The sequence below is a fragment of the Populus alba genome, chromosome 4, assembly GCF_005239225.2.
Source record: "Populus alba chromosome 4, ASM523922v2, whole genome shotgun sequence".
Lineage (NCBI taxonomy): Eukaryota > Viridiplantae > Streptophyta > Magnoliopsida > Malpighiales > Salicaceae > Populus > Populus alba.
Genome location: NC_133287.1, coordinates 2,995,817 through 3,136,589, shown reverse-complemented (window position 1 = coordinate 3,136,589; position 140,773 = coordinate 2,995,817). Strand labels below are relative to the sequence as shown.

At 32.6% G+C, this 140,773-nt stretch overlaps 12 protein-coding genes, 4 non-coding genes and 1 pseudogene across 38 annotated transcripts in view; 9 read left to right on the top strand and 8 right to left on the bottom strand.

The window, feature by feature from the left end:
• The window catches only part of LOC118047265 (uncharacterized), a 9,050-nt gene extending 3,794 nt beyond the window's left edge, over positions 1-5,256 (top strand). The window contains exons 7-11 of the mRNA XM_035056510.2: positions 1,249-1,442; positions 2,680-2,971; positions 3,064-3,186; positions 3,365-3,655; positions 4,677-5,256. Coding sequence (XP_034912401.1) covers positions 1,249-1,442; positions 2,680-2,971; positions 3,064-3,186; positions 3,365-3,655; positions 4,677-4,880 — 1,104 coding nt within the window. The 3' untranslated portion in view covers positions 4,881-5,256. The remainder of the gene's footprint in view (positions 1-1,248; positions 1,443-2,679; positions 2,972-3,063; positions 3,187-3,364; positions 3,656-4,676) is intronic.
• A 2,667-nt stretch (positions 5,257-7,923) lies between these two features.
• LOC118047367 (ADP-ribosylation factor GTPase-activating protein AGD5) lies at positions 7,924-13,134 on the top strand. Of its 5 annotated transcripts, none has more exons than XM_073408464.1 (11): positions 7,924-8,257; positions 9,143-9,201; positions 9,376-9,466; positions 9,603-9,657; positions 9,749-9,839; positions 9,954-10,242; positions 10,836-11,052; positions 11,206-11,345; positions 11,844-12,047; positions 12,168-12,226; positions 12,812-13,134. In XM_073408464.1, the coding sequence occupies exons 1-11, from the start codon at positions 8,207-8,209 to the stop codon at positions 12,954-12,956; spliced, it is 1,401 nt and encodes a 466-aa protein (XP_073264565.1). In that variant the 5' UTR covers positions 7,924-8,206; the 3' UTR covers positions 12,957-13,134. The 5 variants fall into 5 exon arrangements, with proteins under 5 accessions (XP_073264565.1, XP_073264564.1, XP_073264566.1 ...); XM_073408463.1 differs by having other exon boundaries at positions 11,844-12,079; XM_035056648.2 differs by having other exon boundaries at positions 7,929-8,257; positions 11,844-12,083.
• An 8,675-nt stretch (positions 13,135-21,809) lies between these two features.
• Positions 21,810-23,703, top strand: LOC118047370 (uncharacterized; annotated as a pseudogene).
• An 885-nt stretch (positions 23,704-24,588) lies between these two features.
• On the bottom strand, positions 24,589-29,544 carry LOC118047369 (uncharacterized). Its single transcript, XM_035056651.2, has 5 exons — positions 27,886-29,544; positions 27,271-27,455; positions 26,997-27,167; positions 25,543-25,995; positions 24,589-25,168 (listed from the first exon to the last, which is right to left on the bottom strand). Exons 1-5 carry the CDS (start codon positions 29,369-29,371, stop codon positions 24,737-24,739), a joined length of 2,727 nt encoding a protein of 908 aa, XP_034912542.1. The 5' UTR covers positions 29,372-29,544; the 3' UTR covers positions 24,589-24,736.
• A 3,318-nt stretch (positions 29,545-32,862) lies between these two features.
• LOC118047371 (vacuolar protein sorting-associated protein 28 homolog 1) lies at positions 32,863-34,861 on the top strand. Of its 2 annotated transcripts, none has more exons than XM_035056652.2 (2): positions 32,863-33,019; positions 33,749-34,861. In XM_035056652.2, the coding sequence occupies exon 2, from the start codon at positions 33,871-33,873 to the stop codon at positions 34,498-34,500; it is 630 nt and encodes a 209-aa protein (XP_034912543.1). In that variant the 5' UTR covers positions 32,863-33,019; positions 33,749-33,870; the 3' UTR covers positions 34,501-34,861. The 2 variants fall into 2 exon arrangements, with proteins under 2 accessions (XP_034912543.1, XP_034912544.1); XM_035056653.2 differs by having other exon boundaries at positions 33,013-33,130.
• Positions 34,862-36,597: 1,736 nt separating this feature from the next.
• Positions 36,598-38,450, bottom strand: LOC118047374 (syntaxin-124). The gene has a single exon (XM_035056656.2). It carries the CDS (start codon positions 37,889-37,891, stop codon positions 36,983-36,985), a length of 909 nt encoding a protein of 302 aa, XP_034912547.1. The 5' UTR covers positions 37,892-38,450; the 3' UTR covers positions 36,598-36,982.
• A 149-nt stretch (positions 38,451-38,599) lies between these two features.
• Positions 38,600-48,087, bottom strand: LOC118047373 (B3 domain-containing protein Os07g0563300). 3 transcript variants are annotated; one of them, XM_035056654.2, is made up of 14 exons: positions 47,666-48,087; positions 46,582-46,663; positions 46,361-46,459; positions 45,768-46,086; positions 45,323-45,644; positions 44,963-45,059; positions 43,992-44,166; positions 43,596-43,675; positions 42,829-42,876; positions 42,481-42,738; positions 41,653-41,702; positions 40,930-41,043; positions 40,516-40,586; positions 38,600-40,279 (listed from the first exon to the last, which is right to left on the bottom strand). In XM_035056654.2, the coding sequence occupies exons 1-14, from the start codon at positions 47,860-47,862 to the stop codon at positions 39,471-39,473; spliced, it is 2,721 nt and encodes a 906-aa protein (XP_034912545.1). In that variant the 5' UTR covers positions 47,863-48,087; the 3' UTR covers positions 38,600-39,470. The 3 variants fall into 3 exon arrangements, with proteins under 3 accessions (XP_034912545.1, XP_034912546.1, XP_073264721.1); XM_035056655.2 differs by having other exon boundaries at positions 38,600-40,276; XM_073408620.1 differs by lacking the exon at positions 47,666-48,087 and adding an exon at positions 46,747-47,648.
• A 12,871-nt stretch (positions 48,088-60,958) lies between these two features.
• Positions 60,959-64,254, top strand: LOC118047375 (uncharacterized). 4 transcript variants are annotated; one of them, XR_004687311.2, is made up of 6 exons: positions 60,959-61,221; positions 61,347-61,452; positions 62,753-62,861; positions 63,296-63,666; positions 63,755-63,855; positions 63,946-64,254. XR_004687311.2 is itself a non-coding variant. In XM_035056658.2 (4 exons), exons 1-4 carry the CDS (start codon positions 61,100-61,102, stop codon positions 63,541-63,543), a joined length of 585 nt encoding a protein of 194 aa, XP_034912549.1. In that variant the 5' UTR covers positions 60,959-61,099; the 3' UTR covers positions 63,544-64,131. The 4 variants fall into 4 exon arrangements, 1 of the variants encoding a protein (XP_034912549.1); XR_004687309.2 differs by having other exon boundaries at positions 63,755-64,254; XR_004687310.2 differs by having other exon boundaries at positions 63,296-63,855; positions 63,946-64,131.
• Positions 64,255-66,044: 1,790 nt separating this feature from the next.
• On the top strand, positions 66,045-70,143 carry LOC118047376 (calmodulin-binding protein 60 B). The gene is made up of 8 exons (XM_035056659.2): positions 66,045-66,464; positions 66,689-66,764; positions 66,897-66,955; positions 67,094-67,587; positions 67,825-67,985; positions 68,067-68,270; positions 68,437-68,674; positions 68,914-70,143. Exons 1-8 carry the CDS (start codon positions 66,340-66,342, stop codon positions 69,468-69,470), a joined length of 1,914 nt encoding a protein of 637 aa, XP_034912550.1. The 5' UTR covers positions 66,045-66,339; the 3' UTR covers positions 69,471-70,143.
• A 1,708-nt stretch (positions 70,144-71,851) lies between these two features.
• Positions 71,852-71,923, bottom strand: TRNAD-GUC (transfer RNA aspartic acid (anticodon GUC)). The gene has a single exon. It is a non-coding gene; the product is annotated as a tRNA-Asp (tRNA).
• Positions 71,924-73,672: 1,749 nt separating this feature from the next.
• LOC118047377 (anaphase-promoting complex subunit 4) lies at positions 73,673-84,582 on the bottom strand. Of its 5 annotated transcripts, none has more exons than XM_035056660.2 (18): positions 84,265-84,576; positions 84,051-84,142; positions 83,724-83,807; positions 83,318-83,569; positions 82,658-82,738; positions 82,395-82,534; positions 81,811-81,971; positions 81,619-81,719; positions 81,437-81,511; positions 80,522-80,701; positions 80,206-80,288; positions 80,037-80,126; positions 79,267-79,371; positions 78,766-78,916; positions 78,317-78,544; positions 78,081-78,233; positions 77,475-77,556; positions 73,673-74,080 (listed from the first exon to the last, which is right to left on the bottom strand). In XM_035056660.2, exons 1-18 carry the CDS (start codon positions 84,443-84,445, stop codon positions 73,986-73,988), a joined length of 2,334 nt encoding a protein of 777 aa, XP_034912551.1. In that variant the 5' UTR covers positions 84,446-84,576; the 3' UTR covers positions 73,673-73,985. The 5 variants fall into 5 exon arrangements, 2 of the variants coding, with proteins under 2 accessions (XP_034912551.1, XP_034912552.1); XM_035056661.1 differs by having other exon boundaries at positions 83,318-83,557; positions 84,265-84,575; XR_004687312.2 differs by lacking the exon at positions 73,673-74,080 and having other exon boundaries at positions 78,081-78,228; positions 84,265-84,581.
• Positions 84,583-84,632: 50 nt separating this feature from the next.
• Positions 84,633-84,704, bottom strand: TRNAD-GUC (transfer RNA aspartic acid (anticodon GUC)). Its single transcript has one exon. It is a non-coding gene; the product is annotated as a tRNA-Asp (tRNA).
• A 1,251-nt stretch (positions 84,705-85,955) lies between these two features.
• TRNAD-GUC (transfer RNA aspartic acid (anticodon GUC)) lies at positions 85,956-86,027 on the bottom strand. Its single transcript has one exon. It is a non-coding gene; the product is annotated as a tRNA-Asp (tRNA).
• Positions 86,028-88,087: 2,060 nt separating this feature from the next.
• LOC118047378 (ABC transporter C family member 12-like) lies at positions 88,088-106,229 on the top strand. Of its 5 annotated transcripts, XM_073408740.1 has the most exons (29): positions 88,088-88,208; positions 88,413-88,551; positions 90,037-90,412; positions 90,597-90,775; positions 91,527-91,566; positions 92,336-92,492; positions 92,697-92,811; positions 92,892-92,972; positions 93,607-93,631; positions 94,009-94,065; positions 94,443-94,508; positions 95,710-95,784; positions 95,951-96,058; positions 96,172-96,306; positions 98,100-98,206; positions 98,299-98,392; positions 99,128-99,295; positions 99,952-100,092; positions 100,306-100,506; positions 100,679-100,777; positions 100,866-101,018; positions 101,363-101,742; positions 102,313-102,493; positions 102,675-102,998; positions 103,289-104,045; positions 104,297-104,418; positions 104,732-104,977; positions 105,183-105,594; positions 105,798-106,229. In XM_073408740.1, exons 3-29 carry the CDS (start codon positions 90,077-90,079, stop codon positions 105,887-105,889), a joined length of 4,851 nt encoding a protein of 1,616 aa, XP_073264841.1. In that variant the 5' UTR covers positions 88,088-88,208; positions 88,413-88,551; positions 90,037-90,076; the 3' UTR covers positions 105,890-106,229. The 5 variants fall into 5 exon arrangements, with proteins under 5 accessions (XP_073264841.1, XP_073264840.1, XP_073264843.1 ...); XM_073408739.1 differs by having other exon boundaries at positions 88,200-88,551; XM_035056664.2 differs by lacking the exons at positions 88,088-88,208; positions 88,413-88,551 and adding an exon at positions 89,742-89,891.
• Positions 106,230-107,714: 1,485 nt separating this feature from the next.
• TRNAD-GUC (transfer RNA aspartic acid (anticodon GUC)) lies at positions 107,715-107,786 on the bottom strand. Its single transcript has one exon. It is a non-coding gene; the product is annotated as a tRNA-Asp (tRNA).
• Positions 107,787-109,101: 1,315 nt separating this feature from the next.
• On the top strand, positions 109,102-128,710 carry LOC118047380 (ABC transporter C family member 12-like). 5 transcript variants are annotated; one of them, XM_073408745.1, is made up of 28 exons: positions 109,102-109,640; positions 111,255-111,630; positions 111,815-111,993; positions 112,735-112,774; positions 113,552-113,708; positions 113,913-114,027; positions 114,108-114,188; positions 114,823-114,847; positions 115,224-115,280; positions 115,634-115,699; positions 116,668-116,742; positions 116,910-117,017; positions 118,161-118,295; positions 120,207-120,313; positions 120,406-120,499; positions 121,227-121,322; positions 122,046-122,186; positions 122,452-122,652; positions 122,825-122,923; positions 123,012-123,164; positions 123,509-123,888; positions 124,458-124,638; positions 124,868-125,191; positions 125,711-126,467; positions 126,719-126,840; positions 127,154-127,399; positions 127,626-128,037; positions 128,237-128,710. In XM_073408745.1, exons 2-28 carry the CDS (start codon positions 111,295-111,297, stop codon positions 128,326-128,328), a joined length of 4,779 nt encoding a protein of 1,592 aa, XP_073264846.1. In that variant the 5' UTR covers positions 109,102-109,640; positions 111,255-111,294; the 3' UTR covers positions 128,329-128,710. The 5 variants fall into 5 exon arrangements, with proteins under 5 accessions (XP_073264846.1, XP_073264844.1, XP_034912560.1 ...); XM_073408743.1 differs by having other exon boundaries at positions 109,103-109,640; positions 116,695-116,742; positions 121,227-121,394; XM_035056669.2 differs by having other exon boundaries at positions 109,103-109,640; positions 121,227-121,394.
• Positions 128,711-137,426: 8,716 nt separating this feature from the next.
• On the top strand, positions 137,427-138,899 carry LOC118047381 (F-box protein At1g61340). Its single transcript, XM_035056670.2, has 4 exons — positions 137,427-137,574; positions 137,691-137,999; positions 138,113-138,187; positions 138,289-138,899. The coding sequence occupies exons 2-4, from the start codon at positions 137,739-137,741 to the stop codon at positions 138,520-138,522; spliced, it is 570 nt and encodes a 189-aa protein (XP_034912561.1). The 5' UTR covers positions 137,427-137,574; positions 137,691-137,738; the 3' UTR covers positions 138,523-138,899.
• The last annotated feature ends 1,874 nt before the right edge of the window (positions 138,900-140,773 follow it).

Below are 140,773 nucleotides of genomic sequence, written 5' to 3'. Positions count from 1 at the left end.
CCAAGATATGTAAATAATAAGTTATTTAATATTTGGGGTATTGGTTAATTAATATATTCAGATACTTGAATTTCTTCTTTTAAGTTTTAAGGAATTTCAGGCTTACAGTAAAAACTTGAATACCTATAAAAAATAGTCTCAATCGAGAGTGAACTTAAAGATCTTTTAATGATAAAGTCAGTATATTTATAAAAAAAAAGAGAATAAATAACTTAAAAGAACCTTAATTTCAAAAAAATAAATATGTTTATTCTTGAGTTTTAAATTAGTTAATGTTATGAAATCTATATGAGTTTATCTTAAGAGATAAAAAGTTCTAAACCCTTATCTCGATGGTTTAAGGGATATTTACACCCTCTAAACCTAGTTGTTTTAAGAAAAAGAAAGGACTATAAAGTCCTATGCTTTTGGCGACATTAATGAGAGATAAATATTTTTTATATATCATTAATGAGATAGTAAATATGATAGGTCCTTTAAGAGACCTTGTATACACCTGTAAATAAAATAAAATCATTACATCAATATTAATGATTATTCTAGATGAAGAGGCATGACAATTTATCATGTTTTCAATACTTTTATTTTAAAGGATCATCTAGAATTAAACATGCAGTCTTAAAACTTGGTAATAGTTGAATCCAAGTAAGTGCTTTGAGTCTGACATGCTTGTCAGGCCCACGTTATCTTAGGCTTAGCCAACTACTAAGTTTAAGTTCTATAGATTTAACATATTTGTCAAATTCACATTACATTATACTTTGATGTTGTTAAATCTAAATTTTTTAAGTGCTAAACCCAACATATCAGACCTATTTTATTTTTTAAAATTATTTTTATTTATAAAAATTTTAACCAAAAAAAAAAGTTTATTGTACACCGAAATCTCATAAATTACATTATATTGCAAAAGTAAGAAAATAATATTTTTGAATATCTAAGAATCCGTGCACTAAATACTCCAAAACATTTGACTAATAATTTGGGCTTTTACCATCACCAGTCCTCTTCAACTTTAGTTTTGTTCACCTCAGGGTGTTCGTTCCCTCGAAACAGGGCCTTGGCCCTTCTTTAGATAGAGAGGAGGCAAAAAAGAAGGAAAACATCTCTCCCATTTTATCCATTTAATTGCCTTGGCAGACTTGTAGGTGTCAAGTTCTGACAGGAGCCAGCCAGAATCTTGACCTCTTCTTGATCTGGATTGGCCTTATTTATTACTTTTCATCCCCTTCTCAGCTTGTAAAATAGTTGAAGAAACAAAACGTGGACTTGTTTAACAGGGCCATATGTTCATGTGCTTGGAACAGTTATCTGCGGTTTTGTTCAACTCCAATCAGTGAATCTTCTAAAATAAACAGTGGGTTTCTCTTACAAAATCCCAAAAATAAGACAAAAAAAAAAACCCATTCAAGAAAATCTCAGTTCCACTTCATCTCGATCCTGTAAGCGTTTCTTAAAGAAAACTCAAAAACTTTACTTTGTTCAATTCTTTTAAGATTACATTAAACTTGGAATCTTATTGAAATGATTGCTTTAGTTTTGATCAGAATGAAGTTTATGGTTTGATTTAAGATCTTTCGATCACTGCAGAATCATGGGATTAATCAATAATTGTGCTCTCTGTTGCTTCTTGAATCTAGATATTAATCTGTGATTATGTTTTCTGTTGTGCAGTAATGTTGCTAAGTGGGTTCTTTAACTGGTTGATTTTGCAATGATAAATACTGTTTTTTATGTGTTGTATTTACTTCATTGTTATGATTGGCTTGTCCATCGTATTTCTGTTTTGCTCTTTTCAAGTGTCCTTCAGAGATAAATGTTCATGAAGATGGAAACTTTTTTGTTATTTTTCACGATTTTAGAAATAGAATTATATAAGTGAGCCAAAATTGATTGTTAGAAGGCTATTTATATAATTTACTTCACTAGCAATATAGCTCTTTGTTTTTTTAGCTAAATAAAGATAGACTAATTCTTTTGGGGAACTAGCTGATCGCGTTTTAGACCTGCCATTGTAGATGGCTCTGAAATTGATTACTGTAAAATTTTGATACATGTGTCTATTTGCATCTGTATGTGTGCGCAAGTGGACACACATTACAGCCACAGTTATAGATTGATGAAGTTCCCAATATATCTTTAAATTCATGATCTTAAGAAAGAATTATATAAGTAAACCAAACTTTGGTGATTATGTTGGATTGTTGGTTTTTTTTTTTAGAGGTTTTGTTTTCGTAATGGGCTTCATTTTCACTTAAAATTTCGTTGGTGTATTAAATAGCTGAGTTTTTCTTTTGGAACTAGAGGATTTGCATTTTGGACGCTCCATCATTGCCAACCCTGAAATTGTTTACTGTAGATCTTGATACTTGTGTGCGTATATGCATGGATTTGTATTTTACCCTAAGTTTGATATATCCATGAAGTTCACACATTTATCATCCACAAATTTCTAAATTGATGTTTTCCAGTAATAGATCTAAGTGTTCACTATAAGAGAAATAGTAGCGGAATGTTCCTGCTATCACCATTTGCCATTTTGCAGTTATTTTAGAATTTATCTTCTTGTTCTTATTTATTGTCTGACTTTGATCTGTCCAAGCAGAACTTACTGCATTCATTCCTACCACAGAGAACTGGTTGTATAGGTTCTGATTACTTGCTAATGTTCTTTTGCAGATTCTTGCTTCTCGATTTGCTGTTGAATATGGATTTCAGTAGCATGGATCGTGGACAGATTACCCTATTGGGGTGTGGATTCTGTGTGCTGCTTTCACTGCATTTTACAGTGCAGCTTTTATCTCAACATCTTTTTTACTGGAAAAACCCAAAGGAACAGAAGGCCATAATAATTATCATCCTTATGGCTCCCATATATGCTGTTGATTCCTACGTGGGTTTGTTGGATATCCAGGGGAGTAAAGCATTCTTCACATTTTTGGATTCAGTTAAGGAATGCTATGAGGCTTTGGTGAGTTTGCAATGTGATAATTGTGATTTAACGATGTCTTGTGGCTCGTTTTGCTTGTTACATCACTTCTAGTTTCTCATTTCTACTTGCAGGTAATTGCCAAGTTCTTGGCATTGATGTATAGTTACCTGAAAATATCCATTAGCAAAAATGTTGTGCCAGATGAGGTCAAAGGAAGAGAAATTCACCATTCCTTCCCCATGACACTTTTTGTGGTATGGAAATGGTTTCTGCAGTTTCTTTCCTGTTTATAATAAATAATACATAATATATAACATATAACATATAACAGTTACATCTCTAAAGGGTATCGTGAGAGGAATGCGACCATTAGACTTGTCTATCCAAGTTTCCATAGCTATTTTTGACTCATTATGTTTTCATAAAATGCAGCCTCGCACAGCACGGCTAGACCACCGTAATCTAGTGCTCCTCAAACACTGGACATGGCAATTTGTCATCATTCGCCCATTATGTTCCATCTTGATGATAACACTGCAAATGCTTGGGATTTACCCTAATTGGTTGAGTTGGACATTCACCATTATCCTTAACATTTCAGTTTCAGTGGCTCTGTATTCTCTGGTACTGTTTTACCATGTGTTTGCAAAAGAATTGGCACCACACAAGCCTCTTGCAAAGTTCCTGTGCATCAAGGGGATTGTCTTCTTTTGCTTTTGGCAGGTAAATATCCTTCCCATGCTCTTTCAGCTCCTTATCAAGGGAGTGTTTTTAGCTCTAGATGCAAATCAAACCCTTGAGGGCTCCAAGAGCACAAAAGTAGCCCCTAAGAACCTAAAGCAAACCAACCAAATCTCTCTTAGCCCTGATAGAATAGACAAAAGGAGAGTACTCTTGGTTAATCCAATTATTACAATCTTGGAGACATTTGGGACCTTGTGCAAATAGCATTTCATGGTTTATTTAAGAAGAAAATGGGTGGGCCTCTGCTAGTCACTAAAAACAGAGCCATGCTAATGGAAAACTGCTCTGTATGATATCTGAATCTTTTTTTTCAGATAGTTCAGATTCAAATTTTATTGGGTTATATGGCATGTAGTGCTTCATATTTTAATTGTTTGGAATATATCAGATCAGTGCTTCCTGATACGGATACTTGTTTGAAAAAGGATGGTTGTATCTTTTTTGTTTATGCTTTTAAATTTGAGATCAGGACCATGCATATTTGATTAAATTCCATTTGGAGGTTCTCTAGAAACCTTGAAATAGAACTGTGCAGCGTAGTTAACGCATTTTGTAGTTTTAGGGACCTTCAGAATGCCTTATGGGGAATTCATTGCAAATGCTGTTTAAATTACCTTCAAGCATTTGGACTCTGTCTAATCAGAGTTCTAGAACCGAGTAAGTGGGTTGACTTGTTCTCTAGAATAGATCAGGAGGCCTATTGTTGTGGCTTTAAATGTCTAAAGTGTATTTAGGTTTTTGTCTATTAGGTTTGTGCACCTCCAGATCACAGGGGATTAAAACTTCCTTCTGAGTTCTGTCTTCAACACTTTGCAGTCTGCTAAAATCTCCCTTTCCCTGTATTAGTTTTACCCAGTTTTATTTATGTTTTCCTTTCAATATAGAACCAAAGAACAAGATGCAATGTTGCCCTTCATCCCCCATTATCTTTCTTCTATGTTAATTAATAGCGCACAGATGCCATCACTTGTTCATAAATGCCATCTTTGACCATGTGCAGGGCATAGTGCTTGATATGCTTGTTTCGGCTGGCATCATTCGGTCCCATCATTTTTGGTTGGATGTGGAGCACATTGAAGAAGCTTTTCAGAATGTCTTGGTAATTTTGGAGATGGTTGTCTTCTCTGTTCTCCAACAGTATGCATACCATGTTGCACCTTATAGTGGAGAAGTGGAAACAAAAATGCTGAAGAAAAGAGAGTGATTCACCAGAATTCTAGACCATGGAGGGGACATGGCACAACACATGCTAGGAAATGCACTTCCATAGGTTTGCTCTATACTTTTATGTAATATGAGGTGTCTACCTATGTTAATGCGCCCCACCCTTTTTTCCACTCTTCCTCTTTAGCTTCTTTGGTTAGATGGCCATGCTGAAGAAGATATAATAAATGTTGCTGTATTGTCTATTCTATACAATTTTGTTGATGATTACTAGAAACTTCAATGCAAAAAACTTGGCAGTCTGCGAATAGGGTTGTTTGAAAGCAATGTCGAGGAAAAATATGAAAATGGGTACTTTCTTGGAGACTCTAAGAACCTCAAAATCTTTGATTATTCAAACTAGTTCTGTAACACTATCATGGGGCACCTGGATCTTACTGATTTATCTTAATTTCAATCATTGAGCTGGTAGAACTTTCCATATGGTACTAGATTCTTAACTGTAGACTGCTTTTAAAAACCAAAATTGGCTTTGATTTCTGAGCTAATGTTTGTTGGAAACAATGTGAAGGTTTTCTAGCTGAGGTTGTTGGCACCAATGTAAAAGCAGCTGGAAAAAGGATACTATTGGTCTTCATGAAGGACTTGAATGCTACTGTTTCCATAGGATTTTCAGGTGATATTAGTTTTATGGAGGGATAATTAAACTATTGGTACATCAATTTGAACTTTTTTCTCAATCGAGTATCTGAGTTTTAATTATTTTCATTCTAGTACATCAACTTTTTTAAGACTTCCAATCAAGTACCTCCATCAAAATTCTGTTAATTTTTCCGCTTTATAGAAGGAAAATTGAAATGTTGATGCATCAACTTTCACTTTCTTTCAATTGAGTACATGGATCTTAATTATTATTTTTTTCATTTTAATATACAGATATTTTTTACTGTACCAATAGAGTATTTCTATTAAAAGAAATTGTTAATTATTTCATGTATTTTGCAATCACGTTATATCCATTTTTTGGTTAAAATAACAAATATTTTAGTTATATTAATAATTTGGTTATTAGTTTTAATTAATCATAAAGCATATACATTTTTTTTTAGCTCTGATGTAGAATGTAGATAGCTTTGTATTAATTAAAAGAGTTTTCTTTTCAGAAAGATTTGTTTTAATTTAAAATATTTTGGCTGGTTAAATTTAATATTATTTGGAGTGTATTTTTACTCTAAATTTTTTTTTTGTAAAATTAGTGTTTCCCTTCATGGATTATATATTCAACACTGAGCAAGTCCCTCCATGTTTTTTTGATCACAAAGACAAAAATTACTCGTGGAACCATATTGTTTGTTGTAATTGAAGTCAATTCTGAAATGGCATTTGATGATGTTACAAAATTCAAGTTGCTTGGTAACAAGGTTAAATTAGTAATTGAAGGTGGCTGCACAGAAGATAACAAATTAAGTCAAGAAAAACTGTTTTGATAAGATATGAGTGCATTGAAAGGCAAATATTCTTACTACACCTGTTGAATGCTGTGGAGAATGCATGCAGGTCATGAGGTGAAGGAGTTAGCATCCGTGGATATTTTTGTTTTCTGAATTTTCAAATATTACAAAAATCACTGTTTTCAAGATGAAGGTTATCTATTTCGATCCTCAAGAGTATATCTTATATACAAATATTATTAATTCTGAATAAGTATAAGCTAAGTTAGTTTTATGTTAAATTGAATAAAAAAATTATATCAAACTTAATTAACGTAAGATGTCAACTCTTACTTGATGGACTTGGCAAGACTTGAATTTTATTAAAAAAATTAAAATAATATTATTTTGAATTGATTTTTTCAGTCATGACTCGCATCTTGAACCGAGCTCGGATTCAATAACTTTGCTATATTTAACATGCATTCACTTATGATATTATAGCAACACAAAACCCATGTCAATTAGCATTTCCATTTCAGTGTGTTGCTGAATTATTTAGAGATTCTAATCAACTTTTTTTATGTGATTTTCAGTTTAGTTACTTTTTTTTTCCAATTGCTACACGGAGTATGTTACAAGATTCAAATGCTACTCCTATGATTTCATTTACGAGATTTGGAGATGACAACATTTGACGTGGAGAGATCTTCCATGGAAATGTGGCTGTGAAAAAATACTTATAATTGACGTTAACATTTTTCTTTTTGGTTTATGCTTTTCAATTTTCAAGCATAGGTCATGGAAAGGATCCTGCATCTTGTCCCCATAATTCACATTTGATCCAAGTAGTGCCCTACAGGAATTACAATATTACATGAGGATTTCAATATATAAAATTATTCTTGAAAACTTTTCTATTAACTTGAGTTATTAAGTTAAATTATTTTTTTTATATGATATTATAATCTTGATAATTAAATAGTTATGATTTTAAATATTACCATACACATTGATTGATTTTAAATATTATCACATATATTTTAATTAATAAAATTAAATATAAAATAATAATAAATTCATGTAAATTTCACACTACGCCTACACAAATTTCAAAGTAATACTAAGTGTTGAAAACATAAAAGAACCATAGTGTTTATTGGACTTTTTTTGCCTGATAATTTTTGGTAGGCATGTGTGCACTTGAGATTTGTTAATAAGAAACAAATTATTGTCTTCAATCTATTGTCCAGGAATCACCGGAGGAGAGAGATCAAAGTCTCCTAATAGAATAAAATTATCCTATAAAACAAAAGTCAAATTATAAAAAAAAAATGTAATCAAATAAAATCTAGAAATTTTTATGGTACCGTTAGACTATATCTTTCTAAATTTTTTTTATTAATATTAAAAATAAAAAATATATATTATTTTAATATATTTTAAAATAATTTTTTTTTTAATTAATCTTTACTTGACTCTCAAGCATTCATTGAACCATTGTATTGAAGGGGAAAGATGCTTGAAGTCTTGAACCGTTATTTTGCTTGCAAGCATTGTCCATGATTTCATCTTGGGTCTGAGAAGCGAAATAAGAAAATTAAAAGGACAAAAAAAAAAAAAAATCTCTTCTTGGAGTCTCCTTCATCACTTTTAATGAGAAGAAAAAAAATTGGCGGCAAATGCCTACCTTTCCACGCGTGAACGCGCCACGTCACCTTCGAAGAAAGGGTAAATAACAAATAAGCCGCCATACAAAGAAAGAAAAGAGTCCACTTTGGCTTCTCGTCTCGTCCTCCTCCTCCTCCTTACATTTTAACTTCCTTTCTCTGTACGGTTAGTCTCTCTTGGATTCTAAGCCGCCATACAAAGAAAGAATCAGTTTTTCTTATAGATATAGATAGATAGAGAGAGAGAGAGAGAGAGTGCAAAAAACATGAACGAGAAGGCTAATGTTTCGAAAGAACTTAATGCAAAGCACAGAAAGGTCTCTTCTTTATATTCGTTTTCTTTCTGACTTAACGTTTTGCTTCCTTTTCTTTTTGGTTGGGTTTGGAATTATAAGTTTTTTCTTTGATAAAGACTTTCTTTTATTTATTCTTAGATTCATTTTAGTAAAAGCTTACTGGGTTTCTTGGGTTTGCTTTTATCTCTATGGATTTAAGTGTATTGGCTAGTTACAAGCAGGACGTAGTTATAGTTAATCTGTTTTGTTTTGCACTTGTTGTCTGAAAATATGTTGTTGTTCCACAATTTGAATTGGTTTTTTCTTCAAATTTTAAACATGGAATCTGTTGTGAGTTCTCTGAATAGGAATTGATTGCTTTGTGCATGATTTATATTAAGAAATGAGTGAATAAGTAAAGAAACTTGTTTAAGATTCATAGTATAGCTGTCAAAGGTGTTTGGTGGTGGTGCCATGGCTGACTCAATTAGTGGCTAGCTGTAACGAGATAAGAGTTGCTGAGGTTGTGATTTTTTCACTATGGATTTTGTGCAACAAAACCTGTAGGGCTGTCTTTTTTTATTAGATATCATTTCCATGTTGCCTATCATTTTCAATGAGTTGTAGTATGTTTTTGAGGTTGTTGTTGTGATATTCACATGCTTTATGCCATATGCCATTACCAATTTACCATAGAAGTCAATGATGATTTTTACAAAATAAAAGGTTAATAAAAATATGATTTTTACATTTGGAGAAATGAGGACCGTCTGCTGCAATATGCAAACCAAAGCTCTGTGATTGTTGTACTACCTTCTTTTTCTTAGCCAGCATCATGGCCTTACAAATTACTTCCTTGTAATATGTAGTGTACATGGTATCATTAATTTAAAATGAGATTCACCTCCGTGGCTCTTTTGATTTCAGATCTTGGAAAGCCTCCTTAAATTACCAGAGAATAGAGAGTGTGCTGACTGCAAAAGCAAGTAGGTATCCGGGCGCAACATGTACTGTGTATAAGAAATAATGTGGGTTTTCAGATTGTTTATCTTTCTATTGTTACACTGATTTTCCTATCGGGAACTGGCCTGTTAGTAGAGTATCCTAATATATGGGTTTGAGGATTTACAATTTGTAGTGCTGTCTCATTTTCTATACAGAGGGCCTCGATGGGCTAGCGTGAATCTAGGAATCTTCATATGCATGCAGTGTTCAGGTATCCACAGGAATCTAGGAGTACACATAACAAAGGTGGAGCCTTTTATCTATAGTTAGTTTTTTTTTTTTTCAAGTCAAGAGTGAATACCATCCAAGATTCAAGTTTTGAAACTATTTAGTGCATTAATTTACAGCATGCCTATTCAGCTTCTTTATGACCATGACACAGGTTAGATCTGCCACTTTAGACACATGGCTTCCAGGGCAGATTGCATTTATTCAATGTAAGCATGATTATTATTACACTGAATTGTTTTCCTTTTGATTTAGCCAAGTTGCATCTGAGATCAGGTTTTTGTTTCTTGTTGCCCACAGCTATGGGGAACGAGAGATCGAATAACTATTGGGAAGCAGAGTTGCCTCCTAAACATGACAGAGTTGTAATTGAGTATTTCATTCGGGCAAAGTATGACTTTGTAGAGTTACCAGTCTCAAGTATTGATATTGTTCCTGACTTTGTCAGATATCTTTAGTTTTTCTACTTGATGTTGAACTTAAGGATGCTTATGTTATATGTTAGATATGAAGAGAAGAGATGGGTTCCTAGGGATGGAAAAGCCAAATCACCTTCAAGGGTGAATGGAGAGAAGACTCCAACAAGAAGTAGTGGTCATGGCCAAATGAATGACACCAACCATGTTTTAGAGGAGAGGAAAGTTACTCGTCCACCCATTACCAATGGCAGAAGTCCTGCTTCCAAAAGTTCCACTCCAATGCCTGTTAAAGCTTCCAGTCCATTGCCTGTTAAAGCATCCAGTCCATTGCCTGTTAAAGGCTCCACCCCATTGGCTGTTAAAGCATCTCAAAAGGTAGATACACTTTCGCTTCTGCTTGCCTTTGTTTCCTCAGCAACATCCATTGCCCTTCTCTCTGCTGGTACCATTTTAGATAAGTATGTAAGTTACGTATGAATCAAACAAAGGAGATCATATTACACAAATGGAAAAGTATTTAAAGTGTGCTTATATTTTGCCACACATTTCCCAACTGTTAAAAGTTTTATACAATAATTACAAATTGATGCAAGTTGTTAAATTGGGGTTGCTTTGTTTTTTAAAAAAAAATTATTTGAGAGATGAGGAGGTAGAAAGAGACATTTTTGTGGACATACTGGAAAAAAAACAGTTTTCTTCAAGATCTTGAAATCTCTTGAAAACTCAAAAAGATAATATATTTAGGATGTTTTGTCTGATCAATATAGTTCTGAAGACATGATTCCATTTAGGGAACCATTTGATTGTTAGAGGTCAGATAAATCAATTGCAGTACACAATTAGAGAGAAATGGCTTATCATTCCTTTTCTTATGTTAAATGTCATCGTGTGTGTCGAACATGTGCAAAAATATGTGTTGTTTGGCTGCTGGCACTGCATGCAAATAAACTAATGGACTGTGTGAACAGGCGGCACATGACAATAAATCACAAGAACCTGTGCAGAAGTCAGAACCAGCGGCCCCAAAAGCTGAATTGGCAAAGAAGGAAGAAAGTGCAACCAAAGTTGTAACACTTCCCAAAGTTGATTATGCAACTGAACTTTTTAATTTGCTTTGCATGGATGATTCTAGGGAGAGTGATTCCACGACTCCTGCTCATGATAATGGATGGGCCAGTTTCCAAAGTGAGTTCCTGCTCCTAATAATTTTCATGAAAGAAATCATTGATACTTAGATACTTTTTTTTCCATTTATCCTGGCTTGCCAGGTCCATAGTTGCTAAGAATCACCTCTTAGCTTGTTTTTTACCAATAATCTTTTCCCTGGCCTGCTTGCAGCTGCTGATGCAAAATCTACACCAGAGAGAAGTAGTTCATCAAACTTTATTGAAAGCATGACACAACCGAACTTAACTTCACCATCTTTGGAGAAACCCCTAAAGGCTGTGAATAATGATATCATGAACCTCTTCAACAAGGTATATATTTTGGAAAAAAAATGCCATGATTAAATATGAATCCGGGTATTGTGGAGGACAAAAGATTCAATTCACTGATCATGTGACTAAAAAGTTGTTTAGAATAAGAGCTGTGTGTGTTTAGCGTGAAGCTATTATGGCAGATGATTTTAGTAACATCTTTGTGTGAGTGTGGGTTTTCATCACAAAGCTATCATGATAGATGATTATAAGCAACACCGCTCTATTTTTTGGGTCATCTATGGCATATCTGTGAGCTTCCCAATTGGTTGTTCTGCCTAGAATTGGAATAAAGGCGTTTTATTAATTTTCTGTAAGAGGAGTCAGAAGTGGAGTTTCTGTCTCCATAGTCTTCTATTATGTGTTAAAATGAAATATGGAAGATAGCATTATGGTATTTTGATATACAACAGTCCATTTGTATTTTCATCATTTATTCTTTTGCTTCCTCAAAAGAGATTCATATTCATCTTACCATTTCGTTGGTGGATTATGCAGTCCATTATGGTGTCTCCATTTTCTGTCCATCAACAGCAACTTGGAAAAATGTTATCCCAACAACAACAATTCATTATGGCTACTGCAGCAGGGTCTGGCAATGGATCCCACACCGTTCCTTCAAAATCACATAGACCCAGTTCCAATGGCACTCACTTACCTGCTCAGAGTTGGGGAAACTATGCCTATCAAGTTCCTGGGATGGTGATGCCAATCACTGATCCACAAAAATATATGCAGGTTGAGCTTTTAAATGTTAACCCCATGTTTTTTTTTCTGTTTGGAAAGCTCCATCTCTCATCTATGGTTGTCTTCTTGCACCAGATGGGAAGCAGCCAACAAGTGTATTCTGCAGGGAACCCAATTAATTTTCCGATATCAAGGTAGCATGCTAAGGGCTCCTGTCCAGTCATTTATTTGTTGCTGAATTCATTTTTAGTTTTTAACTATAATTTTGATCTTTCTGGTTGGTTCTTAATAACTTTATGGTTCCAAAATTAAGTTTTGAAGTCAATTTAAGCGATGAAATCTCACAGTTTTAGAGTTGACATAATCAACACTGGGATTAGTCAAAACCTGAAGCAAAAAGACCATGTTACTACAGAATATGAGGGTTATGCCCCGCAATTGAATTAGCATACCTTTCTGACAATATATTGTGGTGGCAAATAAGAGTGAACTGGATTAGTGGCCCCATTTTTCATAGATACGAGACTGGAGAAGGATCATTTTCCTCGTGTAAACTTCGGGATTTTGTTTACGATGCATGCATGTTCATTACCTTGACTATCATAGCATTAAAAGGTAGCTGTAAAATTAGTTTCTGTAAGTTGCCTGATACAGCTTGAAAGTTCTGTAAAGCGGATGCTGCTACCCTTTCATCTTTTATTCAGAGATAATTGCTTGTTAAATGGGTTTGGTTTTGCCACGTATACTTAAACAATTCGATGCTGGTGAATTATATGCAGCTCGTATAGGCCAGGTCCAGGAGCTCCTATCAATGGCATGGCAAACACCAAAGCAACTATGCCTTCTCCAGCATTCCCAGTTGCTCCAACTCAGCCTGCAGGGTATTACGATCTCTCATCATTAGCGACGTATACAAAACAGTGATGGATTGCCTGGACATTTTCTCTCCATTATTAAAGTAAGTTAAATCATGGGAAAATTCGCATTCATATTACCTCGCATGAACTCTCATCCAATTACTTGTTGGGGGTTGCTGCCTAGGTTTGTATTTATTTGTATATTGCCATCATTGGTTTAATAAAGTTGGTTTCGTATTTAATAACATGCGGTATCTAACTCTAACCTACGACATTGCTTGGATTTGGCACATATTGATTGGTATGTAATCAAAGTCTATAAATATTTTAGGTTACCGTAAACATTCATGTCATTCAAGTTCAAGACATTGAAGTTCATTCAAGAGTTTCACACAAATTCATTCAATAGTCATGTACCTCGATTTAATTAGTTCTTCTTTTCTTTCATGTGTATTGCTCCTACATTTATTAACTTTTAGAGGGTGCTCTATTAAAATAGAAGATTTGTTTTGTAAGAAAAACTTGGTTAAGAGATAATGTTTAAATTCAAGCCCATGCAATTCAGCTCAAGATGTTATCGTGAAAAATTGAAATGAAGTATAAAGTTTTCATGATTTTCATCTAAAGCTAAGCATTTTTCGGTTTGGTCTGATTTTGAACTAAAATATTTTTTTTTTTCAAGTTTTTGAACCAAACCGAATTTAAAATTGGTTAGAACTAACCATTTTTAATTTTTTTTCCTTCTAAACCGGTTCAAACCGAAATTATTTCAATTAAGTTTTCTTTTGAGCTTTTTTATTTGGACATATTTTTCAAGGTTCTTGTTTTTTTCTTGTTTCTATTTTCTCAGTTTTGTGTTTATTTTATGAGATATCTTGGCTTTTTTAATAAGCATGACTCTTTTTTATGCCGGTTAGACATGCATGATATTCAAAAAATTCAACCTTAATTTTTTTTGTTAGATCATTTCCTAAAAATTAAATTTTACAAGAAGGTACACGAAACAAAAAAAAAAAAAAAGTCGTTTGATTGGAAAAAAAAAAAAACAAGCAAATAAACAAAGGAAAGATAAAAAAATATCTATTATTAAAATGTAAAACCATCAAAACATTATTATATGAACAAGAGGAAATTAATTACAAATAGTTTACATAGATCATCACCATCCATCGAGTGCATGATGTTTTTATACCTGATCTCTTTAATAAATAACGTAACTTAATTTCTAATTGTTGTCCTCACAAGACCAACACCAAGGAAAGCAAATAAAGGTCTTTTGCTGGTTCAACAGAAATCATCTTCTTCAATTACATATGCATGAAAAAATTATATAACAATTACAAGGTTACGTGAGAAACAGAAACAAAAGGGATAAAAATAAAAAAAAAATTAAAAGCAAAAATAAAGAGTGGTATGCATTTGATTAAGAGGAATGAGGAGTGTGGAGCTTAATAGTTGTTGAGCATAGAGGAAAATCAAGGAGAAGAGAGACATTGAGAACAAAAGGAGGGGGGTAGCTGATTTTGTCTTTAGGGAATACTGATTTAAATTTTGGGTTAGAAAAAAATATCATATTTATACCTGTTTTTTTTTTTTTTAATTTTAGACTTTGAAAACCGAACCAAAACTTTTTATAATTTTTTAATTGGTTAATTTAGTTTTTTTTCTCGATTTGATTTTTTCATTTTTCTTGGTTTAATCAATTGTTCGGTTTTTTTTACTTACCCCTACTTCCATTAATTTCATGTTGAATAATTTTCATTACAGCCTCCCATCATTTCTAAAATTAAGGTTCCAAAACTCCTCGAGTTGGTTACTTAATATGCACAATCCTGTTTATTTTTATGTTTTCAAAAGCATTTTTAAAAAATTTAAAATTTTTTTTTTTTTTTACTTCAAATTAATATTTTTTTTTTCAAATTATTTTGATGTACTAATGTTAAAAATAATTTTTAAAAAATAAAAAAATATTATTTTAATATATTTTTAAATAAAAAATATTTTAAAAAATTAACCACAATCACTATCATAAAAAAAAAAAAAAAAAAAAAAATCTCCGTTGCTGGATTTGTCACAAGCTTGATCTGCACTCAACTCTGACTTGGGCTTCAAGGTACATTTGATGTCATGATCTCTGTCTCCTTTCATCAATTGTTTCATCTACCTGGCTACAGCCCATTAGGCTAAGTTTCTTTTCCATTTTTCCCCCCTTTTTAAAGGGCCCCTTCTTCTTCTTTCTTCTTCCTCTCCCTTTTCCACCTCTCCTCAATTCAAGGAGCCTGACAACTTATCTAGGGTTTGCAAGTGTATTAATCCTCACATTCAACTTCACCGACAAAATCTCCTGTGCTTAAGCACACGGTGCAGAGCCGAAAGCAGCACTTCCTTCTTCTTTTTATCTGAATCCGCCATTAAATATCTTTGCAAAGTGTCTCTTTTTTTATATAGAATTTCTTATACTTGTCATAGCTAAATATCAAATCTTCAACTAATCTTCCACTGCATTAGGTAATCTAATCTTGAGAGAAACCTAGGACTTGATCCTAAATAACATGTAGCAGTACTCTAGAACTGCTGTTGGAGGAGGATCTGTCCCTTCACAACAGTTCACCAAAACAATAATTTATTTATTTCTATAGAATATGGGGAGAGAAAAAAAGGTAAAAGCAAACAATTTCCATGGAAACAACTAGGAAGATCCCCCCACAGGGACTAAGGCTAGCATCTGGCACCCGCTTGAGAAATGGGCGGTGCTTCGACAAAGATTTTGGACTTTACTTTGAAAAAACACCAAACCGTTTCCTTATCCAAATTCTTTCTCTATAACGTCATTGTTTTTGACCAATTATCTTCATTTTTGTTTTCTTAATTGGATCATCATCGTACTAATTGCTCCACCATTCATGGGGATTAATACCCAGTTACAAAAAAAAAAAAAAAGTTATGGCTGAGATAATGCATAAAAAATATATTGTTCTTGCTTAAACTATAAGACCCTTCACCTTGTTAATTTGACCTTTAGATATCACCCTCCACCGTCCACGGTTGAAGTGTAAAACGGGTTTGAAAGCTGATAGATCTACAATTGGATGTTTGTAGGGTGTTTCAAGACTCAAGCTTGATTATCCTCCATTTTTTTATATAAAGAAAAAGTCACTATACACTTTTTGAGACAAGACTAATCCTCGATTAACCATAAGAGGAGGGTGGTTTGTTCGTTATAACATCAACCTTTTGTCTTGATCTAGTATGATTTTATAAGCTAGTCAACCCCATCGATTTGAAGACAGAGACTTGCTCTCTCCCCCACTTGATGTTCCGACCAATTGATGCCTCTTCAGCTTATTCACACGGCAATGTCATGCCTGTTTAATGGCATTTTGGATCCACTTCAAGTGTAAATTTGTGGATCTTATTCTTCTTCCTTAACCAAATAAATTTGTGGCTCTAAAATATTATTTTGGTATAATTTTTATTAAAAAATATTATACACCACACAATACTATACAAACGTTAAATCAATAATTTTGTGATTCCTAACTATTGAATAATTTATTCCAACAACCATCAGTGTGGTAGCATCAATCATCATCTTCTTGCTAGTTAGGTTTTAAAGATAAAATTCATTCCAAACTAATTAATGGATTCATAAGAAAACACTCCTCCGTGTTTTTTTTATTTTATTTTATTAATTGTTGTTATCGCTTAAGCCATACAAGCTATAAATAGTGTTTTTTTATTTTATTTTATTAATTGTTGTTATTGCTTAAGCCATACAAGCTATAAATAGTTAATTTGAAACGATCATCATCAAGCAACACCTTACTAATTAGTCTTAAACATAACACTAATTAATATATTCTTAAAAAGAAAAAAAAAAACAACACTATATCGTACGGTAATCTCAAAAAACTAATTTAACTCAAAAGTTTAAGTTATTAGATAAATTCTCAAGATATGATTTATATTATTATTTAATATACCTCCTCAAGTGAAAGTCATTTGGATTTGAAACTTGCACAAATACACATTATCTTATACTTAATTTTATCACATATATAGGGATGGTGAGATTAAAACTCGTAACTGCTTGGTTATCAAGACTCTGATATCATATTAAAGAATCAATTTAATCTAAAAAATTAAATATTAAATGAGATTTCAATATATAATTTATATTATTCTCCAACAAATAATTTCCTGAGATTAACTCAAACCCTAAAGTAAGACTATAAATAGAAAATCAGATCATTACCCAAACCATGAAAGCTCAAGCTGGTTGACATGGTCATGGTCGGTGTGTGTGTGTGTGTGTGTGTGTGTGTGTGTGTTCGTTCCAAGAGGCTGAAACTTCGTAGCAAGTGCTAAGCAGATGCATGGCAAGTGGGACAACATCAAATGCTAATAAACGAGTGGTTCATTTCATAGAATAGTCTAAAAAAACGACTGATGAGAGAAGGTGACCTTTCAGCGACGCAACAAGAGAGTATCGCAGAGCCAGTAAAAGGTAAACACATGCATGGGTTTAAGTCAATACTCTTGTCTACGATGACTCCATAAGGTTTCTTGATGGAGAGTACTACAGAAATGTATAATGTATAATTATATATTTTATTATTTAATTAATAGTCAATCTTTTTATGCTTACCCCAGCCGATCATGATGATGCGAATGTGAGGTCGAGATTATGATCACTTTTTTTCTCTCATGTTAACTGGATGATATTTTTTTAGAGCACAAATGATGACTTTGCCTAGTTAAGTAGAAACTTAACAATTAATTAATGATAATTACTGTGAGATTGAATGGTGAGGGGCATCACATCTTGAAATGCATAGTGAAAATCGATATAAACTTTTTTCTTCTTCTTCTTCTCTTTTTCTTTCTTTGTAGTGCCGCCGTGCGATTCTTAGGTAACGTGTAGACATTGATTTGAGATTTCTTGAAGAAGAAGGCCACTAACCATTGAAATAAGGGATGTATTCTGGTTTGTAGAAATAAAGGGGGCCTGAGGAGTTATATAAGAATTTGCTTTAAATTAATAGATTACGTGAAAAGCTTAACAAATGTTTTCTTGGATTAGTGAAACAGTTTTAAATTTAGAAAAACATTTGTTAATGCAAGGTAATTATATTGGTTTTAAAGGATAATAATAAGATATCCAACTGTTCGATAAAATTTAAATTTTTACAAGAAATTATATTTTTTTATGAGTTATTACATTGCTTATCAGATCTTTTTGGATCTTCTAAAATTAGGTTTAGAAGTTGATGTTCAAATTAATTTTGCTAATTCTCCTAGTTATTTTTGAAATTATTGTTTTATTATCGAATTTTATGTTAATTTTCTTAATGTGTTAGGCTTTTGAGTTTCTTTTTCTAGTTTAGGTTAGTTTTTCTATCCAATAAAAGGCATTGCAAACCTCTTTTGAAGGAAGATTTGGTCAGATCTTTATTTCAAAAATAAAATATGATTTTAGAATTATTTGTTATTTAACTTTAACTTCAATTTCTTTTCTATTTTTTTATAATTATTATTGTCTTATTGTGTTTTTGCCTACATCAATAAACTAGAGTAATGTTTCATATAACAGCAACACCGCCTCTTATCCTCTTTATTGTCTACTTACTTGTTTTGTTTTATATAAAAATCAAATATTTGGCCTAATCTTCCATGCATATGATTCAAAATAGAATATCATACATAAATATTAACCATAAATACCGTCTTCTAAAAACATAACAATTTATTTAATGTATGGAGAATACAAGAAAACTATAAATTCTGATTTAAAAACAAAATTGGCAACTTGGCATAAAAAATTGGAGAATGCAGTTTATTTCAATTTTAAAAAAAAATGCTGTGATTAGTAAACGCAATAAATTTGAATATCATGTTGTTCAATTGTAACATGTATAAAAGTAATAAATTGTGTTATCTTACCTAATATTAAAAAAAAAAAACTTTGGGAAATGAAGACTAATTGTTAATTAGTTTTATGAACATTTCAAATCATAATTTTAAAACTCGGCCCAACCTGATTGATCTAAAATTAAAACTAGACTAGATTGAAGAAAAAAAAAAACTGATATGACCTTACTGACACGAAGAGTTGACATAACAAGACCCGATCAAAAACTCAATTACAAGCCGTTGACTTTTATTTTTTATTAAAATAATATTATTTTGATTTTTAAAATAAATTATTAACTTGAACAATCTAATATCCAAATCAAAATTTGAAATTTAATTAGTTTGGGTCGACAACCAGATCGGTCTGAAAACTATGTTTCAAACATTAACTATCTGATCTTTTCGTGGGACCTGCATGTTCATTGACTCAAAGATAATTACTTTCCATCCTCTCCGTGGAGAAAGAAAGCTTGATGTAGATTTCTTTGTCTCTGGCTACGTTTCTTCCTGTGTTGGCAGTATACGTTTTTTTTACTCTTCATAGAAAAACGATATTGAGATTCCCTCGTCTTGTTTATCCACAATTTTAAGGTTTTTCTAAAATTAATGTGCATTTTTTAGATTAATCATGTGCACAAAAATGTAATTTTTTATTTTATTTTCAAGTATTCGATTAATTGCAACTCTCTTGAATTTCTACAATAATCTTCAAGATAAAGATAGTCTTAAGAATTTGCATAAATGTCAAAACGAGAAACAATTAAGAATCCAATGGTAGATAAACAAACTACGATGGATGGAGTAATTAAAATAAATAATTTTTTAATTAAGCTTTTAATTAAAAAATCTTACTACCTCCATTTTTTAATATTTAATATTTTGGTTTTTTTATAAAGTATATATTAAGCTTTTAATGGCCAAAATCTTTCTACCTCCATTTTTTTTAATTAAATATTAAAGTACAAAAGATGAGGCCAGGTGGATAGTACTCCTGTTGCACCGATAAATAAAAAATATAAAATTCAAAATACACACCATATATCTATCTCATCAGTCATCATTGTCTACCTTCGTTTTCTTTTTCTTAATTGTCAAGCAACTCGTTATAACAAGCTTGTCTTCTACAAGGAAAATTACGTGGAATGATCACACTGCCGACGACGATATTCGCAACTCAAAGCTGTTCAATGGCCAAAGGTGCTTGTCATGATCACCAACATTACATGTTAAAATGTCTCTTCTAGCCAGCTAGATAGGGCTTAATTAGTTGGCATGCAACTATAGGAAAACACATATTCATGGGGCACAAACTCGACACCATCAATGGCTTCCTGTGCATCTTTTTGCTTGGTCTGGAGGTTACATAAACAGGTGTTCGTGTAGATTGTTGCACAAACTCGTGATTTGATTAAGATTTTTGTCTATTGTACAGCTTAAACCACCGTAATCATACGTCTGTGTGCTCCCGTTCATCTTTTAATGGTGGGTTTAGGTCAAATATTGTTGGCTGAGTTTACTTCTAGCTAGAGACTTGTACAATGAAGACGATGATGTATTTGTTGGGAAATTGTTTGTGAGATCGATGGATTAATATATAGCCATGGTTGATTAAATACATAATCAACTCTTAATTACCTATCACCTCGATAATTAAATTAACAACCTTAATTAAATAATACTTTTATTGAGTCCCGACTTAGATTTAAAATTTAAATATAATATCTCTGGATTAGGTTAGTATTTTTTCACGATTCAAAAGATATTAATTTAGAGAGTTTTAACCAGTAGACCAACCTCGTGTCTTGTATCCATCGACGGCAAGTGTCATGTAGAGAGTCAAAAATATTTATGAGGTTGTAGAATATTGTGCTTGAAGAGATAAGACTTGATTAACAGTTAAATATCTTTATGATATGTCAAATTAAGAGTTAAATATCATAAAGTGCTTGACCAAACAAGGGGAATTCTTGAATCTAAATATCATCTATTTATTATATATTTTTCGAATAATAAGTTTTTCGTATATAATTTACTGGGGATGGAATTTTTCCGCCTGCCATGCATATAATGCTCATGTTCCCTTCATAAAATCTGAAGGCTCATAATATGCAAATGATTGTGGCACCAGGAAGGCTAAACCCACTTGAGCATTGATGATAAACTCTGAATAAGCAGGTTAATTAGAGCTTTTTGACTCCCACCTTCTTGCAGTATTTTCAGTGTTAGTAGCTGCTATGGCCCTACAGCACTATATATATATATTGACTTAAAGGTTTTGTATTCAAACTTATAACTAATGTGATAAATATTGAGATAAAATAATACTATCATTTATCATATAGCTAGACCACTATTCTTAAAACTTTACTGGTTATTAGCAAGTTCATCTATGACCGAAAAGATTTGAGATTTAAATTAAGTAGAGTTTCAATAAAAATAAAATGAGAACTTATCTCATATGACTTGATCTAAAACATGAGTCGATCCATAATACGGTTAGTCTAGGAAAAACTCAGTTAAAACATGACCTAACTTAGTAGGTTGATCAATGATCAAGGAGATTAAGGATTTAGGTCAAGTAAGGTTTCAATGATAAAAAAAAAAAATGATTTAATATAACCTAATTAAAAATTTAGATTAATCAATAACTTGATTAGCCTAAAAAAAATATAAACCTGGTTAATAAACCAAAAGTTAGAACTCTTGTACAGGAAAAAAAATTATGATTTTGGACTATTTGGCACTATTTACTATTTACTCTTTCTTTTTCTTCTTCTTTTTCTTGTTTTTTTTTTCAAGAAACTTGACACTGATTTTTACTTGGAGATAATTGTTGTGGTAAATTCTGAAATCAAACCCTATTATGTATACCATTGGCACCACTTCACGTGTAACACTCACCATAAAAATTAAAAAGAAAAAAAATAATTTCACAACCCATCAACTATTTCTTTTGGCACTAATTTATCATTCTTCTCTAATTTAATATTTTTTTTTCTCATCAAGTGGGTCACCATGGACATTCTAAAAAAGCATCATGAAGAAGAGCAACCTCCTCCCTCCCACAAGAATACACCACCCCAAACCACAAATCTCAAAACTCCAAAACCCCACCAAATCCAACGTTCCAGATTTCACATCCCTCACTTCCCCCCTCTCTTCTAGTCTCTATATATATCCAGCATTTCCCCAGAACCACAATTAACATATCCACCCGCCACCACCTCCTATTTCTTAACACAATCTTTCTCTCCTCTTCAAATCCTTGAAATCCAAGCCAAGGTAAGGATTTTAAGGTGTAAACCCCGGAAACAAACATGGGTTCTCTTTCACTTTCCTTAAAAGTTGTATTGATTTCAACTAGTGTGTTGTTCTTGTCTTCGTATTTGAAAGTCTTTGTTACATTAGTGCATGGTTTTTATGTAGATCAAGCTGCTCTTCTATGGAGTTCTCTAGTGTCTTGGCTTAAACCTCCTTATCTTTATGTTATCATAAACTGCATCATCATTATCATCGTTGCTTCCTCACGTTTCGACCACAACCACGACACCAATAGTACCACTACTCATGATCATATTGAGAAAATCCCAATGGATGATTATGCTCATGGGATGAAGATTTCAACGGTGAAGACTCGGTTTGATGGTGCCCTGAAATCGAGGGCTCTGATTGTTTATCAGGACAGAGAAGAAGAAGAAGAAGAAGAAGAAGTTTTTGAGGATAAGTGTATGGTGTTAGAGGATGGGGAAAATGGAGTGGCTGGTGATTTTGTGATATCCAAGTCCACGTGGGTGCGGCCTATCAAGAGGAATGATTCGTCTGAGAATAATCTTTTGTTGCTGGAGAATCTTTCTCCGGCAGGGAAACCCCTGGTTTCTTCTAGGTTCGGTCATGGGAAAGTTGTTAAAGCTCGTCCTGAAGGTACTATATATCCACCATTCTTTTTATGAAGCTTTTTTTCCTTATTTTTGGTTTTTATTCTCCGGCCAGATTTCACGACCCTCACTATTCCTTTTTTCATGTCCAAAAAGCTTATTGGTCGGCGTCAACCTGGGTTTTTTCCGGCGCCGTTTTCACATCTCTTTTTTTGTGCCAAATTAAAATTTGAATTTTACGCTTGTACGCCGTCGTTTTTGTTATTTTCAACTTTTAATTGATTTGATCTTTTTGCACGACAAAAAAAATAAAGTACAGAATGGCATATGATTGACGCTCCTTTACGAAACTCCAAAAAAGTCCTTGTATGACATAAATGTTTTATGGTATGAGCGTGTAATAGAAGCTTAGTAGGAAGGTCAAACGGGTCACAACAGTTTAACGATGCTGTGTATTTTCAGGTGGAAGTGCGTTAAGCGTGGGAAAGCCACAACCAAACGAGACGTTAGAGAACATATGGAAAAAGATAACGGAGGATCGTGCAATGCCGTTAACAAGGCACGTGAAGAAACCACAGACGCCCATGGACACATGGGAGAATCATGGCAGTCAACTTAGCACAAGTCGTATGGATCCACACGCGGTGCGTAAGTCAGAGACGTTTAATGGAAGAACCAATTATCAGCTGCCACCTGTCAGCTCATCATCTCCTGCTTCTGGGAAATTAAGGAAAGAACATTCACTGAGTCAAGATGAGTTGAACCAGCGAGCTGAGGCTTTCATTAACAAGTTTAATGAGGAGATGAGGATGCAAAGGCAAGGGCTATTCAATACAAGGAGATGAATAGCCATGGAGAGCGTTAATTAGGTTTTAAGTTAATTGTGGGTTTTGATTAAATTAAAATTAAGATTTGAAGCTAAAAGCAATTTGGTGTCTTTTTATTAGGATAGGTTCCATGTACAGATGGGATAGGGAAAAAAAAAAGAAGAATATAATTTAAATAAAATTATGTTAAATATGTATCCGAGAGAAGGCCATCCATCGGTTAACAATAGTGTCCAAATGCACATTATCCCCACCTAGTAACTTGTAATATTTAATATAAAAATCTTATAATCATGAGAAATAATAGTAATTTTGTAAATAATTATATTATTTATTTATTTATTTTGACGGGCATATAAAATTTAGAACATAAACGGTAATTTTTAAAGTATTATGGGTAATTATAAAATAAACTAAATTACAACATGCTAAGGATAATGTTTTCCTTTTTTTTATTTCCTAATGCTTAAAAGCATCCTGCTAAACTATTTAACTAGAAAGTTGTAGCCAAAAGGCCAAGGGCAAAAATTCATGGGCATCCAGATAATGTGATGGGATTTATTGAAAAAAATGTCAAAAAAGAAGAAGAGGAAGAAGAGGAAGAAGAAGCCCTTTTTCTTTTTACCTTGTGTTTCAATATCTTTCAGTTCATGGTGTGTTGTAATCCAACAGCATGATGAGGAGAGGGAGTCTGAAATTCTGGCTGACACTTTGCAGCAATGACCTCTTTGAAGCTTATGGTAACTGGTCGGTAAGATTATAATTGTTTTACCTAGCATCCATCCAAAGAATTGTCATTAACAAAATACACAGAAGCAATATTCGAACAAGATGATAAAAAAAAAAAATGGAACAAGTCACTTCTATCTTTAAATCTCCCACCCCAGTTACAAATTTTTCCATGACATGCCTAGATCATGTTCTTAGGACTGGTGGAATCAGAGAATTGCCTCTCAATTCTCATGCCTTGATCATGCTAAACAAATTGCGGAAGGTCTATATAGGCATGGTTTCACCCTAGTCTGCTCATACAATTCGGTTAGAGTGTCGAGGACATATATGAAAATACCACAATTTGTGAAAATAAAGAAGAAAAAAACTGAATGCTACATAACTTCGATGGAAATATACACGTCTAAAGATTCGATGAACAATTTGGGATACAAGGGGACAAGCAACAAGTCTCAACGACAGTTAGTCAAAAATATAGTTCTTCAAAATTTCACCAGTGTTCATCCTCCACGTTTTAGTCTCTTGATCCTCTCGAGGGCACCAAGACGACTGCCACCATCCTTTGCATCATCTTTCTCAGGCTCTTCCCTCTTCCCAGCCAGTCCACCAAACACAGCAGAGGGAACATCCTTCTGTGCAATTTCAACTTTTTCATCGTCTTCAGAGTCACTCTCTTCTGGAAGCTCAATGTCTTCCTGGTTTGCAGTAACCTGCATCCCTCCATCCGACTGAGATTGCACTCCAGCACTCACAAAGCCCACTGTCCTGCTGCTATCTCTAGCAGTGGTTTTATTGATTGCCGGAGCTAATTGCCTCTCTAGAGCGGCCATTTCATCTTCAGGGAGCCCAGCCTGTTTCAATTTGTCTTTGGCATCATCAATGTTCAGTCTCTGATCCTTCTGCATCAAATACTCCGGAAGAATAAAATGTGTCTGCAACAGCAAAGACGAGAGTCAGAAGTTGTAAATCCAAACTCAAACCTTCAAAATAATGCAGTAATAAAGATAACACTCTGAATATAACCAAGACTGAGAATCCTCGGTACATGCATAATGATATCCACTTAGGTTTCAGGCAATCATGACCTAGAGACACTAGGTAGTACAGTGGGCAGATAATTGCAGAATCTATAAAGAGATCTAAAAATTAGCATTGAAAGCTTGATAAGAACAAGAGAAGACGGAAAGGCAAGTGATTTAACTATTATTTTGACTTTTTTATAGAAAAAACAAACCAAGCTGCTCTCTTAGCACAGCAATAACTCCTTTTAAAATGAACAAGCCTGTGAAAAAAATAATAAACATACCTGGCTATAGCTTGCAGACACACTTCGTTTAATACGCAACATTTCTCTGAAGGTATCTTCATTTCCATGTTGAACCTCAAACTCATGCCATTGGTTCCAGAAATCCAAATCAGATCGCGGATCAGCAAATTGGGATGCAAATACATATATGCCACGTGCACGATCAATTTCTCCAAGGTTCTTCTCTAAGTCAGCATACTTCAAGCACATTGTCTTCACGTCTTTGTCTGGAAGGCCAGACTCTATTGCTTGCTCATATATTTCCCTTGTTTTTGGAACACCAAATATCTCAGCTGCACGAGCAATATAAATTTCGTACATGCTCAGTTTTTCATTGTTTGGAACAGCCTTGGTTGCTTGATCATATACCTTCATGGCTCGCTTTGCCAAACCATAGTCCTCTTCTAGCTTTGCATATTGAAGATACAACGGTTTCACCGAGTCAGCAGGAGCCTGATTAGCACAATAAAATTACACAAAAAGTTAGCATCAAAATTTCAAAACACATTAGCAATAGTAAAACAGTTCCATTTCAAATACATTAGTCATGGAACAATGAACAATACTGCATTTAGCAAGATTGAGTTCCAATACAAGACAGGTCACAGGATCACAACATGCAAAACATATGTCCATAAGAACCTATGACTTCTACATGGTTAACATAAAAGGAGAACCTGGAGAATATATTGATAGCTATAAAAGGTGGATTGTGTTCACACATCGATCTGGCTTCGGGTTTCAGAGAGAAGAATGATGGGAATAATCTTTTAAAGGTTTGAGACATTTAAAGGGATTTGGTCTATTTGTAAAGAGATGACAGGTCATAATCTCTGCTAAAACCCACAAAATTGGAAGTAGTAAGATAAGCAACACTAGGAGCTGCTAAAGCTTAGAAAAAAATAGCAACTTGAGAAACAGTAGGATACACACTTCAACAGTGAAAAACTCTTGGACAGTCAATCCTCGAAAAGGCTAAGCTTTTTTCCCTGATAAATCTATATACTAGATAAAGATGCCAGGCCACTAAATTAGCAGAGCAAGGCGGAGAAAAAGAGCGCATTAGAGCTAAACCAAAGCCTAGCAGAAGTTACAGCATAAGCAGAAACATAACAGATCTACGTCTAAATATCTGAGGGACAAAGCAGAGTCACCTGCAGTCCCAAAATCATGAGCAAAAAGGTACAAACCAGCAACAGAGCAGCTGGCAACAGAATCAACATGACAGCAAGGAAATGAACCAAGGCTAAAACTGCAGAGATATTTCAGCCATACGAGCAATATGAAAATGTATGAAGAACCCACAAACCAGTAATGATAAAGGAAACTAGCCAGCCCCATTTACAGCAAGACTCGTCAGAATTTATATAAGAGCAGAAATATGTGATAGCAGACAAGATTTCAATAGCTGAAACAACCAAACAAGAATTGAGAGGAAAAAATAAAGTGAATACCATTTCAATAGCATGTTCAAACAACTCCCTCGCCCGCTCTAGTTTTGTCTTGCCATATCTCTTCACAAACTTTGAGAGATATGTGACCCAAATGTCTTTCACATGAGGATACTTGAATATTTTGACTCCCCTTTCATATACCTTGAATGCATCTTCAAAGTATTTATGTTCCTGTATAAGCCAGTACAGTTAACATTGTCCATTCCAGCCAGTAAAGGTAACAATTAAAGGAAAGTAAGTTACATGATAGCAATTATCGAAGGAATGCCCATACCTCTAGAAGCCAAGCATAATTGATGATGATTTGTGGGGTGGCTATGCGCAGGTCCAGTATCCGTTCATACACTGCTCGAGTGGACTCCAAGGTACCCAGGCCCTCCTCCAAATCAACATAAAAAGCCCATAGTCTCAAGGACTTGTGAACCTTTATCTGAACTGGTTCATCCCCATCAGCCGCCACTGCAAGTTGATAACAAAAACCAAGAATAAGAAGTTAGCACCTGATTTTGACTCTCCAGGTAGAGGCTATCCACAGATCAACCAATACAATGACTGAATTCATGCCACAATTTGTCAAATGATTATATTCATTTAAAAATTTTCAACCCAGCTCTAGAAGCTCTATGACTAGAGAAGGATTATGAAACCTTATTCGTGCCATAAGTTACGGTTTTGTATGTTTTGGGACTGCTTAGAATTATTGTATGTTTGCTTCCGAAAGTTCTCATTAATAAAACTAAACTAAGTTTGAAATTGTTATGATAACGAAGAACATGTTACCCTCCAATTTCAGTATTTGCTGCTGCCAAACGACAAAATTAACATGCCACCATAAAAGCAAATTACAATATATAAGGATGGCCAGTAAATGAGGAAGGCTTAAACATACCTCTCCGTTTGACCTCAACTGATGGTTCTGCGGTGGCCCGTCTCAACAGCTCAAGCGCACCTTTGAAATTCGTGTGTCTAATTTCCATTTCAGCCCACTCACACCATACACTTGCCAAATTATCGACAGTCTTGTAGTTCACTTGCACTGCCTTGTCAAAAATTACCCTTGCATTGACAAGATCATTGTGATCCTCATACAATTTCGCAAATGCAACCCACAAAGTATGAGGCTTCCCCACTGCTTTCATTGGATCCACCGTCCTCACAGCTTCAGTATACGTCAGAATTTGCTTCGTTGGATTTCCCTCAAATAGCTTGACCCTCCTATGCCACTGCTCCACATTATGTGGATTTTGTCGAAGAAGAACACTATTTGCTAATTCTGGTCTTCTATCCATTAGATACTCCAGACGTGCTAGCATCAAATCCACGTCATTGTCATCATCTAACCAAAAGCCATTAAGTAACTTCTTCTCAAACTTGGAACTCCAATCCAACCGAACATCCTCGTCTAACTCGATACCATTCTCTTCAACCTCATTTTCCTCATCGTCGCTCAAATCCATTTTCTCCATCTTGATAGCAACCATACTCTCTTCAAATTGTGAGTACGCGTCGAAAATAACACTGAAATCCCTAACAGTAACCACAGTAGTCATCCCCTCCTCAAAAATATCCCTTGCCTTCTCAAACAATTCCCTCCTGATATAATAATCAGCAAGCGAGGTCCACAGCCTCCCAACCTCATCTGTAAACTTCCTAATCCCACCCCTAATTATTGCATCCACGTTTAACCCTGAAACCTCCTTCGCATGCCTAGTCATCAAATCACACAACTCAAGCCACAAGCTATGCTTGGTCTTCCCTTTGATTGAATAAAACTGATCATCATTCAATACCGACGCCAACCTCTCTGCAGCCTCTTGCCAAAGCCCAGAATTCAACAAAAACTCAATAAAATCTTCAATATGACTCGGGTCATACATTAAATACCTCCTATAAACCCTAAGAGAGGTCTCAATAGGAAAACCCTCTTGACTCACAAAACTCAAATACAATTCCCAAATCCTATCGTGCTGTGTAACAGGCAACGCACAGAGAGCCCTATCAAAAACCCTCCTCGTCCTCGTCACTAACTTCTGACGAATCAAACTCTGCAAATACATAACCCAGATCCTAGGCATCTTATGCATAGTAACCAAAGCCCTCTCAAAAGTGTTATTAAGAGTTTCAAACTGAGGATGGGTAATTGGCAAATTCCGAACTATGTCGAGCCGCTCAACCAAATAAGCATGCCAGAGCTTGTAGCTTCCAGGCAACGCTTTGAGAGCTCGTTCATAAATTATGAAGCGTTTCTTGAAAGGGGATTCTCTTCGGGCAATCAAATAGCGCCACCAGAGCTTCAAAGAAAAAGGGTTTCTCAAGATTTCTTCTTCGTAGAGAAGATCATCTTGAGAAGGGTACAGTTCTTTGGAAATCGACATTCTGGTTTTGGGTTTTTAAGGATTTAGGGTTTTAAAAAAAACCTCGGATTCTAGCCTGAAAAAGGCAGAGGAGGAGGAGGAGGAGACTTACAGAGTGGAGAGATTTCGCAGGTGGTAAAGAGAGCAGCGGATCGACTCGCTGCCTTCACTGTTAGCAGGAAATCAAATTCATTAAGGGTTTTTTTTTATGGCGTGTTTGGATCGGAACGTGAATTATTTATTTTTTTCAAAAAATAAATATTTAAGTTATTTCAGCATATTTTTAAATATAAATAAATTAATATTTAATTAAAAATAATTAAAATTAAAATATTTAATTTCACAACAATATAAGTAAACTCCTCAATTATTTTATCAACTTTATTTTTTATAATAATTTTTTTATTTAATCAAACAATTATATGTTACAATAAAAGATTAAAAAAAAAGTGTCAATAAAAGAGAATTAAATAAAATATAAAGCTTCAATTATAAAACAACCAAGCGTTGAATGAAAAAACTAAAAAAAATAAAATTAAAATCAATTTAATATTAAATGATAAAATAAAAAATATTAGTTTAAAAAATCTATCAAAGTAAATTCAACAAATAATGATAAATAAAAAGAATTGAGATAATCCGAGCTTGGTTTCAAAATAGTTAAATATTATATAGAAAAAAAATCAAAATAACAAAACTCAAATCTATAATTAAATAAAAGCTAAAGACTAAAACTGAAAAAATATAAGCTTAAAAATAAAGAGAAAAGAAAAAAGGTAACTCAAGTGAATCTCTTAAACCTTAATTAATCTCTAAAACTATTAACTCCTGAAATTCTAGACTTGAGCTTGATCAATAAACTTAATTCTAAACTAATTTAATGTTGAAGAATGAAACAAAAAAAATTAAAAAAAATCAAAGTGAAAAAATTAATAATTAAAATAATGATGATCAAATTTGATATTACAAACTAAAGAGGATATAATTGTAAAAAATCAATTATAAAATTATCTAAAAAAAAAAAAACAAATAAAATGAACATGGATTAAATTTGAAACATGAAAAAAATTAAAAGAGATGAAATTAAAAAAAAAATCTAATTTTATAAATTATTCCAGATAAAATAAATAGTAACTAGAAAAATAAAAACCAAATCCAAAGGAATACACAAATTGAAGGATTATTTTGATTTTTTGAAGGGGCAAATGCAAAAGCTAAGGAGGAGAAAGTAAAAAAATAGATCACTTGCATCAAATTAGACAGTCTTTATCCACACGCATTACCTCATTAAAAAAGAAAAACTAGGATGATTCAAGTGTTATTGTGAAAGGCAATGCTTGGTCACCAGACGACCTTGCAAGTGTTACTTGAGAAGCACGAGGGTTGTTCATGTGCTAACACTTTAATGCACAAATTAATAATTTTTTTAAAAATAATTTTTTTAAATATTAATACAAAATTGCCCCTAAATTTATTCGTAACAATGACAAAATGTCCATGATAGCAAGTTGTAGAATATTTTATTTTTAAAGGCACGCAAGTCATTTTATTGTTATTAAACAATAAAGAAGAAGAAAACGCCCTATACATAAACTTATATAAAAAAATTAACCTAAATATATAATTGTTATTTTACCGTGCATTATAGAAGCAAAAGGATATAATTACTCTTTTAAAATTCGACAATGAATCATTCCGAGATTACTAAATTACTCCAAATATCATGTTTTTTTGTTTTATTTTTCAAGAGCAAAATAAGTATCTCATTACTGCTCCCCGTACAGCTTTTAAAGTTTTGTTAATTAATTAATCCTCTAACCATCCTTTTTTTTTTATTGTGAAATCATTTGCAAAAAGTAAGGAAAAATAACAAAAAAAATAATTTAAGTTACAGCTTAGCATTTTAATAAGGATAGATTAACAAAAAAATAAATAAATTATTGACTAATATGAATAAAGGGATAAAAAATGATGTTTTTTGGATTGAAGGGATTAAATTATTGGTTTCACGAAGAAGATTATTAAAGTGTGTTTTGAAAATATTTTTTATTTGAAAAAATATTAAAATAATATTTTTTTAAAAAATTTAAAATTATTTTTATAGCGGTATTAGAATGATCTGAAAATACCTAAAAATATTAATTTAAAAAAAATAAAATTTTTTAAAAATAATTTTGAAATGTAAAAACAAACCATAATTATTATGAAAAGACATTGATTAAATTGAAAAAAAATGGTAAAATAATTTTTAAAAATAACTAATTGATCGAATATGCACACTAAATCAAGAACAATACATGTATGTATGAAAATTAAACCCTAATTCGAATTGTCTATACTATAAAAATTTATTATTTTTTGAAAACTTTTAAATCTCTTATTTAGTTTAAGAGAAAAAACTAAAAAGGGTTTCAAGCTGTTATTTATTTATTAATTTATTTATATTGTGGTATTGATGGGCTTTAAGTTAAGAATAGTACAAAACGGACTTCGAATTCTCTCACAGAAAAACCATCTATATGGGCCCATAAGCCATAGAAATTCAAGAAGCCCTTCTATCAAAATGATCAGGATCTTATCATCAATCACAGGCACACAGAAAATCAAACGGTGGAAAAAGCATAAGAACACGTGATGTCACTCACAGAGCGTAACGGACTCCGTCTCTCCTTTTCTCTTTGGGTTTCATTCTTTTCTGGTCATCTCAACTGCTACACGTAGATGCCGTAAGCAGTCATGATATTATAACATCCCACACGCAACCCTTCCCTCCCTCTTCCTCAAAAATCACAAAACAAAATTACAATGCCAATCTTTCAGATAAATCCCCTAACTATATATGTATTCTTAATCAACTCCATAAATAGCTTTTTGTCTCAATTGCATCCATCCTTTTTCGTACCCGAAGATATTATTAAGACAGCTTAAGACTTAGACAACGTTTGTTTTAACTTTTAAAATTACATTTAAGTGTGTTTCAAAAGTATTTTTAGCTTTAAAAAAAATTGAATTGATAATTTTTTTAATATTTTTCAATAATTTTGATGTGCTGTTAAAAGTAAAAAAAAAAAATTAATATATTTTTAAACAAAAAATATTTTTAAAAAGCATTTTATATCACAATATCAAATACACACCTAGACATCATTTGTTTGTGAGGCCCAACCATACTTTTTATTTTTATTTTTACTTTCTTGTTTCAAATTAATTATTTTTTTGATGTTTTTGGATGGTTTTGAAATGCTGATATCAAAAAAAAAAATAATAAATATTATTTAAAGATATTTTTAAAAGAAAAACATTTTAAATAAGTAACATGTATCACAATTTCAAATATTAGCTTACAATTCATAAATAGTTGTTGACACACTATGATAGAAGACAACTTTTTCAAGTGATCATTCAAAAATCTTTTCAAACAAAGCACCCAACTCTAAAATTTCATGGAGTTCAATTTTTTAATACTTTATGGACCTGATTGAGAAAAAAGAGTTTTGTAATGACTCGTTCAAGATTCGGTATATAATTTAGGGACTAACTTGGAGGCTAGCCCAAATAAAATCACAAAACCTTCTCTTCTTTTAATTTTCTCATATTTTTTTTCTCTGCAAAAAGTGAGAGAAAAAAGAAAGACCCTTCACGTTATTCAAAGCCGCGTTTCACTTCCCTGTAAGGACCCCTCTTCTCTCTCCATGCCTCCTTCTGTATATATAATAAGTTTATTTGTTTGTATCTGTGATTTAAAGGTTTGAACTTTGGTATTTTTAACAATGATTTAAGGTAAAGCTTGAAGCTTTTTAATGGGATTTTCGTTCTGTGTTCTGGGTTTTGAGTTTTGGTTTCTGGGCTTTTAATGGTTTGTGATTTCATGATCTGCTGTGGTTATGTGGTAATTTTTTGTTTGGTTTCTTGGAAACTCGAGGAATGTTGAAAAGGGAGGGACTCTTTGCATTTTCTTTATAATTGAAATGAAAATTTCTTGGATTTTCGAATGGTACCAGTACTGGTATTAGTTCTGTCATGATTAGGTAAATGAAGGGTTTTGTAGAAATGGATTTTTTTATGGTGATGAATCTCGAGCTTTATAATTTGGGTTTTTTTTTTTTTTAAGCTTTTTAAAGTCAGCAAAGAGTGTTTTGTATTTCCTTCAAGCTGATTCTTATGCTAGGTAGGCCCTTTTTGAGTGTTTTTGGAATGATTTGGTTTCCGATTCCAGAATTGCCATGGAAAGGACAATGTGTACCCATAACTTATTTGATTAAACCAAAGAAAAGTAAAAGGATTCTATGTTGCTTTTAGTCTCATGAATCCATGTGTTGTGGTTTAGATTTCTATACAATTGATGGTATTTTTTTTCTTCTGATTATGCCTTCTCATGTTGTGTTCGATTGTTTGCAGTCAAGTAGGTCAGAGCTCTTTGCGCGTGTCCCGTTCTCTTCTCCAGTCCTCCTCTGATATCCACTTTATCTAATTTTGAAGTAAATTTTTCTTGCTTCTTCAAGTTTATATTGTATATCGAAATGGAGGTCAAGCTATGGAATGACAAGCGCGAGAGAGAAATGTATGAGAATTTTGCCGAGCTATATGCAATAATAAAAGCCACGGAGAAGCTTGAAAAGGCTTATGTTCGTGACATTATATCCTCATCTGAGTATGAAATGGAGTGCCAGAAACTCATTGCCCATTTCAAAACTTTAGCTTCCTCTCTGAAAGACACAGTCCCTAGCATCGAGCGCTTTGCAGATACATACAAGATGGACTGCCCAGCTGCCATTAACCGGCTTGTGACCTCCGGGGTGCCTGCCACAGTGGAACACCGTGCTGCTGCTGCTGTGTCGTCTACCACCTCAGCTTCCATTGTGGCTGAATGTGTCCAGAACTTCATCACAGCTATGGATTCGCTGAAGTTGAATATGGTGGCTGTGGACCAGGTGCATCCTTTGCTTTCAGACCTCTCAGCCTCACTGAACAAGCTGAGTATTTTGCCACCTGACTTTGAGGGCAAGACAAAGATGAAAGAATGGATTTTGAGGCTATCTAAGATGGGCGCTGCAGATGAGCTGACAGAGCAGCAGGCCAGGCAACTTCATTTCGATCTGGAGTCCTCATACAATTCATTTATGGCAGCTTTGCCTAGTGCTGGTACTTGATTGATATGATTACTTGTATATTACCAAGCAAGTTCATTGGATTTGGGTTGTGCAATATATAGTTTCTTATCTGCTGCCGCTACGTAGTTGAACCTTGGGTGATGATGAATCAGAGGAGTTTCTTATTTTGTAACTGCTTAATACTTTTGGGAAGGGTTGCATCGAGGGCAGGAGAATGGTATTTTGTGCCCCATCTTAAGAGGGTATTTCTTGTCTTATATGAAAAATTGTTTTGTACTTGAATTTGTGTTCATAAATTGTACTCTAATCTTCTAACTAGATTAGAGTTATCAATTACTTGCATATCTGATATATTAGAGCACTGCCGGATCATGAAATTCAATGTGATAAGCTTGATGTCGATGTATTGATTGTATTCTATCATGATGTCGATGGTTCCATCAATACAGCTTAAATCTGCAATCAACTTCAATCTTGTTGAGAGAGCATTGGCTTGATTTTGAAAAAGTTGCAGTGTATGTATAGAATCGCAGCAGGCCTATCATCACAATTAGTAAATCTTTCCACTGAACAAATCTACAAGGAATCTACTTTTCCTGCTTGTACTTGAGTCAGACGGGTACATGACAGCCTAAATAGTCCAAATGTTAATTCTTCCTTCTGTAATTGATGTGCCTTTTTGTTTTTTTAATCTTTCCTGTCAATCGTGCAGGGCTTCTGATTTGATCATATTGTCGTGAATTGTCATAAGCTTTTCTCTAGCTGTTCAATAATATTTTTTGATAGGCCTGAGAGAACCATACTTCTATGGGATTTTTTTTAAAAAACAATTATCACGTGAATTGACATAAGTTCATTTGACAAAATATTTTAGAAGTTAGATATTTATTGAATTTTGTTATTTTTAAATGTGATAAAATAGTTTGTGTATCTTATCGCATTTTAGAATAACTATGTTTAATAAATGTTATATTTTTAAAATATTTATGGTCAAATTTTAATATTTTATCACAACTACTTAATCATTTCATACAAAAAAACATAACTTTACGAAGTTTCTTTTCATCTAAATATATGTTGTTAAAATATATATTTTTATTTAATTTATTAATTAAAAAATAAATTCTAATTAAAATCTTAAAAAATTAATGTTCACACAATAGTAAATGAATCTAAATAGTTATATGTAAATTTGACAATAACTAATGAGAATTTACCCTCAAAATAGATTACCTGTATGAATAGCCTAGTAGATACATTTACGGGATATTAGGATAGGTCCAAGCCTAAAAAAAAATCTAGTCACCCTATAACTAAAATAATATAACTTAAAATTACATAACTTTTGATTTAATTATTGAATCACTTCTAAATTTTTTACAAGAGTTTGTTTTTTCGATAGTAGTCATTGTGTCATTACGTGAAGCTTTTCAGATCTTTAGATTATCAAAAATTTCGTTAAAAACCCCAATTTTGATAATTTTGAGAATTTTCATTATTATTTTTAGAATCAATTGACCAGTTTGACCTTATGAACTGTCAATCAGCTGAGTTAAAAATGACACCGTTTGACCTTATCACATTTCAAAAGTTCAACACTATGCTATTTCACAAATATTTTTGAACCTATATCAATTCGTCCATATTTTTAATTTACTGTGCTAATTGCTCAATTTATCTACTTTTGGAATTCTAGTTTGTCTCGTATGAAAGAGGCTCCTAACCGAAAGAATAGTAAGAAATATTTTTTTTAATATGTTTTTTTTATTTGAAAATACATCACATTCAAACAATTTTAAAATAAAAATATATATTAATTTTGAAGCTAATTGTTTTTCAAAAATACAACAGGACCACAAAATCAAAGAGTACGCAGGTCTCATGCTCGGCCTAACTATATGTATTACCCAGCAACACCAAGAATTCTTACGATTTTGAGATACATGCATAGTCTTCTGCATATCCATCCATAAATTGATGAAAGTTTTCATGCTTCTGCAGCGATGCAGAGAAATTCATCCATTGACCGCAAGATTGATAGCTTTCTATCTTCACAACATATTTTTTTCTTGTATGCATGATCAATGAGAAGAGAGGAAAAAGAAAAACCAGTTGACAGGCATGCGATTTCTTTCAACGAGTCTTAAATTTGATATTACAATGACTGTTCATTATTCTCTCGAGATGGCCTCTTCTCCCCAGCAATTACATGTGCACTTCAACATGGTTTCTGCCAAGGCCTTCGTTAGGGATTTTTGCAGCAAAACTTCTTGCAAAAAATGCCATCTGCCTCTATAGGGGTTCCAAACAAGAAACATGCTTTAGGATATGCCTGAAAGAGGAGAAAGTTCCCAATCTTCCTTGCAGATGTGCTTACGTTTGAGAAATCTAAATTGCTATCTTAGAAAATAGAACAAAGCTTTACAAGATAACCTTACAACTAATAATTTTCGGTTGAGGTTAAAATCAAATAGGTGTTTCTTCTGGAGTTCAAAAGGAAATCTGCAGTACCCTCTCATTCCTACAAGAGAGCCAGGAGATGTGGTATAAATGGTAGTAAGAGGACAATGATGAGGACAGCACCGGCTACAATGGCAATGCACGTCCACTTTCGAGAGCTTTTCTGATATTCCCTAGCCTCAGAAAGCTGCTCAGTCCCTCGCCGCACGAACGAGCTAGCATGCGCAACATGACTTTCAATATCATTGATCTGGTGACCCTGAGCTTCCACAAGAGCAGCCATATCCAAGAATACCTGGTGAAGCTCAATCAAATTCTTCTCTATCTCCTTCACAGCATCATGCCTCTCTTGAATTTCTGATATTGTGTCAAGAATCTGGCCTCTCCCTTGTTCCTGAATTGCCTTTTGCATGAAGCTTTCACTTTCACCACTGGATATCAAATTCTCAATCGTTTCTTCACTTGCTCTTTCTCCTGTGATTGTGAAATACCTGCGTTCCACTGTATCCTTATATTCGGCTGCCATTCTAGCTCTTAAATCCTGAAAATTATCCATAAGATCCTTCAACTTCTTTCCCAGACCACTAACCACAGATGTCCTGGTTCGATCTGCAGATGATCCTGGACCGCACCCAGGAATGTTGCGGTGAGCTGCATTGGATCGATCCAAGGCTTCGAGCTTTCCCTTGATGATTTTAACGCGTTTCAGGACTTGTTCAACATCTATGTCCATCCGCGAACGAAGATTTTTCATGGTCTTAGCATTATGAACAGTCTTACATTCTTCATTGGCTTCTTGTAAACTCTTGTACAGCCTCTCAACAGTTTTCATGTCTTCCTTAACATTCTCGACGTCTTCAAAGAATCTGTCAAGATTCATACTCTCCTTCCCAGCCTCCATGTCATCCATTTGCGCCTGCTGCTTCAGGTCGGTGTACTTCTTGAACGAGCTGGAGAACAAATCATTCATCCTGCAAGAATACAATAATCAATCCTGCTTCTACAAATGTATTTGTTTTATGTTGACGGAATCACTGGAAGACGTTGATGAAAAGCCAGGATAAAACAATCCCTGTTCCTCTACAAATGTACTAGTTCTTTAGGGGGTTTCTTGTGATCATCTTCCACTTCTTAATCAAGCGCCTAATGAGAAGAAGGAATGGCAAAAGCAAGAACCATGACCAACAAAATCTTCCCTTATTTTTGGCTTGAGGTTATTCTGAAATTAGAACCCAGCCAAGTTTTGACTCAAAGGCCGTTTATTGCAAAAGGTTATCAAATATATGTGACAACGGGCTCCCTCTTTTCATTGGCAACCACTATGGTTTTGCTGACTTGGTCTTCCTTTTCTTTACCTAAACCACAAAGCTAAAAATAGAGGTTGCACAGCCTATCAGAATCTAAACTACCAAAAAATGATTAGAGAGACATTTTTAATATCTCGAGGAAAAAACTGAAAATTAGTGAAATAATTCGGTTTATATATGTCACGATTATTCGTATTTGCTATTTAGAATAGTGATATCTAAACGAAGAAAAGGGAGAAAAGGAAAGAAAGAAGAAAAGAAGAAAAAAAAACATCTAATACTTGCTGAAACTTCAATTGCAACCATAAAAAATATCTCAATAAGATAAATTTTGAGTTGACAACACCAAAAGACAACTATGGCTCCAAGTCAACATGGAAGGTAGATAAATTATCTAAAGAATAGTATGATGACATGGCGACAAGATACACGGAGGAGACAGAACAGTTAATAACCAGGCAAAAGGTGTTGTTGCAACAGTCAAACATTTGACCTAATGAACGATGGCAGAAACCAGCTCCATATATTTGGTCAGGAATAATAATCTATCCGAACGTGATGGCGAATCATCAAAGACCAGCTTGAAAGACTCGTATGAAGAAAGCTAGAAATCATGCTGACATGTTATGGGTATGGGCGCCATGTTCTACCACCTCTTTTGGAAGAGAACATGGAGCTGTTCTCTACAGACACTTTAACCTGCCAGATTGTGAACATCCACTTGACATTTCAGTATCTTCTATCCAAGACAAGTTTCATTGAAGCAGAGAAAACAATGGTACCAAAATAATCTAATACAGAAAACTAAAGGAGACTAGGTAGCTTGTTCGAATCAGAACCCCCATGTTGCAGTTGTATTTCAACTTAATAGAGAGAACAAGCTTCAATTTTCTTTTCACTGTGAGCAAAAAGGCACAAGCTTAATCACGTCCTCTGTGTAAGGGTAGCAGTGAGCTTCTAACAGTAAACTAAATTGCTGCAGCCTCCTACCCACTTGATTGAAGAATTAATCATCTTCTAAAAGCATGTCAGTGTCCAATTGTATTAGCTTAGAGAGGATGATATTATACAGTATGGACCAGTAAAATATTGGTTTTCCCCCGTGGTTGTCACTTTCCTGCCCCTCTGCTTTATGTACAGAACAACGAAGTTAAATGCCGATGTGGACAAGTATGCCACGGGAACTATCCTCGCACTCAATCAATCATATGGTTGATGGTCGTGCACGGTTAAAGGCATTATCTATCCAGTAGCTGGAGTGGATGCGGATGCGTTCATGGAAAAAGCTGGGGGATGATCCTTGTCAGCATCTTGATGGCTGCTGCCAAGCATAATGACATCACTGACCTTTTCACGTGTCCCCCCACTTGACAGCATGTGATTACCGGAAGGGTTATTGTCACCATCCGAGCTTAAGAATTTTTGCATCCTGAGGTATGTCTCAGTGGCATCTTGGAGCATCCTCATCATGCCTCCAGAATCTGAACCAGGTGACAATTCATCCTCCCTCTCTGGCTGGATATTCAGGTCTATTTGGCCTTTAAAAGGTGAAGTTGAGGATTTCATTCTGTTAGGATCATCATCAGAACCTTCACTGGCCGTCTTTTTCTTGTTCGGACTGCCACTTTCACTCCCTGTGTTGCTACATGGTGAGGGTTCATCATCAAGCAATTTCTCAGCAGAAGGCTCCTGCTGCTTCTTCCGAGTAGTTTCTGCTTCCTTCTCTGATTGTTTTGTTTCTGCTTCCTTCTCTGATTGCTTCTTCTCACGCTTCATCATTAGGGTCTTAAAACGGCGCTTTACTGTTTGGCAAACATTACATGTACAAGTCTGCTTGTGTTTGGGACCCTTCCCACTTGGGGGCTGAATGCACACAATGCAGGAGCAGCCAGGTCTGTGTCGGGGGTGCTTTGTGGTGGCCTGGGATGAAGCCGGGAAAGCCTCACCCTCTCCTAAAATAGCTAGGTTGGCAAGAGTGTCAAGCCCCTCCAAAGCTTCGACCCTATCAATATCCTTCTTAGCATCCTTCGATCTCTTGGAAGTGACTACTGCTTCACAACCATAACAACAGATTCAAATTGGGCAGTTGAGAAGGAGATCATCACCATTTGAATGAGATTCCATAAAAATCATTAAAATGCACATATACACAGCAACAGCAGTGAAAATTAGAACATGATATTTGGCGCCACACTTGAGAATAGCTTAATTGCCTTGCATGACCATGAATTGCCGAATTTCAATTACGGAGAAACAACAAAATGAAGTCACTGTAAGCAATTTATACCTAAATTACAGGATGGAAGAAGATCTTCAAGCTGCTCTGCTGTCAATTCTTGAGCCACAGAACATAATGATCTAACAGCAGATGTAACAAAAAATGTTAGCAAAATGCAAGAGCCTGCAATTAACATGTATACAAACAACATTCAACGTTTATATAACTACTTGTCCATTTAAGGGACAAAAGCAAGGGCACTGCCCCGGTTCATTATTTACCATGGAAAGAATGACAAAGTTAACTGAACATGCACCAAAGCTAGTAATTCTGGGACCTCAAATGTACGTTTGAATGTTGTAAAGAAATTAAAAGAAACTACATTGGTTGCACCCTAGAATAATTTTGTGATCCCACAGGCTATCAAACAGGATCTGAAGGATAAACCCAAGCCCTAAATGAATAAATGGATTCAGATAATACCTTTCAGGATCCCATGTATTACTAGAACATGCCCATTTGGAGGGAAGAAGAGCATTGGCAGGCAATTTGCGCCACTTAAGACAATCTTCACATTGAACCCATTGAATCTTTTGACTGACAGAAAACACATCATATTAGAACTCTATATACTCAAAGAGATGAAAGGAGATCATGAGTCCAGTTTAATCATATGAAGCATTGTTATAACTACGAAAATTTAGAGAGAAAAAAAGGATTATTCAGTTTACCCGGGCTGAAAAGGTAGGAAACATATTAATATTGAAGCATCATCCTAGGTTTACATCAGTGTTCCGTTAAATGGCCCACTATCGTAAAGTATGAATGGATTTACATAAAAACTTATAGGTTGGAGAAATCATATATTTATCAAGGCACAACCTGCTATAGTTATTCTAATACATACAAACTTCTAGGACAGTATATTTCTCCTAGCACAACCCACTAGTTTGAAATGTGAACAGATTATAACACATACAGGACAGATATGTCATATTCTCCTAGAAAAAACACCCAAACCACTAACATCTGTCATGGGAGACCTAAACATGTAAGGTGGTTTACGAATAGCGTGTAGGTAAATTTTTTAGAGAGACCTACAAGCCAAATCATGATGAATTTAAAAAAAGAAAAAAAAAAAGAAAAAAAGACCCCTAACACAGAAGGTATAGTTGCAAGCTTGAGCACTCAGGATAGGCAATTTACCCCACATTATCCGTTGCAAAAATTGTAGGCTTCCCAAGTACTGGCGCATCCTGTTATAGCAGAACACTTGTCATAATGATAAAAAAGTAGGACTTAGGCCTCCTATCCGCAATAAACTTTAGCTAACTCTATTCAGAGTATAAAATATATATGAAGAAAATGCATCACAAGTCCAATAAAAAACTTCAATGCAAACTCGTTAAATGATAAAATAAAAATAATGAATGATAACATCTTAAACAATGTTTATTTAAAATCACACTAGGCATTATATCAGTCATGATCATACACAAAATATAAAACCCAAGCATCTTTGTAAGAAATGGGCATTATTACACAGGCATTGTAAAATTGAAAGTCTTTCTGTGGGAATTTCATATTCCCTTGCAATTTTATATGTCAGAACCTAAAATTCAATGTGACTAAAGAAGGCAAGTTTCTACCAATAGAATAGCAACTCATTACTATTACTGGACCTTTCAAAGCACTGAACAATGCACTCCAAACATTCTCCCCTAAATGCTATGTAGCTAAATCAAGTGGCCTCGCCCCCCACCAAAATAGTAGTCATGCCCAGGTAAGCTAATAATCACATTGTACCACAAAAGTTCTGTAAATGCTATGTAACTACTGCAAAGGGACAAATAAGTAAATAAACTGATTGTTAACAGTATCAAAGTAATGAAAACAAGCAACCTCTACCTTCACAATGACTTAAACAAAAGCTCATTGGAAGGACAGATGTCAGAATAAGGGATATCAAGGGTGGCTAAAGACAGAAAACCACTCATTGGCATAAACTTATTTTGAGTATAGAAACAATCAAACCTCGTATTCCTCAAACTCAAATCCTTCAATCGCCACAATACTAGGAACATGGTCAGGAGGGGGACGGAGCAATCCTTGTGCTTCTTCCCATGTTAGCTTCAATTCAATCATATCCTCGTTTTCGATCCTCAGGCGCTTACTCTTGGAACCCAATGTGCTGCTCTTCCTCTTTCTGATAGAAGATTTTCCTTCAAGAACTTCTTTTGCTATGTAACCTGATTTGTCGACTTTAGACCAAGGACTAGGATCCAATTCAGCCTGGTAGATTGATGAAAAGCTAGGTGACCTTGTGTTAACTTAAAAAAGGCAATGAAGCAATTCCACTAGTATAAGGTTTGTAATACTAACATCTCCTTTTGTAGAAACACCATTACCAGTCTGGCTTGTTTCATTGTCCTGCAAAAATAACACATTTTAGAATTTATTTTGTTGGATTACGCGTTGAAGTTGGGTACAAACTTAAAGGGCAACATTTGACAAACCACAACTTGTAGCAAAGTATTTTACTCAACATAACTAAAAGCAACAAACCAAACTTCGAAGCACATTGGAGTCACCCTAATAAAACTATGTACCGTCATATTTTCAAGTTATCTCTTGGCTTGCTCAGATTAAATGCCAAAAATGAAACACGATGAAGTTAACCAGAAAGGGAAAAAAAAATGAACTGAAAATCTCACTTCATTATACCTCAGCCTTCTTCCTGTAAAATAAAGTGCTATAGAAATATTAACACGCAACAAACTTCCATTTCATCACATAAAATTTCATTCATGCATGAACTTCCAGGTTTTTAAAGGCATGGAAAGTTCCATGCCCACTTTTAAGGTAAATTTAGGCTAAGATGCAATGAATTTGGAAGAAAGGACAGTAAATTTAGTACCAAATTAGGACTTAACAAGGTAATATTGGAATATAATATCATTGACCTTGGAGAGGTACCATCGAGGATTCAAGTCTCTGGTGTCACCCATATATAATGTGCATTGATGATACCTCATTGAATTCAGAAACATTATCCTTACAAATTTCCACATAACCTATTGTTTGAGCTCCAGCAAGTATGAAAGGATAATCTAGAAAAAAAAGTGTTCAGCAATTGCACTAGGGCATACCTGATCAGAAGGCGGAGCAGAGGTGGCCTTTCTGAATCCCATAACCAATTTGCCTTCTGGCTCTAATCGACTGAATGTTACTGAGGAAACAGAATTAAATTTCAGGTCCAATATCATAAACCCTAAAACCATGATGCACTAAAGCATAGGAGGATGGCACCAAATCACATGGAAAATGAAATGAAAGGCATGAAAGAAGACAGAAAAATATCAAAACTATGAAGCAGCAGTGGGATGATCGACCAGATCCAAAGCCATGACATTGACAAATCTAGCGTACAGAAATAAACCGGTCCAACAAAACTAGAGAGAAGAAAAATGAAAGAGATAGCCCTTGCTGCAATTAATAAATTAAGACTCTTCTGAACCATTCTTTTCGCATAATTTGGTTGCTACCTATATCGCCTGCTTGCAATTGCATGTTTTGTATGCAAGGAGTAACTCCCTCCAGAACATACATTCTACTATTATTGTTAGGCCAAAACCGAAATTGAAAAATCCACTCTTTCCCTTTAGAATCTTGGACCCTGAGAGGTAGGCCTTCAGGCTGCGAGATGGGAGGGAAATAGGCCTGTGTCATGGCAAGCACAATGTTAGTGTTGATGAAATTATAGAGTGCCCACACACAAAGGGAGAGAGAGTTAGATATTAAAACCGTGCAGAACTCCTCAATGAAATTATATATTTGCTATACGAGCTCCACCATTAATGTGGCAGCATGACTATTCGCCAACTAAAAATGTTTCATAGGAGTCAAAACTGCAAATGCACAAAAAACATGCATGTATTTTAACACGACAAATTGCATTCAGAAATTTTCTTTCCATACTTCTAAAGTATTTTCAACAAGCAGCAGCCAGGAAAATCAACAAAACGAGCTGTGTGATTAATCACCATTTTGGTGAATCATCTTTCAACTGACCATGCTGGGGCAACACTCTGAGAGAATATGAGTTATGCAAGAATACACAACTCTATAGTGGAACGTCCATAGTATATGAGGGTGTTATCACAAGCAGTCTTGACAGTAACCACAGTCACCCATCAGCATTATTTTCCATGACGACCATTATTATCCATAAGCACTGTGACCGTGACCGTGACTTGGTCCTTAAAAAGAAAAATAACACCACAACTAAAAGCATTGCATAACCAAGAAAAAGAAAATATCTGTAACTGATATATATTGCTAAGACTAATAAACTTTTCTTTCTATTATCACTTTGTCTTTTTTTTTTTCTCTCATTTTTCTAAACGAGAAAAACCAAGAATACATTCTTGGTTCCTCCAAAATCCAATATGCAAAGCTTTTAGAATAAAACTGATAAACAAAGTGAAAGGTGAAGCTGTGAAGCATGAGTGCCAACCTCTGCACATTTTTTCGGCAGCACCAAACGCCCAATTCGTCCAGCATCGCTAGCACTCAGCATCTTCTCAAACAAAGGTTTAATCACAGCATTAGAACTTAAATAGGGTTAAGGTTTCAGGATCCATAAATGCAAAGAGGACTAGAAAGATATAGTTATCACAAACAAAATAGAGCAGAACCATCTTGCAGAACCTAAATAATCTTCATAAGTCAGAAATTCAAATGCGGAGAAGAATAGAAGATTGTAATTTTAAAATACAAAACTGCCTCCAAACAATATGGCTCAGATTATCTAAAATGATAATTTATTTTTTGAAAAATAAAAATATAGAGAAACCATTGCTGACATAAAGGATACTTTCCAGAAATTTGTTGTAGCTCTCCATCAGTAAACCTTGGCCAGTACCGAGGAAGTAACTGGCTTCTTCCACGGGCATCTGTTCTAGGCTTCCCATTGCGTATGTGACCATCAACTGATGAGTCAACTCCATTATGTAAACTCCCATGAAAATGCTTTGTAAACGGAGGTGGAGGGGCTGGCTGTAAAGCATTTACAGAGCCCTCAATTTGACTATTTGATTCACTAATAGATTTATAAGGTATTGTTATTCCAAATTGTTGGCCCGATGCATCCTCCATTAAAGATGATGATGGCTGTGGTTGCTCCTCACCAATGATTCCTGCAACAAACAATTAACTTACAGTTGTTCTATAACACTCCCAAGCATGGCAGCATGAAACTGCCAAGTCATCATGCACTTCTTTCCTTGAAACAGCATAAAATGTAGGTAAAGGATCTGTACCTGCATTCCCATTCTCAACTATATCCTGTAAGCGAATCCTCAGGTTTCCATTGATAAATTTTTCAGAAAAATCCTCAACTTTCCTTTTCTCTAGGGAAGGGGCAGAAAATCTTTCACCAGTATCAAGCCTGTCAACTTCATAAGGCATCCTTGTTTGCAATTCAGACTGTGCAGCAGAAGGATTAAACAAACTGGGTGCTTGACGCCATGGTACAGGACCTGAACCAGCTAATTGACTCCAACTTTTGACAGAAAGGTCTTTCAGTCTCTCGGGGAAAGGTGCATGGTAAAACAAAGGAGACCAGGCAGGGTTTGACGTCTGGAACACAGAATATAAAGCAAAAATAAATCTATCACAATTAAAATCGAACAAGGTTATGTACCACATCAGCAGAGGTTGCAGTCAGAAGAATTTGTGGATTACTCTCCTACAATAGCAAATTTATAAGGTGCTGGCAGTAATAGAAGGAACATATTTTCCATTATCCAACTAATGGCGTATGAATCACATATTTGATCAGAGAAACCATCAATGGTCATAACAAAACATAAAATGACTATGATTCAGCAGTAAGAGATGAATTTGCCCTTACCAAAACAAAACTCTTCCTCGCACATGCCATGCACGCAATACCTCCAGCATCCAACAATGTGAAAGCTTGAATTGAAACAATACATCCACAATGAACCCTCTGTAATGGAAAATTAAACTTGGATGATTTACAATAAAAGAAATGGCAGCTGCATACCATCAATTATATAACCACATAAGCACAGACAGCATATGAATAAACCAGAAAAAATTTCATCTTACCTTCCCACATGACTCACAACACCTCCAACCAGTGGCCCTCGAGTGGAAAGTCTCACAGAAACTCCCCTCCTCATAAGCAGAACTAAGTCACACAAGGTTAAGTCAATTGTAAGTTAATAATGATGATGATGGCGACGATGACATTGCAGCCATGAAAACAGATACCTGGTTAAGTATAACTAAGATATGCCAGTAAATTGTCTTGATAAGACCTGTTTGAACTTTGGTTTTGCCAAATGAATTCTTTCCTGTCCTCTACTCTCAAGAGGAGAGGCCAATTCAAGCAACCCCAAAAAGAGAGGAAAAGAAAAAAAAGAAATACCACTCATAGTAAGCATTTAGGATCTCAACCAAATGACAAGTCACCAATACTTCCGTTTCAGGCCTTGCTAAAACCATATTCAGAGATTTTAACGGAACCTTACTGATATATCACTCTCTAAAACAATTCTACACAAGAAAACATTGCCAAATTTTTCAGAAGTAGAAAAAAAAAAAAAAAAAACGTGGTAAGAAACCAAAGCGTATCATTAATGACTCATAGAAACTCATTATTCAAAGTCTAAACGGCTACAAAATACACAAAAACTTAATTTTTCTATGCCAGTGTCTTGATGGTTTTCTCCCACTACAACTGTAAACTAGCCACTGCCATTTAGACCAATAACACACCAACATGAACAGCCAAATCACAGCTACAATCATTAATAAAAAATTGCATTAAAATTTAACTCCAAAAAAACCCATTAACAATACGTATTCACCAAAAATAAAATGACCCAGAAAGGAAAAATAGAAGAAACCATTGAATTTCACTCTTTCTAGTTACACACAAGACTGAGAATTGATAAATCTTGAAAATATATCTTTTTTCCAAATTTAACACAAACAAACAATTAGGGAAAAAATAAATTATTTATATCAGCATTGAATTATGTCCTATCCAATTTACCCAAATTAACCTCCAATTTGTTAGCTCAACATCATAACCACTTACTAAATTTAATAACAAGAACACAGCCGCCGCCACAACTATTCTCTCGAAAACTAACAAAATAGAAACAAAAGGTTGAGTACTACTCACGCGCATCGATCGCAAAGCTCGGCAAAGTCACCGGAACGTAGCCTCCACCCATTTCGAGATTTGAAGTCCGTACAATCAGAATTGAAACACTTTTTTGACAGTGCCGTTGAAGAAGAAGAACATGGAGTGTTATTATTATTATTATTTGCAGTAGTAGCCGTTGATGAAGTGGGAAGATGAGGAGGAGAAGACGACATTGAGATTTAAAGAGGAAAAAAAAAAAGAAAACTTTTGAAAGAGAAATTATGAAAGGGAGCTGAGAATGATGACAAACCCTAGAATTTGGAAATTTGTAGGGCTGGATTGATCTATGGAAAAATCATGGAGTCATTGAGCGAGAGAGGGTTTTGTAGAGAGAGAAAATGGAAATGGGCGTGTGTGTGTGTGTGTGTGTGTTTGTAGAGAGAGAAAGAGGGAAAGGAATAAAATAAAAAAAAAAGGGTGTAGGATTCTGGGTATTTATATATGCGCGTGGGGGTGGAATATTTGTTTTTGTAGTCGTAGAGTCTTCTTTTTTTTTTCGTCGTCGTTTCTCTGCGTTTTTTGTTTTCTAATTCCAGTAAATAATAAAAATATCCTCCAATTAACTTGTAAATTAATTAATGATTCTGAGTACGTATGTTTCGTATTAATTTGGCGTGTTTAAATTATTCTACAATAAAAAATAAAAAAAGTGAATATTTTTTTTTTATCAGTTAATCTAAATTGTATTGTTATATGATGATAATTTTATAATAATAACCCTTGATTATATGTTTTCCGGTTGTACAAGTTATGTGTTATTATGGATATTAATTAAGAATTTATTTGGTATTAATGAAACAGTGTTTGACATTGTGTTTTAAAAAAAAATTATTTTTTATTTTACTTTAAATTAATATATTTTTTATATTTTCTAATTATTTTGATGTGCTGATGTAAAAAATAATTTTTAAAAAATAAAAAATATATATTTTAATATATTTTGATATAAAAAACATTTGAAAAACAATCATTACGACACTCTCAAACACTGTATTTTTTTATATTGTGACTTAAAGTGTTCTTCAAATCGCTTGAAAATATATTAAAATATTTTTTATTTTTAATATTTATATATTAAAATCACTAAAAAAAAATACTAAAAATTATTAATTAGATATTTTGTTTTTGACGGAAAACATTTCTTAAAATGTATTTAAACGCGAGTTAAAATGTAACAATACCAAACAGCCTCGAAACAAAGACTAATGCAAACAATAACGTGGGCCCTGTCTTTCTTTTCTTTAATCTTTCCTAGGTAAACAAACAAAGTTGTAGTGTGACTGGGGATAGGATTTGAACAAGAAGACCCAGTGCGGGCGAGTAACGGCCTGGTGCTGTACGTGAGAGACTAGCATTAGGAACATGTAATGATGATTCAATGCATGGCCCGCCGGCGAGAGTCATGCAATGCAAATCACGTAATGCATAAGTTCTGACAGCACTCACGCGCTTTTGCTTTGCTCCTTTTTCTCTGTTCCCTTCGATTTCAAAGTTGAATTCAATTCAAAGTTCAGACGAGGAAGGAAGGGGAGGGGGTTTAGTTTCTTTTTCTGGTTTCTCTTTGTCCTTACTTGCTCTCACTTTATTAGAACAGGCAGGGTATTTTCAATATTTGGGCCTGGCTTTTCAGGTTTTTGATATTATATAATAATTACTTTTTAAAATATTTTTTATTTAAAATAATATATTTTTTATATTTTAAAATATATTATTATATTAACACGTTAAAATGATATAAAATATAAAATAAAATTTATTATCATAAAAAAATATGTATTAATACTTGTAATGCTAACCCTAGTAATTAAGTTGCAAGAAACGTGGGAAGATATGCTGGCTTTTTTATTAACCCAGATTAATAGCATTTGAAAACACATGCTAATCTGTATTTTAAAAAAAAAATCTAAAAAATTTTGTGAAAAGTTAATTATTTTTAATGTTTTTGATCGTTTTGATATGTTGATCTCAAAAATAATTTTTTTAAAATAAAATATCATTATTTTAATGCATTTCGGTATAAAAAATAATCACAATCATATTCCCAAACATATCCATGTTTATAAAAAAATATTTATATCGAGGCTGAGCTACACGAACCGCACTCGTGATTTAAACTTATACTATTCTATCAAAGACTTATTTCTAACTATTTATTTATTTTATTATATAGACTAAGAAATTTTCTATTTTTTTACATGATATAAAAAAAAATTGAGTTTTACAAAAATATATCAATTAAAAATTTTAAAATTAATATTTTATTTATTTATAATTTTTTTTAATCGTATTAATATTCTATACTAGTGAATTTTTTATTAGAGAACAATATCCAACAAATTTTTAACTTTAAAAATAAACAGAACTCACTTTAAATTTAACATTATATCCATCAACCATATTTTATTAAAACAAATTCTAACACCTGCACGATTGACTTGTAATTAAACTCTTCACATAAGCTTTTAGACTTTTACTTGTGCAATAATTTTCTCTCGCACACAGCCATCCAAACACAAGATAATTAGATATACTGTTATCTTATATAAATTATATTTTATTATCTCATATAATAATTTAACTTTTTAGATTTAATTTATTTTTTTAATATAATACCATAACTTTAATAACCAAATAATTATAAATTTAAATCTCATCATTATTATTCATTTGATAAAAATTAAATACAAAGTAACATAGATCTCCATAAATTTTAAGTTTTAAAAACTATAATTCAAATGCGTGTATTAAAAAATAATATAAATTTTATTTTAAAATCTCAATTAAATTTAAGTTTTTGTATTGAATTGATTTATTGATAAAAATAAATCTGATTGAACCAAGCCAACACAACAAACTTTGATTGAATTCTAATTTCAACATCACAAAATCTATCCAATCTATGATATTGGAGTGAGCTATAACAGAGGTTTAGTTGTGATATTATAGTGTAATTGTGGTTGATTTTTAAAGTGTTTTTTATGTCAAAATACATTAAAAATATTATTTTTTTTATATATTTTAAAAATTATTTTTGAAATCAGCGCATCAAAACAATCCAAAAACATATAAAAATTTATTTTTTAGTAAAAAAAATATTAATTTTTTATGAAACACGATTTACACATGTTCTCAAACGATGCTTTAAGCTTTCACTATGTTTAGCTAACAGATTCAAGATCCAAAAATTGAACTCCACCCTCTCCTCTTGCTTTATAAATGCTATTCATTACCGGGCTATATATATATATATATATATATATATATATATATAGATAGATAGATAGATAGATAGATAGATAGATGCATGCATGCATCATGCATGCTCCCTCTGCCGGACTTTTCAGTCTAAAAAAAGAGGAAGCAATTTTATCTCAAGATTCTAGAGAATAAATAGCTTTTGTTTCCCTTCCGCTGCTTTACTAGTACGTGAAACACAAGCTCGAGACGTATTGGATTACATTTCTACAAATGTAATTTATGGACAAATCTATCTAGAGACAGAACTCTTTCAAGATCATCATAGGTTATTAATGCGTGCATTCCATTAATTATCACGGAAATATTCTCCCATGGCACAGCCAGCATATGGGGGCAGAAATTGCAGTCATTTAAAAAACATATTAATAGATTTCATACAAAATTTCATCCCAATCCAGTAATTAAATTAAGAGCTCTAATATAAAATTAATCAGCTCATAACTTTTCATCAGCAATTTAAATTTTTTTATTCAATCTTCATATAAAATAATATTAATTAAATGTAGTTGTAGATGTTTTTAGTTGTAAGGTCAAGATAGTAGATGCTCAGTGAGAGTGCTAAGGTTAAAAAAGATCAATAATAAAGATGAGATCAGGGCTTTTGCGTGAGTTCAAGCATTATGTAGGTGTTAATTGTAAAATAAGAAAGTGGAGAATCCAAAAATGTTTTACATTATACCACAATTTGTGGAGTATATGTGAGTTTACAATACTGAAATGGTACGAGGTAGTAAATGCAAGATTTACGACAATTATTAACTTGCCCAAAGTTTTTGGAGTGCTCGAGGATTTGACAAAAAGCATCGCACATTCATCACAGCCACGTGAGGTGGGGGCTAACACAGTAAATAAAGGATTCACAGATGACTGCTTACGGGATGAATGAGAAGCTTTATGCCATGTTTGTTTTTCGAAAAGTAATTTTTGAAAAATTATTTTTTAAATTTTTTTGTGTTTATTTGTTATTAGAAAAGTTGGTCAACAGAAAACATTTTCTAGTTAACGGAAAAATACTTTCTAGTTAATTTTGTCAAAGAAAAAATTTGACTTGGTTTTCAGAAAGTGTTTTCCTTTTAGTTGTGTTTGTTTTCCGGAAAGTGATTTCCAGGAAAATCACTTTCCAAACTTTCTTGTGTTTGTTTGCCAGTAAAAAAGTTGGTCAATGAAAAACACTTTCCAGTAAAAGGAAAATTTGGCTTGGTTTTCAAGAAAGTGTTTTCCTGAAAAATTTTGGGGGAAAACACTTTCCGGAAGTTATGAAAAATTTAAAAATGTCATTATTTCCTGATTATATCAAATTTGATCCTCAAACTTTTGATTGCTATATATATTTTGTTTTGAATATTTATTTTTTCAATTTCATTTTTAAAATTTCATTGTTATATTAACTTTGGTCCTTATTTTTATAATTGCTATTTGCTTTTTTCTTATCATATTTTTATTGAAATTTTTTATCTATCAAATTTGGTCCTCATTCTTTTCATTGTTACTTATTTTATTTGAAATAATTTATGAAATGTTGATTATTATTATTTTAATTTATTCATCTTTCATTTAAAAAAAATAGATTTAATCTTTATTATTTTGATTATTATTTATTTTATTTGAGATAATTTATGAAATTATATTTTTTTTTTTCAATTTCATTCTCATTCAACTTTTTAATTTGTAAGATTTGTTCCTCATTATTTTAATAAACTTGAGAAAAATAAAATATTAATAAGTTATTTTCCAGCTCATTTTCCATGACATAACCAAACACTGGAAAGTGTTTTCCAGCTTATTTTCCATTATACTACCAAATATCGGAAAATATTTTATCGGAATTCACTTTTCCGGAATTCACTTTCCAAAAGGAAACTATTTTCCAGCAAATAAACGGAGCCGTTATTGATTTGCAGGAGTTAAATTATTTTGTGTTTGGAATTATGCTGGTAGTCGTTCTATTTAGTGTTTTTTATTTAAAAGTATATTAAAATAATAATTTATTTTTTATATTAATACATTAAAATAATAAATTTTAAATTAAAAAAAATAAATTTTAACTAATTTCATTTAAACCACGATCTCAAACGTAGTAGTCGGCTTTGATTGCGGTGGGAAATGAAGCACCACGCAGTTTTTGGATCTTTGTTCGTGGGGGTATACTCAAAAGAATAGTCAAAGAGGGGGGTTTGAGATTGTTTGGTATTTTAGTTTAATTGTGTTTTTAAAAATTTTATTTTTTTAGTTTTAAATTAATATTTTTATTATTTTAATGTGCTAATATAAATAAAACACTTTAAAAAAAAAACTTTTTCCATCCAATGCGAAGACCCAAGTGTTACAATTGAATCTTGCTTGAAATTTGTCAGGGGTTATTTGAAAATATGATTGTTGTTTTTTTTATTAAAATAATATTTTTTTAATTTTAAAAAATACTTAAATCCAATCAAAATGTAATTACGATAGGGACAAAAAGATATTAACATAAATGATGTAGTAGAGATCGACAGGCAGGGACATATTTTATTTTACTTAAAAAAAAATTCAATAAAACTATATTTTTCTTATCCGAGCTGTCTTAACAATACATCTTAATTTTATATTTAAATTCTTTTTCATAGATAGTGATTTTGAAATTTAAACCCATAAAAGAACCACACGTTAATGTATAACCTAAGACTCAATTATTGGTCCTGGTTCGCAAAGCCATCTTGGTTTTGCTTGTTGTCGTGTTCCAAACTCATCGCTCTCGGTACAAGTTTAATTTTAGATTTTCTGTAGTTATTCCGTGACATGAGAACCTCAGTGCTTTGATAGACTTGCAAAGTAATTATAATAATAAATTTCTTTATCTCTGTATTTTAAAAATATTTTTGAAAAAAAATTTAAAATTTTATTATTTTTTTCCTTGCTTTATATTAATTTTTTGCCAATGCCAAAATTATTTTTTTTAAAATAAAAATATTATTTTAATATATTACAAAACAAAAAATATTTTTTTTAAAAATAACTATCATAGCACTTTTAAATACCATCAATATAATCACAATCAATTAAGATAACTAGAAATGATTGATATGATTTTGAGATGAAAACTAGTTGAAACACTAAAATCCAAACAATTTTTTTAAGTTGCGGTTGATTTAAAAGCAACTCTAACTACACCATAACGCAATGCTGAAAAAAATATAAGCTATTATGATTCTGTTTGGTGTTGAATGTGATATTAGTTGATTTTCAAAGTGTTTTTTACTCGGAAATATATCAAAATAAATTTTTAATTTTTTTAATTTTTTTTATATTAATACATCAAAATCATCCGAAAAAATTAAAAAAAACATTAATTAAAAAAAAATTAATTTTAATTTTAATTTTTTAAAAAAATACAAAAATAAATAAATCCGCTATTATTGTCCTACATATGAGTTTAGTTTTAGATATCTCCTAGTAAGAATCTCAGTACAGTAATAAACTTATGAAAGCAGTCATGATAATGTAATCGCAATAATTAAGATAACCGGAGATGATGTTGAGATTAGCGGACATTAATTAGTGATAGTATTAATTTCTTGCACGGCTACGATCAATGATGTTGGAAAAGCTCAGAAAAGGAGGCAAAAGATGTCAAACAAATTAAGACAACCATATAAGCTTAGGATATTAATCATGGCATTAATAAATACTAGTCCATTATAATGTGATTAATTACTATCCTTAAATCAAGCTACTATATACTAATACTGAGCTACTCTTGGTAGCATGTAACAATGTTGTCTTTCTTGTTTTTTTTTTTTATTATTATTATTAATATGAGATTTCGGCTCAATTTACGTGTACCTCAATTAATTTTACAGGCTCTAAAATTAACAACTATATAAATTTTTAATAATTATTATATTAATAATCACATATCACAAACCTAATATCACAATAAAAATAAATTCTTTAATTTTGAATTATTATTATTGAACCAACTTCTAGATAGTTTGTCTTTCTTGTTCTTTTTTTTTTTTAGTTTAACGTGGGTGTCCGGGTCAACTTGCGCGCACCTTGACTAATCCCACTAGCCCTGAAGTTAACGACCATATAAGCTTCTAGTGGCCATTATATAAGCAATCCAGGGCTCGAATCTGAGACTACAAAGGAAGCAAATCAAGGACTAATGAGTGGTGACGGACTGCCACATGTATGATTCTTAACAATATTTTTTCCTTTTGTCGTTGATGACGACGAGGTGGTAGATGAATAAGCAAGGAAGAAAAAGACGCGCAACAAGTTTGGATTAAATTTAAAATTCTACAGCTGCTCTGTAATGACATTCCACGTCAAACAAACCCAATACCTACTGAAATATGGTATCTACTAAACTCTTATTAATAAGTGTAAATATGGTTGTTTTTAAAATATTTTTTATATTAAAATATATATTAATAATATTTTTTTATTTTTTTAAAAATTATTTTTAATATTAATGCATCAAAATGATTTGAAAACATTAAAAATATATTAATTTAAAATTAATTAAAAAATAAAAAAAAATTAAATTTTTTTAAAAAATGTTTTGAAACACATAAATAATCAGGCATTAAGACATCCATGAAATGTAAGTTTGATTTAATTTTTTTAATATTTTTTTTGTTTTAATCCTTGATTTCCAACTATATACGAGCATAAAAAAGAAAAAATAATAATATTATAAATATAAATGGAACTCTATAATAAGATGGGCTCTAATAAATCAAAAAATTATATGATTTTATACCTTTTTAGATTGCCACAAAATTATTTTTTAAAGTATTTTTTTCAATTAAAATCCCAAACATTTCTTTCATGTAATTAGTTTTTAAATTTTGTAAAATTAATTATGAAAATCCAAAATTATTCACAGATATTCAATTACTTGTAAATACCAAACTTGATAGCTACTCGGCTATTCCTCGTCCTCATGATAGCTACTTAATAATACATATAAAAAAAACTTCTTAATCCTTATTGAAATTAGTTTTTTCAATGTGAGGCGTGCTCCTCATTCATTGGCGCAGGCATAGGGAAAACCTACGTCCACACCAAGTCAAGATGCAAAATCATGGCCCTTGGAAAGGAACAAAGAGGAAGGATTAAACTAGATTTGTGGCTAGGCTAGGCCAGGCCAGGCCAGGCATGCATAGTTGCTTGCTTTTTCAAAGAGGATTGCAAGCCAGCGTAAGAAATTCCCAGTTAACATAATGTATTCATGACGTGGAAATTGATGATATATATATATATATATATATATATATAGGATTCTCTCAGGCCGGATTCAGTGGATCTTTGCAGTCTTTTCAAGGGGGCCATGCATGCATTTAAATTGTTGGCAATTATATTGATTTTTAAAAAAATTATTTGTAATATCATCATATTAAAATAATAAAAAATATATAAATATTTTTTTTTTGATAACTTGATTTTTCAAAAACTATTTAAGAGGGTGTTCGAGAGTGTGGTTATGATTATAATTGTTTTTCAAAGTACTTTTTATTAGAAAATATATTAATTTTTTTAAAAATTTATTTATGATATCAAGCACATCAAAATAATTCAAAAATATTAAAAATATAATTTGAGGTAAAAAAAAATTAAATTTTAACGAAAAACAAGTTGAAATTCAATGCCAAACAATCCCAAATGTCTTTTTGGCGGTAGCTTTAGAGTTTGCGGATTGAAAAAATAAAATTTTAAAAAGCTATGAATTTTAGTTTTTTTCTATTGTTTAAAAGATGGTTTATAGCTAGATTCATGTATAAAAAGTGATTTATATTGATTGACCAACTATTTTAAAAATTATAATTAAGATAAAACAAGCGCAACCATAAAAAACATGAATTTTATGTTTTTAAAGAGGTGAGGCACGCGGTGTATCTTTTAAACACATGATCCGATAAATCATAGATTTTCCTAGTAATTTAATGATTCAGATTTTTTATCAAGTTAATTCTCATATCAAATTTCATAATTATATTTACAGAAAACACTAGAAATAGGTTTTTTTTTTTAAAAAAAAAAAACAATAAGAGCCCTTCATTTCCTTAAAATTCCTTTCGTGGTCCAACATAGTGTCAGAGCCACATAGAAGATTTAGGGGGCAATTGCCCCCTTAAAGTTTTTGATTGTTTTTTAATGATATGTATTGATTTGATTGTTTTGAATTAATTAAATGTTATATCATTTCTAATTGAATTGGTTACAGTATGGAATTAAATTTTTTTCATGAGATGAACAAACAAACATTTCAATTATTGTCAGTGAGTAAACATTTCAATTATTGGAATTAAAGGTTGGTTTTTTCTTCAAAAAGAAAAGAAAAAAACTATTTTTTTTTTGTTTTAAAAAATGATTTATCATGATAAATTTAAACTGTCAATGCTTATCCATATCCATGCATTATGTATAGCATGCTACATGATAATGGGGTGTGAAAGGAGTTTTGATGAATTAACGTGTATTTTATTATGAATTTTATATGAAAGTTTTATAATTATTATGTAACTGAATTGAATTTTATTATCATGAAAACTTAAAGAGAATAATTATAATGTAAGTTTTCTCATTTTAAAAGTATTTTTAATTTAATTTTACTTTATATAAATTAGTATATTTGTTTCAAATTATTTTTAACACATATCTACATAATATAATAATTATTAATTAATTTTCCCTTTTATTTAAAATACTCTGGTTCGCCAATAATCCAACATGCACATGTCCCATTTTTATAAAGTGTCAATCCACACAAAATTGGTTGGACCTCAGGGGAGAGAGTGCGTTCGTGCTTTCCTAGTTATCATTTTCAGCACGAGTTTAAAAGGAGACAGGGAAATAAACTTGTGTGTGGTTAAATATTACGGACGTTCTGTAAAATAAAAAAATATTATGTTTTGTTTTTAATATAGATTTATCTTACGTAATAGATTAAACTACTATAAGAAATATAAAATACTCTATCATATAAATAGTAGATGCGACTTTCTGACTTGGATGCTCATCAAATTATTACAAAACCTTTTTTCAACTTTAAGGATGTTAATGGTAACCAACACTCATGACTAATCATACGAATCCAACTAATCACATGGTTAGGATGTTAAAAAGGTCTTTTTCAAAAACTGAAAAACCTTTTTATTTTATTTTTTTTTATTATTTCTATAGTGGTCATCTAGCTATTATCGATAAGAGGTTTTTACCAAAACCATTTTTTTACTTTTTCCTAGTTATATTTTTAGATTATTTAGTTATTTATTTATTTATTTATTCTGTACATGGATCTAGAATTTGTATTTAGATCCTTGTCACTGTTTTTATTTATTTGAATGAAGGCTTAGTAGTTGTTGTTAATGCCTGTTTGAAAATGTAACTACGAATGCTTTTTAAAGTATTTTTTGTATTGAAATGTATTAAAATAATATTTTTTTTTTTTAAAATTTATTTTTAAAATTAACACATCAAAATAATCTAAAACATATAAAAAAATTTATTTTTAATAAAAAAAATAATCTAATAAAATGTAGTTTATACTGCATTTCAAAACACACCCTCATAGCCTAGTGCAAAGAAATTGATATTAATAAATATTTTCAAGTATTTTAATAAAAGAACCCGTAGTGTGACTCATTCTTTCAATTTAAAAATACTACACACATGATATGTAATCATTTTCTATATAGACAATTTAGATTTGAGAATTTCAGATGATTTTATTTGTCGATTACTTTTCCAAACATAAGTAATTTATCCAAATATATGAAAATAGCGACTTATTTGTATTTTATATAGTATTAATAAAACTGGTATTTTATTTTCTTAAAAAAGACATGAATTCAACTGAATGATTAAGCCTTTTTACATTAAAAATAATGATAACGTGTTTCGGTTACGGTTATGATTCCAAGGATAATCAAATTAAAAAATATTTTTTATTTTTTAGATTAAATATAAAAAAATACAATTACACCATTAATTATAAATAATAATTAATTCATTTAATGCTCAACGAAATAAATATGAATCGATAATTGATAATCCACAATCATAGCTATGGTTATTCAAATTCTATATCTGTTAGTTAATTATTAGATATGGTTTTCAATTTTCTTTAATCATATGATTACAGTTATATCTAAAACCCACTTGTTAGGCCATGCAACACAATTAATAGGCCAGATTAATTTTTTATTCCGAGCAAAATGATCTTAATTATTTTGATGTGTACATATTAAAAGTATTTTTAAAAAATAAAAATTATTTTAATATATTTTTAAATAAAAAATACTTTAAAAAATAACAATTACCACATTCTTAAACAGATAAAATACTCAACTACAAGAGGCATTTAATTAGTCAAAGTGCTAGGTACAATATGAAAGCAATAACATGATCCACCTTCGTAGAAGGATGGCTGAGTACATGAAGTAGACATATGATGCTGAATTGCCAGCATAATATTAGGTTTTTTGACTATGAGATGTTAGCAAACAAGATGTTTGCTTCTACTCAAGCAAGAATGATTGAAATCATTTGTAGAAATAAGTCGGCAATTTCGTGGCAACACATCTCACCATCGCAACTTTTCTTTCATAGAAGCGCATCATATGGATGCTATTTTTCATTTTATATATATATATATATTATTCAAGCAGGGAGTGATGGATCCTTTTGGGCCATCACTACTAAGGAAGTGTTCTACCACGTTCCTATAAAATTAATTTTTTTTTTTGTTAAAATTTAATATAGTTTATATATTTTGGATCGTTTTGATATATTGATGTTAAAAATAATTTTTTAAAATAAAAAAAATCATTGACATGTATTTCGCACGAAAAATTATTTGAAAAACAATCACTACCACACTACTAAACATATTCTAAGTGTTTTTATAGTCCCATTTGAAATTGTAAAATAGCACTTTTTTTTGATGTTTCTGATAGTCCCGAGTCATGAATTACATAAGTAAACATGAATTCTTTCATAACAACATCATTTAAAATATTTGTATTCTAAAATTTAAAATTGAAAAAAAATTAAATCGAGTCTTAGTTTTGACTAAAACAACCAATTCATGAATTAACTTATTAGGATCGATTGAATTTTACGAGCTAAACACTTTATTTGATTTAAAATGAAACCTAGTTTGAGCCTAAGAGACACGAGTTGATAATTCATCAGGTTAACCTTCTTAGGTATAGGCATGCGAAGTTTTATAACAATAGATAAAATGTGCTGAACACTCTAATACTGATCAAAACGCAAAAGCTCATAAAAATTATTTATTTCGACTAACCTTTGACCTTTAGATAAAATTGGAGGTAAAGAATTACATACTTTTGTCACATAGTGTTGGGTTTGCATCCAATCATTCTCCATGATCGATGCAAAGCATTTTATATGTAAAATGATTTATTTATCAACATGACTTATAATTCTTGAATGTTAAAATATATGAATGCTTAGAAAAACAAATTTATTATTTTAGAAGTTTGTGAGCAGGAAAAATAAACACCAAGTCTAATGACGTTGCATTTACCATGATTAATCCTTTCCGTGGATGGTAAAACTTACATTTTCCATGTTGTATGGGAATTGCAAGCCCCTTCTCCTGTAGCTGTCCCGCACTTAGAAAAATATTCCTTAATTCTGGGACATAAAACACCTTATTATCATTGATTATACCTTATACCAAACCTTTCTTTAAAAAATAGTATTTTTAAATAAAAAATTCATTTATTTTATAAACTCCGGATTATCCCTAAAAACTAAAAAAAATATTTTTCATTAATCATTCATCGCCAAGCTTTAATTTAAACACATGAAAATTGTTTTTTTTAAAAATACGGTTCACACAAGAAGAAAAAAAATAATTTTAGGTCATTAAAGCTCACATAAGTTTTTCCTATATGACATCCTGAAAATAAAATGGACCTATTTTCCCTATCAAAATGAAGAATTCTAATTCAATTTTCTCCCATCTAAAGGATGAGCCCATTGAGCTGATTCGGACCAAACCAATAACATACAAAACTCGACCTCTAACCCACGGACCCGTTTTTTGAACCTCAAGCTCGTTCGCTCTCCCTGTAAATTCTAAACCCTACTTGGACCAGAGAGAATCACCTGGAAAACAGTTTTGAAGCTGCCATGGGAGCTGAAATTGAGGACAATGGAGCAATACAGATACCGCCAACCCGAGCTGGGCACATAAAGAAACGAGCTCTTAAGAACAAAGCTGTATCTGTCTCTTTTAATGAGAAAGATCTCAGGTACTACATACAATGTTTATTGTTTTTGTTGTTACTCTGCTTATGTCGTGATAATAATTTGAGATGAACTTGGTTTGTTGCTTTGATTAGTGAAATGGGTTTTTTGGGTTTTTGATTTTGTTAAGGGATTATGTTACCGGGTTTCATAAGAGGAAGAAGAAGAGAAGGAAGGAAGCAATTAAACAACAAGAGGAGAAGTTAAGGCTCAAGCGAATCACGGCGCGCAAACAGGTTTGTAAAAGGTTCCAATTGATTGTTCTTTGTTTTTTTATGATAGTGAGTTGAATTGATGGCATGGTTTGACAAAATGAATGAATGGTCTTGTTTTGAAGGTGTGGGTATTGGTCATGTGACAATCTGCTTGTTGTTGTAGAGATAAAGGGTTTGTTTTTGGTAAGATTGGATTGTGATTTGTGTTGCTAAATCATTCTGAGGACATACGGGCTAGTTCCTATGTGCTCGTATGAGAGGTTGAGAACAAGCTGTTTTTATATAACTTATTTGTTTTTGCATTTTAAAAATGTTTTTGAAAAAAAATTAATTTTATTTTTATTTTTTCTTTACTTCAAATTAATATATTTTGGTGTTTTCAGATTATTTTGATATGCTAATATTAAAAATAATTTTTTTAAAAAATATTATTTTGATACATTTCCGAGTTAAAATCACTTTGAAAAGCAACCGCAATTATATTCCTAAACAGCCCTTAAGTCTATAGTTTAGACATGGTTTTCTGTGAACGAGGATAATAAATAATGATGCGATTGAAGGGTTCTCCATGATGTTTCTTCTTGCAAATTCAGTGAGTTTCTAACATGTCAGATAAGAAACCCTTGCCCGGTCATTGGTGACCTGCATTCATGGTCAAGCTGATATATAAACAATTACTTCTTTGAAAGTTTGGAATAGTCCAGAGAGGAAGCCGAAGTTCTTTATTTGTATAGTGTATGGAGGGCACTTTGCTGTTATTTTGACATGCTTTCAGTTCCACTATCACCACAGCTTACCAAACTATCGTTTCTCTACTGTTCATGAAGATTAAGGAGAAAAACTTCTATTAGAGATTGGTTCAGTGCCTATGATATAGTGAGAACAAACAAAACTCTGACCCTCTTGCAACGTGAAAGAGGAGAAAATTTATCAATTTCTGGTAACCAACGCCATCGAGGATGATATAATCCTATTCTGCTTTATGTTCCATGGAGTAGTAAGTGTTGAAGGATTCTTCTGTTCCCTGCATACCCTTGTATAAGCTGAATGACAGCTTTGATTGCCGAGTTTCAATTAGCATTCCATCCTAATCCTGAGCCACCAGACTATAACAAAATGATTTGCCATCATTCTACTCATCAAATGCACCAAATCAGCACATCGTAATAGCTCAATCAAAATGCCCCTCCTCCATTGCATTGCTACTGTCACCTTTCTGGGGACAGGGATGAGTGCATATGTGCTATGACCTGAGGGGTAGTTGGGAACTTCATTTCATGAGTTTTTGTTGTCCTGACTTTGCCACCTCACTTCTATGTAGAGGAAACTGGAAAAAGAATTTGCTTTACACGGAGGAGCACCAGCCACTAATGAAAGTGACGAGTATGAAGAGGATCATGAAGAAAGTGAGCCAATTGCATCAGTAAACGGTATTTTCATTAACTCCCAGCTTATGTTAAGAGATAAGCACGCTGCTTGGAAACATATTAATTTACCAAGCCTATTGATTAGCTGCATGCATCTCCAGATTTAACCCCCTTTTTGGGCTAACTTATCTGGTACCAGGGGTAATCTTGGTTTATAGAAATGGCCGGCAACCGTTCCAATGGATCAGCAATCACTCCCTTGATGATGTTTTCAATTTTTGTAATTACCTTGGTCCCCTGTGATCAATCAATGCACACGGCCAATTCAAAGCAATGATAGCATGTGCATCATGTTAGTTGAGATTATTTCTAATCATATAGTATGTTTAGAGTGCATGCACAGTAGGAACACCTTGTCACTTCCCCATCTAAAATACTCCTATAACTAAAGCATTATATCATTTAAATTTTGGATTGTGCATTGTTTGTTGCAAAAGGGACAACAAAGTACGACAATGGGGACATGCAAGTCACTGTGACAACTAGTGAAATTTCACGTGAAGATAAAGATAACTCAAGTGAAAAGACACAAGCAGCAGCGCCAAGGTTGGTCGAAGCTAATAAAACGCACAAGTTATCCGTGAGCAAAAAGAAATCATTCAAGAAAGTTTCAAAACGCAAATCACGGTCAAAGCCACAAAAAAAAAGGGATAGAAAGAAGGGAAAGACGAAGAACAAGCTGTAGTTTATAGCTGATCTTCTTGCCATACAAAGCATGGGGGGATCAAACTGTGTTTTCTGCTGTAGGAATGCATAGTTTAACAAAGGCTAATTGCTGAGACATTAATGCAGGCCACGTAGAAAATTGGTTCGTTTCAGCGTTTTATATTATTAAAGCAATATAGTTGATGATATTTTCTCTACTAACAATGTTCTGACTTTATCGACGATTCCAGATTGATGTTTTCACAGTTTCTGGGTGGCAAGTTCTATCAGGGAATCCTTCCTCTTTGTCCTCGGTTTTTACTCAAAAGTTTAATGGCCACCAGTAATGATGGTATGGGCAGCAGCACATCTGTTCTTGTGTAATTTCCTGTCGGTGGTTAAACTTGTGTCCTCACATGTTTTTATTCGAATTTTACCGTAGTACTTCGGGTTGGGATTGAGAAGGTTTGCCTTCTGGCGATATTAGTTGTGTGATTGGAGACATCTTGGCTGCGAAGTTACACTGATAGTGGCATTTCTCTCTTTTTCTCAATGAGAGTTCTGATCAATAACAAGGTTATCTTGGGATTATGTGCAATGATAATTGGATTTCCTACTTGCATTTCAATACTTTCGTTATCATTTCTGGTTTGATTCAAGATAGATACATGAGAAAAACTTCTTACAAATTACGCTGATGGTGTTTTTGTAAATATGCTTTCAAGATAAAAAAAAATATCGAATTAATATTTTTTGTTTTTGTAATTTTTTATATCAGAAAAAAAATAATCTAAAAACATCATGGACTCAAAAAAAAAAAAAAAAAAAAATATATATATATATATATAATGAATAAATATAATTCTAATTTATTATACATTGAATAATAAATAGGACTTAGATAATAAATTTTCATATAAAAATCTAATAAATAAAATAATAATATCTAATTTAGAGTTGATATATACAAGAATTTGTGTTATATTTGCGAGCCTCTTTTACAATATAGAGAAAAAAAATTAAATTGATAACCCTTCTCATCAAAAAATTGTTTGAAAGTATGTTTACGGTTGTTTTTCAAAATACTATTAATTTAAAAATATATCAAAATAATAATTTTTTATTTTTTAAAAATTATTTTTGATATCAGCATATTAAAATGATATTAAAATATCAAAATATATTAATTTGAAGTAAATAAAAAATATATATATTTAATTTTTTAAAAAATATAAAAATAAATAACAGCTTAGTCAAGTACGGATGCTTGTTGGATTATTAAGATAATTAGATTGGACTATAGAATTGCCTTATCTCGAACACTAACATAATTGGACCTATCCAATGGCTTTCAACTAGCCAAACCCTAAAATCCAACGGCTAGTAACAGGCTAACAGCAGCTCACAACGATAACTTATCACCACACCCACGACAAAACGAAAAGCACTCACGTGACAAAACTCCATAATTTAAAATTTTTAAATTCAAAAGATTCCCAAACCAAAAAAGTTCATCCAGTCCAACGGTTCAGATCAGTCAATCATGATTCCCATGAAAATAAAAGAAAATCAAACAGCCACCAACATCCAACACACCAATCTCAACAAAGAAACATGCCATATAAGGTGGGGACTCTCTGAAAAGAGATTCGCTCTGTCCACAACTATGCTGACCTGTCAATTAGAAGCCAAACTACACACATGCCCTTAACTAAATATGGTGCTTCAATTTAGTTTCTTAAGGTTTTATTTTAACAATTATACCCTTAAAGTCTTATGCTTGTAGTGGTGTCTCATTTTGGGTGTCAAAATAATTAGACAATATGGGATAAGAGATTTATAAAATTATTTATGCTCTTTTAAATTTGGATTACCTTAGTTTCTTGTCTTTGGATCATTATATTTTTCATGAGTTTTTAAAAATAATTAGAAAGTGAAAAAAGAAAAGGTAAAGGACAGATCCAGATGATTACTAAGATTTATATATTTTTTATATTATTACATATATTTAAAATAAATACAAAAAAATTATAGCCATAATATTCAAAATTGAAATAAGTAAATTAAATGAAATTGCATACAAAAACTTAAATAATTTTAATTTTTTTTATCCATATTTGATTTAAATATATAATTTGTTCATAAGCAAATTATCCCTTTTCATTATGATTAATGAAAAAACACATTGAAATAATTTTTTTATTATCACAAAAGAGAGGCTCGAAGTGATATGTCTTAAAAAAAAAATTAAAAACATCAATATAAGCATTAATTAAACTAAGAAATCATTAATTACATGCTCTTGAGAAATTCTACGGCTTTCATTTTTGTATAAAGAGCTATAAGACGAGAGCGTTGGAACTTGGAACATGTGAATTTCATTGTTGAAGTAAATTGAAATAAAATATTTACATATATGAAGGGTAAAATCGTTGAAAAAGGAATATAGAGAGTTGAAATTGAAATTTCATCATAGTTAGAGGACACATATAGACTTTGGCCATTAAGAAAAAAAGGAACAAAACGAAACCGAAGTAGACACACACACACTTCTTAGTCACGCACTGTCCAACGAAAATTCGCAGACACTTCCCGGAAACTTCAAAGATTCGTCCCTCAAACGAAAAAGAATTCAGGATTTTCTATCAAACCCATCACATTTCACTTTCCCGCTCCCTTTCCATCCCATCTTTCCCTCTTTCCTCTCTAAAGAAGACAAAAGCTTTGTGGGGTTTCCGTTATTCTCTCTTTTTCACGGAATACAAAAACAAATCTCTCTTTGGCAAAGGTAGTTTCTTGCTGGTTGTAAGTAGTGTAGGAGAAGGTGTTGGTGAAGATGCAAGCCAGGTATGTTGAGAGATCGAATAGTATGGCGGCGGCGGCGAGAGGGAAGAGAGGACTTGATTCAAGCTCTGGTGACGATGAAGGCCAGCCTGATAGAAAAAGGCCTGCTTTAGCTAGGTGAAAAACTTCACCTTTTTTTGTTAATTTATGATTATATATATATATATATATTGGTATTTATTTTCCTTGGTATTAGTATCTGTATACCTTTCGTTAACAATTGGTTTAAATATGTTCGAGGAGAATGAAATGAAGGTAATTTAAGCGGGTTGTTGGGTTGATTAGTTGAAACTTGATAACCAAGTTGATACTTGTCTCAAAGGTTTTGAATTCTCTTGCAGTGTAATTGTTGAAGCTCTCAAGGTGGATAGTTTGCAGAAGCTTTGCTCATCGTTGGAGCCTATTCTTCGGCGAGTTGTAAGTTATTTGTTCCCTTTTTTTTTTTTACCATCTTTGAAGGATTCAGGATGCTGTATGGCTCTCTGTGTGTGTGTTTTTTTGTATTTTCTATATGAAAACTTTAGTTCTTAATGCGTTCAATGAAAACAGGTTAGCGAAGAAGTAGAGCGAGCATTAGCAAAACTGGGCCCTGCCAAACTTACTGTACGGTGAGCAATGGTTTTTTGTCCCTCTTCTTGTTAAATTAAGGTTCAAATAGCACCCTTTCCCCCTTCAACCCCTTCAACATGTCGGTACAAAAATATTTAGAGGGCAGTCTCCAAATTCTAATGGTTGAGAGAGTGCAGGTCTTCTCCTAAACGTCTAGAAGGGCCTGATGGAAGAAACTTGCAGTTGCACTTCAGGTCCAGGTTGTCCCTCCCTCTCTTTACTGCTGGAAAAGTGGAAGGGGAGCAGGGTGCTGCTATTCATATTGTGTTGATTGATGGAAATACGGGCCGTGTTGTCACGTCTGGTCCAGAATCTTCAGTAAAACTAGATGTTATTGTGCTTGAAGGAGATTTCAACAATGAAGATGATGATAATTGGACCCAGGAGGAATTTGAGTCTCATGTGGTTAAAGAACGCGAGGGCAAGAGACCACTTCTAACTGGGGATCTGCAAGTGACACTGAAAGAAGGTGTTGGAACGCTAGGCGAGCTGACATTTACTGACAACTCAAGCTGGATAAGAAGCAGGAAGTTCAGGCTAGGGCTGAAGGTTGCCTCAGGCTGTTGTGAAGGCATTCGCGTTCGTGAAGCAAAAACAGATGCCTTCACTGTTAAGGATCACCGTGGAGAATGTGAGCTCATAATTAGGACCAGATCTTTGTATTTAGAGCTTGTTTGACTATTTGGTTGTGGTTTTGGTTGTTTTTTTAATAATTTTTCATATTAAAATATATATTAATAATTTTTTTTTAAATTATTTTTCGCATCATTACATTAAAATAATTTAAAAATATTTTTAAAAATATTTTTAAACGTTTGGTTGTGATATTCTTTCTAAAGATGCTAAATCTGAAGTTTTTGCCTTGCAGTATACAAGAAGCACTATCCACCAGCATTAACGGATGAGGTTTGGAGATTGGAAAAGATTGGAAAAGATGGGTCATTTCACAAGAGGCTGAACAAAGCTGGAATATATTCAGTTGAAGACTTCCTCCGCCTAGTAGTTAGAGACTCGCAGAGGTTGCGAACTGTAAGTAAGCTGTTTGGTTGTCAAATTATATTTCAAATTCAAATTTTGTTTATACTTATTCTTTTGTTCCATTTACTCTAGATTCTTGGAAGTGGCATGTCAAATAAAATGTGGGATGTTCTTGTTGAGCATGCAAAGACATGTGTTCTGAGTGGGAAACTTTATATCTACTATCCTGAGGATGAGAAAAATGTTGGCGTTGTTTTCAACAATATTTATGAATTGAGTGGACTAATTGCCAACGGACAGTACTACTCAGCTGACTCTCTTTCTGACAATCAGAAGGTAAGAAATCTAGGATTATTGATTAGCCAGTTCTATATTGTTGGGTTTTTGGTTGCATCCCCCATGCATTTGAATGAAATTTGGTTTTCATTTCATCTGAAAACCAGGAAAAAGAAAAGAACAAAGATGACCACTAAGAAATATGTGAATGGTTTGGTTCTTGCAGGTCTATGTTGACAGCTTGGTGAAGAAGGCTTATGATAATTGGATGCATGTTATAGAGTATGATGGCAAATCCCTTCTAGACTTCAAGATGAATCAGGGCATAGATGCTTTACAAAACGAGGTTCCATCTGTTCAACAAGAGTTTTTGAACTCATATGATCATCAGGTTACTTTACCGACCATATCAGTTCCAGTCCCTTCAGAGCAGCCTGTTATGGACTCAGGTCTAACTGTTGGAGGTATGCTTTTGAACTTCCAAACAATCATAATACACATTATCTTAGAAAGTAAAAGTAGGTGATTGTTAGAATGCTAGGCTGTGTTTAATATGTAAATTGTATTTATGTTGCATGTTTAAACGGTTTCTTTCACTAAAGTCTCGTTTGTTTAGAGCCTTCTTATTTCCTTGTTAGTACTGAGCTACTACTTCATATAATTGGTTGCTGACTCTGTGAATGTTCTCACATCCTCTCTCTAGGTTATAATGATGATATGGCTACCAGATTCTCAATGCATCCACAGAATGGAAATCTCAACACCCCTTTTCCATTTGATGCCACTTCATTACCTTCACAGAATCCTATGGTCCATACTTCACAGCAAATCCAGGTTCCGGGATCTGATAATTTACTTGCTTTTGGCCCTCGACAGACTTCTACACCTGGCTTTCAGAGTTTTGGCTCTTCGAATCTTAATTCATACAAGGGAACTGAGGATTTCTTCTCAGAAGACGAGATTCGTACGAGAAGTCATGAGATGCTTGAAAATGATGATATGCAGCATCTTCTTCGCATATTTAACATGGGAGGCCAGGGTCTCTCCTCCTTTAATGCCACCGAAGATGGGTACCCTTTCTCGTCAACAAACATGCCTACCGCACCTCCAAATTACAGCTTTGGTGATGATCCATCTTGTTCATCAGGCAAAGCTGTTGTCGGATGGCTCAAGCTCAAGGCAGCCCTGAGATGGGGCATCTTTGTCAGGAAGAAGGCTGCTGAGAGGCGAGCACAGCTCGTAGAGTTAGATGATTCTTAGATAGCCAATAGGGCAATGTTGATCTGGTTTGGGTGTTAACAGGCTTCCTGCCCAATCCCTAGCTCACTAGAGCACACACTGTTGTTTTGCCTCATAATATTGGGGAGGCTCTTTTGTTCAAGATTCTGCTGCTCTTAAACACCATTCTAGATGTCCAAGGATCTTAGTATTTCTACATTCCTCTGCTGTACAGTAAGCCAACTTCCTCCATCAACAGCTGTCCTGCAGTTGCCCCTTCTCCCCTTGGTGAAGTTGCTTACCTTCCAGTCCAGCACTCTAACAGTAGTGAATTCTGAAGATTGACGGAGTTGAGCTGTTTCTATTGACGATATTTTTGGATGGTGGAGACTTCTAATATTTCGGCCATCCATTCCCGAAGCTGGAAAACTCAGCACGGGTGCATCTCGGTTTCTGCCAGGAAGTAGATAGAATAGAAATGCAGCCTAATTGCATCACCTCCGTATTTGGCTAGTGGGTCCTATCTTCGTGTGTTTTGTTTGTACAGGGTCAGCAAAAACGAACGGCCAGCTTTTGTTGTTCCCAAGTAACATTAGAATAATTGTTGGTACCAGTGATGAAGTTGGCCGGAACAAAAACCTCAATTCAGGCAGAAACTCTTACGTTGTTTGTGAATTGATGAAGAGTCTTCACGTAATGAAATAAGATTGATTTATGGCTGGATTATCATTGGCTAACATATGATTGCGACTTTTTGTTCATTGCCACATTTTCCAGAGAGAGAGCTGCCCAATACCAATGAACAGTAATGTGAAAACGATCAGTGGAAAGAGGATAGCACTCAAATTGCAGGGAGCTAAACACATGCCTGGTCAAACAAAAGTCCATTACTGGTTTTCAAACATGGAGGACTAATTTATAATCTTGTTAACAGATCAGGGACTAAAGAATAATTCATTGAAAAAACTCTCTTAGGTAGGAATGAGGTCTGTTAAGCAGGATAAAAATTCTTACAAAAATTTAGAGAATATTATCTATCCTTTAGGAATATATAAATTCCTGTCACCAAATTGTATAATTTTTATTTACAAATCTTAAAACCATTGAACTTATAATTTTCTTTAGACCTAATTTTGATTAGGCAAAGCTTTCTATAGACCTAATTTTGATTAGTTAGCCCTAATATTTTTAGTATTTTAAATAAAAAAACATAATGGGTAAAAAAAATTCAAGGCAGACATAGGAAAAAAGTTTTGGTTTTTTTAAAAATTATCCGAATTGATAGTTTTTTATCTGAATTACTTGAACACTCACCCTCAAATCAGGAGGGTAATTGTTAACACCATCCATCCCAGGTGTGTATTGGAGCGGTATCTTTAGACAAAAACATCACCTTTTAATTTGGATATTCTTAATTGATTTTCCCATGAATTAGACAAAGGTACCTCACTTGTTAATTCATGTATTTCTAGAACATTGAGCTATCGATATTTTCTTAAATTTTTTTACATCTTCAATGCTGCTGAACAGGTTAGTGAAGAAATGGAGCGTGCTTTAGGAAAACTGGGACCTGCCAAACTTACTGGACAGTATGCTCTGTATTTTCTCTTCTCCTCCTGTAAATAATGCTCAAAGGGAACCTTTTGCCTTCAACGTGCTAGGGTATTGCATGTTTTCAGTCACATTCGATCATTAGATATTCAGCCCATCTTAAGATTTTGTTGCAAGAGAAATAGATTTTCATTAGGTTCTAAATGACATTATCCCTACATGATTAATGTATAGTGGGATGGAGTTCCATGTGTCAGATGCCTGTTCCACCTTTTCAAGTGCTAGATTTGCTAGGAATTGTTATATCCTATCCTTGTTTACATGATTTAGTGAGAGTAATATTTGTGCTTCTAATGGTCAAGACAGTGCAGGTCTTCTCCTAAACTTATAGAACTAGACCTTATTGTGCTTGAATGTGATTTCAATGACGAAGATGATGATAATTGGACTCGAGAGAAATTTGAGTCTCGTGTGATTAAAGAGCGTGAGGGCAAGAGATCTGCAAGAGACCAGTTCTAACTGGGGATCTGCAAGTTACACTGAAAGAAGGTGTTGGAGCTTTAGGCGACATGACATTTACTGATAACTCAAGCTGGATAAAGAGCAGGGAGTTCAGGCTAGGGCTGAAGGTTGCCTCGGGCTATTGTGAAGGCATTCGCATTCTTGCAGCAAACATGCAACATCTCTCTGGATGCTGTCACGCAGTCATGGTTAAAAAAAAAAGGGAGCACGCGAAGAGGAGTGGTGGTTGTTTTGGAGAATATTTGGGAGGGAAAGGAGTGATGGGCAGGGAAGGGACCAAATGAGACCAGCAGAGGAGAGAAGGGCGAGGTTTGTTCTTTATTATACAAATGAACAATAAAAGAGAAAAGCGCCGTTGCCGGGGATCGAACCCGGGTCACCCGCGTGACAGGCGGGAATACTCACCACTATACTACAACGACCTTGTTGATGTTTCGTTCTAAACTTATATATATATTTTATTTTAAGTTAATGTGAGAAACCGAGGATAAAAAAGAAAAGGAAAAGGGTTGCTATAAAAAATATAAGTTTCTAGGATCTTCCATTGTAGGACTTTTTTACATAAGAATATATTTCATCAACATAAATATTATTCTCGGAGGAGTGAGAGGACTTTTATTATTTTTAGATTTTAATGTGTGAGAAGGTGATTATCACCTTGTGCTCAAGTAGTACTGTGACCCTCCTAGAAACTTAAGAGGCAAATAGTTTAAATAATTAGGGATAGAGAAGCAATCCTAAAAACAACAAGGGCATTTAACCATAAAAGATAAATTAAGATATAAAATAAATAGTTTTATATCTATAGCCAAGAGATTACCAAGTTTTTATCAAGTGTGTAAATATAGAAGTTTATATAGATAACACAAGGTCATTAATCCCGAGAGGTATATTTCAATCTAAACTACAAATTCTATATAGAGCAATAAATCATGAAGATTTATTTAAAAAAAACTACAGAGATTAATTTCACATCGAGCATTGAGCTTGCAAAAACTTAAAAAAAGAACATTAAATCACATAGTAGATAAAATAATTAAAGAAAACAATAAGTAAATTGCATGAAAAGTAAAAAAAAAAATAAAACATAAAGCTATAAAGAAAGCATGTAAATAAAACCGATAAATTAAACATAAAAATAAATATTGATCTGAAAATAAACTTACAAACAGTAAATTACAAAGGAGAATTGCAAGGTTAAAACTAGAGAAAGTTATATTGAAATTGTAGATCGAGGCAAGTAAAAAAAATAATAATAATTGGGATACACATTACTGTCCAAATCACATAGGAAGGGAAAGCAAGTGATTTTTATAAAGTGTTTGTTTTTATAATTAAAAAAATATATATATTTTAAAAAATAATCGCTATGAAATCTTAAATATTATTTTAAATAGCAATGCTGTGTTTGATACGTAAATTGTGTTTTTGTTTCTTTTTTAAAGCATATGAGGTGTTTCTTTCACGAAACACTTGCGGTTTGTTTAGAGACTTCGGGAGCACAGAGCTTTTTCGTATATTTCGTTGCTGAATCTGAATACTATCACTCCCATTCCTCTCTCTAGGTTATGATGATGGTATATGGCTTCCAGTTCTCAGTACTTTCACAGAATGGAAATCTCAACATCTCCTTTCACTTCTATGCCACTTCATTGTCTTTACAGGATCCTCTGGCAACTAACAATTTACTTGCTCTTGGTCCACCACCGTCTCCTTCATTAGGCTCTCAGGGTTTTGGCGCCCCCATTCTTAATTCATACAGGAGACAAAGGCCTTCTTCTCAGTTCAGTTGTGGGATGACTCAAGCTCGAGGCAGCCCTGTGACAAGGCATTTTTGGGAGGAAGAAGGCTGCAGAGAGGCGAGCACAACTCATGAGTTAGATGATTCTTATACAACATGATCTGGATTTGGTGTTAATCCTGCCCAGCTCATGACTAACTAGAGCAGGCACTGTTGTTTTGAACTTGTTCCCCGGGTCGTCTTTTTGTTCAAGGTCCTGCTGCTCTTTAACACATTAATCTACATGCGTGGGAATCTGTCTAAACAGTAAGCTAGTAGGTTTTAGGTTAATTAATGTTTTTTGTCTATACAGGTCGACAAAAACAAAGAGGGTGTGCTAATTTAATTTTTTTCTTTGTAACATTGAATGTATAATTGTTAGTGCCAGTGATTGAATTGCCAGATCAAAACCTGAATTCACAATGAAGAAGCAAGTCTACAATGTAAGAAATCATATGATTTTGTTCTTTGCCATTTGCAGAGGAAGAGTTGGCCTATTCAAAGGAACAACAATTCGAACAGCAGATTTTCTATTACACAGATATTAGAATTGATCACCTTATAGTTGATTGGGAATTTAGCGCAATAGTGATGCACAGAAATAAATATGAAATAAAATCAAACTCATAGAACAGCAGATTTGTTCTTAGCAACAAGGTTTGATAAAATTCACCGAAAGAGGTGGCGACTGGAGAGAGAGGCAATCATTCTGTGTCTGGAACTTCTTCTTCATCTTCCTCTAGGATGTAGACCAAGGCACGCTTTCTTGCAGCAAAAACACATGCAACACCTCTGGATGCTGTCACGGTAAATTTTGATAAAAAAAAGTTTCAAGACATTGATAACATTATACTTGATTTACATTTATCAACGAAAAATGCAACCAAAATAAAAAAGAGGTCCTTAAAGAAAGCATTCAGATGCCAGAAGGAGTTAATTGAATTTTTTTTCTTACCACTGCAAACATAGCAGTAATGCATATGTTAACGCACAAATATCACATATCATATAAAAATAGGCAAAAAGACTTGAATACTATTGTATTCCCATTGTACTCACCATTCAAATATGTTTTGATTGGCTGTTGAAAATATAAAATTATTTCCTCTTTAATTTTTTGTTTTGATTGGTTCATGTATGTAATAAGACATTTATTCTATGATACAAAAAGTTGAAAATTTGAATTATTGAGACTGATTTGTAATATGAAAAGTGCCAATTCTTTTAATGAAAAGATTTGTTCTGTTTTGCCATGATTTTTTTTTTTTCTGATAAACCATTTGCCGTGATCAACAAATCTTTAATAAAAGACATTGTTTTATAATAGAAAAAATGTGACATTCACATAGCCATGTAATACAGCATTGTTTTTTATCAGAATTTTATACAACATTGTTACAAACAAATCAACAATATTAAAAGAAGCACAAATTAACAATATATAATAGCATTTAAGATTGTGAATAAATTTATCATTTCATTCTATTATGATCTAACATGTCAAGACAAATTATTAGTTGCCACTACATTTATAAAACAAATGTCTCTCAAAAAATTACCTGAAATATATAATGTGAATTAATTAGAATATCATTCTTTTTCTGTGCGCACACATATGTGAGGTACTTATTCCAAATAATGACATTTTCTACCATAGAGATTTCTATTTTAGAAACCTACTATTATTTATGTGAGTTAAAAAAGGAAGAAAAATTGTTTGTTTTGAGTGGAGTATAGAAATACCAGTATCTAGACCTACAATTATAAAATTTATAATCCATAAAAAAGTGGGGTTAAGGATATCTTAATTATTTACAATCATGGTGTAGAGTGTAGAATAAAAAAAATGCTTGAGTTTTAGATGGATCTTTGATATTACAATAAATGAATTATTGTGATTGGTTATTAGTTAAAGCATAACCTCCCTTGTCATTTGGTTGGTTATTATCAGATGACATGTATAAAGTTAATTGGATAAAAAAAATCCTCTCTATACATAAATATATAGGAGACAGTCTTTTTTTTTTTTTGAAAAATGAAGTAAATATATATCAACATTTTTAATTTTATCATTTAAAAACACAAAAGTCTAATTTTTTATAAACTTACGCTCAATGCGTACTATTCCTAACATTGAGGAAGCATTTCTACTACATTCATATGAGGTTCAAACACTAACTAAATATTCAATATCAAACTAAAAATATAATTGAGATGCATTTTTAAAATGTTAGGGATATTAATATGTTAGAAAATATTATGAATACATAAAAGCAATATTATAGACAAGTTCTATTAGAATTCTAGCTAATAATTTTATTATTTATTATAACATTTATAGAATATTTGCTTTATACATGAATCTATTTGTAATGACCTTTAAATAAAATCAATCATTAAATTTATACTTTTTATAAGTTGATTTATTTATATGTGAGTTTTCAAGATTCAATGGCTTGTTTTATATATCATAATTGTAATAGCAAAAAATTTAATTGTTTCAAAATAATCAATACTATATAGATAATGTGATTATTTGTAATATATGGAAACCCTTTTATTTGTAATATTGTATAAAGAAAACAATAATAATATACATCAAATGGAATTCTTTGAAGACCAAATCTAAGTTAAATTAATTTATAATAAGGATATTGCAATAGTGATTTAGAAAATGAAAGAAAGGAAAATTGTTGAATGGCTATTAGTTTTTATTTATTTATTGAAAAGTGTATATTTGATAGTAAGGATGCACAACGAATCCTAGTAACATTGGTCAAATGGTTAACAACTCAAACTCTATGACTAGAAATGTTCTATTCAAATCACTCAATATCCCTAAAATTAAATAAATTAAAATGAGGAAATAAAAATTAAAGACATTGTGGAACCAATGATTATCAAGTTTCTCAATGATTTAGCTACCTTGCAAAATAAAATTTTTTAATTATCATTGAATTTTAAAATTATTTTATGCATAAAAATGTAATTTACTAATTAAAACTATCATTTTGGTAGCCAATGTGGTGTCCTATTGCACTTAAGAAAATCAAATTTAGGTAATGGCAATGAAAATAATTAGGGTAAATTGATTCCTTTTCTTGTAATAAAATGTTTAATACAAGTTATCGAAATATATACACGCTTGCAGATTAAAGAAAAATATTATTTTTTCTTTAAGATAATGTTAAGAAATTAACAGTGCTATAAACTTCAGCCAAGTAAAATTTTATTTTTGTCATTTAATTTATTTTTTCACACCAACAGTGAAGGCGCAATAAGACATCATCAATCAAGTTTGATAAAGGCCAGGTATCTAATTTAATCATAGTTAAATCCCCTTCCTTTATGTGTGTATGTTTACATATATATAAGACTGCATCCATTTAATTCATAATGCTAATAAGCCATAATATTTATTTGAAAAATTAATATTTATTTTTTTAACTGTCCACATGTAAATCAAATTATGCTCATATTAAATATCTTCTGATCATTCTAAATTTAATTGTTTGCCAAATATTCCTTTTCTTTTTCTAAATAAATTAGACCGAGTTTCTTTTCCAAAATAAGTTAATAATTAGGTATCCATGCCTACCTTTCAATTAGAATCCCTCCAAGTTATTGATGTATATATTTATAATCCTAACTTAATATGATTTCTAGCTGACATAAATTTCAAAAAAGGAAAGCAAAGTATTATATATATATATATATATATATTTTGTTCATGGATATTTGGCTTGATATGAATAAATTGATTGGCATGTGTATAATCCAGTGATAAGGATATTTTATATATAAAAAATTGTAATTATTTTTAAGAATATATTTAACATCATTATCCTTGTCAATTTATCATGTAATGTTGTTGAGAAAATAAGAGAAAAACTAAAAAGTTAAAAATAAATTAAAATGATTGTAGAAGTTAAAAAGATGAAAAGTAAATGATAGAGAAATCAATAACGTTTAATGACCTTGTGATATATAAATGCTTAAATGATTATCACTTTATAACTATAACTTATTTATTACTATTCGATATTGTTAAATATTTTGATATATCAAAAGTGTCTTTTATTGAGATTATCAGTGTGCTGTGTTGAATTCACCTGATGTTACCCTCAACAAGTTACCAGCTATTAATGTACTTTAAAAACCAATGGAATGTAGCTGAGAGGAGGGACACTTACCACTAACTGCCAAGGGAGCAATTACAGAGTGAGGAATATTGCGAACTTTTTCGTTCTCCATTTGCAGTTGCACAGTAGAATCCTAATTGTATCATTTCTAGGTGAGAAGTCAATAAAAAAGAAATTTGGAAATACATAGACAAGAAACGTGCAGCAGTGACAGAATTCCTTTATGGAATGGAATTAAATTCCTACAAATAATTAATACTGTTAAGCTAATCAAGATGAAAATTAACCAAAGAAAGCATAAATTTAGAGACAATAAATAAGATGTGATTTAAGACTACAAAAGCAATGCCAAAAACATTTAGGCTTGACTCAATTCAATGTATGAGAAGAAGCAACTACGATCTTAAAACAAGTGGGCACTAAGAACTAGGAAGCTTAAACACAAGACAAAAAAGGAGACAGATTTCAGAGACAAGTCAAAACCACAAAGTTTAGTTGCTTTAGGTTTTGAAGTAACTTAAGCATAAGTTGAACAAATAGCAAATTCCAAATGCATGTCAACTACAAATTTCAGAAGAGATGCAACAGTAAAAAAATCTGTCTCCATGTCTGTATTCAATCCAGCAGATGCAGACTAAAATAAATTGCATAAGGTACCTTCAGTTGATACAAGTTCCATAAGTTTAAGTTGGTGAATCTTGAAATAGATATAAATGGAAGCTCGCTAGCTTGCACAATCATCATACAAGCATCTCCAGAACTTTCAGATGACGCAGATGCCCCGTTTAACAACAAGACAATTTGACTATCCTGGTTGAGACCAAAAAAGTTACACAATATCCCACAGCAATGAAAAGAAGAAGGCTGCCCGCCTAGGAGTCGTAAGGTCTCACCTTATATAATGAGAGATCCACACACTCGTAACCAGCAGGAACACACAACAGTACAGCTTCCAATGAAGTATAACCATTCTTTGAACTGCTCAAGTCATGCGTAAATCCTCTTATTACGCCTATACAGTTTGCAATATCTGAAAATGGCTCATCAGGTACTTGGAAGCATACATAGTCAACAAAACTGTGTTGACATGTCTGATGAGATGAAACAGCTTGAGAAGCATCCTGAAGAAGGGAAGAAAAAGTTAAAATCAAGGCAGCCAATCAAATATATAGCGCAAAAGATGTGACTTCAATTTCTTTTAACAAATTGGGACTTACTCGGAATGGAAAAATCCCTCATGCGTCATGCATTGATGAAAATGATGCATTTTGTCGCGTGTCTGATTAGAAAGTTCAATGGAAAACAAGAGAAGAAAATTCCCCATGCATAGATGAAAATGTACCTCATAGTATGATATTGACATGGGAATTGCCATAGATACAGATGCTGATGAAGATGAAGATGAAGATGGAAGAGGAAACAGTGGCAGCAAATCCTCACATAGCATCTTTCTTGATATGGTAGTAAAGGGCATCAGGAAAGCTTCCTTGAAGCTAATATTGTAGAAGCCATGAATAAGGCATTTATAACATGAAAAATGGTAAAGCATGATACTCCGCAAAGACATATATAAGCTAATCACGTAATAAAATAGAGAAATTTCAAGATAATGTGTGCATGCATTCTAGACCCTGCTAATAGCAATTCTATTAGTCTGAGAACTGATAATACATTGACATGTTCCTCAACAGTCATTGACAGTACATATTCTAGAATTTTCTTTCCTTATAGAAAACTTTGAAGTTCAATGAGCCATGTATTGCTGAGCCATGTTAACATCTCCATCAACATAATTTACTATTTAATATACTACTAGACAGCAAAAGGATAAATAAACATATACCTGTCCTCCATTTGCTGGAATTCTTTAGCCAATGTTCTTTGCAGATATTCACAATCTGAAAATCCCCCAAACTGAACTAATTCCTTAACTCTCTGCATTGTTTCTCTGAAATAAAATTTGCAAACATTAAAAAAAGTGACCTCAGAAGTACACCAACATTTATATTCATGCATAAAACCAAATATGCAGACATAGTTATTATATTGATGTCTTTAAGAAACATTGGAAATGATTGTTCATAACCTAACATGTGTATGGCTAAATGGATGTCACCTCCCCTAAACATTAACTCATTTGAGAATTAGTCCCTCGACTTCCAATTGAAATCAAATCCTTTTTGTTAATTTTTGTAGGATTCCATACATGAGTTAATGCATTGTTGCATGTGAAAGTTTAATTACTACTGGAAAAAAAACTGTTTTGTGACCTAATTATATATTTTTTTCTTTCATCGTATGTATTTTTGCAACTTTACTATTTTTATCAAATAAAATATCATTTTTTTATATCAGACATATGCTGTTTTATAAGCAAAATCCATTATCTCATGGATGGAATCCTACAAAAACTAAAGAAGGATTCAATTACAAAAACATAGTCCAGGGAGTTCAAATCTGACATTGGAAGTTGATGGACTAGTTCTCAAATGAGTAAAAGTTCAAGGTGGGTAAACCCATTTAGCCTAAATGAATCTCAAAGGAAAAAAAAGGGCAAGATTTTCAGTGACAACAAATAGTAGAATAATAACGATGGTTGAATATAAAACTTACAAGTCAACTTCAATATCATGATCAACTTCGAGCAACTGCTTAACTGGATCCTGATCATATAAGAACTTCAAGAATATGACAACAAGTTCACTGCCAAACAGAAAGAAATTTTAAGTACAAAATTTATGTAAGCTACCATTTGGAATATGAAAATGCCTCAAACACAAACCTATTGTATGGAAGAAGCTGGTCACTGGGTTCTTGCATAAGCAGCTTTATACATTTAAGAAGCCAATTGAAGAAATTTGAAAACTGAAAAAAGGAAAGGTGTACCATTAGAGTTTTCAACAAAAAGAAATCACAATTCATGAAAAGAGAAATTTTCTCTCTCCTCCCAGTACACTATCAGTTGTTTTCACAAAAAAAGTACTTCTGTTCATGACACAGCCACCCCTTATTTCTCCAAGTTGAAGAGCAATAATTTGCCTTATTTAGCAACAGCACCAAAAAATTCACAAGTAATTTTAGTTCCTCAATTACAGTACCTGCTGCTCCACAGATGAAAGGACCCTCATAAACCGTTCAATCTGCACTAGTATCATACCAGATTTTTCTGTTGCATTGTTAATAAGTATCTCATCCAAACCAATACCATGGTAGCGTGCACGCCATCTGGAAAGGCCTCTTAGCTCTCCCATTCTAAATCCAATAATTTCTGCAGCAGGCTGGGAAATGAATATGTATATTTTAGTTTCCACTCAAGCCCCTTAATATAAAAGAATACAACAAAAATAAAAAACCTATATCAGGCAGATGGAAATCTAATCACAGAACTTGTGAAAGGAAAAGAGAGAGCACAGGGAATTTGATGATAAAAAAAAACACGTCACCCCATGTAAACTGGGCAACTAATAAGCATAACTTTTTTTAGTTTTGTGATAAATGCAGTTAAATGATAACCTCAGCAAAAAAGACATAAATCCAGAGATGATGAAATTCATTGAAAAATGGCCAAATTGCTCAGGTCATCATCTTTGATGAAGGCATTTGAAGATATTGAAAGTCAAAATCCAAGATAAAACCAACACAGTTATTTTTCTTCCTTGCTGATAAGTCGTCCAATATGAAATGGTCCATGAAAAACCCAAACTACTTATCCTCAATCCACTTGATTGAGGAGACTTCAAAGCAGAGCACAATTGTAGCCTTTCGTGAGTATACAAGTCTTCTTTGACGTGTATGGCTTTTTTGCAAGCATGGTACTGCCCTTTTTTTTTTTGCCTGTGAACACTGACATGTATGTATCCAGCAAATCAGATTGCATGCTCAGGTCAGTGAATGATTCCAGGGCTTGTGAACCCAAATATATGATATTCCAACCTTAGGTACTCAGTAAATCAAGTTTTAGCAAACTCGAACCAGATCAACCACTTAAAGAAAGATAAAATACAGCACCTGACCTGTAAATGATCAAGGACAATGCGCTGAAGTTCTTTTGCTGTTCCACAAATGACCTTTAACACACGCTTCACACCCTGTCAATGAAGACAAAATTAAATATAAAAAACCATTAGCCAAAAGCACAATTACAATCTCCTCTGTTGGCAACAAAAATTATAAACAAATCTAGTTAAGGCCATACCACTTCACCAAGGGAGTTAACTAGAAATTGATGTACTGCTGAACTGGTCCGAGCACCCCCTAAAAGGCTGAGAAATTCCTCTTGTGGAGTAGAGTCCAGTGCTGTATACAAGAACTAGAAGTCAATGAATGGGATAATAATACAGGAGTTATGACCAACAGAGTGAAATCTTGTGTTCTCGAACACAGTTACCATGGTCAATAATTAGGGTAGACAGAGAATCAAATTTCTCATGAAATGTGTGCATGGCATCTGACCACTGCTTGCACATAACTGATAAAGACGCCCTGATAACTTCAGTTAAGTCCTCGATATTGGAAGCTTGCTGAGCCAACTGATGGAGCTCACTTTTCCTGCAAGGACAAAGAAAGTGAGAAACTTAACTACAAAGCACATTTTTGTCAACTTCAAGTAACATTACAGGCCAAAAAACCAAATCATGAGCATCCAGAAAGTGGATTGAAATTGTGGGCAAGAATAAAGGAGATAAAATCCCAAGTGCATAGTTTTGTAGGCAACTTGCAACCATCATTATCCTAGCCCAACAAGTCAACCTGGTGAGCCACTAACCTAGGGCCTGGTTTGGGTCATTGGAAACCCCGCCTTTTTTTTACCAAAATGATGTCATTTGGGAATTTTTTAAGAAAAAAAAGGTCAAAGGTTGGTTTGACACAGGACAACCCCCCAATCTACGACTCAAGCCTTGGGCTGTGTTGAACCCCGGGCCAGTCTTATAACTATATCTACAACTAATCCCAGTTCTATGATGAAATTACCTCTTCCAAAATATAGAAGTATCGAGCACTAAGCTATGCATACCCTGCCTGACCATTTGGCTTTCTCTTGATTCTGTGTTTTCATTAAGTTCTCCTGAGCACATGACAATCAAACGACAAAGGTCTTTCGACAGAGAAACCTAATGACAATGAACATGTAGAAAAATCATCTTGCTTTTGTACAGAAAATTACTCAGCATGTATATTATAGTCCTAAAAATTCTGAACTCTTAAAGGGTGTCCAAAATGGAAGATGGGCATACCTTGTAAATGGAAGAATTCAAAATTTGACGAGGGGTCTGCTTATCAATAAAGGGGGTTGGAACTGAAAACTTGTGTATATTCTGCATATAATTTTGCACATATATCAGAAATTACCAGCGTGAAAAAAAAAAAAAGAATAAAAATGATGAAATTAAGACAATGGACATCATACTGAAAAAAAAAACAGTTTAATAAGTGATAAAGTAATTTACTGGCTTAACCAACAAGAATATTAACCAGATACTGGACCAGCAGATGAAGCACAAAAACTAGTATGATAGTTACTCAACTATGAATTTTCATCCGACCAAATCTTTAACAGCTAAAGTCAGGGTAATAACAAGAATATAGAAGAAAAAGGGGGGAAATGTAAAGAGGGAAATGGGCAAACAGTCATAATCATGACAACTGATTTCTATCAAATCAGGCTTATCGAATGGCCCAAGCTTTCACAAGATCCTACATCCAATTACTCATTACCACAAATGACAAATCATGAGCCATTATATAAAATATTAAGCATACTTGAGATAAGTTTGCCACAGTTCCATAAGCCCTCAATCAATTCCAAAACAATTGAAAAGGTTCTTGGTTAACAGGAGAATGAATGATCAACAAAGTTCAAATGTTTATTTAAAGAACAGATGAGTATAACTCACAATTTTTCCGATTGGAAATATACCAAATATGCTAAAGCATATACTTCCATCTTTATCTCCGCTACACAGAATATTAAAGCGTTGGTACGAAGAGTTTGACAGCTCTCTATATGAATCTTCACTGTCATCCATGAAGCCAGTATCTCCAGACACTACTCCAGGCATCCGGGGGACCCTAGGAGCAGGAGGAAAGAAACGGGAAGTACGGTCTTCATATGATGAGGAGTTTTTAGGGTCACCCTGAAAACCAAACTTAAATAAGCAATGGAAATGAGAAAAAAAATGCTCCTGGGGAAGAAATCAAAAGCTTAAGCCAAATGAAAAATAGCAAGTTTAAAGGTAAACTAGAGAAAAATTTGTTGAGCGATCTTGTGGAACTCATGAGAGATGAAAGAAAACGGCATACTCTAATAAGTTGTCCTTCCTCCTCCCAATTAAGACACACGACTGCAACAATATGAGACTTCAAGCTTCTCAACAATTTGCCATTCTGATCGATATGCATTGCCAAGCATTAGAAACCATGATAAAAACACTAGTAAAATACCAGCCAGAAAGTTAAATGCCATAACTCATACGTAAGTGTTATTTAATCAGCACAACAACCAGAATACATTCTCGCATTCAAACAACGCGTGCTAAAAACATGAAGGAAAAAAAAACCAATCTCCTCATTCGAGTTTAAAAAGGTTTGCCAAAAATAACATCAAATATTGTAAACAATGAAACTGACCTCAACATCATGTAAAGAAATGGTTCCATCTTCAAGACCAACAGCAATCGCTTTACCATCCGGTCGCCAACACAATGATGTAATGTTCCTTCCTAAAAAAATTCACAACCATTCAACTTCAAAACACTTGCAGAAGAACTATTACACAAGATTAACAAAACAAAACCCTAAGAATTACAATTAAAGTAATTGGAGGGTAAATAAAGGTAATTACCAGGGGAGATAGTCCATAACCTCTGCCAATTGAATCGATGGAGTAAAATCTTGGAGTCTTCAGTTACCATTGCGAGTAAATCCTTTTCAGGATTCCACTCTGCGATTTTAACCTGAGAAGCGACCGGTTTATCGAACTGAAGTTGGAAAGGAAGCACGCGATCGGTCTCGTCGGTTTCCATGGAGAAAAGTAAGCGGTTGACGGTGTGCTCGTGATTAAGACGGTGTCGTTTTTGGAGAGGTTTGCGAGGTAGTGGAATGGCGGAAGTGAAGTGGAAAATGAGAGAGACAGAGGTGGGCGGGCTTTTTTGGGGTTTTAACTTATAATTCAATTGGTTAAGTTAAAATTTAAAAAATTGAAGTTGAAAACGCCGTTGCCGGGGATCGAACCCGGGTCACCCGCGTGACAGGCGGGAATACTCACCACTATACTACAACGACTTTGTTGATTTTAATTTCAGAATAAATAATATTATAATTATATATCGATTACCTTTTCTGTTCGTCATGACCATTCAACAATTTCACGGCTATTTAACATCAAACATAGTAACCATCCTGACACGAAGTGTTTTTTTAAAAAATAAATTTTTTAATTTTTTTTAATTTTAAATTAATATATTTTTAGTATTTTCAAATTATTTTAATATGTTAATATTAAAAATAATTTTTAAAAAATAAAAAAATATTATTAATATATGTTTTAACACAAAATATTATTTAAAAAACAATCGGAAAACACAATGAGAAACAAACTCTAAATTTTAAAATTTGTTATTGAATTTAACTAATGACAGAAATTGTGTTTCCTGTTTGAGAGGGATGCCATAAAGTGCTTGAATTAATTATATATTTCAAACAAATTTTTAATTCTCATTAACTTGTAAAATCAGTATATTTATTTAAATTTTGATTTTAAAAAAATAAAAAACAACATTATTTTAATAAAAAAAATACTAGATTTTTTATTTATTTACATTGACTGAATTAATTCTTAATAAGTTTTAAATCAAATCAAATTTTATAACTAGGTTGTTAATAAATTCAATTTTTTTTTTCCAGTTAACATCCTGAGATTTTCATCAAACAAAAATACTGAAACCAAAATCATAGATTTCTACTAATAAAATAATTAGATTTAGTTTTAACTACTTACCCTAATCAATTGACTTGCAGAAGGATTGAGGATTCCGACTTTCAAAGATGTAAATTGTGCTCAATGTGCTCTTCAACCTGGGCACACAATCATATGTATGATTACTAGTCAATTGTTTTTTTTGAGATTTAGCAAGTGGATTTTCGAGTTATTATCTTAAACTCAAATATTTTTTCCACTCAAAACATATTTAAAACTTTACCACGTAGAGAGGGGGGGGGAATTATGTGTTAAAATGAAAAAAAAAATAATTATCAAATTAGACTATGTTAACAATTATGTGTTAGAATTTTAAAAAATAAATAATCAAAATGAGAATTATGTGTTTATTATTTCAAGAAATTTTTAGGAAAAAAATAAATGAGAGAGATCCCTTGAATAAAAAAAGAAGAAGACTATGTTAACAAATTAGCAAAAAAATAAATTCTTCGATACAGAAAAAAGCCGTATGATGACTGTTAATAATGAAGGTTTATTACTTCGTTAGGCTTTAATAGAAGTAATCAAGAAGAGGCGGCTACGATTAAAAAGAAGAGCGCCGTTGCCGGGGATCGAACCCGGGTCACCCGCGTGACAGGCGGGAATACTCACCACTATACTACAACGACTTTGTTGGAGTAGCGGTCAGAAAGTAAAATAATTAAACAATATTGTAAACATATGCTCATCTTATTTAGAAGGACCAGATGTCACTAACAGTATTGTACTATTACTCCTCAGACAAAAACTAGCCAAAGTAAATCAAATGGTAGAACCTTTGCAACAACTATACATGAACAGCTACTATCACTAGAGTGAAAATGAATTTTTGAACTATACTGATTTAAAAAATAAGTTTGCCCAGTGTGCTAATTATAAGCTCTACAAAGGTTATAAAAACCAGGAACCTCTCTTTAATAAGCAAGTAATTATTATAACTTGAGCTCATGGAATGCTTCAATGGCATGATGTTGGAGACTGCAGAAGTCACTAACAACTTAATATACACAAGTTAACATCCAGTAATTGTTTGTGATTTAAATGTTTGACGGATGCAGAATTGTGAAATAATTCATATGAATCTTGAATTCGTTGGCTATTTGCTCAAACTAGTACTGTTTGCCAAACACAGAATGCATATCTTTGCTTCATGTTAACAAGCTTGGCTGGGTATTTTTTTATCTTCATATTATAGCAGTGCAGACAAGTTCCCTTCATATGGCTATACGCAGTACCTTAGTTATAGTCAAGTTTGTATGAGTATTTTGTACATGCATGCATGCAGATGTAAATAGCTGCTATATATGAGATTGAGAATAAAGCAATAAGGAACAAAGTTCATAGCTGGTCTGTTGATTAGTTGTTAAGGTAAAGTAAGGAATGGAGCATTAGTTGAGTGCAGACTAGTTGAGGGATTTGGAGCTCAAAGGGGTAAATGCAGGTCCTTTCATGGCCCGAGTGTCGGGGAGAGATTATGTGATTTGTATTTAATCCATGGTTTCCCGCTCTTCACAGCAACTTGAGCATCCAAACCATTTATCACATTTGACACTCTGAAACACCTACTCACAACCTTTTTTTTTTTTTTTTTTGTTTCCCTTGATCCCTAAACCCACCAAGAAAAAATTAAACTAGGTTCCCTAGCTGCCCAGGAGGTTGCTCTATGGTGGGGTGTCTCAGCTAGACAAGCTCAGTGGCATAGTTAAGAGAAGTAAGGCTGTGCTTCATGCTGCTGATGAGCAGGCACAACGAAGCAATCAAGTCAAAGACTGGCTCAGGAAGCTGCAAGAAGCAACATATGATCATGCATAAGATTTGCTGGATGATTTTTCAACTGAAGTTCCGTGAAAACAACCAATGACTGGGAATAAAATATCGAGGGAACTACGTCTTTTTTCCTCAGGATCGAACAAGTTTGTGCATTGTTGGCGGATGGGTCATAACTCATAAAGTTAAAGCACTTAGGGAGAGATTGGATGATATTAACGGTGATAGTGAACAATTTCACTTGGAGGTTCGTGATGAGGAAAAAGTTTCTTTGAATATGGCCAGGGAGCAAATCTCTTCTGAACCTGGATCTATGGCTGAGAGAGAAGGTGACCAAAAAGAAGTTTTTTTGTTGAATTCCAACTTCAAAGAGAATGTTTCTGTCATCTCAACAGTTGGGATAGAAGTGTTAAGGAAGACCACATTGGGTCAAAATGTTTTCAATGGAGAATTTTTTTTTTGTTGAATTCCAACTATAAGGAGAACGTTTCTGCTTGTCTTAGATGATGTGTGGGATGATAAGAATGGCAAGACGGTGAAAAATGGGGATGTCATTCTCTTCAGAAAACAGACATTTCTCAACGGATACGCCACCATACCTGTTTGCCAGAATTAATTATTTTGAAAGTACGTAGTTTAATTAATTAAGTTTTAAATTTATTTTTTTATAGGTTATTAATTTGATTCTTACAAATCTTAGAGATTTGAGACTTACATTATTTTAAAATCTATAAAATTAATTCAGATATACATAAATGTTTTGGCCAAAGCACACCTTTCAATTACTGTGTGTTCATTCAATCTTTGAAATGATTCTTACTACTTCTCTCTTTCACCTCCTCGTTTTGTATTCTGATGATGCGAGAAAAAAGACGAAATTTTTCTCTTGAAAAAATAAATTATTTCGCAAGTGTAAATATAAAAAAGGGCGTGTGATGAAAGTCAGCTAGTGACGGCGGTTAGCTGGTCAGAGTTGTTAAATGTGAGTTAAATAGTCAGCTGAGATGGTTAGGAGGCTAGAGTTCGAAGAACTTGTAAGGCAGGCAATGAAAGGATAAATTCTGCGGTTACAGTTTCAATCTCCCTCGATTTCTTCTCCTTCTCCCTCGATTTCTTTTCTTCTTCTAATTCTCTCTTCGATTTTTAAGCTCTTTAGCTTTGTTGAGGTGAAGCCTTAACATGATTAAACTACTCTTTGTTCGTTTTTCTTAAATATCTTCTTCTTCTTCATGAATTTGTTGCCCAAGGCAAAGTGGCATGTTGAGTCTGCAGATGGCTAAGTTCACGGGAGAATTGTTTGTGTTGAATGTTGATTGCTTCTGTTTGGCTCTGGCTAGCAAAAAGATTCATGCTACGTCTACCATGGGTATCCTCCTGACCTCGGAGGTGAGTTCTTAATCTTTGTTTAAAACTGGGGTTTTTCTCTTTCAAAGATTTTTTCTTCGTTGTCGTTATGTCGCTATAAAAAATTGGGTGCCGTGTTTGACAAAAGTTGCATGAGGTTGATTGACGTCGTTGTTTTTAAATTAGTTTTTATTTAAAAATATATTAAAATAATATATTTATTATTTTTAAAATTTATTTCTAATATTAATATATTAAAATAATTTAAAAAATAAAAAAAATAAAAAAATATATTTTTTAAAGTATAATCACATCACACGGGTCCTACCATGTTAGGGAATAAGCTATAAAATAATTTTGGGAAACTTAATTGAAACAATATTTTTTAAGATTTTTAAAATTATTTTTCTTTGTTATTGTTTAAAATTATATTTTTTATGTTTTTAAATCATTTTGATATATTAATATTAAAAATAATTTTTTAAAATAAAATAAATATTTTTTTAATATATTTCTTATCAAAAACATTTTAAATCGTTATCATATTTCCAAAATATTCTAATATATTGTTTGTCCAAGTGCTTCTCCATGGTTTTCCGATACTTCGTGAAATTGCAATGGATTTTTGAAGGTTGTTTGTGAATGGTGAGTTTGTTTGTTCTTGATTAATAATAGGTTATTTGAAAATGTAATAAATATTATTTTTTAAAATATTATTTTAATTTAAAAATATATTAAAATAATATTTTTTTATATTTTAAAATTTATTTTTGATATCATTACATCAAAATAATTTTAAAAATATAAAATAATATATTAAATTATTGGATAAAAAGATAGATGTAAACAAAATAACTAAGATGCATTTTTAAAAAAATATATTATTTTAAAAAATAATTTCAACCACTATTTTAAATTTACCAAGCTAGATCAAGCAAGACAAAATAAGGGTGGAAATAAATTATCTGAGGCTTACAAAATCCCCTCCCCGCCATAGGGGCATTTTAATTTACAATTATAAGACAACAATCACTGTCTTCATTAATGGAATAGTATATGCTTCCACATGCAACACCAGCTTTGGAAATTAGTTTTATAGATGCCGGCTGCTCACCCACTCGTTCATAAATAAGAATATGCGTACGAGGGGAGTGCCAGTCACGTAAGCCGTGACGCTTGCTATTATGGATTTCTTGTCTACACTTTGTCGTTTGTATTTCCATGAATACTGCTATATTATAAACCTTATCCAAAATAAAATAAAATAATTTTATATACTCCTTACTAAATTAAGCAAATAAACGACGATCCTGAAAATGAAAAACCCACACTCCTAGCTCTAGTTTATGTTTCTGACGTGTAGGAGTGTCAGAACAAGCAAGGTGACCATTCTATCATTTAAACTTGTTTATGTTAGAGATTTCTTTCAGTACTATTTGAACTTACTGTTCTTCTTAGCGATGTGTTCTGTTACTCATTTTGTTATGTTTTTCTTCTGTTTTCCTCTCTCTGTTTGATCAACTGTAGGTAAAGTAAGCAGTTTAGGTTTGATTAGGGAGGTGGGAAGATGGGTTTGGAGGCATTGGTTTGGTATTGTCGACCTATGGAAAATGGGGTTTGGGCAAAAGAAGTGGATAATGCATTTGGTGCTTACACTCCCTGTGCCATTGACTCCCTAGTCATTTGCATTTCTCATCTGGTTCTTCTTGGTCTGTGCTTGTATCGAATATGGTTGATTATTGACAACAATACCAAAGTTAAAAAATACTGTCTCAGGACAAATTACTATAATTACATGCTGGGTTTTTTGGCTGCTTACTGCACAGTTCAGCCTTTATTAAGGTTGTTTATGGATGTCTCAATCTTCAATCTGGATGGCCAGACTTCCCTTTCTCCCTTCGAGGTACATGAACTTAATTTCTCGTTAATTTAGACTTCTAATGTTTCTGTCAAAGATAAACCATATTTCTAAATCAGCATTTGCTGGCTGTCTTTCTTTTCTTTTGTTTTTCAAAAAAATCTGTATTTAACTTGTTCTTCTGATAATCATTTTACTGGCTTCTTAGTGGATTTTCTGTCCTTTGCAGCTGGTCTCCTTGATTGTTGAGGCCCTTGCCTGGTGCTCCACTCTTGTCATGATTGGTTTGGAAACAAAAATATACATTCGACAGTTTCGATGGTATGTGCGGTTTGGAGTCATTTATGTGTTGGTAGGGGAAGCGGCAATGCTCAATCTCATACTGCCAGTGAGTGATTACTATAGTAGGTTAGTCATTCTTCCATTTCCTGACATAATAAATTAACTCAACCAAGTTCTATTTTTCGTGTATTTTTCCAGCAGGTTGGAGTGCCATTTAATGTGAGCAAGGTTTTTTTTTTTTTTTTTTCCTGTGCAACAGCCCCATCAAATAAAAAGATAGCAATGTTGTACTATTGGCTGGAGAACATTATTGTAATTACTTAGTTGATAAAATGAGTGATGCTAAATTATATAGTAGGCTTCAGGGGAAATAAAATAGAAAGATAGTAATGGTGACCGTAATTACAATCTGGGCTTCTGCTAAACTTCTCACAATTGAGAATAAGAAAAGGAAAATTTTAGAAGCTGAATTTTTTAACAGGAGTAGTGTCCTGCCATCTTATTTATAAAGAGAGGGAAGGGTGGGGTGGGGTGGGGATTAAATTCCTGAATTTTTAATTCCAATGAACAATCTGTCAGTGGACTCTGATACAATCCAATCCACATGTAAGTCAAGACATTGTGCAATTCAGGCTAAAAAACATTTGCAGAAATAAACTATTTGTTGGTGAGAATAGGTAATCCTGCTGTACAAGCCTCAAGAAGCAAGTTTATCGCATAAATGCAATTTGTAATGAGGTTGGATGGGCAAGACTCATATAGTTTTCATGGTTATTCTAGATTAGGATGCTTGCAGGGTTAACAGTATTATTTTCTGCTGTTCATATTCAATTTATGTTGGAGGCAACACTAAACTACAGTTCTTTTGCGAATGCAGATTTACATTGTATATGTATATCAGCACGGTTTTCTGCCAGGTTTGTGGCCTTTTATTTCTCTATAATATAAAGATTATAGGGTATATCAGCTCTTCTAATTTTCTCATCTTTCTTCGTGCTACTTTGACCTATCATCCATTCAATGGTCTTCAATCAGGGTTGGTAAATGCTTACGCTAAGGTGGAACATCTCTAGCTGTTTTTTGTACAAATTTTGAAGTCTATCAAAACTGAAGTCACTTGCCATGGCCTTGGAGGACATTACAACTTGAGCCTAGCCTGGCTTGGCCTGATAAACCAAATCAACAACATTTTTAAATTAAGCACCTAACAATAACATTCCAGGGAGAATTTTTAAAGTTTTGTGAGAATGACATGAAAGCTGCTTTGTTTTGGATGTTTTGATACTCATTAACATATCTTTGTTGGGATTTTCTTAAGTTGGTAAAGGTGGGGAGTGGACAATGCCATGGATATTGGCATCTTTAGATGATAGGATGGAGCCTGTTGGAACCTCTAGGCTTATCCTGATGCTAAACAGCCAATAGATACAATTTCTTACTCGAACTGCCTGGCAGGTTCTTAAGCCTTGATTGAATCCACTTTTTTTCCACAGGCCACCACAACATCCTGGATGTTACAGATTGATACCAAAACGATTGAGTTGTTTAGAATACACCAATGACATCAACACTAATTCTTGGCATAGAAGTTCAATTTTGTTTCATTAGCTTGACCAAATTCTTAATCATTCCCAAAAATGACAAACACCTCAGTCATATTTTGCCGTGTGGCTACTTTTGTTGCAGGTTTTGCTTGGGATTCTTCTACTTGTTTATATTCCCAATTTGGATCCTTATCCAGATTATGTTTTGATGGAATCTGAGTCTCTTGATAATTGTGAATATGAAGCACTTCCTGGAAGAGAGCAATTATGTCCTGAGAGGCACGCCAACTTATTTTCTAGTAAGTAGTTCATTATTCACTGTTCTTCATGCCCAGAGATCTCAAAATTCTTGCTTCTATTTCTCAAGCAGTTGCTTAAGATAGAAAAAGTAATGAACTGCATGTTGGCTAGAGATCAAAAGTGTGGTTTCAGTGATAGCTAAGCTGGTTAGTCATTAATTTTTTAAATGCTTATAGATATATTGATTCATTTCCCTCTGCAAGGAATATGTTTTGGATGGTTGACTCCACTCATGAAGCAAGGCCATAAAAGACCTATTACTGAAAAGGATGTTTGGAAGTTAGACACATGGGACCAGACTGAGACATTGATAAAAAAGTATGCACCACGTTCGTCTCTTTCATAGTTTAAGGGAAACCTCGTATCCCTTTTTTCGTAAATGTTTTCAGCTATTGCAGGTTCCAGACTTGTTGGGTTGAGGAATCTAAAAGGCCAAAGCCACGTCTCTTAAGAGCACTAAACAGTAGTCTTGGGGGAAGGTATTGGTTGAATTGCAAGTCTCATGTTGTTTCATTCCCTTTCATTTTGATATTTTTTGGACTTTAAACATACCATGGTGGCTTTATCCTTCGTAAAACCTCCTGAATTATATGTTTTTTGTTTGATTGAGACCCTTTAACAATTGTTTTCCCTTATTTCAACTCTTAAATTATAAGGTGTTTTGATTTAGACCCTTTATGTTAGATTCTGTCCATTTATCCATCACTTAGAATCTGAGTTTCACTTGTTTTCCTATAATTTTTTCCAAAATCATAAAAGAAAATGATTAAAAAAAGGTCAAGAAATCACCCTCCAACAACATTATGATCAAATTATCATCAAGAAATCAACCATTATAATTCTCATGATTTTATTGATGATTTATGAGAAAAACAGATGGCATATACACGGTATTTAAAAACTAAAATTGATAAATCTAAGAGAAGAAATACAAATGAAAACATCCTATAGTTTACAGGTTTAAATAAGAAAAACATATCAGCAGTGTTGTAAAATTACTTACAATGCACGAGATGTTTCTACTATTTAGCTTATTGTAGTAAATATTTTCTTTTACTATTAACAATATATATTAATCGCATTTTATTCATTTTCATCTCTCATTTTCTGTAGGTTTTGGTTGGGAGGATTTTTTAAGGTACATGTTCCTAGGATTGCTTTAACTTGTTTAATTTCTCAATAAATTATCATCCATACTTTTTCTATCTTATAGTTTGAATTTGGTGAACTTGGAAGCTTGAGCTTTTTAGTTTTATTTTCCTATTGCATTTTGGGATATTATTGCTTGACTCATAATATATATCAAAATTGTGGCTTTCAACTCTTAAATTGTTGGGAATACTCTCAATTTCAACTTTTATTAGTTATGGACCATGCAATATTTTTTCTCTGCTATTGTAACAATTTCAATCCCAACTAATGTTTTAGACTGAAACCTAACAAAGTGGACTTTAGAAACTCTCTACTAATGTCAAAAGTCATGTGGAGCTTATACCTTTTTATTTTTACTTGTAGATTGGCTATGATCTTTCTCAGTTTGTAGGACCTATTGTATTGAGCCACCTCTTGCAGGTTTGTTTCTTTATTGTTAATGTCTTGCATCCATTTTGCTGTTAACTAGAGTTTCATGTTTTGTAATAATTTATTTAGATTTCATACAGAAGGATGTTGATAATGCTAATAGTAATCTATATTCTTTTTATGTGCTTGTAAATAATAGTTAAATGGGATAGCTAATCCGTCATGTACTTTCTTGATTGCACCAAATGTCTCTTAACATTTAGTCAAAGATTATTTTTCAATGCTTCAATAATTGTTCTATTGATTAGCATTTTTCCTAGGATAGAAATAGTTCAACTGATTAACTCAAATTTGATATGGAGCACAATTCAAATCTCTTTCACTTCGTGCTTATGTTGCCAAATTTGTGATTGTTCCACTATGTACAGTCAATGCAACGAGGTGATCCAGCTTGGATTGGTTATATCTATGCCTTCTTAATTTTCCTTGGGGTGGTATGAATTCAAACTCATCTATTCTTTCAATTTCATTTTTATAAGAAACAAATTGAATATGTATAAACATTTCTCTCTACCTTCATCTGTTTAATTTCACTATTCGTATGATGTTATCTGTTTTATTTCCTTAGCTTGATCTTATGGCATACATAATATATTCCATTGTATGTATTAACATTCAAGTAACTCAGTTTACATATTTTATCATTTCATTGCACATGTTTGGTTACGCTTTATTTGGGGATTTTCTAGTTGATAGAAAGTGTTTTAAGCATTTAACTACTGTTAATGATAATTGAGAAGCCTTTAGTACTCGTAAAATGTTCAATTGCAGGTTACTGTTGATAATGAAACTAAGTACTGATTGTGAAAGTTATCAATTTAAAAATCAAATATTTTTGGAGAATTTGTATTTCTTCTATAGAGTATTTGTTTTATGACTGTGAGTATATAAATATGAAGTGTAGCTAATTTTATAGCAAAACTGTCACCAATCAATCAAATAAATCATATCAATTGTCGCTTAAAACATAAACTTGTTCTAGCTTTATCGTTGTTTTTTTTAATTGTTTTCTAGATCATTTTTCCTTAATTTACATATTTTTTTGTTGCTTTATTTCAATCTGTTCTCTTTTGGTAGCCGAGCATCACTTGCTCACATGATCATCAAGGTAATGTTACTTGTTCATCAAGTCTAAAAACTTAAGAAGTCCTAGCCACTCATAATTTTCCCTGTAACTTAGTATAACTAGCCATTGTAATGTATTGTTATATTCTTCTTTTTCTATTTTACTATCAATCTTGATGTCATATTAATGTAAAACATTAGATTCAGGGAAGCCTATGTAAAACAGGAAGTCACAAAATCAGATTAATGTAAATAAAGTAGGATAATAGGATTCGTAATGTGATTGAAATACGTACCTTTGATAACTTTCAAAGTTCTTATTTTTATGGTAGCCCTTTCCCTCACTCCCAATCTAAGGGTTTAAACAAGCCAAGATTTCCATGTTAGCAACCAATCTTGCTTGCACAATGGAAGGAGTTACTGGTTTAAGTGATTCATGGTATGGCTGGACTATATTTAATGTTGTGACAAATAAAATCAAGCAATTCTTCATGTTCCTAAACCAAATATATCTAAATTTTGCCAATGGAATGTAGTTTTTGGATTAATTGGTTGATTTACTTGGTTCAGTTGTTCGGTGCGCTTTGTGAATCTCAGTTTTTCCAGAATGTTATGCGTGTTGGTTTTCAGTTGAGGTCAACTCTGGTAAAACTATTTTCTTATCAATATTTAGATGTATGTGAACTTGTTTTTCAAATAAATCCTTCAGCATCATTTTTCTTTGGAATTTTGGTTGTTTGCCAAATCCAAATTCTTGCCTTTTGTTTCTAGATGAGCTAGCTATTTTTACAGTAGTTTTTTCCAATTACAGGTGGCTGCTATATTTCGCAAATCCTTGAAACTAACTCATGAGGGTCGAAAGAACTTCCCATCAGGAAAGATAACAAATATGATCACAACAGATGCCAATGCACTTCAGGTATGCTCTCTGTAAGAATTTATCCTACTTTTATTTTTATCTTTCCTCTCTGATATTCGTTCGTTTCCCATTGTTTATTAAGGTCTAAAACACACTCACATTGAATTCTGTAGCAAATATGCCAACAACTTCATGGATTGTGGTCTGCTCCATTTCGTATCACCATTTCCATGGTTCTTCTTTACCAACAATTAGGTGTTGCTTCACTTTTTGGCTCGCTAATGCTTGTTCTCATGGTCCCCACACAAGTAAGAAATATTCATCCTTTCGCTAAATCTAGTGTTTTAATTCTTAGAATCAACATTTACTTGTGGTCAACTATATTGATCTTTTCACGTCATTCAGATCAATCATAATTTATTTAATATCAATAAAAATAAGATTTTTAAGCACTCCAAAATGTTAATTGATGTGATCATAACTTGTAGAGTAGCTTTTTGTGTGCATGAGGGTCTCCTCATATAGCTAGGTCCATTTAAGGTGTGAATAGATGGCTTAGCTTACAAGTTACGTAGGCACACTGGAATATTCTTGAATGATGGCTTGTTGGTTTGTTAGGTGTACTAGTATTATTAGAACTAAACTGGACCTGCCAGTTTAACAAATGAACTAGATCTAGAATGGTTTAGGTCGAGGGAATAGATTTCCTTATAATTTGCTCCACAAGAACCATTGAAAACCGGTTTGATCGAAGCACCCAAAAACCTTCATAACTGCCTGACTCAGGCTGGTTGAACCATGGCGATATAATTGTGCCACATCAACTCTTAAAAATAAGCAGCAATGGTATGGTACCTAACACCTCATAAAACTAAAGGCTCGGCTGTACCATTTTTGTACCACCAACATGACCTTTTTCTGTTGCGCGCGCGCGCGCAATAACAGATGACTATACTCTCCAGACTTTATGGCAATAAATAAGATGCTCATGCTACTAATTTTGGAATCAAGCAACATATAAGTAAAAAAAATGAGATTGCAACTTTAATAACACACAAGCCTAAAAAGGGAACTTACTTTCATTGGTGAGAAATTTTGTTTACAATCCTGGACTCTTCCTTCAGACATGATGTTCACGCAAGAATTCAATACTAGAAGATTGTTTAAGAGCTTACAAACACTGTTAGTTTACAAAGTAGAACGGAGTAACCACACTATCAACCTATAAATTTATCTATCAGCCTATGGTGTTACTGCCTACAGCTATAGCATAACAAGCTTCAAGTGTCCTAAAACTTGGGAGAAAGAGCTCTGAGAGCTGTTTGCAGTTTGCAAGTTAATTGTTGGGTTGTTAACGTGTTGATTTATGTGTTTTTCCTCTACTTCAGCTTGTATTAATACCTTATTGTCCCGCTACGTCCTTTGCAATGCTCCACGTTCTTTTTCTGATGGTCCACATTGTCTTGTAATGCTCTATGTTGTCAATTCCTGCTATTATCACACTTCATTAGTCCCCACTCTCTTCCAGGTTGTTGGGAAAATCGGTCCACATGCTTATCTTTTATAACTGTTTTCCTTGTTATGAGAGTTTCCAATTAGCATGCCTCTTGTACATTTAAACAAATTTATTGGGCCTAACTAAATTTTGGATACAACATTTGCCCCTCTTCCTCACATATGGAAGGAAAATTTCCTCTATACTTAAGATTGACTTGCAATTTGCAAGGTGCGAGGTTACTTTAATTTATCCATTGTAAAACAAGTCCACAAGTAAATTTTAAGTTACTAATATGTTTGGTTTGGTAATATTACAATGCATATCACTTCAAGTTGCTTTCCTTTTGTGCCTGAAAAGATATTTTGAGTCAAAACATGGAATCATAAGTTACCTTTTGTAACTCTAGCACAAGTTACAAAATTTAGTTAAAATTCATAGGTAAATTGTGTATTATATGCTCAGAGTTGTTGTATCAAGTCATTAGATTTTAGAAGTACCATTACTTCTTTAGTTTGATATAATTGTGCAATTAATTTTGTTAAGTGACCCATTTTCATTACATCCACATTGATTTTCATTCCTTTTAATCTTTTTGTGCGATAGACAATTTTGATGAGCAGGATGAGAAAGCTAACTAAGGAAGGATTGCATAGGACAGACAAAAGAGTTAGCCTCATGAATGAAATCTTGGCTGCCATGGATGCTGTGAAGTATGGTTTAAGTTTAAGAAGAATTGCTCTTATATTTTCAGTCTCATGCCCATTTCAAGTGATTGTTTTAACTCTATAATGAAACATTTCAGATGTTATGCATGGGAGAAGAGCTTTCAATCCAGAATTCAGAGTGTGCGGGATGATGAGTTGTCATGGTTTCGCAGTGCACAATTACTATCTGCTGTATGGAATAAACTATATATCTTGCTGAGTTATTTTGTTGCTCCTTCTCTTTCAAGAACGTGCAAAAAACATGATGCTTCAATGATTCCATTTAAAATTATATTCACAGTGAAATCTAGAAAATTATAAATGTGATCTAACTATGAAGTATGATTTGTCTTGAGAAGAAACAGTTGCTAAAATTTCTATCATATCCTACATCCCACCACCTATGGAGTCATGTATACCTATGTGTTATGATAAGTATGTGCACCTCAGTCAAAATAAAAATAGAGAGAGAGAGAGAGAGAGAGAGAGAAGCTTGTGCACTTAAATTTTGACTAATTGATTGAGTATGCAACTATATTCCGATAGAGAACAAGTATCTATATATGTAATGTTAAAATCTATCTCCAGACAATGTTTCTGACATGTATTTTATCATTTATTTTGCTCTAATTTGTAAATATGATTATCATTTAATCTAATCTGGTATAATTATAATGATTTGCTCCTCTAATATGTAAATAAGCATATCAGTTAATCCTATTTGGTAGAATTATAATGATCATGGAGACACTATAACTAATCACTTGAAAAGGCATGATTTGTCGCTTATTTTGTTGCATAAGTGATCTTGATCCTCTATTTGCAAATGCAATACTAACCAGAGCACTGCAATCTTTATGTGCTGCTGGTGTTAAATGTACGGGAACCTTACATATGCATTGACTGACTATTTTCATTTTTTTGCAGTTCAATAGTTTTATACTGAATAGCATCCCAGTTATTGTGACACTGGTTTCATTTGGCACGTTCACCTTGCTTGGTGGAGATTTGACACCCGCAAAGGCATTTACGTCACTCTCTCTGTTTCAAGTCTTGAGATCTCCTCTAAACATGCTTCCTAACTTATTAAGCCAGGTTCTATTTTTTTTTTTCTATTTCACTAAGTATACTTGATAAGATACAAGTTTTGTTGATGATGTCAGCATTGCCTTTGATGCAAACCGAGCCCCTCCTCCAAAAAAATTAAAAAAAAAGTCCTTGCATTCTTGTCATAATTCTTCATGTTTCATGTCACATACCAGATTTGTGTATGCTAGTGGGGTTGGCTGTTTTGAAAAAAAGATTAATGATCTGAAGTACAAGTTTTTCCTAAAAAGCATGAATTTGATCCTTTATCTAAAACCTGTTGTTTTTTAAACATGCGAGGATTGGTACTAAAAACCCTTGTAAAGAAGTCTTCTATCCAAAAATCCTACAAAATACTTTTCTATCAACAAAATCCTAAGATAAAATGTTCATTCCAAAATATTTATAATTCTGCCAAAACTTAGCTGGAGAGATATAAAGAACTTTTTTAAATGAAAAAAATCGCTAGCCTTATTTTCTTGCATAATTCTATCTCAAGACAAAATTAATTATCATGTTCTTCAATGAATCTGTGGCTGTATTATGTGCTTACAACAAAATTCATGTTATTTAGTCAAGAGCTAATTAGCTTACCTTGCGTGCTGAATGGTTACTCATATTGGTTGTATTCTTTCTTAGGTGTCTAACTGTAACTTGTTCTGTAGGTTGTAAATGCAAATATATCATTGCAACGCTTGGAGGAATTGTTTTTAGCTGAAGAGAGAATTTTAGCACCAAATCCGCCTCTTAAACTTGGAATTCCAGCTATCTCAATTGAAAATGGGAACTTTTTATGGGATTCAAAGGTTAACTTCTAAATCTTAAGCATCAAAGAAATTGGTCTTGTGGTTTGATGGAAGTTGAATTTGATATTTATTTGAAATTTTTGTATTTGCACATGATTGGAATTTTGTATTCTAAACATAGTTAAATTAGGAATTATACTAGAAACATTGTTGATTTTAACGCTCAGACATGCTTCTTATTCAAGAAATCTTAGAATCTCATGCCTTTTCCAGCTAGAAAAGCCAACTTTGTCAGATATCAATTTAAAAATACAAGTTGGCAGCTTAGTTGCAATTGTTGGCGGGACTGGAGAAGGAAAAACATCTCTTATATCAGCAATGCTTGGAGAACTGCCTCCTATGGAAGGTGCAAGTGTTGTTATAAGAGGGACTGTTGCATATGTTCCTCAAGTTTCATGGATCTTCAATGCTACAGTGAGTTACAGCTTAGTTTCTTCATTGTTAATTAATTTTGGTCTCTTACATAATTATCATTTATTTTGCATCTTTGTAGTGCTTCTGTGCTTTAAAGCCGAGTTTCATGGATCTTCTCAGGTTTTGCATTAATTTTGTGCACATTCTTGACATTGAAAATCTGTTCTTACAGGTCCGTGACAACATATTATTCGGGTCAGAATATGAACCTTCACGCTATATGAAAGCTATTGATGTAACTGCATTACAACATGATCTCGACTTGCTTCCAGTTAAGTGCATCCCTTTCTTCTCTCTCTTGATTCTTCTGTTTTGTTTGAAATATCTCTTAGAAGATTACCTCATAATTGTTTATTCAGGGCCGTGACCTCACTGAGATAGGTGAAAGAGGAGTCAATATAAGTGGAGGGCAGAAGCAAAGAGTTTCCATGGCTAGGGCTGTCTACTCCAATTCAGATGTATACATATTCGATGACCCTTTAAGTGCTTTAGATGCTCATGTTGGTCGACAGGTACTGGGTCAAGTTAAATACTATAAGCTCACATTAAAGTTAATTTGATCACTAGTGCTACCTGTGCTATATCTTATAGCGAGCTTGATATGGTTCACGGTGATGAGCAGCTCTTTATTATTAAGCTTTCTTTATACAAAGTGAACATTCAATAACTTTATTCCAACGATGCTATTCCTTGAAGACCAGGTTATGAGTTCGAGGGAATTTCTCTCTGTTTCTTTTTCATATTACTTTAGTGTTTCATGACTTTGACAATCGCTAGCTTTACACATCGAAGCTCTAAAAGTAAGCTTAAAAAGCTTCTGTTTAAGCTAAACATTAGCCTAATCTCAAATTTACAGGTCTTCAACAGTTGTATTAAGGACGAGTTGCAAGGAAAAACCAGGGTTCTTGTCACCAACCAGCTACATTTTCTTCCACAAGTGGATAAAATTATTCTTCTCAGTGAAGGTATGATTAAAGAGGAGGGAACCTTTGAGGAACTCTCTAAAAATGGCAAGCTGTTCCAGAAGCTGATGGAAAATGCAGGGAAAATGGAAGAGCTAGTGGAAGAAAAGAACAGTGAAAATTTGGACTACAAAAGCTCAAAACCAGCGGCTAATGGGGGAAATGATTTGCCACAAAAAGCAGGTTCCAAAATGAAAGTGAAAGTAGGGAAATCTGTACTTATCAAGCAAGAAGAACGTGAAACAGGTGTTGTCAGTTGGAATGTTTTGACAAGGTAATTTAGGGGGCTTATTTAAGATTCTTGCTATATTTTATTTCTTTGATTGTTTGCGCAATTTCTAAACAATGCCTTAGGATAAGGACCCTTTTTTGAATACATTCAACAGATTTTTATATGATGCTCACAGCAGCGAAGCGTGCAAACCAAGTTCAAGGGTAAACCTCTTTGGTTTACTAAGAAAACTTCAATGCGGGTCAAAGTTGAAAACATATTTCCTAGTCTTTAACTGTTGTACCACAATTGTGGCCAAGGTAGCACTGGATATCCTGAAGACAAGTGATGCTCAAATGCACATATTTTGGATGCAAAACCATTTAATGCCCATTGGATACCAACTACTTACTGTAGATGTTCCCATGTTATACAGTGTCTTTGTAGTTTTAAGCTCTTCAGCAAGCACTTAAAACCAGTGGTAGAAACATTTTTTCAACTAATGGCCATTCTGTAACGTGAATACATTAATATTTCCTAGTTTTTCAATAGCATGTATGCTAGTCATAAACCTCAAACATTCGAAGAGAATTTTGTTGCTCTTGTACTTGACATTTTTATGTCCATTTGCAGGTATAACAATGCATTAGGAGGCATATGGGTGGTTTTAATAATCTTTTTGTGCTACTTATTAATTGAAGTTCTTCGAGTTTCAAGAAGCACATGGTTGAGTTTATGGACTAATCAAAGCACTTTGGAGAGTTATAAGCCGGGATACTACATTTTCGTGTATGCACTTCTATCATTTGGTCAGGTTTGTTCATAGCCATAGTTGGCATCGATATCTTAATCCATTCTACTTTCTTTCATTTGCAGTTGTTTTTTAACATAGAATAACAAATGTTGAAACAAAAAAGAGAAGCAGTGAGGAAGAAACTTTAGAATTTATGTAATTGCTATGGTCATTAGAGTCTTACTTCATATTTCTGGTTCAGGTGATTGTGACTCTAGTGAACTCTTATTGGTTAATAAGTTCAAGTCTTCATGCAGCCAAAAGACTTCATGATGCCATGCTAGACTCTATCCTACGAGCTCCCATGCTGTTTTTCCACACTAACCCATCCGGGAGAATAATCAATAGGTTTGCGAAGGATCTAGGTGAAATAGATCGTAACGTTGCCAATTTTGCCAACAATTTTCTAAACCAAGCCTGGCAGCTGTTTTCAACTTTTGTGCTGATAGGCATTGTGAGCACAATATCATTGTGGGCCATTATGCCACTTCTGATCTTGTTTTATTCAGCCTATCTATATTATCAGGTATGATGAGAAATCCCTAGTTGTTGTTGTTGTTGTTGTTTGGAAACTGGTATGCCTTTTGCAATTAATTTTACTTTAGTATCTTGGTTGGGATGCTCTTCGAGTGGTTTCTTTCACGTATCAATTTATTGTTGTTGTTTTTATCAGTTCCACATGTAAGAGTTATCTTTCTGAGCTTCAATCATATATATCCATTAATGTTGAATTGACATTTTTATGCTAGTTAATTCATCTTGTCAGTATTGTATCTACAAGCTCTAATAACTATGCTCTTGTACTGTGTTGTACAGAGCACTTCCCGTGAAGTGAAACGTCTGGATTCCATTACCAGGTCTCCGGTTTATGCACAATTTGGAGAAGCGTTAAATGGTTTGTCAAGTATTCGGGCATATAAAGCATATGATTGGATGGCAATCATCAATGGAAAGTCTATGGACAATAATATCAGGTTTACTCTTGTAAATATGAGTTCTAATCGCTGGCTCACCATAAGGTTGGTAACACTAGGAGGGATCATGATTTGGTTGATAGCAACATTTGCAGTTTTGGGGAATGGAAGAACAGAAAATCATGTGGAATTTGCATCTGTAATGGGTCTACTACTTAGTTATACTTTGAACATCACTGATTTGTTGAGTAATGTTCTAAGACAAGCTAGTAGAGCTGAAAATAGCTTAAACTCTGTTGAGCGTGTTGGCACATACATGGATTTACCCTCCGAAGCTCCTGCCATTGTCGAGACCAATCGTCCTCCTCCTGCTTGGCCTTCGTCAGGGTCAATTAAATTCAGGGATGTTGTTCTGCGTTACAGACCCGAGCTTCCTCCAGTCTTGCATCATTTGTCCTTTGAAGTCTCTCCTAGTGAAAAGCTAGGAATAGTTGGAAGAACAGGAGCAGGGAAATCTAGCATGCTAAATGCACTGTTCCGTATTGTAGAACTGGAAAGAGGAGAAATCACCATTGATGGTTGTGACGTTGCTAAGTTTGGACTCACAGATTTGCGGAAAACTCTCAGTATCATACCCCAATCACCAGTTCTCTTCTCAGGTACTGTCAAGAGAAACTGAAAACTGGATTTTTCTAGTTCAACTTCTTTTCTTATGTTGACATCTGATACTGTCTTTTGGATGAGTTGAGATGATTTATGCTCTTACTCTGTTTTGATTTTGTTTTCCACTTGAAAGCTTGCTAACCAAGAATACTTGAGATTTGATTGAGAAACCATAGCCAAGCTGAAGCCACATTGGTGATTAATCTTAATACTTGTTTCATTCTAATTGTCATTCGTTTTCTTATAGGAACTGTGCGATTTAATCTCGATCCATTTAGTGAACACAATGATGCTGACCTATGGGAGGCTTTGGAGAGGGCACATTTAAAGGATGCCATTAGAAATAATTCTTTTGGTCTGGATGCTGAGGTATGGACTTAGATTACCTTTTATCAAACTACCTTCTGTCAGTGAATCTTAATCAGTCAAACTGTGTTAGCTATTCATATATTTTAAAAACATTGTTAAAAATGTGTGACAAAAACTAATATGAAGCACACATATGGGTGGAAATAGTGCTCCACCACAAACATTCTACTAAAAAACTATGGCATCGATTTTCATTAAAGCTGATCTAAAGTCAAAGAAATGTTTTTAATACATATTTTTTTCAGATGTGCACAACATTAAGTTGATTATCGGGTAAAGCAAACTGTAAAGTTGATTTGTTTTGGTTTCTAAGGTTTTTGAGGGAGGGGAGAATTTTAGTGTTGGACAGAGACAACTACTAAGTCTCGCACGAGCGCTGCTACGAAGATCTAAGATTCTTGTTCTTGATGAAGCTACTGCTTCTGTTGATGTTAGAACCGATGCTCTTATCCAGAAAACCATTCGAGAAGAATTCAGATCCTGCACAATGCTAGTCATCGCTCACAGACTAAATACCATTATTGACTGCGACAGAATTCTTGTGCTTGAAGCTGGTCAGGTATGCTCTCAAATTATGTTTGCTTCTTGCTCGGAAAACTGAGTTTATTGAACACAATCCTGAAAAAATTAATGTAAAAAAAGAAAGAAGCAGGGATCATCAAGAATTTTCATGCTAACCAACTTCATTCACAATTTTTTTATGATTCCAGTAAGTCATGTAGTGATCCTTTGTTTAACTCATGTTAGAATCTTCAACCTTTCAGGTCTTAGAACATGGCACCCCAGAGGAACTGCTACTACCAAACAAAGGAAGCGCATTCTCTAGGATGGTTCAAAGTACAGGTCCAGCAAATGCTCAATACTTGCATAGCCTGGTGCTTGAAAGTAAAGAGAATAAGTTGAGTAAAAGGAAGAATGATCATAGATGGATAGACTCTTCAAGATGGGCTGCAGCTGCCCAACTGGCCCTGGTTGTTAGTCTCGCTTCTTCAGAGAATGGTCTTCCAATGTTGGATGTTGGAGACGAGGACAGCATCCTCAGGAAAACAAAAGATGCAGTTGTAAGGCTGCAGGATGTCCTGGTGGGGAAGCATGACGAAGCGATATGTGATACACTGCAACAGAGCCAAGTTCCCCAAGATGGATGGTGGTCAGCTTTCTACAGAATGATTGAAGGTAAAGCCACAGTTTTCCTGTGTGCATACACTAAACATATGTTCACTGATAACTTGCATGCGTGCACAAGCATTGTAGTTGTGGTAGAAGTTGATTCATTACAACAACCGTGTTTATTCTTCTTCTTTTTTAGTGAATTTTGACGATCAGGTATAAGTGGTTGTGCCTACACTTTCTGATTCAACATGGCCGGATTGTTTCAGGTTTGGCCGTGATGGGCAGGTTGTCACGCAGTAGGCATCAACAATATGATTATGAAAACGAATCCCTTGATTGGGAAGATTTGAAAATTTAGGGAACAATGGGAAATTCGATGTTCTAAGAAATGAGTCTAGTCTGCTCCTCAACAGAGAAAGCTAGTAGCAAATTTCAGATGGGACTGCTGAAAGTAAAGAGAACCTCTGCTACATAAACTTTTGATGTACAATTGCAATCCCCCATATTGTATTAGTTATCAGAGTCAATCCCATATCAGGGGAATATAGCATTGATCTGAACTTGAGGAACTAGGCTGGTATTAGGGTTTTTGGACCACTGCATGATATTGGCAAGGCAGAAAGAGTTCCATTTTGTAATTTATTATTGATTAATAAATGTTTCCTCCTATACAAAGTGTTCTGATTAATTAGTCTTTCCACATGTACAAATTAATTAGTCTCTTCTTTGTCTTTTTGTCTTAGAAGCAAAATTAGGTATTTCCTTATTAAACAATCACTTTTCTATAATATACATAAACATATTCATCAAATTAAACATGAAATCATATCGCCATGTTTTTTTATCAAGTAAATTAGTATTAAATAAGAATAAAAATAAAGAGGATAAGCCCTTCTATAATCTATTTTATATTATAGGTTAGATAATAATATAAATCATATCTTAAGATTTCATTTAATAATTTAAATTTTTGGATTGAAATAATAATTTGATATGGTATAAAGTTGTTAACCAAGCAATTATAAATTTAAATCTTTTCTTTTCTTGTAATTAAAATTAATTAATAATATAAAGTAATTAATGTGTACTGTATAAATTTTAACAATTCCATAAATTTCAAGGATTGTATATTGTATTAAATAAACCGAACCGAAAATTCTATTTCTTATTAACCCGAAACAAAACCCAGAAAAACGAAATCAATTAAATAAGAAATCAATGACATGAGTGTCCTTCTAAATGGACATTTTAAAAGTTTAAAGGTGTTTCCTGTTTAGAGAGAGATGCCGGTTATAAAGTGATTGAAATAATTATACAATCCAAACAAATTTTTAAAATCTTTTCATAGTTATAAGACTGAGAATTATGAGGCGAATAGATTAAATTGTAAAATTAGTAAATTTATTCAAGTAGTTTGGATTTATTAAAATATATATATATATATATATATATATATATTATTTTAATAAAAATACTAGATTTTTTTTTATTAATGTAAACCGTCTAGTTTACCTATTGAAGGCTATTGAATTGATATTTTAAATCAAACCAAATCTTATAACTAGGTTGTTAATAAATTCAAATATTTTTTTCCAGTTAACATCATGAGATTTTCATCAAATAAAAATACTGACACCAAAATCATAGATTTCTACTAATAAATATTTAGATTTAGTTTTAACTACTTACCCTAATTAATTGACTTGCAGAAGGATTTTGAGGATTCCGACTTTCAAAGATGTAAATAATGTTCAATGTGCTCTTCAAAATGGGCACGCAATCATATGTATAATTACTAGTCAATTATTTTTTTAAGATTTAGCTTTGATTAGCAAGTGGATTTTCGAGTTATTATCTAAAACTCAAATATTTTCTCCACTCAAAACATATTTAAAACTTTACCACATAGAGAGAGAGGGGGGGAGAATTATGTATTAAAATGAAAAAAAAATATAATTATCAAGTATTTATTATTTCAAGTAATTTAAGGAAAAACAATAAATGAGAGAGATCCCTCGAATAAAAAAAAAGAACACTATGTTAACAAATTAGCAAAAAAATAAATTCTTCTATACAAAAAAAAATAAAAAGCCGTATGATGACTTTTAATAATGAAGGTTTATTACTTCGTTAGGCTTTAATAGAAGCATTCAAGAAGAGGCGTCTAAGATTAAAAAGAAAAGCGCCGTTGCCGGGGATCGAACCCGGGTCACCCGCGTGACAGGCGGGAATACTCACCACTATACTACAACGACTTTGGTGGTGTGTCGGTCAAAACGTAATATAATTAAACAAATTTTAAACATATGCTCATCTTATGTAAGGGTGAGTTTGTTTTTATGGTAGTTTTTTGTGGTTAATTTTTTTAAAAAAACATTGGTTTTCAAAAATCGTTAAAACTGTAGTTTAAAATATGTTTTAATAAATAACGGGTTATAATTATTTATTTAAAAGTGTAGTTAAAGTTGATAATAGATGTTAAAATCACTAATTTATGTATTAATTTGTAATGTATATATTTACATAAGATAAATTAAAAAGAAGTAAACTTATTTTTTATTGTATTTAAATATACATTGTTATATGATAAACTAAAAATAAAATGTGATTGATTTACAAAGGTTGAGATATATTTTTGCAATATAAGATAGAATGTGTTCCGATCCTTTAAATTTTAAAATGCTAATTTCAAATCTCAGCTAAATAATTTTAAGATTTGTTAAGTGGAATATATATATATATATATATATATAAAGCCTCTGTCTAGGGCTTGGACTGGAATTGGGGAGCATTTTGGATTTTGCATAGTCTGGAAAAAAAAATTAGCTAAAGAGGAAGAACTAGATGTCACTAACAATTTTGTACTGACTGTATTTATAACTACCTATTGAAAGGAGGTTTTTCTTTTAAAGAAATTAGAATTTATTTTAAGTATTTTTTAAGGGTAATTTTACCCTTTATTGTTGTTATTGTAGTTGATGATGATTAAAAAAAAAAAAAGGTCAGTTTTTTCCGCACATTAACACAGTAGATAAAATTATTTTTCAATGAGAAAATAATTTTCATTATATCTCATAAACAACAATTGCACATGTAGTAAATATGCAACTTATAGTAAAATTCATTTTAAATTTTTAACTAAATAATCTACATTATCACTCTCCAAAAAAAAAAAAAACACCTAGCCAAACAAAATCAAATGATAGAACCTTTGCAACAACTATATGTTGTGAACTATAGGTTGTGCATGCTACATGCACAGCTCTTATCTTTATCTTAGAGTGAAAATTATTAATTTAAAAAATAAATTTGCTCAATGTGCTAATTAGCTATAAAAAGGTTATAAAAACCACGAACCTCTCTCTAATAAGCAAGTAATTATTATAATCTTGAGCTCATGGAATGCGACTTTAGGTTTTAATTTAAAAACTATTTCACAGATAATTTATAAATAAAAGGAGTTAAAATAATCTTAAGTTAGAAGTATATAATAAAATAATTCAAAATATTTTTTTTTTAAGAAAAGAAATGCGTAGTATAAGTTAAGTGTTTTGGCCAAAGATCGCGTACATTCCAATTATTGTGATCGATCAAGAGTTCATTCAAACAGACGTCCGCTGATGTATTGGACGACTACGGCAGGTTCTACTTCTCTCTTTCACCTCCTCGTTTTGTATGCTGATGATGCAAGAAAAAAGATGAAATTTTTCTCTTGAAAAAATAAATTATTTCGCAAGTGTAAATATAAAAAATGGCGTGTGATGAAAGTCAGCTAGTTACGGTGGTTAGCTGGTCAGAGCTGTTAATTGTTAGTTATAGTCAGTTGAGATGGTTAGGAGGCTAGAGTTCGAAGAACTTGTAAGGCAGGTAATGAAAGAATAAATTCTGCGGTTACAGTTTCAATCTCCCTCTCTTTCTTCTACTTCTCCCTCGATTTCTTTTCTTCTTCTAATTCTCTCTTCGATGTTTAAGCTAGTGGCATGTTGAGTCTGCAGATGGCTAAGTTCATGGGGGAATTCTTTGTGTTGAATGTTGATCGCTTCTGTTTGGCTCTGGCTAGCAAAAAGATACTTGCTACGTTTACCATGGGTATCCTCCTGATCTCGAAGGTGAGTTTTTAATCTTGTTTTAAACTGGGGTTTTTCTCTCTCAAAGATTTGTTCTTCGTTGTTGCTGTGTCGCTATAAGAAATTGTGTGCCTTTAATGTGTTTGATAAAAGTTCTAATAGGTTGGTTGTTTGTAGTTGTTCTTTAAATTATTTTTATTTAAAAATATATTCAAATAATATATTTTTTTATTTTTAAAATTTATTTTTAATATTAATACATTAAAATAATTAAAAAATATAAAAAAATATTTTTTAAAAAAATATAATCATATCAGATAATATTTAGAAATATAATTGAAATAATATTTTCTAAAAATTTAAATTTTTTTTTTATTTAAAATTATATTTTTAAATTATTTTGATATGTTAATATCAAAAATAATTTTTAAAAATTTAAAAAAATATTATTTTAATATATTTTTTCAAAAAAAAATAATTTAAACTATAATTATTTCCACACTTGTGAACAAACTTTAAATCAGTTTTGGAAGTGTTGTTCTTCATAATTTAATTCTGATACTTCATGAAATTGCAATGGATTTTGAAGGTCGCTTTTGAATGGTGAGTCCGTTTGTTATGGGTTGATAAGAGCTTGATAAAAATTATGATAAATATTTTTTAATTTAAAAATATATTAAAATAATATAATTTTTTATATTTTAAAATTTATTTTTAATATCATCACATCAAAATAATAATAAAAAAACAATATATACTCGAAGTCTCAGATTATTGGATAAGAACAGAGATGTAAGCAAAGTAACTAAGTATGCTTTTGGAAAATATATTATTTTGAAAAGTAATTTACTTTTAACCATACTTTCAAATATACCCAGCTAGATCAAGCAACAGAAGAGACAAAATAAGGGTGGAAATAAATTATCCGAGGCTTACAAAATTCCCTCCCCGCCATAGGTGGCATTTTAATTTACAATTAATCACTGACTTCATTAATGTAAAAGTATATGCTTCCAAATGCAACACCAGCTTTGGAAATTAGTTGTATGGATGCCTGCTACTCACTCACTCGTTCATAAATAAGAATAAGAGTAAGAGGGGAGTGCCAGTCAAGTAAGCCGTGACGCTTGCTATTATGGATTTTTTTTTTTTTAACTTGGATGTTCAAACAACTTGTATATAGCATGATTAATTTTACCTTTAAAAAAAGTAATGATTATATAAACCAGCACTCAAACTTATAATCATTAAAAATTAAATTTAAAACCTAACCCATTGAATTACCTTTATAGATTTCCATTTGTCGTTTGTATTTCCATGAATACTATATATTATAAACCTTATCCAAAAAAAAAATATTATATACTCCTTATTAAATTAAGCAAATAAACGACTATCCTGAAAATGAAAAAGCAACACTCCTAGCTCTAGTTTATGTTTCTGACGTTAATCAACACGCTCAGATATCATTCGTTCTGCAAAGGACCAGTAGGAGTGTCAGAACAAGCAAGTTGACCATTCTATCATTTAAACTTGTTAATGTTAGAGATTTCTTTCAGTACTATTTGTACTTGCTGTTCTCCTTAGCGATGTGTTCTGTTACTCATTTTGTTATGTTTTTCTTATGTTTTCCTCTCTCTGTTTGATCAACTGTAGGTAAAGCAAGCAGTTTTGGTTTGCTTAGGGAGGTGGGAAGATGGGTTTGGAGGCATTGGTTTGGTATTGTCGACCTGTGTCAAATGGGGTTTGGGAAAAAGAAGTGGATAATGCATTTGGTGCTTACACTCCCTGTGCCATTGACTCCCTAGTCATTTGCATTTCTCATCTGGTTCTTCTTGGTCTGTGCTTGTATCGAATATGGTTGATTATTGACAACAATACCAAAGTTCAAAAATACTGTCTCGGGACAAATTACTATAATTACATGCTGGGTTTTTTGGCTGCTTACTGCACAGTTCAGCCTTTATTAAGGTTGTTTATGGATGTCTCAATCTTCAATCTGGATGGCCAGACTTCCCTTTCTCCCTTCGAGGTACATGAACTTAATTTCTCGTTAATTTAGACTTCTAAAGTTTCTGTCAAAGATAAACCATATTTCTAAATCAGCATTTGCTGGCTGTCTTTCTTTTCTTTTGTTTTTCAAAAAAATCTGTATTTAACTTGTTCTTCTGATAATCCTGTTACTGGCTTCTTAGTGGATTTTCTGTGCTTTGCAGCTGGTCTCCTTGATTGTTGAGGCCCTTGCCTGGTGCTCCACTCTTACCATGATTGGTTTGGAAACAAAAATATACATTCGACAGTTTCGATGGTATGTGCGGTTTGGAGTCATTTATGTGTTGGTAGGGGAAGCGGCAATGCTCAATCTCATACTGTCAGTGAGTGATTACTACAGTAGGTTAGTCATTCTTCCATTTCCTGACATAATAAATTAACTCAACCATGTTCTATTCTCGTGTATTTTTCCAGCAGGTTGGAGTGCCATTTAATGTGAGCAAGGTTTTTTATTTTTTTTTCCTGTGCAACAGCCCCATCAAATAAAAAGATAGCAATGTTGTACTATTGGCTGGAGAACATTATTGTAATTACTTAGTTGATAAAATGAGTGATGCTAAATTATATAGTAGGCTTCAGGGGAAATAAAATAGAAAGATAGTAATGGTGACCATAATTACAATCTGGGCTTCTGCCAAACTTGTCACAATTGAGAATAAGAAAAGGAAAATTTTAGAAGCTGAATTTTTTAACAGGAGAAGTGTCCTGCCATCTTATTTATAAAGAGAGGGAAGGGTGGGGTGGGGATTAAATTCCTGAATTTTTAATTCCAATGAACAATCTGTCAGTGGACTCTGATACAATCCAATCCACATGCAAGTCAAGACATTGTGCAATTCAGGCTAAAAAACATTTGCTGAAATAAACTATTTGTTGGTGAGAATAGGTAATCCTGCTGTACAAGCCTCAAGAAGAAAGTTTATCGCATAAATGCAATTTGCAATGAGGTTGGATGGGCATGACTAATATAGATTTCATGGTTATTCTAGATAAGGATGCTTGCAGGATTAACAGTATTATTTTCTGCTGTTCATTCAATTTATGTTGGAGGCAACACTAAACTACAGTTCTTTTGCGAATGCAGATTTACATTGTATATGTATATCAGCACGGTTTTCTGCCAGGTTTGTGGCCTTTTATTTCTCTATAATATAAAGATTATAGGGTATATCAGCTCTTCTAATTTTCTCATCTTTCTTCATGCTACTTTGACCTATCATCCATTCACTAGCCTTCAATCAGGGTTGGTAAATGCTTATGCTAAGGAGAACATCTCTAGCTGTTTTTTGTACGAATTTTGACTCTTCTTCAGTCTATCAAAACTGAAGTCACTTTCCATGGCCTTGGAGGACATTACAACTTGAGCCTAGCCTGGCTTGGCCTTATAAACCAAATCAACAACATTTTTAAATTAAGCACCTAACAACAACATTCCAAGGAGAATTTTTAAAGTTTTGTGAGAATGACATGAAAGCTGCTTTGTTTTGGATGTTTTGATACTCTTTAACGTATCTTCGTTGGGATTTTCTTAAGTTGGTAAAGGTGGGGAGTGGACAATGCCATGGATATTGGCATCTTTAGATGATAGGATGGAGCCTGTTGGAACCTCTAGGCTTATCCTGATGCTAAACAGCCAATAGATACAATTTCTTACTCGAACTGCCTGGCAGGTTCTTAAGCCTTGATTGAATCCACTTTTTTTCCACAGGCCACCACAACATCCTGGATGTTACAGATTGATACCAAAACGATTGAGTTGTTTAGAATACACCGATGACATCAACACTAATTCTTGGCATAGAAGTTCAATTTTGTTTCATTAGCTTGACCAAATTCTTTATCATTCCCAAAAATGACAAACACCTCAGTCATATTTTGCCGTGTGGCTACTTTTGTTGCAGGTTTTGCTTGGGATTCTTCTACTTGTTTATATTCCCAATTTGGATCCTTATCCAGATTATGTTATGATGGAATCTGAGTCTCTTGATAATTGTGAATATGAAGCACTTCCTGGAAGAGAGCAAATATGTCCTGAGAGGCACGCCAACTTATTTTCTAGTAAGTAGTTCATTATTCACTGTTCTCAATGCCAAGAGATCTCAAAGTTCTTGCTTCTATTTCTCAAGCGGTTGCTTATGACAGAAAAAGTAATGAACTGCATGTTGGCTAGAGATCAAAAGTGTGGTTTCAGTGATTGCTAAGCTGGTTAGTCATTAATTTTTTAAATGCTTATAGATAAATTGATTCATTTCCCTCTGCAAGGAATATTTTTTGGATGGTTGACTCCACTCATGAAGCAAGGCCATAAAAGACCTATTACTGAAAAGGATGTTTGGAAGTTAGACACATGGGACCAGACTGAGACATTGATAAAAACGTATGCACCACATTCTTCTCTTTCATGGTTTAAGGGAAACCTCGTATCCCTTTTTTCCTAAATGTTTTCAGCTATTGCAGGTTCCAGACTTGTTGGGTTGAAGAATCTAAAAGGCCAAAGCCACGTCTCTTAAGAGCACTAAACAGTAGTCTTGGGGGAAGGTATTGGTTGAATTGCAAGTCTCATGTTGTTTCATTCCCTTTCATTTTGATACTTTTTGGACTTTAAACATACCATGGTGGCTTTATCCTTCGTAAAACCTCCTGAATTATATGTTTTTTGTTTGATTGAGACCCTTTAACAATTGTTTTCCCTTATTTCAACTCTTAAATTATAAGGTGTTTTGATTTAGACCCTTTATGTTAGATTCTGTCCATTTATCCATCACTTAGAATCTGAGTTCCACTTGTTTTCCTATAATTTTTTCCAAAATCATAAAAGAAAATGATAAAAAAAGCATCAAGAAATCACCCTCCAACAACATTATGATCAAATTATCATCAAGAAATCAACCCTTATAATTCTTATGATTTTATTGATGATTTATGAGAAAAACAGATGGCATATACACGGTATTTAAAAACTAAAATTGATAAATCTAAGAGAAGAAATACAAATGAAAACATCCTATAGTTTACAGGTTTAAATAAGAAAAACATATCAGGAGTGTTGTAAAATTACTTACAATGCATGAGATGTTTCTACTATTTAGCTTATTGTAGTAAATATTTTCTTTTACTATTACCAATATATATTAGTCACATTTTATTCATTTTCATCTCTCATTTTCTGTAGGTTTTGGTTGGGAGGATTTTTTAAGGTACATGTTCCTAGGATTGCTTTAACTTGTTTAATCTCTCAATAAATTATCATCCTTACTTTTTCTATCTTGTAGTTTGAATTTGGTGAACATGGAAGCTTGAGCTTTTTAGTTTTATTTTCCTATTGCAAGTTGGGATATTATTGCTCGACTCATAATATATATCAAAATTGTTGCCTCAACTGTTAAATTGTAGGGAATGCTCTCAATTTCAACCTTTATTAGTTATGGACCATGCAAAATTTTCTCTCTGCTATTGTAACAATTTCTATCCAAACTAATGTTCTAGACTGAAACCTAACAAAGTGGACTTTAGGAACTCTCTACTAATGTCACAAGTCATGTGGGGCTTATACCTTTTTATTTTTACTTGTAGATTGGCCATGATCTTTCTCAATTTATGGGACCTATTGTATTGAGCCACCTTTTGCAGGTCTGTTTCTTTATTGTTAAAGCCTTGTTTTATATAATGCATGACATCGATTTTGCTATTAGCTAGCGTTTCATGTTTGGTAAGAATTTATTTAGATTTCATACAGAAGGATTTTGATAATACTAATAATAATCTATATTCTTTTTATGTGCTTTCTTGATTGCACCAAATGTCTCTCAACATTTAGTCAAAGATTATTTTTTCTATGCTTCAATAATTGCTCTATTGAATAGCATTTTTCCTATGATAGAAATAGTTCAATTGAGTAACTCAAATTTGATATGTGGCACAATTCAAATCTCTTACACATCGTGCTTATGCTGCCAAATTTGTAATTGTTCCACTACATGCAGGCAATGCAACGAGGTGATCCAGCTTGGATTGGTTATATCTATGCCTTCATAATTTTCCTTGGGGTGGTATGAATTCGAACTCATCTATTCTTTCAATTTCATTTTTATATGAAACAGATTGAATATGTATAAACATTTTTCTCTACCTTTATATGTTTAATTTCACTGTTCGTATGATGTTATCTGTTTTATTTCCTTAGCTTGATCTTATGGCATACATAATATATTCCATTGTATGTATTAACATTCAAGCAACTCAGTTTACATATTTCATCATTTAATTGCACATATTTGGTTAGGTTTTATTTCGGGATTTTCTAGTTGATATAATAGTGTTTTAAGCATTTAACTATTGTTAATGATAATTGAGAAGCCTTTAGTACTCGCAAAATGTTCAACTACAGGTTACACTTGTATTTGGGATTGTTGATAGTGAAGTTAACTGATAGTGAAAGTTATAAATTTAAAAATCAAGTAGTTTTGGAGAATTTATATTCCTTTTATAGAGTGTTTGTTATATGACTTTGAGTATATAAATATGAAGTGTAGCTGATTTTGTAGCAAAACTGTCACCAATCAATCAAATAAATCATATCAATTGTTGCTTAAAACATTAAACTTATTTATTCTAGCTTTATTGTTGTTTTTTTAAATTGTTTTCTTGATCTTTTTTCCTTAATTTAAATATTTTTTTGTTGCTTTATTTCAATTTTTTCTCCTTTGGTAGTTGAGTATCACTTGCTCATATGATCATCAAGGTAATGTTACTTGTTCGTCGAGTCCAAAAACTTAAGAAGTCTTAGCCACTCATAATTTTCCTTGTAATATAGTATAACTAGCCACTATAATGTTTAATGCTGTGACAAATAAAATCAAGCAATTCTTCATGTATCTAAATGTTGCTAGACTATGTGGCTAGCCACTCCTATTATTCTCCTAACCGTGTTTCTTCTTGTTTGGCTAAATTTATTATGCTATTATATTTGCCAATAGAATGTAGTTTTTGGATTAATTGGTTGATTTACATGGTTCAGTTGTTTGGTGCGCTTTGTGAATCTCAGTTTTTCCAGAATGTTATGCGTGTTGGTTTTCAGCTGAGGTCAACACTGGTAAAACTATTTTCTTATCAATATTTAGATGTATGTGAACTTGTTTTTCAAATATATCCTTCAGCATCATTTTTCTTTGGAATTTTGGTTGTTCGCCAAATCCAAATTCTTGCTTTGTTGTTTCTGGATGAGTTAGCTATTTTTACAGCAGCCTTTTCCAATTGCAGGTGGCTGCTATATTTCGTAAATCCTTGAAACTAACTCATAAGGGTCGAAAGAACTTTCCATCAGGTAAAATAACAAATATGATCACAACAGATGCCAATGCACTTCAGGTATGCTCTTTATAAAGAACTATTAATATGCATTTAGTGACTCATGTCATGGGAAAAGAGAATTAATTATTCATTAGAGTGAGTGTCTACTTGGAACATTATATATTATATGAATTTGAAGAGAAATTATAATGGCAATAAAATAATTTTTGTATATCATAAATACTTATTGATATCCTATCCAAATGACCTTGCCCTTGTATAATTAGGAAGTCTTCATCATGTCCTTACTTTTTTTAAATTGTTTTATTGTGATATTTTTTAATGTTCAAGCAATTTTCACATTTTCTTTTATTTCTTAATACATTTTCAAGAACTGTAGTTTTTCCTAAAAACTAATTCTTAATTTCTAAAACATTATAAATATTTTGATTTCTTAATTTTTTTTAAAATGAAGTTTGTTAAAAAAAACTTAATTTTTTCATTTTAAAAAACTTGGGGAGGAGGGAGGTGGCCAACATTTTTGTCCTTCATAAAAAACTTGGGGAGGAGGGAGGTGGCCAACATTTTTGTCCTTCATATGTGTGATTGGCTTGTTCTCGAATCTTGGCTTTGGGATTTATATGTAACAATGAATTTCCAAGGGAAGAGGGAGACAACCATTGTTTTTTAGGTTGTGAATTATGAAATAAGTAATTTTTAAAAGGAATATAAGAATTTTATTATAGTTGGACATTTAATATATTAATCAATAACTACTATAATTATTCTATAAAAAAAACAACTACTATGTTTTTGAGTTGTTTTAAATTACATGACTCTCTAACATCCCTTTATCTTCCCCTAAAATTAATGAATCAATTCGCTAATTAAAAAATTAATTTTACAAGTTATATAGTTGGAGAAATCTCCAACATGTCGCTACATTCTCAATTATTTATAGTACATCTTTGTATTGCTCAAGGGTAATTTTGAAACAAAAAAAATACACATTTATCAATTTAGATGGCAAAATTTGATGGAACATATTAAAGAATGTGAGTCCTATACAAGGATAAAAGAGATAATATTGGAGACCTTTTTAATTATACATGGACACATCAAGTCATTTATCCTATTTTTATTTTTACCTTTCCTCTCCGATATTCGTTCTTTTTCCATTGTTTATTAAGGTCTAAAATGCACTGCCATTGTATTCTGTAGCAAATATGCCAACAACTTCATGGATTGTGGTCTGCTCCATTTCGTATCACCATCTCCATGGTTCTTCTTTACCAACAATTAGGTGTTGCTTCACTTTTTGGCTCGCTAATGCTTGTTCTCTTGGTCCCCACACAAGTAAGAAATATTCTTCCTTTTGCTAAATTTAGTGTTTTGATTCTTAGAATCAACATTTGCTTGTCTTAGTTAATTAGTTTTATAATATACAATCTGTGTGCTATTCCTTTATATTGTTTTAATATTGACACAACAAACAAGCGTCCCTCAATCTCAAACTAGATGGGGTCTATTGTATTGATCTTTTCACGTCATTCAAATCAACCATAATTTATTTAATATCAATAAAAATAAAATTTTCAAGCACTCCAAAATGTTAATTGATGTGCTCATAACTTATAGAGTAGCTTTTTTGTGTGCATGAAGGTCTCCTCATATGGCAAGGTCTATTTAAGGTGTGAATAGATGGCTTAGCTTTCAAGTTACGTAGGCACACTAGAATATTCTTTAATGGCTTGTTGGGTGTACTAGTGTTATTAGAACTAAACTGGACCTGCTAGTTTAATAGGTGAATTAGATCTAGAATGGTCTAGGTTGAGGGAATAGATTAACTTATAATTTTCCCTACAAGAACCATTAAAGACCGGTTTGATCGAATCATCCAAAAACCTCCATAACCGCCTGACTCAGGCTGGTTGAACCATGGCAATATAATTGTGCCACATCAACTCTTAAAAATAAGCAACAATGGTGTGGTACCCAACACCTCATACAATTGAAGGCTTAATTATACCATTTTTGTACCACCAACATGACTTTTTTCCGTTGTGTGTGTATAATAAAGATGATCTCTAAACCGATGACTATACTCTCCAGACTTTATGGCAATAAATAATATGCTCATGCTACTCATTTTGGAATCAAGCAACATACAAGTAACAAAAGTGAGATTGCAACTTTAATAACACTCAAGACTAGAAAGGGAACTTATTTTCATTGGTGAGAAATTTTGTTTACAAACCTGGACTCTTCCTTCAGACATGATATTCGTGCAAGAATTGAGTACTAGAAGATTGTTTAAGAGCTTACAGACACTTTTAATTTACAAAGTAGAACCCGAGTAACCAAACTATAACATACAAATCTATCTATCAGCCTATGGTGTTATTGCCTACAGCTATAGCATAACAAGCTTCAGGTGTCCTGAAACTTGGGAGAAAGAGCTCTGAGAGCTGTTTGAGTTTGCAAGTTGGTTGTGTTGTTAATGTGTTGATTGATGTGTTTTTCCTCTACTTCAACTTATATTAATACCTTATTGTCCCGTTACGTTCTTTTCAATGCTCCACGTTCTTTTTCCAACCATCCACACTGTCTTGTAATTCTCTATGTTGTCAATTCCTGCTATTATCACACTTCATTAGTCCCCACTCTCTTCCAGGTTGTTGGAAAAATCGGTCCACATGCTTATCTCTTATAACTGTTTTTCTTGTTATAAGAGTTTCCAATTAGCATGCCTCCTGTACATTTAAACAAATTTATTGGGCCTAACTAAATTTTGGATATAACATTTGCCCCTCTTCCTTCCTTATATGAGCGTTTCACCTCACATATGGAAGGAAGATTTCCACTGTACTAAAAGATTGACTTGCAATTTGCAAGGTGCGAGGTTACTTTAATTTATCCATTGTAAATCAAGTCCACAAGTAAATTTTGTAAGTTACTAATATGTTTGGTAATATTACAATGCATATCACTTCAAGTTGCTATCTTTTTGTGCCTGAAAAGATATTTTGAGTCAAAACATGAAATCAGAAGTTACCTTTTCTAACTCCAGAACAAGTTACAAAATTTAGTTAAAATCCATAGGTAAATTGTGTATTATATGCTCAGAGTTGTTGTATCAAGTCATTAGATTTTAGAAGTATCATTACTTCTGTAGTTTGATAGAATTGTGCAATTAATTTAGTTAAGTGACCCATTTTCATTTCATCCAAATTGATTTTCATTCCTTTTAATCTTTTTGTGCGATAGACAATTTTGATAAGCAAGATGAGAAAGCTAACTAAGGAAGGATTGCATAGGACAGACAAAAGAGTTAGCCTCATGAATGAAATCTTGGCTGCCATGGATGCTGTGAAGTATGGTTTAAGTTTAAGAAGAATTGCTCTTATATTTTCAGTGTCATGCCATTTCAAGTGATTGTTTTGAGTCTATAAATGAAATATTTCAGATGTTATGCATGGGAGAAGAGCTTTCAATCCAGAATTCAAATTGTGCGGGATGATGAGTTGTCATGGTTTCGCAGTGCACAATTACTATCTGCTGTATGGAAAAAACTATATATCTTGCTGATTTATTTTGTTGCTCCTTCTCTTCCAAGAACATGCAAAAAGCATGATGCTTCAATGATACCATTTAAAATTATATTCATAGTGAAATCTAGAAAATTATAAATGTGATCCAACTATGAAGTATAATTTGTCTTGAGAAGAAACAATTGCCAAAATTTCTATCATATCCTACATCCCACCACCTATGGAGTCATGTATACCTATGAGTTATGATAAGTATGTGCACCTCAGTCAAAATAAAAATAAAAAAAGAGAGAGAGAGAAGCTTGTGCATTTAAATTTTGACTTATTGATTGAGTATGCAACTACATTCCGATAGAGAACAAGTATCTATATATATAATGTTAAAATCTATTTCCAAACAATGCTTCTAACATGTATTTTATCATTTATTTTGCTCTAATTTGTAAATATGATTATCATTTAATCTAATCTGGTATAATTATAATGATTTGCTCCTCTAATATGTAAATAAGCATATCAGTTAATCTAATTTGGTAGAATTATAATGATCATGGAGACACTATAACTAATCACTTGAAAGGGCATGATTTGTCGTTTATTTTTTTGCATAAGTGATCTTCATCCTCTATATGCAAATGCAATACTAACCAAAGCACTGCAATCTTTATGTGCTGCTGGTGTTAAATGTACGAGAACCTTACATGTGCATTGACTGACTATTTCCCTTCTTTTGCAGTTCAATAGTTTTATACTGAACAACATCCCAGTTATTGTGACACTGGTTTCATTTGGCACATTCACCTTTCTTGGTGGAGATTTGACACCTGCAAAGGCATTTACGTCACTCTCTCTGTTTCAAGTCTTAAGATCTCCTCTAAACATGCTTCCTAGCTTACTAAGCCAGGTTCTGTTATTTTTTCTATTTCACTAATTATAATTGATAATATACAAGTTTTGTTGATGATGACAGCACTGCTTTTGATGCAAACCGATCCCCCCTCAAAACAAAAACAAAAAACAAGTCCTTGCATTCTTGTCATAATTCTTCATGTTTCATGTCACATACCAGATTTGTGTTTGCTAGTGCGGTTGGCTGTGTTGAAAAAAAACTTGATGATCTGAAGTACAAGTTTTTCCTAAAAAGCATGAATTTGATCCTTTATCTAAAACCTATTGTTTTTTTTTAACATGCTAGGATTGTTACTAAAAACCCTTATAAAGAGGTCTTCTATCCAAGAATCCTACAAAATACTTTTCTATCGACAAAATCTCAAGATAAAATGTTCATACCAAAATATTTATAATTATGCCAAAACTTAACTGGAGAGATGTAAAGAACTTTTTTGAATGAAAAAATTACTAGCTTTATTTTCTTGCATAATTCTATCTCAAGACAAAATTATCATGTTCTTCAATAAATCTGTGGCTGTATTATGTGCTTACTACAAAATTCATGTTATTTAGTCAATAGCTAATTAGCTTACCTTGCGTGCTGTATGATCACTCATATTGGTTATATTCTTTCTTAGGTGTCTAACTGTAACTTGTTCTGTAGGTTGTAAATGCAAATATATCATTGCAACGCTTGGAGGAACTGTTTCTAGCTGAAGAGAGAATTTTAGCACCAAATCTGCCTCTTAAAGTTGGAATTCCAGCCATCTCAATTGAAAATGGGAACTTTTTATGGGATTCAAAGGTTAACTTCTAAATCTTAAGCATCTAAGAAATTGGTCTTGTGGTTTGATGGAAGTTGAATTTGATATTTATTTGAAATTTTTGTATTTGCACTTGATTGGAATTTTGTATTCTAAACATAGTTAAATTAGGAATTATACTAGAAACATTGTTAGGAAGTGTGGTGGTAAATAAACACCACGCTATTTCTTGTGGTCTACTTATTGATTTTAACGCTCAAACATGCTTCTTATTCAAGAAATCTTAGAATCTCATGCCTTTTCCAGCTAGAAAAGCCAACTTTGTCAGATATCAATTTAAAAATACAAGTTGGCAGCTTAGTTGCAATTGTTGGCGGGACTGGAGAAGGAAAAACATCTCTTATATCAGCAATGCTTGGAGAACTGCCTCCTATGGAAGATGCAAGAGTTGTTATAAGAGGGACTGTTGCATATGTTCCTCAAGTTTCATGGATCTTCAATGCTACTGTGAGTTACAGCTTAGTTTCTTCCTTGTTAATTAATTTTGGTCTCTTACATAATTATCATTTATTTTGTATCTTTGTAGTACTTCTGTGCTTCAAAGCCAAGCTTCATGGATCTTCTCAGGTTTTGCATTAATGTTGTGCACATTCTTGACATTGAAAATCTGTTCTTACAGGTGCGTGACAACATATTATTTGGGTTAGAATATGAACCTTCACGCTATATGAAAGCTATTGATGTAACTGCATTACAACATGATCTCGACTTGCTTCCAGTTAAGTGCATCCCTTTCTTCTCTCTCTTGATTCTTCTGTTTTGTTTGAAATATCCCTTAGAAGATTACCTCATAATTGTTTATTCAGGGTCATGACCTCACTGAGATAGGTGAAAGAGGAGTCAATATTAGTGGAGGGCAGAAGCAAAGAGTTTCCATGGCTAGGGCTGTCTACTCCAATTCTGATGTATACATATTCGATGACCCTTTAAGTGCTTTAGATGCTCATGTTGGTCGACAGGTACTGGGTCATGTTAAATACTATAAGCTCACATTGAAGTTAATTTGATCACTAGTGCTACTTGTGCTATATCTTATAGCGAGCTTGCTATGGTTCACGGTGATGAGCAGCTCTTTATTATTAAGCTTTCTTTATATAAAGTGAACATTCAATAACTTCATTCCAACGATGCTATTCCTTGAAGACCAGGTTATGAGTTCGAGGGAATTTTTCTCTGTTTCTTTTTCATATTACTTTAGTGTTTCATGACTTTGACAATACCTAGCTTTACACATCGAAGCTCTAAAAGTAAGCTTAAAAAGCTTCTGTTTAAGCTAAATATTAGCCTAATCTCGAATTTACAGGTCTTCAACAGTTGTATTAAGGACAAGTTGCAAGGAAAAACCAGGGTTCTTGTCACCAACCAGCTACATTTTCTTCCACAAGTGGATAAAATTCTTCTTCTCAGTGAAGGTATGATTAAAGAGGAGGGAACCTTTGAGGAACTGTCTAAAAATGGCAAGCTGTTCCAGAAGCTGATGGAAAATGCAGGGAAAATGGAAGAGCTAGTGGAAGAAAAGAACAGTGAAAATTTGGACTGCAAAAGCTCAAAACCAGCGGCTAATGGGGGAAATGATTTGCCACAAAAAGCAGGTTACAAGATGAAAGTGAAAGGAGGGAAATCTGTACTTATCAAGCAAGAAGAACATGAAACAGGTGTTGTCAGTTGGAATGTTTTGACAAGGTAATTTAGGGGGCTTATTTAAGATTTTGCTATATTTTATTTCTTTGATTGTTTGCGCAATTTCTGAACAATGTCTTGGGATAGGGACCCTTTTCTGAATACATTCAACAGATTTTTATATGATGCCCACAGCAGCGAAGCGTGCAAACCAAGTTCTTGGGTAAACCTCTTTGGTCTTCTAAGAAAACTTCAATGCGGGTCAAAGTTGAGAACATATTTCCTAGTCTTTAACTGTTGTACCAAAATTGTGGCCAAGGTAGCACTGGATATCCTGAAGACTAGTGATGCTTAAATGCACGTATTTTGGATGCAAAACCATTTAATGTCCATTGGATACCAACTACTTACTGTAGATGTTCCCATGTTATACAGTGTCTTTGTAGTTTTAAGCTCTCCAACAAGCACTTAAAACCAGTGGTAGAAACATTTTTTCAACTAATGGCCATTCTGTAACGTGAATACATTAATATTTCCTAGTTTTTCTATAGCATTTATGCTAGTCATAAACATGAAACATTCGAAGAGAATTTTGTTGCTCTTGTACTTGACATTTTTATGTCCATTTGCAGGTATAACAATGCATTAGGAGGCATATGGGTGGTTTTAATAATCTTTTTGTGCTATTTATTAACTGAAGTTCTTCGAGTTTCAAGAAGCACATGGTTGAGTTTTTGGACTAATCAAAGCACTTTGGAGAGTTATAGGCCAAGATACTACATTTTTGTGTATGGACTTCTATCATTTGGTCAGGTTTGTTCACAGCCATAGCTGGCATCAATATCTTAGTGTCGCAATAGTTGTAAGCTTTTAGCAGGAAAAAGACAGAAATAGCTTAATCCATTCTACTTTCTTTCATTTGCAGTTGTTTTTTAACATAGAATAACAGATGTTGAAACAAAAATGAGAAGCAGTGAGGAAGAAACTTTAGAATTTATGTAATTGCTATGGTCATTAGTCTTACTTCATATTTCTGGTTCAGGTGATTGTGACTCTAGTGAACTCTTATTGGTTAATCAGTTCAAGTCTTCATGCAGCCAAAAGACTTCATGATGCCATGCTAGACTCTATCCTACGAGCTCCCATGCTATTTTTCCACACTAACCCATCCGGGAGAATAATCAATAGGTTTGCAAAGGATCTAGGTGAAATAGATCGTAACGTTGCCAATTTTGCCAATAATTTTCTAAACCAAGCCTGGCAGCTGTTTTCAACTTTTGTGCTGATAGGCATTGTGAGCACAATATCATTGTGGGCCATTATGCCACTTCTGATCTTGTTTTATTCAGCCTATCTATATTATCAGGTATGATGAGAAATCCCTAGTTGTTGTTGTTTTGAATCTGGTATGCCTTTTGCAATGAATGTAACTTTAGTATCTTGGTTGGGATGCTCTACGAGGTGGTTTTTTTCATGCATCAATTTATTGTTGTTTTTATCAGTTCCACATGTAAGAGTTATCTTCTGAGATAACGCCACTTAGATCCTAAATAAGCCAAACATGCATGTCTCTTAAAATTTAGAATAACCTTAGACCGTAACAATTACATAAATTCTGAAGTTTTTCATGTCAGAATTCATGTAGGCTCAATTAAATGATCTTCAGCTAGAAAAAGAACTCCATACCCTTCAACTATGTACGTGTTTAAAACACTTTACCCATTACCTGTTGTTTAAATATCTCATTGTAATTCCTCATAGTCACTATTTCTGCAGTGATATGTATCCATTAATGTTGAATTGACATTTTTATGGTAGTTAATTCATCTTGTTAGTATTGTATCTACAAGCTCTAATAACTATGCTCTTGTACTGTATTGTACAGAGCACATCCCGTGAAGTAAAACGTCTGGATTCCATTACCAGATCTCCAATCTATGCACAATTTGGAGAAGCGTTAAATGGTTTGTCAAGTATTCGTGCATATAAAGCATATGATTGGATGGCAATCATCAATGGGAAGTCTATGGACAATAATATCAGGTTTACTCTTGTAAATATGAGTTCAAATCACTGGCTCACCATAAGGCTGGTAACACTAGGCGGGATCATGATTTGGTTGATAGCAACATTTGCAGTTTTGGGGAATGGAAGAACTGAAAATCATGTGGAATTTGCATCTGTAATGGGTCTACTACTTAGTTATACTTTGAACATCACTAGTCTGTTGAGTAATGTTCTAAGACATGCTAGTAAAGCTGAAAATAGCTTAAACTCTGTTGAGCGTGTTGGCACATACATGGATTTACCCTCCGAAGCTCCTGCCATTGTCGAGACCAATCGTCCTCCTCCTGCTTGGCCTTCGTCAGGGTCAATTAAATTCAGGGATGTTGTTCTGCGTTACAGACCCGAGCTTCCTCCAGTCTTGCATCATTTGTCCTTTGAAGTCTCTCCCAGTGAAAAGCTAGGAATAGTTGGAAGAACAGGAGCAGGGAAATCTAGCATGCTAAATGCACTATTCCGTATTGTAGAACTGGAAAGAGGAGAAATCACCATTGATGGTTGTGACGTTGCTAAGTTTGGACTCACAGATTTGCGGAAAACTCTCAGTATCATACCCCAATCACCAGTTCTCTTCTCAGGTACTGTCAAGAGAAACTGAAAACTGGATTTTTCTAGTTCAACTTCTTTTCTTATGTTGACATTTGATACTGTCTTTTGGATGAGTTGAGATGATTTATGCTCTTACTCTGTTTTGATTTTGTTTTCCACTTGAAAGCTTGCTAACCAAGAATACTTGAGATTTGATTGAGAAACCATAGCCAGGCTGAAGCCACATTGGTGATTAATCTTAACACTTGTTTCATTCTAATTGTCATTCGTTTTCTTATAGGAACTGTGCGATTTAATCTCGATCCATTTAGTGAACACAATGATGGTGACCTATGGGAGGCTTTGGAGAGGGCACATTTAAAGGATGCCATTAGAAATAATTCTTTTGGTCTGGATGCTGAGGTATGGACTTAGATTACCTTTTATCAAACTACCTTCTGTCAGTGAATCTTAATCAGTCAAACTGTGTTAGCTATTCATATATTTTAAAAACATTGTTAAAAATGTGTGACAAAAACTAATATGAAGCACACATATGGGTGGAAATAGTGCTCCACCACAAACATTCTACTAAAAAACTATGGCATCGATTTTCATTAAAGCTGATCTAAAGTCAAAGAAATGTTTTTAATACATATTTTTTTCAGATGTGCACAACATTAAGTTGATTATCGGGTAAAGCAAACTGTAAAGTTGATTTGTTTTGGTTTCTAAGGTTTTTGAGGGAGGGGAGAATTTTAGTGTTGGACAGAGACAACTACTAAGTCTAGCACGAGCGCTGCTGCGAAGATCAAAGATTCTTGTTCTTGATGAAGCTACTGCTTCTGTTGATGTTAGAACCGATGCTCTTATCCAGAAAACCATTCGAGAAGAATTCAGATCCTGCACAATGCTAGTCATCGCTCACAGACTAAATACCATTATTGACTGCGACAGAATTCTTGTGCTTGAGGCTGGTCAGGTATGCTCTCAAATTATGTTTGCAAGGAAGTTGTTCCCTGTTTCCTTCTTGCTTGGAAAACTGAGTTTATTGAACACAATCCTGAAAAAATTAATGTGAAAAAAGAAAGAAGCAGGGATCATCAAGAATTTTCATGCTAACCAACTTCATTCACAAATTTTTATGATTCCAATATGTCATGTAGTGATCCTTTGTTTAACTCATGTTAGAATCTTCAACCTTTCAGGTCTTAGAACATGGCACCCCAGAGGAACTGCTACTGCCAAACGAAGGAAGCGCATTCTCTAGGATGGTTCAAAGTACAGGTCCAGCAAATGCTCAATACTTGTATAGCCTGGTGTTTGAAAGTAAAGAGAATAAGTTGAGTAAAAGGAAGAATGATCATAGATGGATAGACTCTTCAAGATGGGCTGCAGCTGCCCAACTGGCCCTGGTTGTTAGTCTCGCTTCTTCAGAGAATGGTCTTCCAATGTTGGATGTTGGAGACGAGGACAGCATCCTCAGGAAAACAAAAGATGCAGTTATAAGGCTGCAGGATGTCCTGGTGGGGAAGTATGACGAAGCGATATGTGATACACTGCAACAGAGCCAAGTTCCCCAAGATGGATGGTGGTCAGCTTTCTACAGAATGATTGAAGGTACAGCCACAGTTTTCCTGTGTGCATACACTAAACATATGCTCACTGATTACTTGCATGCGTGCACAAGCATTGTAGTTGTGGTAGAAGTTGATTCATTACAACAACAGTGGTTATTCTTTTTTTTAGTGAATTTTGACGATCAGGTATAAGTGGTTGTGCCTACACTTTCTGATTCAACATGGCCGGATTGTTTCAGGTTTGGCCGTGATGGGCAGGTTGTCACGCAGTAGGCATCAAAAATATGATTATGAAAACGAATCCCTTGATTGGGAAGATTTGAAAATTTAGGGAACAATGGGAAATTCGATGTTCTAAGAAATGAGTCTAGTCTGCTCCTCAACAGAGAAAGCTGGTAGCTCGATTTTGAGCGATCATCCAGTAGCAAATTTCAGATGGGACTGCTGAAAGTAAAGAGAACCTCTGCTACATAAACTTTTGATGTACAATTGCAATCCCCCCATGTTGTATTAGTTATCACAGTCAATCCCATATCAGGGGAATTTAGCATTGATCTGAACTTGAGGAACTAGGCTGGTATTAGGGTTTTCGGACCACTGCATGATATTGGCAAGGCAGAAAGAGTTCCAGTTTGTAAGCATAATAAGGTTGGAAAGATTTAGAGTGATCATTTTTACCGTTGAATAAAAAAAAAAGTTGTTCTTTTTCTTAATTTATTTTCTTATTTAATACCTATAAAGTCTGGGTTTTTTTTTTTTTTTTGAACTCTTTTGAACTATATTCCATCCAATTACCTTATCCAGGTTTGTAATTAGTAAAGGGATTTTATACTTTAGTAATTTATTATTGATTAATAAATGTTTCCTCCTATACAAAGTATTTTGATCAAGTAGTCTTTCCACCTGTACAAATTAATTAGCCTCTTTCTTAGTCTTTTTGTTTTAGAAGCAAAATTAGGTATTTCCTTATTAAACAATCACTTTTTTATAATATACATAATAAATATATTCATCAAATTAAACATGAAATCATATTGATAATGCCATGTTTTTTTACCAAGTAAATTAATATTGAATAAAAATAAAAATACAAAGGATAAATCCTTTTATTTTACATAGATTAGAGAATAATATAAATTATATCTTAAGATCTAATTTAATAATTTAAATTTTTAGATTGAGATAATTATTTAATATGATATCAGAGTTATTGATCAAGTAATTACAAGCTTAAATTTCATCATTTTTATTCTTTTTTATAGTTAAAATTAATTAATAACATAAAAATAGCATGAACTTTACAAGTTTTAACAATGCGATATTATCTAAATATAGTGCAAGAAACAATAAAGTGTATTAAATAAACAATAACGACAAAAGCATGAGACCAAAACATTAATAGAAGAGAAGCATGTGTAAGTAATGTGAGTCCAGCTTAAGGTGCAAGATACAATATTAGTATTGATAACAATGTTTGGAACTGCGGTTAGAAAGTATTTTAAAAAATAATAATTTTTTTATTTTAAATTAATATGTTTTTAATATTTTTATATTATTTTGATGTACTCATGTCAAAAATAATTTTTTAAAAAAATTATTATTTTAATATGTTTTCAAATGAAAAACACTTTAAAAAACAACCACTATCACACTCTCAAACACCCTCGGGTGGTCAAGCTTGATTATTAACATGAGAATTCATAAAGCCAAATAGAAGAAGAAATTAGCGCAACTCATGGTACCAAGCCCTCGACATCTTTTCAAGGCCATAAATAACTTTAAAAGGCTTGCAAATGTATGTTGGATTATCTTTACATAAACAACATTTTAGAAAGGTATTCGGGCTGACATGACTTTTTAATATGATATTAGAATTTGATTGAAGAAATAATTTTGAATCTTATTATTTTTATTTTTTTAAATTAATTAATTAATATTATAAGATAATTAAGAGTTTATGGAATTTCAAGCCTAAATTTTTTTTATCAATATGTAATATGGTATTAGAGTTTTTTTATTAAGCGGTTTTGAATCTCATAATTTCTATTTTTTATAATTAAAATTAATTAATATCACAAGGTAATAAGAGTTTATAAAAATTTCAAATTTAAAAGGATTTTATTAATAACGTATTTTTTATTTTTAAAAATTTATCTTTAATATCAGTACATCAAAATAATATAAAAATATCTAAAAAAATTAAAAATATATAAATTTTAAAATCGATGTAGATAGAAAAAAACAAAAACAGCCAAAATGTTTCTCGTAAAATCTTTAAACTTTATGGGTGTTTCTTGTAAATTCACAGTGCCCTTTAAAATAAAGAGCATTGCAGGCATAGTTTTAAGACCCGGCCCGGTGGTCGACCCGGTCCAAGGCCCGGGTTCCGGGTTTTGACCGGGTCACCGGGTCTCGGCCGGGTCGCCGGGTTGGCTGGGTCAAAAAAAAATTTTAATTTTTTTTTAAAAAAATCAAAACGACGTCGTTTTAGCAAAAAAAAAAACAAAAAAAAATAAAAGTCAACGGGTTTGGGGCTAGATGTTGACCGGGTCTGGCCGGGCCAATTCCCAAACGGGTTTTGGCCTTCACCCGGACCGGTTCCATGCCCGGGTCGGCCGGGTCCCGGGTCGACCCGCCGGGCCGGGCCGGGTTTTAAAACTATGATTGCAGGTAATGACCCCAAAAGTGTAGGACACCTTGACCCTACTCACTACTTAGAACTCAAAAACCTCCCTTAAACCCCGGTTCAGTTCTGTCTTTGGTCCCTAGAAACAATGGGAGAAGAACCAGACCAAGAACAAGAATAACAACACATTTCTCCCACAGAAACCATTCAACATGACTCCCACGGAAACGTTTGGGAACGCGGTGCACCAAATTTGAAATTTTTTTTTTTTGCTAAAATTTAATGCGGTTTTTACTTTTTGGATCGTTTTGATGTGCTGATGTCAAAAATAATTTTTAAAATATAAAAAAATATCATTAACATACATTTTAGCATAAAAAAATATTTGAAAAACAATCGTTATCACACTGCTAAATACATATAGCCTGTATTTAGATATGATTTGTCTCAAGAAAGAACCCACCATTTCCTTAAACAATTTCGGACTACTTCTTCAAACTCCAACAATTTCCTTAAAAGGCATTAAAATGGTAGCAGCCAATCTCTTCATTTTTCTTTGTTTTCCTAACATGTCTCCTTTTGTATTTCTCTATTGGGCGTCTGAAAGTCAAACTTGATCCACCCAACCATATAATCTCCAACAACTTCAAACCCCATAGTTACCAGTTACCACATAGGGACACGGACCCAATATTTATAAAAATTAAGTAGTTTAATCACTTAGATTTTAAATTTGTTTTCTAATAATTATAAATTTAAATTTTTTAATATTATTAAAAACTTATTAATTTTAAAATTTATAGTTTGAGATACAAAATAAATTAAACTAAATATCTACATCAATAAAAATAAATAAAACATGACGCTGGAGATTATGCACGGAATCTATTTAGAGGAATGAAAAGAAATCATCACGAGGGAGAAATTCAGTGAAGATATATATGGTCGCTAGCTAGCTAGCTACTCTATTAGTTAATCAAATTATTATTTTACGAAAAGACTTGGTAATCTTAATTTCTTACATATTTGGTGGTGAAAAAAGGGAATCAATGAAAGCTACTTTTCAAAAAAAGTACCCTTGAAATATGACCAAAGTTAAAAGATGAATCATATTGGCAAATGGAGATGATTGCCGTAAAGTAAGAAATCTAGCAGCCTCATGACATGGGCTTTTGCTCACGAACATGCAGACACATTTAACTTGCTCTTCTACATACGTATATTAAGTTGAAATGGTATTGCAATGAATTATCTTGAGGATATAATTTTCTTCATACAAAATGTATACAAATCAAGTTTAACATGTTCATATATATATATATATATATATATATATATATATATATGTATCTCACTATGTAGGATCAAAAGGCATACGCAGAGGCTTTGCCTATACATTAAATCAATAGATCGTTGACTGTTCATGATGTTAAATACGACTTTGGCCTAACGCTGCCGGAACTTAACCGAGCACTGACACAATATATACTTGCAGAAACAAGCGGAAAAGGATTAGCTATTTATGACGTGGCGATGTATGTTATTTGTAGGTGAAAAAGGGTGCGATTTCTGGTTTATTCAATGGATAAAAATGGTTGGGATTTGGTTTCGTTTGGTTGTTGGTGGTGTACTGTGTTGCTAGAGAGGGAGCTAGGCTGTTTGGCGGTTGGTGTCGGGTTGGGGTACTGTGACTAGCGGCACTGGGTCAAGTCGGTGGAGGGGTTGGGGTATTAAATGATAATTATTGTGAATCTGGTGAGTCGGGTCTACTGACTTTGTGCATGGCTTTAGCTATGTTTTATTTTGTAGCCGAGAGAAATTATTATATTTATTTATTGTTATTATATACTAAAATAACTAATTTTTCTTTATACTTGTTATCTTAATTTAACTTTTCTTTTCTTCACTTTTGTCCTTCTATTCCTCTCCACCTATTATTTTCCTTTTACATTTTGTTTTGTCTCCATAATTTTTCTTTCTATTCAATTTTTTTGAATGGTTTTCATCTATTGAAAGGTCTATGCATGTTGTGTGGAATTTATTGGAAATTATTAACTTTTTTTTACATGCAAAAACATGAAATGTTTGCTCCATAACATTCTATTTGGTTTGTTTTTGGGTCATTGTTTTGATAATGCATGTGGTCTCTTTCAGTATCGATATGCAGCCTTTCATAATAATTTTAAAATCATCTCAATAAACTCTTTCTAATTATGAAACAGTTTTCATAAAAATGATGATGAGTCTCTAACATGATTTTCTTAATTTTATTTCTAAGTATGATATTGGTAACTTAGTTAATTATTGTCAATATATAAAAGATTTTATTTGATTTATTTATTGTCATTACCTATCAATCGATTGAGCTTCATGTTTTTTGGCTCGTGGCATAACTTAGGACACCACTCTAGTTCCAAACTGAGACTAAGGTAGTGTTTAATATTGTGACAACAGTTACATTTCAAAGTGTTTTTTACTTGAAAATACATTAAAATAAAATTTTTATTTATTTTTTAAATGAGCACATCAAAATAATCCAAAAACACTTAAAAACTTATTTGAAACAAAACAAAATTTCAAATTTTTTTTACATCGCAAAAACAAACATTATTTAAGTGCTTTTTTCATATAGATGTTGTTTTTCAAAGTATTTTTATATTAAAAATGCATTAAAATAATATTTTTTTATTTTTAAAATTTATTTTTGACAAAAAGATCCTAAAAAAATAAAATAATAATAATAATAATAATTTTTAAAAAATATACAATCATGGTGAAAAAAAAATACTCAACTTGCATCACAAATAAAAATTAAATTCAACTTTTAGTTTCGGTCAAAGACCATGTCAATTAAGTGATCATTACTTATATGTGTGTATAGATGTCAAGTGATCATTGCTGGGAATCTAGTGACTCGGGGTCAATTGACTTTGTTTGGACGGCTTTAGCTTTTTTTTTTTATTATTATTAATATTAAAATACATATCTCAATTAATCTAATAAATTTTAAAATTAATAATTATATCAATTTTTTATAATCATCATATTAATAATTATCTTGAGACAATAATGCTTTAGTTTTATTTTACTTTATAGTAAAGAACTCTTCATGTTGTTTTTCTTTTATATTTTTTATTGTTATCATAATTTTTCTTTCTACTCAATATTTTTGATAATTTTTTACTATTGAAATGTTTTGTGGAAATCAATGAAAATTACTATTTTTTTTTGCATAAGGAATTCTATATAATCAGTTCATGACAGTTGACATTAGAATCTCATACATAGACCGAACATAAATTTGTAGTAATTAAACAATTGTTTTATTGCGGAGATTTCTATATTTTTTTCATCAGGAAGCCATTATATATCTTATATTAGACTAGATTTTCTAAATCAAAACTAAATCCAACTTGTATTCCAAATTGAGATTAAATTCAACTTTTATATTTAGTTGGGAATCATTACCAATTAAGTCATCATTGCTTATGTGTGTGTACAGTGGTTTGGGGTGTTCATTTCCGGTGGAGTCCATTTTCGGACTAAGTTAGTATTTGATATTATTATATTAATTATTTTTTAAAGTATTTTTTTGTTAGGAAAAGTATTGAAATAATAATGTTTTTATTTATATATTTTTTTAATATCAGCATATTAAAAAAATCTAAAAATATTTAAAAAAAATAATTTTAAACAAAAATAACTTAATTTTTTGATAAACATGCAGTCAACCACATTGCCAAATAAATTTTAAAATAAATAACTAAACTAATTTTTATTTTAAATTTAAAACATAACTAAATTAAAAATCAATTTAAACCAATGTATTTAAGTTAATTTTTTTAAAAAAAATTAAACCAGACCAGTTACACCAATAAAAGGTAAAAAATAGTCACTACAGGATAACAATAACTTTTCTTGATTTTTCCTTCTCATTTTTTATTATTTTTAAATGAATATAAAAATTACTTCTCTCCATTTTCACACATCCAAACACAATAAGAGAGATTTTTTTTTTGTCCCTTTACTCTTCTTTCCCCTCGCTTTCTTTTCACATTCCTTTTGTTTCCAAACATAGTGTAATATAAACATGTATCAATACATTACGAGCAAACTTTTTATAACTATTTTTTATTTAAAATATATTAAAATATTTTTATTTTTAATATTAACACATTAAAATCTTAAAAAAATATTAAAAAAACATTAATTTAATATTTTTTTCAAGTAAAAAAATATTTTTAAAACACATTCAAAACCAAAAATCACCATACCCTCAAACACTCATTTATTATCACCATTAGAATCTTTAATTATAAGGGTGTTTGAGAGTATGATAGTAGTTTTTTAAAGTGCATTTCATTTCAAAACACATTAAAATAATTTTTTTTATTTTTTAAAAATTATTTTTAATATCAGCACATTAAAGTAATCTAAAAACATCAAAAATATATTAATTTAAAATAAAAATAAAAATAAAAAATTTTTAATTTTTTTCAAAAGTATTTTTTAACAGTAGTGCCACTGTATAAAAAAATCCTAAGATCAATCTAGTATGCATTTATATATATATATATATATATATATATATATATATATATATATATGTATATGTATATATCACAATACTTGTTATACATCAAACCTCGAGCATATTTATATATATAGTTGCATGACAAGAGAGGCAGAATTTCCTATTTAAATGTCACCGGTATGTACTAGGGACTAACAAGGGAGGGAGTGTGCCCAACATTCTAACATCATGTGATTATCTTTTAGATAAAAATCAGCTTTGAAGTGTCCTTGTCGTTAGTGTTCTTGTAGTTGGCGAGGTTAGGTTAAGCTTTTGGATTTTAGCTAAACAAACACCCCGTGTATTTTCTTAACTTTCCATGCGTTTTTAGGATCTCCATACATCATATTTTTTAAAAGTAGATTTTGTTTAAAAATATATTAAAATATTTTTTATTTTTAATATTAGTATATTAAAATAATTAAAAATATATTAATTTAATATTTTTTCAAAATAATAATACTTGTATAAAACAACTTAAAATAAAAAGCTACTACATTCTCAAAATGAAACTTAATTATTTAATATATTCGAAACTTATTCTATATTATATTTAGAATTGTGTTTGACTTATAAAAAAATTAAATTAATATTTTTTTAATATTTTATGATAATTTTGATATATTAATATTAATATTAAAAAATATTTTAATATTTTAAAATAAAAATTATTTTTAAAAAATATCATACAACACAAAATAAAAAAAACCAATATTATTATATTATATTATGAGCACCCGTGTGCTTGGGTGTACCTCATGCTAATAATCTTTATTATGTGTCCTTTGAACTACTTTCTACTGGATTTAGTCCTTGTTGGTAAACAAAAAGCCGTAGGATTGACGTGTCGTTGACTCACAACAGATTTCTATCGTGCAAAACCTGCAACTGACCGTCATCAGTCAGCCGCCCTCTTAGAACACTCCAGTCAAACAAACCATTGGCCACCGCTCAACTACTCGACACCTTCTCTTGTGTACTTCCTCACCAAATCTCCACCACTCATCCATCACCCATAAATCACCACATCAACTAACCAATAACACTCCTCCACGTAACATAGAAACCCGAAATATTATATATTACAGATGGGCCAGCTGTCGTTTTAGACAAACACCCAGCCCACCAAAAATTAAAAACACTGGACAAAACGTGTTGAAGAAGGGACCGACGAAGCAGCCGACTTAGACCGACCAAATAGCCTCGTCATCGGTTAGCAACTCCCAACTTGCTTCCTAAATCGACTCATATCTCGCCACGTGTCCCTCTACAACGGCTAGTTTCATTTTAACCGCCAAAAGGATAAGTACAGTAATTTTTTAAAGAAACACGCACACGGCGAGAAGATGTTTATCTTCGGGAAACTATAAACGCACCCTCTGAGTATATCTACAATTTCAATTTAATCCTTTTCTCCTAACTGCACCAATAATAACCCCCTCTTTCCTAATTGTTGCAATGTACTATCTAGAAACAGAAGAGATAGAAATAATGGGACTATTAGTACATGTTTCCTTATATTTTATATTTTTAAAGTACTAAAATTATCACATAAATATATATTTTATGATAATATATTTATTTTTTTATATTTATCCATTCTATTATAAGGTATTAATCATATGCAATCTTATATAAATATATAATATATATATATATGTTAAAGCATATATATTTTTGATTTTTCTATTTCTAAATTGGTAAAATATTTAACATCACTAATAAAATGAAGTCTATCATATATGATTGTAAATATTTTAAATTTAAATAAAGATTATATAAAAAAATAATATGAAAAAGTATAGATTTTTTCTTTGAAAACCCTACCTCTCGTATTCATTAAGGAATCTCAATCCATATTATTGGATTTTTTTTACTAATCCAATAATGATAAATCTTTTATATATATATATATATATATATATATATATATATAAAAAGCATCCTGTCCAAAATGTTAAGGAATGCAAATACATGAGGGTAATAAACATGTAAATATCATACTTCTCTAATGGGGAATAAAAGCCATTGAGATAAATGAATGGTAAAACAAAGAGGGACCAAAATGAAATATTAATTATAAATGGAGGGCAATATCTTATGATTTGTCCAAAATCTTCTATGCACTGGAAGCCTCCAGTTTTTTCTAGCGTTAACCAGGTATATTTTAAGAATTGTTTTTACTGTTACACCTCGAATTTAAAAAAAGAACATAAAATAAAAAGCAAATCTTTTTCACGCTATATAAGCAAAACTTTACCATTTTTGAAAGCAGACCAAACTAATTTCCACTTCAAAGACTTATAGACTTTCTATATCTTTCACACTCAAAGAATTTAGGGTTTTGTATCTCATTTGCAACCTTAGCAAACAAAAGGGTTCGTTTCTCTATCTTTTTGAAGATTTTCCCGATATTTTCTTGATATTGTTTGCCTTGTAGTTAAAGGGTTTTATAATTAAGCCTAATCTAACCATTTTTTTCTTGGGGGTGCAGATTTAGTGACAAATATTTGGTGATTTAAAGAAGTGATATTTTGTAAAGATGGCATTGGGGAACAGGTGTAGTTCAATGAAGGCAAAAAGGGTTAGTGGTGGTGCTTTAGTGAGCGGAGAAGAAGAGGGGTTAGGGTTCAAGTTTGTTAGGTCATATTCATTTGGAAGGAAAAGGGTTTTAAGTACTAAGAATAATGTTAACATTGAAGATCTGTTGAATATTGATTCCACTTTTAAGTCTCAATTGAAGAGGCTCCGCAGTTTAGAGCCTGAAAAGTCTAATCTTGAAAGCCTGCCTCAAGATATCTTGGTAAGTTTTACATGTATACCTAGTTTGAAATTTCTTGAATTAGTGATTTTTGCTTTTGGGTTTTTGATTGAAGGGTTTTAGTTATTGAAAGTTTCTATCTTTGGGTTTTGCAGATCAGGGTTTTGTGTCGTGTGGATCATGATGATTTGAAGCAGCTTTTTCATGTGTCTAAAGTGATTAGAGAAGCTGTAAGTGATTAAATCTATTTTTATTTTGCTGAACTAGATTAGCAATTAGCTGTTTTCTAATTAGTTATTGATTAAGATTTTTTGTTCTTTCGTGTTCATAGACTGTGATTGCAAAAGAAAGTCATTTTGCCTATAGCACCCCAAGGAAGTCCCAAGGTTTTCGAACTCCATTTGATCTCGAGAATCCAAGTGAATTTGATGGAATTGAAGCTCCGAATGCGCCAAAGCAGCGAAGGTCTTACAAGTCACGGTTAAATCGTAAGAGCATTGCTGATGTATCAGTGGCATTGTTCGCTTCGCCAAAGAAGGGGCTATTCATGGAAACAGAAATGTGAGAGGCAGGGGTTTTGTAAATACAAGTTAAAAGGAGGAGATTAAATTGTTGTTGTAGATAAAGGGTGAAAGGAGGGTTTAGGGTATTTGGATTTGATCAGATCTCAATTCGGGTTCTGTACATGGCAATATTCTTCACAGGTTACACTTTGACACAGACCATTGTAGATTCTTCAACAGCTTTCATTGAAGATAGGATTTTTGGCCTGTTCTGTATCTCTTCAAGTTATTAGCATGCGCAAGTTAGGGAGGGAATATGGGATATTTATTTGAGAGGAGGTCTTGGACCTTTCATTTGGGATAAAGAATGAGAATTGTTGTGTACATTTACTTACTCGTTTTGTTTGAATAAAATAAAGATGGAATGTTTCCTCATTAATTCTTTGTTTGTGTTCTTCAAGATACCAAAACCAGTCCTCAATTCCAATTTCTTTTCTGCCTTCTTTGCTTACCTTTTAATTTTATTTCCCATCTATGCACTGCTTAATTCTTATGGGATGCGGCAAACTGATACTGTTTTTACTTTTTACGATCTGGTTCTGTGTATTGCATTTGATTAAAGAGGAAAAAAACATAGTTTCTGTTTATAGCTTAGAAACGTGTACTGAGGAGGTCATGAGACCCATGAATTATAACTGGCAAATGTTCCGAAGACAGTTATGTAAAGTAAAAGCAAATCTAGCATAATTTCAGCCCTGACAGGTGGGGAGAGATTGATTTTCCAGAAGAAGCCCCTGGCATTTAGGAGACAGCAAATTTGGGCAGAAGTTTGGGGACAGTTTCTTTTCTGTCGCGAGGGAGATCTAGAAAGGGACAGCTGTTGGTGTGGGGGGGCTCTTAGCTTGCGAACAAGGTTGATGTTTTGATGGATGCCATGGAAAAGGCAATATCAAGCTGTGCTCAACTTGAATCAAGGGAGCAGTAGATTTTAGCTATAAAAGAGGATAGTAAACTGAATCTACCTGGATCCTGTGGACCTCTGTGATTAAGCTATTTCCATGTTATGATCAACGTCCTCCTAGGTAAGCAATTATTCTCAGTAATCCACAAGGTCAGGATTAAAAATTAACTTATCAGAAAACACTTATCCTCCTACTGTGATGACACTTGTCAAGGTTTGGTCTTCACTCTTGGTTGTCATATGCCCGTTTCGTAGAATATACACTCCTCAGCTCTCTCTCTCTCTCTCTCTCTCCTCTCAGTGTTGACTGGGTCGTAACAGAGGAAGGAGAGGGTAGGGTTCTGATGGTTCTAGAATTTTCCTTTAGCTTTGGATAATGTGTTGATATTGGGATTTGGGGTTGAGAGGCATTGGTATTTCAGTTAAAAAAAAAAAAAGCAATAGAATTTAAAAATAAATATTTTTTATTTTAAAAAATAAACTTTAATTGTATAAAAAAATATTATTAGAATAATATATTGAAAAAGAAAATAGAAACAGAACAATTAAAAAAATTCTACTTAAAAAAGATATATAAAAATCGTGATTTAGATTATGAGACCATGATAAATTCATAGAAAAAACTTGGAAGTAATTATAAAATTAATATATAAAAAAACTAATGTGAAACAATAAAATTGTACAAAACTGAATTCCTAACAAATTAAATGTCAAGAGATGAAACCAGGAAAAGAATTAATTACACAAAAGGATTGAAAAAATAAAAGTGAGAAAAAATATTAATTAGAGGGATAAAAATTTTCAGGTTTAATTGAATTAAAAAATAGCTTTAATAAAAAAAAATTAAAAAAAAATAAAGGTCAAACTGGAAAAAAAAAAAAAAACTTCAATAAAAATATCAAGATAAAATTAAAGATTTTTAAAAATAAACATCTCACAAAAAAGCAACATCCATCTAACTATAACTCTGCAAGAATGAACATCTCACAAAAAAAAAAATCCCACAACCATAATAAAGTCCACTTGAGTGATAAATCCTTGGTTACATGCATTTAATTGCTAAAAAGTTGAAAGACAAAAAAAAAATCCTTTTTATCTTTTTTTTTTTAATTTTAATTGTTAGTATATTCCCAAGCTGTATTTTCTTAATAAATAAAAAAAAGTAACTATTTGGGATTATTCTACACTTGAAAAAAGAAGTGAAAAAAGAAATAAACTTAATAATAATTTAATTCTTTTAGTAAGTAGAAGAGAAAATAAATTTTGTTTCTCATCTTTATTTTTTAAAAAAAAAAAGAGGGGAGAAATTAACTGACAATTCACTAAAAAAAAAAATTATAGCAATAAATAAA

What these genes read in the sequence shown, in the direction of transcription:
- LOC118047367 (XM_035056648.2), top strand. Translation starts at nt 8,207, where the DNA reads ATGAACGAGAAGGCTAATGTTTCGAAAGAACTTAATGCAAAGCACAGA. An exon ending in TAGGAGTACACATAACAAAG is followed by an intron (nt 9,467 to 9,602) that starts GTGGAGCCTTTT and finishes ACCATGACACAG; the next exon opens with GTTAGATCTGCCACTTTAGA. An exon ending in ATTAATTTTCCGATATCAAG is followed by an intron (nt 12,227 to 12,811) that starts GTAGCATGCTAA and finishes AATTATATGCAG; the next exon opens with CTCGTATAGGCCAGGTCCAG.
- LOC118047369 (XM_035056651.2), bottom strand. Translation starts at nt 29,371, where the DNA reads ATGTCGATTTCCAAAGAACTGTACCCTTCTCAAGATGATCTTCTCTAC. An exon ending in AGTTGAGGTCAAACGGAGAG is followed by an intron (nt 27,456 to 27,885) that starts GTATGTTTAAGC and finishes ATCAACTTGCAG; the next exon opens with TGGCGGCTGATGGGGATGAA. An exon ending in ATTATGCTTGGCTTCTAGAG is followed by an intron (nt 27,168 to 27,270) that starts GTATGGGCATTC and finishes TGGCTTATACAG; the next exon opens with GAACATAAATACTTTGAAGA.
- LOC118047371 (XM_035056652.2), top strand. Translation starts at nt 33,871, where the DNA reads ATGGAGGTCAAGCTATGGAATGACAAGCGCGAGAGAGAAATGTATGAG.
- LOC118047374 (XM_035056656.2), bottom strand. Translation starts at nt 37,891, where the DNA reads ATGAATGATTTGTTCTCCAGCTCGTTCAAGAAGTACACCGACCTGAAG.
- LOC118047373 (XM_035056654.2), bottom strand. Translation starts at nt 47,862, where the DNA reads ATGTCGTCTTCTCCTCCTCATCTTCCCACTTCATCAACGGCTACTACT. An exon ending in TTTGCAACGGATAATGTGGG is followed by an intron (nt 41,044 to 41,652) that starts GTAAATTGCCTA and finishes GTTTTCTGTCAG; the next exon opens with TCAAAAGATTCAATGGGTTC. An exon ending in AATACATGGGATCCTGAAAG is followed by an intron (nt 40,587 to 40,929) that starts GTATTATCTGAA and finishes ATCTGCTGTTAG; the next exon opens with ATCATTATGTTCTGTGGCTC.
- LOC118047375 (XM_035056658.2), top strand. Translation starts at nt 61,100, where the DNA reads ATGGGAGCTGAAATTGAGGACAATGGAGCAATACAGATACCGCCAACC. An exon ending in GAATCACGGCGCGCAAACAG is followed by an intron (nt 61,453 to 62,752) that starts GTTTGTAAAAGG and finishes ACTTCTATGTAG; the next exon opens with AGGAAACTGGAAAAAGAATT. An exon ending in GCCAATTGCATCAGTAAACG is followed by an intron (nt 62,862 to 63,295) that starts GTATTTTCATTA and finishes TTGTTGCAAAAG; the next exon opens with GGACAACAAAGTACGACAAT.
- LOC118047376 (XM_035056659.2), top strand. Translation starts at nt 66,340, where the DNA reads ATGCAAGCCAGGTATGTTGAGAGATCGAATAGTATGGCGGCGGCGGCG. An exon ending in CCTGCCAAACTTACTGTACG is followed by an intron (nt 66,956 to 67,093) that starts GTGAGCAATGGT and finishes GAGAGAGTGCAG; the next exon opens with GTCTTCTCCTAAACGTCTAG. An exon ending in CTCTTTCTGACAATCAGAAG is followed by an intron (nt 68,271 to 68,436) that starts GTAAGAAATCTA and finishes TGGTTCTTGCAG; the next exon opens with GTCTATGTTGACAGCTTGGT.
- LOC118047377 (XM_035056660.2), bottom strand. Translation starts at nt 84,445, where the DNA reads ATGGAAACCGACGAGACCGATCGCGTGCTTCCTTTCCAACTTCAGTTC. An exon ending in TTTCTTTACATGATGTTGAG is followed by an intron (nt 83,808 to 84,050) that starts GTCAGTTTCATT and finishes CATATCGATCAG; the next exon opens with AATGGCAAATTGTTGAGAAG. An exon ending in GGAACTTGTATCAACTGAAG is followed by an intron (nt 77,557 to 78,080) that starts GTACCTTATGCA and finishes TGATACAATTAG; the next exon opens with GATTCTACTGTGCAACTGCA.
- LOC118047378 (XM_073408740.1), top strand. Translation starts at nt 90,077, where the DNA reads ATGGGTTTGGAGGCATTGGTTTGGTATTGTCGACCTATGGAAAATGGG. An exon ending in AGTTGGAATGTTTTGACAAG is followed by an intron (nt 101,743 to 102,312) that starts GTAATTTAGGGG and finishes GTCCATTTGCAG; the next exon opens with GTATAACAATGCATTAGGAG. An exon ending in CAGCCTATCTATATTATCAG is followed by an intron (nt 102,999 to 103,288) that starts GTATGATGAGAA and finishes TGTGTTGTACAG; the next exon opens with AGCACTTCCCGTGAAGTGAA.
- LOC118047380 (XM_035056669.2), top strand. Translation starts at nt 111,295, where the DNA reads ATGGGTTTGGAGGCATTGGTTTGGTATTGTCGACCTGTGTCAAATGGG. An exon ending in AGTTGGAATGTTTTGACAAG is followed by an intron (nt 123,889 to 124,457) that starts GTAATTTAGGGG and finishes GTCCATTTGCAG; the next exon opens with GTATAACAATGCATTAGGAG. An exon ending in GACTTCTATCATTTGGTCAG is followed by an intron (nt 124,639 to 124,867) that starts GTTTGTTCACAG and finishes TTTCTGGTTCAG; the next exon opens with GTGATTGTGACTCTAGTGAA.
- LOC118047381 (XM_035056670.2), top strand. Translation starts at nt 137,739, where the DNA reads ATGGCATTGGGGAACAGGTGTAGTTCAATGAAGGCAAAAAGGGTTAGT. An exon ending in GCCTGCCTCAAGATATCTTG is followed by an intron (nt 138,000 to 138,112) that starts GTAAGTTTTACA and finishes TGGGTTTTGCAG; the next exon opens with ATCAGGGTTTTGTGTCGTGT. An exon ending in CTAAAGTGATTAGAGAAGCT is followed by an intron (nt 138,188 to 138,288) that starts GTAAGTGATTAA and finishes TCGTGTTCATAG; the next exon opens with ACTGTGATTGCAAAAGAAAG.